Below are 144,179 nucleotides of genomic sequence, written 5' to 3' on the forward strand. Positions count from 1 at the left end.
CTAAAAAAGAAGAAGATATAATCCTTAAGGGTTTTCTTTGTAACTATAGTCTATTAAGCTAAACCACATAACCTTTGTGTTCTTGTATTATTTTCTATTTTATATTTCCGCTTCTACATATATTTTAGCATATTTATCATGGTATCAAAGTTAATATTTAACAACTAGCAGTAGCAAATTTTTCAAGGATACGTGCATAGGACATGTTAGATAAAAGATTAAATTTACTATTTCTTAACGGTTTAGATTCTTGAGACAAACAATAATTTATCAAAATGAAAGTAATTTCCAACTTTAAGTGAGGCAACTTTTTATAGTTGATCGAAGATGGAATTGTGTACATAGGGCTCTCTCTATAGTCTTTATAGATAGGTGAGATAGAAAATAGGAATCGCAATAGGGAATCTAGCCAATATAGAGGTTATACGTGTTGAGGTTCATCAATGGGCAATCTGAAGAAGAGTAGCCTAACCGCTAGACCGGAGACCAACTGGTAGAATTGGTTGGGAAAATTTCGACGAGCAAGTTAGTAAAGAAGAACATAGAGCCAACTTAAAGAAAAATAATAGAGATATGAGAACAAGTGGTGCATACATTTCTTACTATTTTTAAGGAGTATTTATGGGATTATGTTAGTGGAATTGGTGAAAATTTCCCCATGAACTCAAGATAACATCCTAATGACATGCCTTTCTCAGAGCTCGGAAGTCGACTTAGGGACACGATCTAAAGGTCCATGTTCCCTCACATTTAATGCAAATGATGGTTGATGGAATGTAATAAATGTGAATGTAAATGAGTGATGGTCTTTTTCAAGCTTGACCGGCCCTACCCTTAGGCAAGTTAAGCAATTGCGTAAGGTGCCCAAATGTTAGCTAATTAAATTATCCATTTACTTAGAAATTTTCATTAAGCCTCTCTCTCTCTCTCTCTCTCTCTCTCTCTCTCTCACAACAATTCCGAGACAAATTAAAAAAAAAAAAAAGTAAATCAATCACAAACCTTAATTATTTTGTGCTCATTCTAGAAACTTTGCCTTCATGTTTTTTTTTTTGAAGCTCTTTTCCATTTGTTTTTGTCCATATAACCCGTATAATGAGATTGTATTTATATTTTATGTGTGTAAAAAGAAGCCATGTAGGTTTGTTTTTGTCTATGTTACTATGTAAAGGCTGTGTGGACCACTTTACATGGACGTGACAATTTAATAGATGTAACAATCGCATACTGCAGTGAAGTTACTAAATGACAAAAACTTTTGATTCCTTCAATTATTTGGTTTTTTTTTTTTTTTTTTTCAAATATTATTTTTCATTTTATATATATATACTCTTAAATTTGGAGTAATTTTTATTTCGCACTTTAAAGTTTCAAAATTTATATGTTATATATAATTTGGATTTAAGCCTTCATGTTTATGTATTGGGATGAAGTGTCCATTAAATGTCACTTCAACTCAAAATGACGTAGTTTTACTATAATTCGCAAATCTTTTGTAAATCTCATTAGCCTATATATAAATAAGCCTATTTGTACTATTCCTTAAAAAAAAAAAAAAAAAAAACACTACAATAGATATATCAAGTGAATTATATATAATACAAAGGTATGCATTGGGAATGTTTGGGGCAAAGAAAGATAGTTTTATTTGGTGGAGTTTTGGGATAAATTATTATTGTAAAATTAGTTTAAGTCGTAATATGATTTAGTTGGGTATTGTATTTTGGAGGGTACAGGTGAAATGAGGATCAAATGTATCAGTTTGTAGGCTTTGCCAATGATATAATGCTTATCTCCTTTAAAATAGAAAGATTTCCATACTTAAGTAATTGGTTTTGTTCTAATTTTTATTTTCATGCTTCTAATCTAATTGATTTTGTTATGATTTTGAATTTCTTACAATTTCTAGTTATATTTTAGTTTATAAACAGTTTATCACTAGCTGATGGTATAGGAATATAAAGGGTAAAAAAAGAAAAAAAAAAAGGAGTCAAGATGAATATTACAATTGACTAATTAAGAGAAATGTTTGATCAAGCAGAGGTTTAGGTTTGAATACATATGATATGCCCAAACCATAAGTGGACTGGACCTGCTTTCTCGGTTCAAATCTCATTCTTTGAGATTCTGGCTAAGCCGCTAAAAGATATGCATAATGTGTAGTGCTTGTGGTGTACGCATTTTTCTTCTTCTTTGTTGTTAACATGACCAAGCAAACTAAGTTATTTTAATTTATAACTTATAGCGTTTGGTTTGCGGTGATGTATCTTTAATGTGATGCACATTACGATGATTTGACATAAAAATTTTTTTTGTTTATTTTATTTTTTCTAACATTACAATTTTTTTAAAATTATGAAATATATCATATTATCTTAACCTCATCACCTTCATAAAGAATGTGATGTTGTATTCTTGTATTAAGATTACAATAACGTAATATTACGGCATAATGTAACATCATGGTGAACCAAACACACCCTTTTTATATTTATTAAATCACAAGTAGAACTAAAATCTCTTAAATTCTATGGGAAAATTCATGTAAAGTTTGATTAATCTTCATTTTTAAAAATATAATTAGCAAATGGATCAAATAAATCGGGTATATGTCTTAAATTTATTGGAATAAAATAAGTTGGTATTCTATATTCCTATGATCTTTATTAGGACTTTGAAGGATAGGGTCAGCTTGAAAGGACTCGTAATTTTTTTTTTTTTTGGCATAAAAAAAATTCTTTAACATACTTTCTAATTTCTTTTTATGTGTTTATTTTCATATAAATAAAAGATAAAAAAACCACTAAAAAATAAATGTTGAATAAAAAAAAATATAGTCGGATAGTTAATTTAGGATAGTCTACTACTATGGTAATTAATTATACAAAAGAAGAAAAATAAAACATGTATACATGTTATACATGAAACATGATAAAAAGTTAATAGAAAACCCAAAAGCCCTCCTTGCATCTATGACTTATTAATTATTTCATATCTTTGGGTTATTTTTTTAAGGCCTTATGACAAAAATTGTGTTCCAAAAATTGGTTCTCTTACACACAATTATGTCAAAAGGCTTTATTTAGAAAAAAAGTTGTGTAAGAGATACAAAATTTGCCTGTTCCACAACTATTTTCACTTTCATATTATGTTAATTTAGTCTATGAATTTAGTAATTTAAGTGGAATTTTGGCTATACTCAGCCCAGAAAAGAAAAGAGAAAAAAGAAAAAAAAAAAAAGAAGAAGACATTTGGCAAGAATTCTACAAATGATGGGTGCTCTCTGCTAGTGCTAGTCATTCCGCTTGTCCAATTGCTGTATCCAGTAGCCCATTGGGCTCGTTGTTACTTGTCCATATGGGTCTACCAAATATCTGTTGGCCCTTTATTTGAGCCCATTCCTCCCGCCCTCCCCCAAATATTTTGAAACAAAATATTGAATTAGGTATTATAACGTATAAATTGAGTTATAAAACTCAGGGCATATATTGTACATTAATAAACTGTATTGATGTCTTTAATGCTAAGATTAAAAAAAAAAAAAAAAAAACTAGAAAAAGCGAAAGACTTGAGAAGATGTTAGTTTGTCATTATGTAATGTATGATTAAAGATGGAAAATAAGTATAAGCCGATCTCTAACTAAGAAAATGATAGAAAGAATTTAATAACAAATATTTATATATGATATATATTTAACTAATAAGTCTCGATAAATAAAAATTTAAATCAGATAAATTTGTACATTAATTAATTAGAATGTGATTGAATAAGAAAAAAAAATTAATTTAATCAGATTTCTTTTAATTTTTGGATTGCTTTGATCATAATGTCAAGTTCTCATTAGTTTAAATTAACATATGAATTAGTATTATTTGTAACTTTAAAAATTAATTTAAAAAAAAAAAATCGAATGTTATCTTTGAAAAATATAGCTTTCAAAACTTTTTTATTTCACTTCTGTATATGACCATAATATGTTCACGGTTTTTTTAATGGATAAACTGAGTCACATTCATTTCATTTTATGAAAACAAAATTATTTCAATAAATATAAGGCTAATTCTTACAGAAACTTGCTCACATCAAAAGATGGAGTTTAGCTTAGGATAAGAGAAAAGTATTCTGTGGTTCAACTATAAGATAAAAATGTTAGAAAACGAAGGCCCCAGTACTATAATATTAGCTATGCAAAAGGAAAATTAGGGGAAAATTACTCTGGTGAAAAATAAGAAGAAAAAATGAAGAGGAAACTCAATGTCTCTAATGATTTTGCATTTGAAACAATTGAAAAGTGGATTAATGAAACAAAATTAAGTTAACTAAGAACACTGATTGCAGCTACTTAATTCTTTGATGAAGACTCCCTTAAGGCTTTAGCTTTAAGCATTGTGCAAAGAGATGATCACCTTAAGCAATTTATTACCACTATGACCACTATTGCGCCTATAATTGCTATCTCTAATCCTAACTGCTTACAATTAATTAACCAGTAGTTTCCACTCCGGATCTTGCAATAATGTTTACTAGAATCATCACCCACTTAATCAATTGAAAAAAAATGGCAAATATTATATATATATATATATATATATATATGAAGATATTTGTTATTATTATTTCTCTCTAATAAACATGTTTTTTTTGAAGACTTACTAGAATAAAAATAGAATATAGGAATAAAATATATCATTTTTCAGAAAAAAATTATTTTAAAGAATAATTATATAAAATAGTCTTTAAAAGAAGGCATTTCCTAGGGAAACAAAATCAAAAAATTGAAATACAAAAATAATGTTACGTTTCTTTTTGAAAATAAATGGTTGTCAAGAGTAACTTGTTCTACTTTGTTTATAAACTAATGCCAAAGGGATTTGCTCAAATTACTAATTTACCATAGAAAAGGTGATTAGGTCTATTTTTGTTTAATTTTTTTTGTGGACCCACCAGAAAGAAACTCACAAAAGAAGATAAGAAAGAAAAAAAAGAAAGAAAAGACAACATAGTAAGTAGCAACCCTGGCATTCGCCAATGACATTATGGCTTATTGCCTAATGTTTTTTAGAGGACTTGGTATTAATAGGTGAGATTAATTTCAAAAGCAACCCTTGGTATTAAGGAAAATAAAAAGGGCTTAGTCTTAGTCCTTAAGACAAAACATTGGGCTTTAGATTAATGTGAAGCTCCCTGCCACAAATATATATCATATAGTTCGGGTTTGTTTAGGATCTGTATATTTTGTTGAAATTGAAAACTTTTTGTTGAAAGTATTGTAGATAAATGTAAACATTAACTAAAATAGTACAATGACATTTATAAATAGTATCAAAAGTGCTGTAAGGCCCATAAATAATAGTAAAAATAAACTAAATAGTAAAATAAGCTGTTTATTTTTAATTGAGAGCCAAACCACATTTCAAATAAGCTAGAGCTTCTGTCCTGGGGGCCAGACTTGAGAAAGTACAAGTAGTGGCAAGTCTTTTTAAACAATTAGATGGGCACAGCAAACAGCAGTCCATGTTTGTTTAAACTTTAAAAGCCAAAGCTAAAGCTGTACAATATACAATACTTCTCTCTCAAGTCTAAACACAAGTACACAACAACAATCATCTCCCCCACCTCTAAAAAGTCATACACTTCTTCTCTATAGTCTATACTATACGCATGATGATGATAACAATAATAATAATATCAGGCTTTGTGTCTGTGTGCCCCTAATGCCTTCCACTCCTAACTATATATGCTTTTTAATTTTGCCCTTTACTCTTCTAGACACAAGTTCTTTTCTTTTTGACTGTGACACCCTTCTATATTCTTTTCATTTGGCCCCTTTAATACCTTTTGGCCTAAACAAAGCAAAAAAGAAAAAAAAACCAATTGGCATATTTACAACCCCGTTAATCCCCAAACCAAAATTACCAAACTAATTTTTACAAAAAGCCATTAAAAGAACAAATGGGTCTCTGTTCTTTCTTTCTTTCTTTCTACATATGGCTAAATGCACAGATCTGTGGCGTTAAATCCTCATTGTTTTAAGATAAAACCAGGTTTTTTGAAGTGGGTTTCCTTTATTTCCTCAACCTATTTTAGGAAAATTAAGACTTTTGCATTTGTTTACTGCTGATATGGTTCTGGTGTGTGTTTTTCTTGTTCCAATCAGAAAGAACAACTGGGTCTCTGCAAGGAAGTTTCTTACCTTTTGTTAATGGATGGGTCCGTGGATCTATGGATTTGAAAAAACCTCATTTTTTAAAGCTTAAAACTTGTTTTGGTGAAGTGGGTTTTTATAAATTTTTGTGAATATTAATTGGCATTGGAGAGAAAAAAAAAAATCAAGGCTTTTTCCAAAGTTGGAGCAAGGCGTGTGTTGATTTGTTGAAGGAGAGAAATGATTCAGTTGTTGTTCTTGGTTTTGTTTGCTGAGGGTGTTTTGGCATTTCTTCTATTAGTCAAGATTGGGCCTTTGAGAGAGCTTGTGATAAAGAGTTTGGATCAGCTGAAGACTGGGAAGGGTCCTGCCACTGTGAAAACTATAGCTGGTACCATGTCTGTGATTCTACTATCAAGCCTTATGAGCATTGTTAAGATCCAGAACAAGGGTGCAAAGCTTGGAACCATGTCACCCATGGATCAGGTTTTATGGAGGACCCATTTGCTTGAGGCTTCACTCATGGGTATGTCTTCTATTTTTTCCTTCTGTGATTTCTTGTTTGTTTATTTCACTGTTTAGAATTTTAATTTTTCTTTGCTTTTAATGCTGCACAGCAATATGGTTTTAGATGGAAAAAATTGAGGTTTCTAATTAATAGCTTTGATAGCTTGACAAAAAATTATTAATTATGTGGGGTAAGTATGAGCAAAATTAGGCATTTTAATTTCAATTTATTTTCATATTTTCATATTATGTGGAGAAAGTATGATTAAAATGTGTGGACTATTTTGAGATTGTGGTTGAAATATGATAAGAGTGTAGCTCTGTGCCAATGACCCTTAGGTCAGTTGCCACCTCCTGGTCTCCCCAACTTAATGTAGCAAAAAAAAAAGTGTAGCTCTGTGACCAAATTGATGTGAGCCAGGATGTTGAGAAATGGCATGTAATTTTACAATTATGTGTGGCCCAGGAGTAGAGCCAGTAGACTGGAAAAAGTAGGAGTTCTCTTGTATAATTGCAAGGGAAAGAGTAATTATGCTTGAAAGAAAAGTAACTAGAACAAATAGGCACTAAACGTAAAGACTATGCTCAGAGGATGAAGCCGGATAAGTTAAAATCCCCAGCTTGTACTTAAGGTCTTGGTTCTTCACTTAGCCAGAAATATCCCTGTTGGTTGTCAAAAAGATTTATGGCATATAGCGGTTAAGAATTGCTGCTGGATCCCCATTTTTGTATTGACAGTAAGTTATGATCTGTTGATTGCTAGAGAAAGAAACTTTGTCCAGAAGTAGAGTAGGCAAGAGAAATTTTTTTTTTTTTTTTTGATAGGTAATGAGAAATTTTATTTAGAAAAAAGAGCCAACCCAAGTACATTGGGGATGTACTGTGGGGGCAAAAATCAAAAACCAAAATTACAATGATCAAGTAACAAAAAGGGAAAAACAAGAAAAATGTGACAGAGCCACACTCCATACAAGGAGAGTATGTAAGAAAAAGGACTTAATCTCTAGCAAGGACCGTTTCAATCCCTTAAAGCATCTAGCATTTCTTTCACTCCAAATACACCACATCAAGCAATGTGGCACAAGTCTCCAAAAATCTATATTGCAATGTCCCCTGAATTTACCTTGCCAAGACTTAAACAACTCAATTACCTTATGTGGCATAACCTAATGAAGTCCAAACAAACAAAACATTTCGAAGACCACAGCTCAAAAGCTATGGGGCAATGAAGTAGAAGATGATCCATCGACTCTCCACACCTCTTACACATGTAACACCAATCAAGAACAATAAAGAATCTTACCCAAAGAAGCTGACCATGAAAAGAAAACCACCCTTGGAGGAACCTTCGATTGCCACACCAATCTCCAAGGGAAAGAAAGAGTAGGAGGGTAGAAAGAAAGATGAAAACCTCTAACCTCAAAACCTCTACTCCTTGCTGGCTTCCAACAAACCTTATCAGGACCAACCCTCCGCACTTTCCAAGAGTAAACAATGTCCATAAACCGGTCAAAAGATTCTTCCTCCCAATCCTGCGGTGAACGACGAAAATAAAAATTCCAATGAATCATCCCACCAGACCAACACATAACCTTTGCCACTAAAGAGTCCCTTGCCCTACTAAGACAGTAAAGATCTAGAAAAGTGTCTTTGAGAGTAAAATCCCCACACCACACATGCTTCCAAAACTTCACTCTAGTACCATCACCCACATCATACTGCAGGAGTTTAGAGAAGGTCAACCAGCCACTTCTAACCGCTTCTAATAAATCTCCAGAGGCTAACACCATATGCACTTGTCTCCTTTTTCATGCACCAACCACCCCAAACATTCCCATATTTCGCCAAAGCTAAAGCTGAAAAAATTGAGGCTAACACCATATGCACTTGTACTTAAGGTCTTGGTTCTTCACTTAGCCAGAAATATCCCTGTTGATTGTCAAAAAGATTTACGGAATAAAGCAGTTGAGAATTGCTGCTAGATCCACGTTTTTGTATTGATGGTATAGTAATGATCTATTGATTGCTAGCGAAAGAAATTTTTTCCAGAAATAGAGTAGGCAAGAGAGTAAAGAATCAGAAAAGTAAAAAAATAAAAAAAGAGAAAAAGGAAAACAAAAATGAAAAAAAAAATCTTGGGAATTAAGAAACTGTATTTTTATCTGATGAAATAGCACAAGGTATTGATTCCATTCCTAGGCCGTGAGTCTGTATGCTGGTTAGTCATTTGCTGGAATCAATGAAATACTTCACCTTGTGGTTGTTGCCAGACCCCAACTTCTCTTGTGCCCATAGACAGTCCTGTCTTAGAATGGAGTACATCAGGCCAGTTTCATCCAAAAGAGCCCATGTACTATCCTCTCTTGATAACGTTCTATTGGTGTTTCTAATTCTTTTGTTTATATGTTATTCCTTAGGGCTTAATGTGGAGCAGTTGGAGAGAGGAATGTATGCACTTTTGAGGGAAACGAATTATTGATAGTGCAGCTGAAGTAACTATTTTTGAAATCCCTATATGAGTGGCCAATGAGCTCTTGCTCAATTGGCACCTCTTCCCCTTGCAAGTCTAGGTGGAGGGTGAGATCGTGGGTTCAAGACCCATTGGGTCCGTGTGCAAATTACCAATAATAATAATAGAAAGAAATCCCTATATGAGAGGACATTGACTACAAGTCCTTTCTCTTCCCTGAACTTTATTGAATTCCTATCTCATTTGAATTTTAGATGATAGTTTACTTATATTTATTTCTTTTTGGCTCTTCTGTTCTATACTTCCAATGTACATAATGGTACCCCTTTTTGCACTTTTTAAATGAAATTTAGTTGCTTATAAAAAAGGCACAAAATTCTTTTCATGTTTGAAATCTAACCAATTTTTTTCATCTCTAAAATTTAAAAAGTTCTATTTATGTCCTTGAAAATTTAAAATGCCCATGATTTTGTCATTGTCCACTTTTGTTAAGGTTTTTGTTAGCGTGGCCAACAGAATATATGTTTTAGAGATGAAAATAGAAAATGAACTAAATTTCAGAAACAAAATGAATATAATTTAGGTTTTATTTTTGACCCTGAAATATCATCAAGGTTCTAATTTTATCCCTTCTGTCAAACATGCTGGCAAAAAACTTAATGATAGTGGACGGAAGGATGAAATGCAGAACATTTTCAACTTTAAGGATGATAGCATGGGCTATATTCCAAGGATGAGACAGATATTTTAACTGGAAAAGAAAAAGAACCAGGTCTAGTACTAATGCTTTGTTCCTAAACTATTATAAGATTAGTAAAGCTTCTAATTTCTAACCAAAACAATTAAAGCATAACAATTTTGTTTTTTCTTTTTAATTGCGAAAACGCTGGGTTTGAAATTGGTCTCAAGTTCCTAGGGTAGTATTGTTGAAGATTTGAAGCTATATATATGGGTTTTGCTTCTAGGGATTTTCTGGCATTGGTCAAAAGCTACAAGGGGTCAATGACATGGGAAGTGTGTTTATTGAGCCTTTTGGTTGGAGTGTATCTGCAGTAGCAAGAGCTTGAACCTCCCGTGAAGTTTGTAGTAAATCCTAGGAATATTCCTTCCCCATAGTACAGTGGTTTCAATGTTGTTGAGTATGGGATCTTGACTAGCCTGGCTCTCTTAATGTGATTCATTCATAAGTTCTGCTCGGTGATGTATATAATTGTTTGGAATTGGCTTTATGCTTAATCCTTTTACTGATCCATCCAAGCTTGGTTTTTGTTTGAATCTTCGTGAATAGTGAATTGGTTGGTATCTTTGTCCATGGATTTGTTAAGTGAACCATGTATACCATGTGTTTTGTTTCTTATGTGTTCCTAGTTTGTTGAATTCTCTTGATTTCCATGCTTTTTCTGGCAGGATATGAGTGTTTTGTTCTATGTTTTAGAAATTTAGTTAAAATTAATTGTATGATTTGGAAATAGAGGCCAGAAGCCGTAATCTGACTAACGTAAGTCATGAATTTGACCAGTAATGCTCCCTTGTACTTGCACATTATGTTATGTTATGTCACATGTGCAGTACGCCTTTATGTATTAATGAAATTGTTTTAGATTAAATGACCAAATTCACCATTTTGTACTAGTTTAATTATTTAAGACAATTGGTAATTTGTCATGGTATCATTGGGTCATGCCATGTGGGGTTGTGGATCTTATAGCAAGTTGGTCAGGCAGGAGTTGTAGACTCAAAACTAAGTTGCTTTGGAGTATGATGCCTCATTTTCTTATGTGGGTCATATGGAGGGAGAGGAATACACTTACTTTTGAAGGGGGTGAAAGGTGAATTCATGAGTTGAAGCTTTTCTTCCTTCAGACTTTGTTAGAATGGGCAAATGCTTCAGGTTTCGTTACCTTCATGTCTCTTCCTGACATGCTTGGATTGAGTGAGACAGAAAGACGTGATCTTGCAATGGAGGAATGTCGATTATCAGGCCATTTTCCTTTATCATTTGACAATATCTTTCATCACCCTCTCTTATCATTAATGACATGCCAAAAAACGTAGAAAAATGGGCAAATCAACTAAAGACCTCTAAACATAGGAAGCTTGCCTTCATGCCTACACCCTTAGCCAAGTCATCATTCCTCAGACAGTCAATCGCTTCTCTCTTGATCATTATGCTTAGTCACCAACAGCTTCTTATGAAAGGGGAGCTTCTAATTCTTATATATATATATATATATATATACAAGAATTAGAAGCTAAGGGGGCTAGGAATAGCCATCGACCGGAAGCAGTGCAGAAATAGGAGGAGAGCTTGTCTCAGCAAGTGATTGGGCTTGCTACCTTCCTAACCCGCTGACATAGGCATAAGCTGACCTTTTTCAATTTCAATGAAGTTTATTACTTATCAAAAAAATTTATCATGGTATCAAAACAAGAGGTTTTGGATTCAAATCCTGTCTCCATCTTAAATCCCATTTATAGAATTCCCATGTGTTTGGCCCTCATTTAATAAGGCCAGTTTAGGCCACACGGAAGGGAGAGTGTTAGATTAAATGATTAATTCACCATTTTTTAACAGCTAAAGTTTTTAACACAATTGATAATTGATCAGAAATGGTGATGTAACCATGAATACATGAGGATATACTTTGTATTTTCCACTTTTGTAGGCAGTGTTCCTGTGTTGCATCAACAATTGATAATTGATCAGAAATGGTGATGTAACCATGACTACATGAGCATATACTTTGTATTTTCCACTTTTGTAGGCAGTGTTCCTGTGTTGCATTAACTTGAAGTGTGAATAAATGGAGAAGCTTGAGTTAAACTTAAAAACCTATGAGATAATCAAACTCTATTTTATTTTATATCATTAAGGCAAGCCAAAAATAAGCTTCTCAAGTAAATATATGATTGTTTTATATTCACTTCAAGCAAATATCACTGCACTAAATTAACAAGTGATTTTATTTTTGAGAGGAAAATTAATGAGTAATTTAGGATCAATTTATTCCTTATAATTATTTGAACGTTCTAAAAAAAGAAAAGAAAAATCTTTTCTCAACTATGTAAATTTGATTGCTATTTCTTAGTATTATCTGCTGTTCCCCAATTATTATATAAATTACCTGTCACTCTTTTTATTTTTATTTTATTTTATTTTTTCTCTCTCGGACACTGAAATTCAAAGAGAAACTATTGTTTCTATGATTGTCTTAAACTACTTCTATGTACCTGTAATCCAAGGAAACCTTAAGCCCTCCATCAAATGGAAATTTAATGCAGATCTCTAATAACAAAGAGTCCATACCAGCCAAAGTTGCTGCACCTTGACTTACATTTCCCACTTAATGCTTTATCTCCAAAGCATTGATGTTCTTTCATTCATGTCTAACCATGTCAAAGGAACTCTTAACTGTAATGGTTACAACCTGCAGTGATGCTAGATCAGTCTAAAAGTCATGATTAAAAAAATAATTGTTAACTTTATGGTGGAACTGCAGCGTGTATGTACTATTTTGAAAATGCGTTTTAGTCATGGTCATGATAGCCAGAGTGTATGACTAATTGGTTGAAAGGCCACATAACACCTATCATTTATGGCTGATGTGATACCCTGGATTGCTTATATTGTATTTAATTGTTTGAGTGTGTGTGTATTGAGTTTCACATCAGGCACATATTAAGTGGATCTAGGCTATATAAGTGATTACGAGGGGTCTCAATTGTAATTTGACTAGTTCTTTTAGGATATAGCACAGATGTTAATATTTTCCTAGAATAGTGACAAATGGTAGCAGAATGAACCTAGTAATGCTATGTGGCTTGGTTGAACCACAACGTGACGTGAGCCCTGACTAGAATGCCATGGATTTTAAGTGGAGGGAGATTGTGATATCCTAGATTGTTTGAATTGTCTTGATTGATTTGTATCAGTGTGTTGTGTGGCTGTGTGGTGAGTCCCCTATCCGGCATGTGCTAGGTAGATTTATATAAGCGATTATGAGGAGCCCTTTTTGTGACACTCAAAAATAAATGTTAATACATTGTTATTCTAACATCTAAGCAAGATGGCCACACATGTTGTTTGGGAGGAGTCAACCATAAATTTTTTATCAGCACATTACACGGTCATGCAGTGGGTGTTGAACCCATGACCTCACTCATTAAATGTTCCTTCAAAGGATTCCACAGAAATTTCATACCCTTTTTTTTTGGTTGATAATTAACTTATAAAGGAAAAGTTATTTATCTTACTTCCATCAGTTTGATGTGAGGGTTCTGTGGTCACAATATGAAAGGCCAATAAACATTTACAAGAATGTAAATGCTAAATGTTAGTTTAATGCTATTCATTCATTTGCATGTTTGTATATAAGGCATATGTGTGCATATATGTATATGACTAAGGAGTCAATAGTCATTTGGTGCAAAAATAAATTGATAGTGAAGATGCTACCCTACATGTGCAATCTTAATGATCTCAAAAATATATATAGTAAAGTAGGAGCTAGGTGGGATGTCTTGTTTGACATTCTAATATTATAAAAGCTATACAGGGAGGGACTAGCCCCATCTACTTGTGAGGATTTAAATTAGGTGGCTACCTATATGACCATATGCTCATCTAGATTACAAATTGATTGTTGGTGGCTTCTGATTTATGCAAACTATTATTTGGCTTTAGGAAATGACTAGTTTCATTGAAGTTACTGTCTACCGCTTACTTTTGGATGATTGCATTCCTCAAAATTATGAGGTTTACATAACTAAAATCTTGTTTGAATAATGCTGGATGTTTTCTTTCGCCATTGGCTAAGCGATTGAATAATGCAGTTTCATTACATATGTTAATGTAATTTCTTAACATCCATAAAACATAAGTTGTGGTTAGAGGCAACTGTTCTTAGTTTTGAGCGCCGTTTGCCAATTTGAGCTTCTCTGGTTTTGTACAATCACCAATCAGAGCATAGCACATGTTTTGGAGCACGCTGTTCTTATTGACCAAAATACAGCGAGCAATAAGCTGATTGTAAATTTTCCTTCATTAGCAAGAAATGCTTCTCTTGCGGTAATGTATGCTTTAATTTCCTTTCAGATTGGTCCGACCAGTGTTTTCTGAAAGCCTGAATTTGATTTGCAGGTTTTACCCTATTTCTTGGATTCATAATTGACCGTATGCATCACTATCTCCAAAAGCTTATTGGATTGAGGAGTAGCGTGGGAGCTTCAAAAGAGGAAGTTGAAAGGGTTCAGAAGGAAAAGACAGAACTCAAAGAAAAAGAAGAGAAAGCTTCCAAGGAGATAAAGCGGCTGCAAGAAGAAATAGCTTCTCTATCAGAGAATTTGAAGAAGGTGAAGCTAGAATCTGAAGAGAAAGATAAGAGAGTTGAATCTGCTGAAAGCCATGTTGCTGCCCTTCAAAAACAAGCCGCAGACCTACTTCTTGAATACGACCGTCTATTAGAAGACAACCAAAATCTTCAGACTCAGGCTATGGGATATAGATAGGACTTAATTCTAAAAGACACCAAGGTTTAGTCTTGGCAGTTAATTTTGGTCACTAGTGACGTTGATGAAAAGTCCCATGTTTTAAGGAAATGGTCTTTATTTATTCGGCCCTGCAGCCCCTGCCATTGGGAAAGTGGATGGAATAGGTTTGTTTTTTGGTCCACTGTTATTGAAATTTTAGTTAGTCCACCTCAATGTTCTAGTTGATAGCCACTATTCTTCTCTTTCAGTTATCTGGAACAGATATCATAATTTTGTTTACTAATTTTTTCTGTGAGATAAATGTTACTAGTCTGAGGTTTGGTTAAGTATCAGTTAAAAGGGTGTTAGTGATTTAAATACAACAAATGCAAATAGAAAGAACAAAAAAATGAAAGATAAATGTAATTAACCATTGAAAAGAATGAACTAAGTTGCATCAATGGAAGAAGTGATTATGGTAGATTTTGTGCTTGGACCTATCGGTATCCAAGTGTAGAATGCAAAAATACTTGAAAATCTATGCCACCAGACTTATTCCTTTGATAAGAGAAAAATATTTGGGTATCCATTTTTTTTTTTTTTTTTTTTTTTTTTTTTCTTTGAGGGTATGGTATATTTTCGAATGTTTTAATTTTTATCACATCTTTATAAATATTTAAAAAAAAAAAAAAAAATTAAGACTAAGAACTTGAAATAACGATATTGAACAAATTGGGCACCCTACGGTCCCTACCTCTCATAGGTACCATCGAAGAGCCTTTTGATGAGTAGATGGAAATGTAAGAAAATGGTTGTTTTGATGATGCTTAAAGCTTAATGTGTTCTCTCTCATTTTTGTAATATGATTTTCCACAAAATCATCTTATCAAAGTTGTCGTTACTAACTTACTATCGGGAAATTATGAAAAATATGAGTAGTTTATCTTCAATTATATAGTATATATAGGGCCAAAAGTCTTATAACTCCCTTAACTTCTCTAAGGAGACCAAGATATTTATAGCATATTAGCATGTCTAGGTGTTATGTATCATGCATCCTAGCATCTCAAGACAACAAGATTCTACAAATAACAAAATTGAGGAATTTTGTGAATTTCATTATATGGAGAGCAAAATTTGACCCCCTAAATATGGTTGTTTATTTATAAGCAATGAAGAATTGTAATAATAATAAAAAAAACAAATTTGAAAGGTGACTTGTACCTTCATTGCCAAAGAAAATGCACATTTGAAAGGTCACTTATGCTGAAACAAATACTCTAAAATGTTGTCAAGGCTCTCTTGTTTTTCTACAAAATTTTCTAGTAAACTTGTTTTTTTTTTCTTGCAATTTTTTCTTGAGTGTATGACCCTTCTTACTCAAGTAAATTCTTCAATAATAGAAAAAAAAAAAAAAAAATTCAGACTAAAAGTCTCACTTATCTCTCACTCAAGCAAGATCTTTACAGAAAGTTGCTTGTCCTTTGCTGGAGCAGAACTTAAATCACTTGAGCAAAACTAAATTTTGCTAGAGAAAATTTAATTCTTGATCAAGTGAGATTTTGAAAAAATTCAATTTAATTTTACATTAAAATTCTATTCTTCAAATTACAGCCATGTATAACTTCAATGTGGTAAAGGGTAGGAAATATCTATCCCAAGATAGATTATAGTATTATAAAAATCTTTTTAAGTGATTACATAATTAGCATGCATTTGACAACAAACAGAAGAAAAACACAAACTACATCACTCTAAATTTATCGTGGTCCATCCCAACAGATTTGATTACATGGGAAGAAGTATATTGTTCATAATCAATGACAATGCTTTCTGTGCGTCCAGTCCTTGCCAGCAACACCAATAACTACTACAACTTCAGTCCTCCCTATTGCAAACCAGCAGAAAGAAATAACACAAGTTAATAAACAAAAGTGGGTCTAGAAATGGACTTATATCTAATTACAAACATCAAGTTTAGATTGAATGAAAACTCAAATGCATATTGACTCAGCCAGAACCACTTCTTAATTAAAGTGACATACATATGAAATCAACCAATGTTTAGTCCAAGGTAATATAGGATACTAAGGATAGTATGTAAACTTTGGAAATTTTGATTGAAAAGAAAGTTAAACAAAGCAAATACATCAATTTGGATATGATAAATTTTTGACTGTTAGAAGTATTTGTCCATCAAAATTTTGAAAAAAATTCTAAATTCTAAATACTTAATACACACACACACACACACAAGATTTTATTAGAATTTTGCCCCCTAGCCCTAACATAGATCTGCCAATGCAGGTGCCATTGCAGGAAATTCTGGAAGCAGGACTGAGTTTACTGAAAGACTCCCAGCAAGCCAACATGTGAGGCCAGCTGTGATAAACCCAACTGGTTGTCCTGATATGATGGGGCTAATGAACTAAGAATATAGGCAGTTTTAGTTTGTAGCATGTCACAAAGAAGGGCTGTAACTCTATGGTGTGGAACATGGTATATTAGTTCAACAATCAGTACCCTAATGTTATATTTACACATGTAATCTTTTCAATTACAACTATGCTTATTTTTTTCCTCAATACTATCAATCATCAATTAATAAAGAAGCCATGTAGTGCCTTACTGTTTGCTTGAACTCTGAGTATTATCACGCTGTTATGAAAAGAAGCCCACACTTCTACACTGCCAAGCTCAGGCAACAACATGCACCTTTCAGCTTCAATGTAACATCCACATCCATTCACCTATATGGAACAACATGATATTGATTTCCAAGTGACAGACAAATGAGACAATGAAAAAGTTTCTAATTCCAAACTGTCATCAAGAAATACCTTAGGCTCTATTTTTCTTAATACAACAAACTTAAAAATAAATCAAACAAAAAAGATGGGTTCCTTTCCCTTCCCCCTGTTTCTTAATACATTATTCTTATTCATCAAACCAAAAAGTTGCATTAGTTTAACTATTGATTTAATTGCGTCTTTACTTCACATATGTATTCAAATATAACAGCATAATGAATCAAGGTCTATTGTATTCAACAAGAAAACTTTGCAAATAATTTCATTGCCTGAATCTACCTATTTCTGTAAAAACTAATTAGAAGAAGCAAAAGGAAAAATGTCTTGAATCTACCTTTGAAATGATTGATGAAGTGAGCAAAAAAATAACACACACATGGTTGGCCTGAGAGAAGGCAACCTCTCTGGTGAAAAACAGCCCTAATTTTCTTCTTTCCTTTTGAATACCAAGAGAGCAACAAGAGTATCTACTTTACCCCACAAAATTAATAATCATGAGTGTGCTATCTGTTGCACATATCTTCTTTGATCCAGATAATGCCACAGTTTCTCCTCACCAATAAACTACAAAGTCCAACAACTTCATCGTATCCCGTATGGGGAAACTAGCAGAAATAAGAATCACAAATTACTGAACTCAAATGAAAGCATATATGCCAATGAATTTAAAAACGAAAAATGAAATATAAAGCTACAGAAAAAAAATCTGTAAAAGGGAGAAAAATATCGGTGACTTACAAAAAATTCAGCTGTACAGATTCATCAAAGCCACCACTTTCACTGGGATTTCTCTTCCTCTCAATCAATGTTACATTGTCCTTGTGTGCTTAAATTCCCAATCCAATTTCCCAAATGTGGAATGAATCTTTCAATTAGATTAGAGGTACCTTCTCCATTAGTTCCATTCTCATCCCTATCACACTCATCATGGCTTTCACTCAGTTTTGGTATCTTTTGCTGAATCTTCCAAATCATTTTCATAAGGAGTGATGCTACAGCTGCTGCTGCTGCACCCACGCATAGTTTGGTTCAGATCTTCAATGTCTTGCTCGTATACCCAATGGGCCCCGCATTTTGTAACCTCTAATCCTGGACCTTCGGTTTCAAATCCAATCTCAATTTGACCGAATCCATTAGCATCCATGAACAAATGATTCATGGTTCACCTTTTTCCAATGTTAGTAATAGTAGTGACTAGAGGTAGAGTATTCCCTGCCTCACGTATGGTTTTTCACTCCTCTTGCTTATGCAGTATGGACATGAGCATGATCTGAAGGAGAGGCAGTGTCAACAGCAATCTGCACACCCCCCCCCCCCCCCCCCCAAAAAAAAAAAAACAAAAACAGTTGACAGCTTAAGAGCCAATATATTAGCATAACATTGTAAATATTTTCTAATTTACAACATGGACATCAATAATGACAGCAAGCAGAACTAATCGATGTCCTGTAAAATGGAGCACCAAACCAGAAAACACAAAGATGCTTGGGAAATTAATTGTAGTTATAATATATATATATATATATATATGCAACAAAGTTTCTTTGGCTTTTTCATTGGTGCAGGAGCATCAAAAGGTTTGATTTCAATTACAGCAGTAGCAACAATAATCCAGCAGGAAGGTTAGTTCAGCAGTACATTCAGTCAGCCAGCAGCCTAGCCTAATGAAACTTGTTATTTGCAGCAGCCAGCTGGTGATCACTTAAGGAGATTAACTGAGTGTCTGAGTCTTTGCCAATTCATATGGAAGCAGTTGGAAGGAGCTTGGAGGGCTAGAAGTCTCAGCTGTAACAGTCAAGTTGGAGGCAAGTTATTTAGGCTTGTAACCAAACAGTAGGCTAAAGGTTGCTAGAGAAAAGTAAACATTGAGAACTTTTTGTAATATGTTAGTCAGGATGTTAAGTGGTTATTTAGTCTAGTTCAACAATAGAAAAGATCAGATCAGGTTGATTTTTTGGCTGCACTCTGATACAGCCTCTATAAATAGGCATTTAACTTTCTGTTGTAATCGGTTAGTTTTGAAGTTAATGAAATATGTAGCCTTGAGTGCTGTTTGAGAGAACTAGGTGTTTTTTGCATAGGTGTCATCCACCTATAAGCTTCTATAATCAACTTGCATCCTAATTAATCAACCAAGCCAAAATAGCCACCCTTCTTATCATTCATTTACTGAAGTATGTTCAATAAACCATGAAAAAAACAAAACATTAAGAATATTAAGAACAGTAGTTTTACTAGCATCAAGGCTAGTATAAAGCTTCTCATTATATATACTTTTTTACTTACTAGAAAAAATCATTGTTTAAGTTTAAGAAAATTAAGGAATATTAAGGGCTCATTTAAATCTTGAGGATATATTTTCCAGTGCAGGTGGACATACAGAACAGGTCAGGGACGGACCTAGGAGGAGGCCTGAGCCCCCCCCCCCCCCCCCCCCCCCCCACACACCCCCCAGGGTCCAATTTTTTATTTTTATATATGTATGTATATATATATATATATATATATATTTTATTTTTGTAGTTGAGCCCCCTTCCAAAACTTTAGGCCCCTCTTCTTCCCAATCAACCTAGTTAGTCTAACCCAAATAGCAACTATTCAACCCAAAAAGATAACAAAAACAATAAAAACATTCACAATGGTGATTGTATTTTAGCCCCAAAAAAACTATTTTACCACCAAAGAACCAAAAAAACATGTGTTATTGGAGAAGCTAAAGCTAAATTTTTTGCAACTATAGTAAATTGGTATAAATACCAGTTGACTGTAGCAACTTGTTAAAAATAAAATACAATATTTTATTAAGATTATATCTCTTCCTTTTATTAAAAAACTCAAATTCTCTCTCTTCCTTTATCATTTTAATGAGTTGTTTATATTATTTTAAATGAAGTGATAAAAAAATAGGACTCCTAGCCAGCCTAGTATTAAAAAAAAAAAACATTATTTTGTTTTTGTTTATGTCTTTTTTGGTAGATGATTGCATCTTAATGTATTTAGAAATAACGATTTTGTGCATTTATAAATTTTTAATACTATATGGATACTTATTTGGATTTTTTTTTTTTCCTTTATACTTTGGCCTCCATTAGCTTAAAATCCTGGGTCCGTCCCTGGAATAGGTTGACATACAGAGAATAGTATAAATCATGCACCTGAGATCAATCAATCCAAATTGGGATACTGTCCCATAAAATGTCTGTGGACAGTATCACACAGATTGTATACACAAACAGTATGCTTCTCTCACACAGATTATATACAAAAATGGTATGCTTCTCTCATTTGTTACTTCCTATGACCACTCAAAATAAAGTGAAGTGCTAGTAATCATGTATTCTAAATTCATTTTCTTTTATGTCCGTGCAAATCTAATTCAACTATAACCTACAAATAACAATGATCTCAAACCTCCCTCTTTAAGTTTTCAATGTTTATCCAAAAGAATAGAAAATATATAAATGTAGGCAATATTAATCTATCTAGTTTGGTTACCCATTTTGCAATAAAATTTCCCATTTTATTAAACTTCTTATCTTAGATAACCAACATCCATATCCTACCAATGATTAATCGATAAGGCAAAGTGATGGGGTCCATGATCTAAAATCAAATAGTGATGTCCATAATAGAAGAGCACACATATAATATCTAATCAAAACAGAAAATAACAGATCATGTAGGACAGTTTTCAACTTTGAAAAATTTGATTGACAAGAAATTGAACCGAGCAAATGCAAATTTCATTATATATATATATATATATATATATATATATATATAGGCATTGCGAGAGTAACAAGAGTGCAGATTTTACTCACCAACATAATTGAACAAAAATGATTAGCACACAATTTGTTCCACTCTTCTTGTCTGCTAGTAGTTTGAGAGTTTTTCCTCCCCAACAAAGTCCAGTAACTTCATCAAAGCTACCAAGTTCACTGGGATTCCTCTTCATCACAAATAGAATTACCTTCTGTGCATAAATTCCCAATCCAATTTTCAATTAGATTAGGGTGCTCTATCCACTTTTTGGAAAAGCCACAACAACCAGTTTTTTGTTTGTAGCATGTCACAGAGAAGAGCTGTAAAATCTTACCATTCTACTCAAAAAAAAAAAAAAAAACTCTTTTAAATAAGTCTATTGACAGAAGACTAGGAGGTGGATGACATACCATTAACTTATGAATAGCTCAAAAGTCACAAAGGAAGCAGTGAAAGTAGAGGAAAAATTATTCTTAGTTTTCCCTTTTTCCCTAAGCATGGGATCAACGGATATCTTCATTCTTTCAGGTTATAATTCTCGATTACAACTTCTAGTTCTACTGGGTCATATTACACCATTACAGTTTTGCTTATTTCTTTCCCTAATATGAATTATAAAATAATAAATGAGACCCCATTTGTAAGATAAAGAAGCCATGCAGTGCCTTACTGTTTGCTAGAACTCTGCATATCATCGTGTTTTTATGACTTATGAGACAAAGCCCACACTTCTTTCTTGCAAAGCTTGGGCAAATGTTGGCAACTAAAAGCTTCAATGCAACTGCATTGATTCAACCAATTTGAAAGCGATGCACACCATATATATGATATATAGGACACCCACATCCATTCACCTAGACGGAACAGCATGACATCAGTTTCCTAGTGACAGCCAAGTAAGACGATGAAAAGTTTCTAATTCCAAATTGTCAAAAAGAAATACCTTAGGCTCTATTCTTAATACAACAAACATGAAAATAAAACAATTGTTCTTTAGATGGACAGAAATTTTTGGAACCACAATGTGAATGCTCTTAACTCTTAAGCCACATTAGTTACTGATATGGACAAAAAGAATATTTTGAAAACAGAATCAGATTTTATAGACAAAAATTAAACCAAAAATTAAAACAATGCCACACTTGAATAGAAAAAAAGTGTAATTTTTAGAAGTTTAGAATAGCTCATATTCTATCCAAATTGTAAATGAGTAGACCCCAAACCTCCAGCAAAAACCAATCTCACTCTCCCTCCCTCCCTCCCTCCCACCCATCATGATTCCCATCCACAAACAAAAAACAACATGTTCACTCCACCATCATGGCCCGCTCTTTAACACCCTAACCCCAACTCCTCCTCTCCCACCACCACCACAACCACCACCCTCCTCCTCCTCTCCACCTCAACCCCATAATCACCCGTTGCTCCCTCCTCTTCTCCACCACTTCACTCTCCCTCACCACCACCACTCCGTAACCACCCTCACTAGCCTCTCCTCCACTTGACACCACTATCACCAACCGTATCTTCATGGACTTCAGCCTCTGCCCCACCACTTTCCTCCCCAACACCAACCCAACTCTCTCCCCTGACCCCTCCACTCCTCTCTGCACTGAATCCTTCCTCTTAGGCTGCCTCATTCTTGGCGTCTATGGCCTCCTCGTCCCTCTTACTGTCTCCAACTTCAGTCTATGTGTTCCTCCACTTCCTCTTCCTCATACAAGAACACCCTAGTCCACAAAATATTTCCACTAATATGGCTTAAGAGTTAAGAGCATTCGCGTTGTAACATTATTCTTATTCATTAAAAAATAAAAAATCAAAATGAATTAAATGGGGTGAGTTTTCTCTTTATGGCATTTACTACATTTTTCCAATTCCAGTATTGTTGTAAAATCAAATGGAAAGAAGTAAATTTGGGCCATTTTTCACCAGAGAGGTCACCTTTTCTTAGACCAGCCATTTGATTTCTTTTTCCCACAACATAAGTGAACAAAAAATCAAAAAATGCAGATGGTTGAAATCAAAAAATGCAGATGGTTGAACTCAAATGAAAGCATATGCCAATGAATTTAAAAAAGAAATACATAGCAACAAAAAAAGATCCGTAAAAGGGAGAAAGATATCAGTGACTTACAAAAAATTAGAGGAAAAAGATTATCAGCTGTACAAATTCATCAAAGCCATCACTTTCACTGGGATTTCTCTTCCTCTCAATCAGAGTTATATTGTCCTTGTGTGCTTAAATTCCCAATCCAATTTCCCCAACGTGGAATGAATCTTTCAATTAGATTAGAGGTACCTTCTCTACTGGTTCCATTCTCATTCCCATCATACTCATCATGGCTTTCACTCAGTTTTGGTACCTTTTGTTGAATCTTCCAAATCATCCTCATAAGGAGTGATGCTACAGCTGCTGCACCCACGCATAGTTTGGTTCAGATCTTCAATGTCTTGCTCGTATACCCAACGGGCCCCGCATTTTGTAATCTCTAATCCTGGACCATCAGGTTTACATCCAATCTCAATTTGACCCAATCCATTAGCATCTACTTGACTCCAATTTTCTTTCAATTTCGGATTGAATGATTCATAGGGATAGTAACATAGGCAAAGATGATACGATTCAATCTTACCAAATTGTTCCGAAAAAGGAAACTTATAGGGTTGGTCTTCATGCCCGTTGGCTTTCATGTACCACCCAAGCCTATGCGTAAATCTATAACCATTAACATAATCTGAATGATGTTGGTGGAGTGCATGATGTTGGTGGAGTACAAAAATTGCACACGCAACAACTCCTTTCAATTTATCTGAAGGCACTTGCAAACTCACTGAAGTCCCCACACTTTGATGGCTAAACCATTTCGAAATTTCTTTTCCAGGAATTATAAAATCATAAATGGGTTCATCTCCCTGAAACATACAAAATTACAAAATCATTATATTTAGAACCTCACAAGCAAGAGAGAGAGAGATAGAGAGAGAGAGAGAGAGACCTTAAATTGAATGTGATGTCTTAGCGTTGTTAATAACATGTCACCGTAGTCTTCATCGTTAATCAATTTACAATTGAGAAGACAGAGGCCCGGATAAGGACCATCTTCAGGTCTTAATGGTAATATTTCCAATGAGGTACAACCATCTGCATCAAGAAACCCAATATTTAATGGAAGCTTTGGCAAAGATCGAAGATGTTTGCAACCACACAGACGAAGAATCTTCATATTAGATAGTTGAGTGGTACTCTCAGGAAGGTAAACAAAATTATTTCCCCTAAGATCTAAATGTGTTAAAGAGGACAAACAACCAAGACCATCAGGGATTGCTTGAAGGTTGCAATAACTTAGATTCAATTGGGTCAAAGACCATAAATTAGAAAGAGAACGCCCTAACATGCCCGTGGGGTCTACTCTTCTTTTTCGCATTAAAGGAAAACTGATGAGTTTATTTGATGATGTAGATGATAAGCCTTCACATTCACGAAGAGACAGTACTTTGAGATTTTTTAAGAGAACCAACGAAGTGGGTAATTCTCTTATAGCAGTTTCACTCACGTCTAGCTCCTCAAGACTTTTGATATCCCCCAAATTCTCTGGCAGTTCATTAATTTTTGAGCAACCAGACAAAGTGAGAATTTTTAGAGACGTCAAATAACAACAATCATTTGGAAGACTTGAAAGGTTTTTGCAATCTCTTAGATCTAATTTAGTAAGGCTAGTTAAATGCTCTACTGATAATGGTAGATGTTTTATAGTAGTCTCACTGAAACAAATTTTTGACAAACGTGACATATTTCCAACAAATTCTGGAAACTTCTTTAGTCTTGAACAACCACCAAGATTGAAAATTTCGAGTACTTCTGAGTTGATCTTGTGAGGAAGGCTTTCGAGACATTTGCAACCATTCAAATCCAATCGAATAAGTTGTTTGTGATCTCCAAGAGATGCATGAATTTTAGATAGTTTTATACAACGTTGAAGAATCAAGTGCTTAAGCTTTGGAGCTCCACTAAGGTCTGGCATCTCAATCAAGTTTTGGGAGTCACTTAGGTCAATGAGTCTTAACTCGTCTAAATTCTGTTATAAACCAAAAAAATTATTAGATAAACTCAAGTATTAATGAAAAGGAAGAAAATACACATTTGCTTGAGTGAAAATCTTACCATAATTCCTTTCCACAAGTTTTTGATGCAGCTAAAACGCATTCTGAGTTCAACAAGTTTGTTTGGTTGAAAACTAGTTGGCATGGATTTAAAAGGATATCCGTGCCATTCTATAATGCGTAACTCATCAGAAAGATAACTAAGACTTTTTGGAAGTTGCACATTACCTCTAATGAGGCCATGTTGAGGTTGCTCAAAATTAATTTCAAGCAATCTCAATTTTTTCATCTTTGAAAAGACTTCATAATTTATGTGTTCCTCTTTTTGGATAGAAATCTTTAGCATTATGCCTTCAACTACCTTCGTTCCCTAATAATCAAGAACAATGAAATCAGAATAATTGATAAATACTTAGAAGAATTTGTAAACTTACAAGATTAAATTTGTCAACTTACAGTATTTTTCTGCAATACATGAAGGACATCCTTATAAATCCACAACCTACTTTGTTTCCCTGGCTCTTTAGGGGACTCACGACGAACAATTTCTTGACCTAGTTTTTGAAGCAAATCATGCATCCACAAAATTCCATTTTCTTCAATGGTTATGAGAGATTTATCCATGAGGACACGAATATTGCAGTCTGGGTGGTAACCGAAACTTTCTAGTATATCTCTTATGAAATCTTTTTTCTTTCCTTTGAAGAAACATGCAATATCTAAAAATAGTTCTTTCTCTGTATCCATTAGCCCATCAAAACTTATTTGAAGAATTTTCATAATATTTCCATCAAGTTCTATTTTTAGTTTATCTAGGGCACTTTTCCATTCATCCATTGTTTTATCGAACAATGAATTACCTAAAACATTAAGAGCTAAAGGAAGGCCGTTAGCACATCTCACAAAATCCTTGGACAATTTCGCATAATTTTCTTTAGGATGTGGATTCTTGAAAGCTCTCCTACTAAAAAGCTCCAAGGCTTCATCATCATTCAACCCCTTAGTTGTATATACATCATCCACTTCGTGTCTTCTCAACAAATGCCTATCTCTACTTGTTACAATAATTCTACTCCCAAGACCAAACCAATCATGTTTCCCTGCTAATGCTTCTAGTTGTTCTTCTCTGTCTACATCATCAAGAACTATAAGAACCTTTTTGTTGCATAGTCTATTCCCTATAGCACTAATTCCTTCACTAACATTCCATATATTTATTTCACTTTCCATGAGGATCTTAGAAAGAAGTTGTTTTTGTAAAGAAACTAGATATTGATTATTAATTTCTTCTCTAACATTAGCAATAAAGCAAGTAGCTTCAAAATTGCCAGATATTCTTTTAAAAATTTCTTGTGCAATAGTTGTTTTACCCATTCCACCCATCCCGCAAATCCCTACAAAGCGAACACCACCAAGTCCTTCATCTAAATATAAATTCAACATTTCATCCACGCGAGATTCTATTCCAACAAGGTCCTTGAAAACAATATTTTGGGATATAAGATTCAATTCACCAAGTATCTTTTTAAGGATTTCTTGGATAACTATTGATTCATGCCTGCAAAGAAGTTAGCAAAACAAAAAATTTCATGGTGGAATAATTGTATATAATATATGAAAGTGGGAGCTCAATCAATAATTCAAATTAGATTCTAATGGCACTTCAATTCTTTACCAAGTTTCCTTCTACCTACCCCATAATTTAATGTTATGTGCTTTAGATTATAAATGCACTATAATTATGCTAAGTATCCTTCTTAGTATACTCTAATTTTGCATCAACTAGTTTTATATTCAAATTCATGCATTTAAATATGAATAGTTTGGCTTTCAAAAAAAAAAAAAAAAAAAGAATAATTTGCATTCAAATTTATTATGAGTGTGTAAATTCGGTTACTTTTAAGGTAGCAACGATTAGGACCTTAACCTAATCCAGTGGACCCTAATATAAAAGTAAAAATAAGTGGTTTGATTTAATTAGCATACACGATTAATGATGGTTATTAATTTTTTATATATATACACACGAACACACAAACATGCAAAGTAACTAGTTTTTTATTTTATTTTATTTTATTTTTGATGAGAAGCAAAGTAACTAGTTAATCATAAGTTTTTCATCAAAAAATCATAAGTTAGAGTAACCTAAAAGTTAAGTCCTTAAAAAAATGTTAAAGTCTTTAATTGAATTTCATGTTGGGTAATTGAGTAATTTCACTAGCGCACCTTATTAACCAATCAAATGAAGACACACTTAACACCGAAATATCATGCATAGTTTGCACATGTGCTCCTCTTAAGGGTAAAATCAGCCACGTGGCGGGCCATGCAGAGGCCTAAGAAGACCATTCTAATTTCTCGTCTCACAAAAGAACTAGATGGAAGAAACACACTCTCCATTCTCCAAGCTCTCTCCCTCCAAGTTCTCCTCAAATTAAGACTCAAACTAGAGTGATTCTAGTACATTTCTCTCAAAAATTTTCACTCAATAATCCATGTAAGCTTAATATAATAGTTAGAATTAGCTTGATGCGTGGGAAATCTCTTTTAGAAACTATTTTTCAATTGGATATTGTTGGGAATTAAAGTAGTTATGTGAAGCTACATGTGGGTAGAAAGTTTTGAGGACCCAGCTTTACATGTGTATAAGATTGAAGGAAACAAGAGTTTAAATGATGGGTTTTTGCTAAATGAAACTTATATGTTGTTCTTACTAATTAGTTGGATTAGGGTTCTTACTAATTAATCATTGCATGTGATTAAACAATTAAGAAAAATAATAGTTAGTAATTAATGCGGTGTTTATCACTGAATTTTAATTCTATGCCGCGCTGATTAAAATGCTTAATTGGCTGCCTATTAATATATTTTAACGTGTCTAGTACAAGTATAAAAATTCCCACATGAAAATAAGACCATTTGTAATTATTTTATGTGTAAATGTGTTAAATCTGTCACTGTGACAGACTCAAACATAACATGAAAAAGTTGGATTAAACCCTATTTGGTGAATTTCGATTCTAGGGGTAGTTCCTATAAAAGCTAATATACATATGGTTGTAATGGAATTGGTCTCACAGCAATTGGATGAGTATAAAAATGATAGTGCAATTTCTAAGTTGATTGCAACTCTATTAGGGTAGATTTGAGTATGTTGGTTTGTATGATTTTTGGTAAATCATAGTTATATTGTTAGGTTAGATTTGAGTATGCTGGTTTGTATGATTTTTGGTAAATCATAGTTATATTCCTTTGCTCTGAAAATGTTATGAGATGTAATTGACATCTATAGAAGTTGCTCTGTAAATTTTCATGAAAATTAGATGTGATTTGATAACCTATTGAAATCTTAAGTGAAGTATATGTAGCTGGAATAGGCAGTTAAAAGGAAATGTACACCTAACTTTGGGACTTTATTCCTAAAGGCTAAATCTATGGTTTTGGGTAATTATAGGGACTCCTACGAACCTAGTTAGGGTAAAGAATGAAAATCTATGGGAGTTGATAGCTAAGTTATGAAATGAATACCCTTTATAGGCTAGAATGGTACAAATCAAATCTGCCGTGTGTCTATTGATTCCTAAATTTAAGTTTTTTTATTTTTATTTTATTTTATTTTATTTTTTTTTCACTTTTCTAAAATAAAAGATTAAAAAATAAAAACCTTCTCATCCCCACCAGGGCCACCACCACTAAGCTCCTCCACCGCCACTGGCAAGAGACCACAACAACCCTAACCTCATAGTCACTGCCACAACCCCAATCAAAAGGCTAAATTTATTGCAAAATTCGAAACCCAAGAAGTACAGCAAATCAAAAGGCTAAATTTAGGATTCTGTACTTCTTGGGTTTCGAATTTTGCACTAAATTTAGCCTTTTGATTGTTGTATTTTTAATTAAAAAAACACGTTATAAACACCTTTAAATTCAACAAAGTAAAACCCGTCTTCCCCTACCCCTTTCCCTTAACTTTTAAGCAAAACATACACCATTACCCCCAGAAACCCCAAAGCCAAAACGGACCCAAATTTGCTACCAATCAATCCCACTTTATGATTCAATATTGTCTATGGCATTGAGGTTTTTTTGGTTGGAAGTTTGAATGAAAATCATCTTTTAATTTGTTGAATGGACCCATTCGGCCTTTTTCATGGACATTCCACAGTGCCTGTGAGATTGGGGCGGTGGTCTCTAGTTATTGACGGCGGAGGAAGTTGTGGTGGTGGGGGATAACAAGGTTTTTATTTTCTTAATCTTTTATTTTGGTGAAACAAAAACTTAAATTTAGGAATTAATAGACACGTGGCAGATTTTGATTTGTGGTACATGGAGTGGTATAGGGAAAGTGGTATAGAAAATTTTGATTCATGAGGAATATTCATGTTTTAGTAAAGTTATTCAAAGGTTGTATGTTAATACACGAGAGTAGAAACAAATGTGTTTAATAACAAAGCTGTTCGTGTTTATGCTTATGTTTGAATGAATTATACCTATTTTATTAAAAACTATACAAAGTGTTTTATAGTGAGTTTTGAAAGGTAAATCATGTGCATATGAAAGATGTTCTAAAACCTCTTTTGCAAGGAAATAATTTTCAAGAAATGGGAGTTATGGAAAGATGTATCCAGTCATTGTAATATTGTACTTGGCATAGGTCAGGGAGAACTTCATATAGATGAAAAATGTACCCAGATGTTTGTACTTGGGGAGTACCTGACATAGAGTCATATGACAATTGTACCCGGATGTTTGTACCCGGGGAGTACCTGGCACAGAGTCACATGAACCATACCTAGATGTTTATACTTGGGGAGTACCTAGCACAAAGTCAAATGGCTAGCCTTGAGGGTCAAGTAATGTAGTTTATGAAATGATTTAGATGATCCAATACTTATTATGATCCAGTAGTTTTTCAGTATGTTTGACACTCTTGGCTGTTTCGACTTCAGATTCATGAGTTTCACATTTTATGTTCAGTTATGAGATTTGCACAGGTATTTTTAGTGTATGGGAGTTATGATTCTCATGAACGGTTTATGAAACCGAGTTATATGTTTAAAGATAATGCTTTCCAAAACATATGATTTCATGATATATATGCTTACGAGTTATGTTTCTCAAAGGAGACTTAGAACATGCTATGAAGCTTATGATTCGTGTTTTCATAATGAAGTTGATGAAATGTTATAATTCAAGAAAGTTTATATTATATTTTATGCAAATTCATGAAACCATTTTAGCATGAACCTGGTTTGTAAGCGAGTCATATCCACTTGTGCAAATTATTTTGTTTATCATGCATGTTATTAGATGCTCATGCATACATCCCCTACTGAGCAAGTGGAACACTCACCCTTCAATCATTTTCAGTTAGCAGGTACCCTTTTGGAGCTCAGAGTAGACGCTTAGTACATTAGTACAATTAGCTATGTGGTAGAACAAGTTTAGTTCTGTAATGTAATTCTGTTGTGCAGTTTATTGTGAGGTTGTACCAAACATTTCAGGTTGTAATGATACTTAGGATGGTATTAGTCTTTCACTGTTATGCATTTTGTAGTTTATGTAAACTATGGAGATGCAACAGTATGAATGTGATTCCATGATATTGGTTATGATGTTATCACTTCCTATAGTTGGACTATGTTGTCCATGTTGTGAGATTAGCAAATAAAATTATAGCAATGTGTTAAAAGAAAAAGAAAAATTTTCGTACTCAAGTTAGTTGGTTCGTATTAATATCAGGCGTAGGGTTGGTATTAGCATGCCAGTCCGATTAAATCCATGGTTTAGATTTGGGTCATGACAATATATGTATCTAATTGTGGATATTATTAATTGTATGCTAGAGTTTTAAGCTAGTGTAGTATAAATAAAGGAGACCAAAGATTCAAAATGCAATCTTAGCTTCATGCAATACAAAAAATGGAATTTGAAAATCTTATAATATAGCACAGTAATTAAGGTTTGACTTGTTTAGCACATCATATAATCTAAGTGAGAACCATGTGTTTCTTTGTGGCTAACACAGTTTAATAAGTTGAGAGTGTTCTTAATTTTATTAAATCATTTTTTGTACATTTCTTGGATTTCTATGTCAGACTCTTTTTTTTAATTTTCTTTAATCTTCATAGCAAGAAAAAAGTTATAACAAATAGACCAATAGATGTACTTGTAGCTCCTGGCGTTTTCAATGGAAAGATTCAAATCCTCTCTCCCAACAATCAAATTATTAAATAAATAAATAATAAATAAACTACTCCTCAATGAGAGTCAGTCATGGTCGTGGACGTGGACAGTTGCAAATCATACCAATAACCATTTAAACCGAAATTTACATCTTTCAAAATGCTTCTCATTTCTTTATTCCATTGACAACTGCTCAGATTTTACAAGATTCTTGATTTTTAATAATTACTTATTAAATTCTTTGTTTTAACATTACCTTAATATGTTTTATTTATTTATTATTCTTTTTTTTTTTTTCGATATAACTCATATTTAAAAATTTTTCCATTTATCTTTAAAATCAACAATTTTTCTCCTCTATATTCGAATATTCAGAAAATGAGCAAATGCTCCCAATCTGTTTCTTTTTTTAATTAAATTCAACAACATTTTTTCAAAAAGTTATTAGTCGTACATCACAAGGAAGACAAAAAGTAGAGGATTTTATTGTTATTTTCTTGGATTGTATACTTAATCATTGTGACTTTGTTGGATTTAACTTAAAAAATGTAAAGGATTATGAGTATTTTTTTATTTTTCAAATATAGAGGAAAGAATTGGTTGTTTTCAAAGATAAGAGAGGGAACTGTGAACTATCCCAAACGTAGATAAGGGAAAAAGTAATTCCAGTAATTAATTTATAATGTAAATAGACCCAAATGAGGAAAAATAAATAAGGGAAAGAAAGATATATGTATTATACCTGTTAGGTCTTTAGGTGTTGGCTAATTTCATGACAAATATTTTTGTATTTTTTTTTATCTTAATTTTCATTTGTTCATGTATTTCGTGGGTTTTCATTTGTATTGGGTTGGTAAGGTGAAGTTGTCAAAGTGCTAAAATGAAAGTAAGTTGCTGAGGTTTTTCGCTCTTACAAACTTCATCGCAAGAAGTGAACTTAGGGGACAAATTAAAAGTTGAATTTGAAAAACAATTAACTAGTGTGTTTGTCCCTCTCTCGTACAACACTTCGAAAGAGCAAACTTTAAAGAATCTGAGACAATATATTCTATAATTTTTTTTCTTTGCAATTTCAGCCTCTTAGCCTACCTATATATATATATATGATCCCATTTGCCCTGATTTTATGACTTGAATTTCTGTTTGAAGAGCTAGAGAGAACCCATAAACCCCAGGAGCTTAAACCTTCATCATTCTCTCTACCTTCAATTGGCTAATCACTTAAACTATTGGGTTTTAAATTGGACAATAATTAGCTTAAAACCGACATTAGGCTCATTAGCTATAAAACTTGGGTCTAAAATATAAATCACTGATTTCTCAATACCAAATATATGTAGATGATCGCTCTCAAGGAAAAGAGGAAGTTGGTCACTATTAATAATACGAAAGAAAAAAAAAAAAAAAAACACGGTTGGTAAAAATAATATGGGCATGAACGTATGAGAAATCTACCACGAAAAGAAGTATAAATGGGATTAGAACCTACTTATAACAAACTTTGGAAATAACTGTTGATTAAGTAGATTTCTAAACACATTTGTCCTGTTATGAGTCTTGTTACGCTTTTGAGATAAATAAGTATTAGACATTTTCAACTAAAAGGAGGCAAGCATTTGAACTAAGGCTTAATTGCTAAGTTTGTGTCTTTATTTGTATATATTAAGTAAATACCAAATATACATATACTACCATGCTTCAAACTACCCAAAGGTTCTTCAACCAGAGTCCAATTTGAGATTGTAATGTCCTAATTAAGTTCATAATATAAACAACGAAGATAAACTGAAATTTTCTCTGATTTGATTGGGCTAGAAAAGGTAAATAAAAATTGTCATGTTAATCCATGGGAAAGTCGGCAAAGTTTTAGTGTAGAAAATTACGATTTTGATATTAGTATGAACAAAATTACTCTAAAAAAAGACAAATGTTACCTATCATGCACATGCCATCCAGATAAATGACCCACATCTTTCAAAGCAGCTTTCCATGCTTGCATATCTTCTGTGTTAACTTTGGTATCTTTCTCATGTTCAGCAAAGGCTTCAGCTAAAGTGCCTCTCTGGTTCCTTACGTCAGAGGGATCCACATGATAAAAGACAGGCAAAACTGTCAATCTGGACTTCTTCATGCATTCAACAATTTTTGCTAGTTCAATCAAGCACCACTTTGAAAAAGCATATTTTGTTGAGAGAACGATGATAGCATACTTGGACTCTTCTATTGCTTTCAAGAGCTCTACAGAAATATACTTTCCTCGCTCAAGTTTTTCATCATCCCGGAAAGTGATAATACCCTTTTGTTTCAAAGCAGTATAAAGATGATCTGTGAAATTCATACGGGTGTCAACACCGCAAAAACTGAGGAACACATCGTATTTCCATCGAGGGCAAGAAGAAGAAGAAGATGACGAAGAAGTTGAAGAGGGGGAGGAGGAAGTTGCTTGAGTGGCCATGGAAGCAGTTGGTAACTTACTAGCTTGTTAAGCGATATGAAGCAGAGAGTGTTGCAGACTTAATTAGAGAATGGGAGCAACAATAAGAGATCACTTTAAGTTTCTCTCGCAAGGCTGAGTGAGCTTCCAGGTGACCAGCTATGAACTTCTTTTTGGTTGAAGACCAGCAATGAAGTTTCCCACTTGCTTTTGTTTTGTCTATAAAGTTGGCCATTTTCACACCATAAAGTCTGGCTTTTTTTGTTTATAAAATATAAAGTTTGGCCATTAATTGTTGTTTAAGCCCGTAGGGCCATGCGGACATATGGTAAGGCAAAAGCAAAATATGCAAAACGACATGGCAGGCATGTTACATTTTATCGAAGCATTCAACTCAAGCACCAATTAATTGTTTAAAAAAATTTCCACCTCTTTATCACGTACGGTTGAGATTTTTACATCTTCCTACACTAACATCTTTTCTTAAAACACTTATTTTGTTTTATTTTATCAGTATTATTTTAATCTTTCAAAAATAATAGAATATATAGAATAATAGAAGTAGTAATGTAAATTTTTCTCAAAAAAAGAAAAGAAAAATAGTAATGTAATATATATATATATATATAGCTTTAATAATGTAAATTTTATTTTGGGATGTGAATGCTTTTTTTTTCTTTATCATTTTTATTTTTCTTTCCCGGCCTTGTTATTGTTATAAAAAGAAAACACCTGGAAGAGGAAGACAAGGGCCACTTTCACAATTGCACTCACTCAATATATCACAATTTATCAAAATGGTCTACTGTGAGTCGTGAAAAAAAAGGGTGACAAGTTTCTACCCTATCATCAACCACTTAAATATATTGTAAAATTGAGTATAAAATTGAATTTATACTTATATTTATTTGAATGGATTACTTGTGAATACTAGTTCCTCTCTAGGTTATTTTTGCTAAATAATGCTCTTTAAAAAAAAAAAAAAATACTAAAGGACAAAGTTTGTTTGTAACCAATAGCTACAACTCCTATTGAAAAAATTAACATGTTTATATATTTTGGAAATCTATTTGCTGGAGTACCCGTTCTTTATGTTCGTAACATACATATTAAATTTTTTGTCAATCAGATGTTATTTACTATTCGATTTATAAATTTATTTTTAAATATTTAATTGATGATATAGTTATTGATCTTTATTCTTCTAAAAATTTTGCAAACATAAAACATATAAGAAGAAAATGAAATCTAACCGCGCATTATTCAAAATTCACATCTAATAAAAGAATAATTAGTGGAATTAGAGCCACTGGCAAACTTTGTCCTAAAATAAAAAGGAAATAGTTAGCAAGATAAAACTATAAAGATGAAATGATATATGTACTTTTCTATTAATCAAGTGGCCATCCACTCTATAACTATAATTTCTTCAATACAATAATGCAGTAATGCTATTATGCCAATAAGTGAGGTGATCTTAATAAGATAATACCTCATAGAAAGGAAGACCAAGTGGATTATAGTAAATTGGAAAACACGGGGAAGTGGAGGCCTCTGTGCATACGGAATCTAACTTTTTATTTTTTCTAAAAAAAAAAAAAAAATTGTGTGAGGAACCCTTCCTCACGTGGAAGATGGGTCAAAAGTTGATTTTATATGACCCATCAATTAATTTTTTATTAGAGTCGGTGGGCATCCCACTATAAATTGTCGCATAAAGTCTTTCTTCTATATCAAACCAACTTTTGCTTTTTTTCACAGGCAAGTACCTCCATATGCACAGCAAAATACATTGAAGCCATAATAAATAAATAAATAAATAAATAAATAAAAAAGAAAAAGAAAAAGGAAAACGGAAAATGCTAGGAAAACACCTGGAAGGTAAAGGCCACTTGCACGCGGAATCTAATACAAAATGCACTCACTCAATATCACAATTTATTAAAATTGAACAATAATGTCACTTTGTAATATGGGGATACTTAATTGAACAAAAAAATCTTTATTTTTTAAAAAAATTATTAAAAATAATACAAATTTTATACGAAAAAATTATTAATGGATGTGATAATGAATATGATTAGTGCTAGTTCAAGATAATAAATAAATATTAAAAATTTTGTATCTTATATACTCCTAAATAAACTCTGTGTCATAGAGTTATATATTACAATATTAAAATATAAATAGAGAAAGTTCTCTGGTAAGAGGTAGCTTGTTGATCTTTGTAACAAATTGGTCATGGGTGATACCTATGAGCCAGCATCGAGAGGATGGAGAGATAATTTTATATGTTAACATGGGTTATTATGGTTGTTCTACCAAAATTACTATATTTTGAAAGAAACTAAAGCTCCTCACAAGATATCAGCATAGTGGAAGTGAAGACAATTAGGCAATACTTCATACATGTAGATATAACTCTTAAAACTCAATTACAAAAAGAAGCAACATGATTTACAATTATTTGAAGTACAACCAATTCATTCTCAATTTCGAAGCAGTTGTAGCTTTTGTCTACCAGCTGCCTAATATTTTTTTCCCTTTCTATAGCTAATAAATATAAGTTACATATGAAAAAAGAAAACTTGGGAGCAAAATAACAGACCAATCAAATTTAAACAAAAATGCATTGATTTAGGTTAATGCGAAGATAATTCAATACAAAACTAAGGTCATAGGTTGTGCTACGATAAGATGATATTGGGTAAGCTTTGTTGCAAATGGTATACAAGTGAGATGATAAGATAATTTAACGTCAATTTGTACTAATATCACAAGACATTGGGAACATAAAGCTGTAAAACTATAGATTGCCTAATTTGTTTTACAGCTTTTAACATCATCTTGAGGTGGTTGGCTATTTCAGTTTTTTGGACAGCATGAATATCAGATAATTTAATTTGAAAGAATGTCCACTTGCTCAACCAACCCTGCTTGAATTTAATTTTTTAGCTGCTCAATACCTAAGGATCTTCTGAAGAGCAAAATATGACAAAGCCAAATCAATTAGAACATCTTGTTCTACAATTTTGCTACCATAGCAGAAACCAATTAGTCACCAAGCCGCAGAAACCCACCATCCAATTAACAAAAAATCTAGAAACACAACGAAAGTATTCTGAAGAGCAAAATATGACAAAGCCAAATCAATTAGAACATCTTGTTCTACAATTTTGCTACCATAGCAGAAACCAATTAGTCACCAAGCCACAGAAACCCACCATCCAATTAACAAAAAATCTAGAAACACAACGAAAGTATTCCATCTAATGCATGATAGAAACTAACACTAAAAGTGAGGTCAAACAATAATTGCTCATCAAACCAATGCCTGTAAAATATTAGTTTCCAGCTTAGTGAAGGAGGAAGGAACTTAGGAAATCATCAACCTTTAATTCTCATTGCTATGGAAGAATTTTACCAAAACTTGGCAAATTTATGTTTTTGCAGGCTAGGAAGGTAAAATTTTAAAAATAGTTAAGTCTTTTAGCAAGAAATGAGAGAATTAAATAGCATAAAAAATTATTTTGCATGATCAGAGGACGAATATTGAACATAGAAACCAAAAATTTCAGTATCCTTAATCAAATACAGGAATTGTTCACTGTACCTTCACCATTATTACATTTTCAATTCACCAAACTCCCTCATGTACTGCCTAAATCCTTCCCAGAACCTGTAAAAAACCACATCAAGAAAAGGATATATTATTAACAAGAAGAACATGTCATAAGGTTTGAAGATACAAATACTATCAATTTTTGGACTTCACTTGTCATAACAACTAGGCTCAGAAATAACAAAAGAGAATGGCACATAAAAGAAATTCAAGTATATGCCAATGAATGATATATATATATATATATATATACACATTTGATCAGCTTGTATTCTGGCAATCTATCATGCCAACCAAGGTTTGTCTTGTTCCATTTGAGTGGCGGGTGTTTCATGTGCACCATGATCCATGAAAGGAGGCAAGATGGTGACTTACAAAAAATTCAGAGATGAAAGTTTATTAGCCTTTTGGATTTGCCAAAGCTACCATTTTCACAGGTATTTCCCATAATCAGAGTCACCTTGTGTGCTTAAACTCCCAATCAAATTTCCCAAACTTGGCATGGATCTTTCAATATTATTAAAAAGCTATACCATATTTGGGTAAGGTAGGTTATTAGAGCTACCTTCTTCACTGGCATGTCCTACTACATCTGTTATGTCTATGCTGGATGCTGGTGTGATTGTATTTGATCTCCTAGTAAGAGTCAAGATGTACTTAGGACAAGCTAGGATTTGTGACAAAAGTTTTGTTCTTCTTTTAATTTATCTGTATCATGTCTAGTTATTCAGTTGTTGATACAATTGTGTTGTGCATGGCTTTGTGCTATGTCTTTTCTTCATAATATATTTTCATTCATCCAATAAAGGAAAACTGGGTACAATATCATGTAGGCATGCAACTTTGGAAAATTTGATTGACAAGAAACTTAAATAGAAGAAATACGTAAATTTGGTATAAATATCTACTAGCTGTTGAAGTACTCGTCCACAGAAATTTGGAAGAGAAAAAAAATGAGGCAGTGCAAATTTGAGTTGAAGTTACCCATGGTAAAGTCAAATCACAAAGAAAAGATGAAAATAAATGAGCTATTTTAAATAAATCTTTGATAGAGGACTAGAGGGTGGATGACACACCAATAACATAGAAATGAAGAGCTCAAAAATATTGAAGGTAGCAGTGCAAGCAGAGGAGAGGTTATTCTACAACTCAGTTTCCCTTGTCTTTAAGAATGGGATCAATGGTATTCTCTTTAGTTTGAAATATCCATCACAGCTACTAGTTCTACTAGGTCTTGCTTTACCATTACAATTTTGCTTATTTCTTTCTCTATTATCAAACATCAATTGACAAACAAGACCCCAATTATCTGATAAAAACACCATGTATTGACAAAGCCCACGCTTCTACACTATCAAGCTTGGGCACAGCTAGCAGTTGAAGCTTCTATGCAACTGTATTGATTAAACCAATCTGGAAATGACCCACATATTATATAGGAGAACCATGTCAATTCACCAGGATGGAACAACATGACATTGGTTTCCAAATGACAGCTGGATGCTCATAGACTGAAAAAGAAGTGCATAGATAAAGCTGTAGCTAGTGCGCAAAGCTTCCACTTTTTGCAGAGTTTGGAAGAGATCATGGTAGGCAGCCTTAACACAATTAATGGTATTCAATTAATAGCAGAGAATCAATCTACTGCAAATTTCAAAGAAAGAAATCAATATTATTGCTTTACGTAATAAACTCAACAGAGCTAACCTGTCATACAGAGACACACATCAGGAGTTGACAACATTTCATTTCTAGAATCTAATTTTCAATGAAAACAGAAAATAATGGTATTAATTCAATCTCTTATTCTGGGACCCAGAAAAACAAGGAGGCCTGCATTAGAAGGAGCCTAATTTAACTATTACAAGCCCAATTTGAGGGCAAACTCAGCAAGAACTCCAAATACCTAAAAGCAAAATTTCCACATATTTCTAATCAAGAAAACGGAACAAAATCAGCAAAATTTGTAACTACCTCAGAGATCATCAATAATATAATCACTAAAATAATTGATTAGGTTTCAGACCTTGGAAAATTTCAAAGTCCAGGTGTTTATGTTGTACTACAAGACCAATCATTTAAAGGCTACAATCCCAAACACATATTTGAGAGCAAAATCCTTTCCAAGTCTTTCAACATATAAGGTAAATTTCATTGCTAGAATAACAATTAAATTACCTTAGACATAAAAGACCAAGTTGCATAGGTTTAAATATTAATTAATTGACTCTTTACTTTACCTATACACACACACACACATGTATATAAGATAGGTTCAAGTTACACTCTTTTTAAAACATATATTTTCATAAAATCTAATGGTGAAAAACTACTATTCTTGTCCATAAACAAGCTCCCTGCTGACAATATATATATATTTCCAAAATTTAACAGTTCTCTCTCTAATACCGAAAGTTATCACCTTCTCTCTCTAAGCTCACTCCTCCTCCTCCTCCTCCTCCTCCCTCTCCACTACTTTTGCTGAGTGCCAACAACTTGGTTGTGTTGGCCGCAAAACCAGTTGGGTCCAGCATAAAGTAAACCTATGGCCTTCAATTTCAATGCCACCAGAGAAGATCAAAAAGTATAGGGAAGCTGCTACCATACATTTGGTTTTCATTATTGTAACAACAACGGGATTTTGAGTGGTAGAGGTTTAAATGATGAGAATGTAGAGAATGTAAATAGAATAACACAATATTTACATGGAAAACCCTTCTGAAGGAGCAAGGAGAGTGAAAAACCATAGGTGAGGCAGGGAATCCTCTACCTCTGGCCACTAGTATTACTGATATTGGAAAAGAGTGAACAATGAAGTATCTCAGAGTGGTGAATTATGCTCTTTATGGAGGTCAATCCCCCTCCCCAAGGGAGGAGATGGACCCCTTACAAATGCTGAATCCTTATTGGCTGTGAATTTAGTACAAAAACATTTTCTAAAGTAGAGGAAAGGTGAAAATAACCCTTAACATCCCCAAAATGACAAAAGGTATGCACAATTAGCCATCAAGCAATAGTTCCACAAGAACTTCTTTATGTTGCCCAGCATTTCAGTGAGCACGTTTAGGGGCCATTTGAGCATATGTCATTCTCACTTATCCTTTAGTCCATGGCTACAAGAACGAAAGGGAATTGTACCCTTTACATAAGCTCAGAACTCTGGCATTCTTCCCCCAAAACAGGGAATGAAATACACTGAATCTAATCTAAAGAGCTCACAACCTCAATTAGCCACTACAATCAATTATATTATACATATATGTGTTTGTATGTATGTAGCCACAAGTGATGTTCTAAAACGAATTACAATTGGAAAGGGGCTGCTCTTCAGACCATTTTTGTAATGGTCTATATTATCAACTAAATACTAGAACATGTGAACTGTATCCAGAAATAATAAACATATAAAATTCTCTAAGTTGTGGCTATACTCCCAATTTTGCTTTTGTTAGAGACTACATGTTCTAAAAGTCAAACCAAATAATATCCTCAAAAATTTTGAATTTTCATGTGGCAGAAGTAAAAGCCACGATATTATGAGATGAAAAAAATGTATCCCCTTTGACACTAGAAAGCAAGAGAAAAAAAATTATTAAGAGCTCAAAGGAATAATTACCTGAGCTGTCAGAGGTAAATCAGTCTTGTAGAAGCTAAGCACCCAGGAAGACATTTGGATTAAAAAAAAATCCCACCAGTCCTTTTCTTTGGCATTGCAATCAGAGATAAATCCTTTCAACAATCTGCATCTACCGTGAGCATTAAAGAAATTGTATCATTTTTGACAAAATCTCTTTGAACTTGGCTGGAGTATATAGTATAAAGGTGAAATTGAAAAAGTGGTGGATGCATATCAACAACCAAATTCTGCCAGCTACCCAGTTGGATATGGATATGTTGGATGGGACCATCTCAAAGGACTGTACTGGTTACCAAGCTTCATCTTTACACTCCTTGGAGGTTGTAGTATGCAATTGAAATGTTAGCTTGCTTGTCTCTTCCATTACCCCATTATAATATTAGCAACTTGGTTTCCTATGTCAGATCCTACCCTGATATTTCAACACCTCAGCTGTGACAAATCCAGCAAAGAGAAAGGATATACATGCACATCGGCTTCACCAGTGGTCACCACCTAAGCAGATCCCATTCTTGAAGTGATGAAATCACTTCACATCCCTCACAACACCCTAAGGTTCTTTATGATCAGTAATCTGGTTCCAGGCCCTGTGTTTAATAGACCAAAAGCAATAGCAAGCCTCTCACTCTGATTACATTACATTTTTCTTTGACTTCCTCTTCAAGGGAATGCAACACAAATTCAGTCTTTGGGACATATCCAGTAGCTCTCATTTCGTGAGCCAACTTATCCAAAAGTTGCATCATATATTCATATTGATAATGGCTCTTATCTTCCTTAAGAAAAGCATGTAGTTTTCCTTTCACTTCCACTACACTCTACATTGGCACTTTCCCACTTCCTCCCCGCCTTTGTATAGTAGTTTGAGACAGTGCTTCTTTTCCATACCCATGAATTTTATAGCTGGTAATCATTGTATTTGAAGATATTGAGTCTTTGGAATTTGTCTGATCAAAGAGACTGTATGCCCAAGAAAGGGCTCCACATTTTGAATACATGTCAAACACTGCACTACCTACTATTCAATCAAAGTTGAGCCTTCTCACAATATATCCGTGTATAGATTTGCTCAATTTCCAAATCCCAACTTGGGAACATCCTAGAAGTGCACTCACAAGAGACACTAAATCTGGTTTGTATCCACAACCCTGCATCTCTTCCATTCTGCAAAACCATATTGAGCAAAGCCAGAAATAAATGCACTCCAAGATATGACATTCTTGTAAGGCATCATCCTGAAGGCATGACAAGCAAGCTTCAAATGCCCATTCTTGGCATAAATATCCGCAAGCTAGTTTGAACTACAACATTCATAGGAAGATCTTTCTGCATCAAATACCAATGAACAGAAAGGCCCAGTTTAAGTCCCCAAGATTTGCACAAACCTGTGTGAACCCCACCATCACAACCCCATCTTCTTCCATTCTCTCCTTTTGCATTCACCTATACAATCCATTGCTTTACACCAAAGTTCCTCTCTTGTTTTCAAATCCGACAACCTCGAACATTCCTTGAGAGCCATAGTGAAAGTCATGTTATCGTTATCGGGTCTAACACCTTCAAAGATTATCTGACGATATAGATTTAGAACTTCATCTGGGTACTCATTACGTGATAGGCTATTATCATGGCATTCCATGCATCTATGCCTCTTTGAGGCAATACATCAAACACTTTCCGGGCAGCTTCAATGTTGCCTATATTTACACTTTTCGGAGCACACTGCTGTTATTTACGAAATTACAGTAAGCATGTAACTTGTAAGTTGACTGTAAATTTTCCTTCATCAACTAACAAGAAATGCTTCTCTTGTGGTGATGTAATGCGTCATGATTGTCTGCTTTAATTTTCCTTTCAGATTGGTCCGGCGTGTATATTCTGAAAGCCTGAACTTGATTTGCAGGTTTTACCCTATTTCTTGGGTTGATAATTGACCGTATGCACCATTATCTCCGAAACCTGAAGTTCAAAAGAGGAAGTTGAAAGGCTTTTAGAAAGAAAAGAAAAGACGCAACACAAAGAAAAAGAAGAGAAAGCATCCAAGAAGAAATGAAATAGCTAGGAACAGAACTTGGCTTTGGGTAGCAACTTGAACCTCAAGTATCCTTCCATTCCATTATGGGTATGTGGAGCTACGAGCATTTGGAAGTAACCCACTCACCCACACAATATATAAGAGAGCCACATCAATTAACCTCGATGGAACAACATGACATGGGTTTCCAAATTCCAAAGAGTCAAGGATGGTAGCTGGGTGCTAGAAGACTCAAATAAAGAAGTGCGTAGATAACAGGAATAAATAAATAAATAAATAAATAAAAGTTCTGTACAATCGGTTAAAGAAGCAATTTTATCACCTTTGCTGCAATTTCACCTCACACGTAAAAGAAGCAAAAGGAATGGCACGCAACTATTGCATGGGAAGCTGTAGTAAATTCTATAAAAAGAGAGCAACAAACCAGAGTGCCAAATTTACCCTCCATACAATCGGTTGTGACACTTTTTGTCCTCGCCTACTCGAGTGTAATAACTTCTTGGTATCAACTAGTAGAAATTGGATCACAAATTTGTTAACCCATATATATGGCCCTTGTCACAGATTAAAAAAAAAAAATGCAAGCATATGCCAAATGAATATTTAAAAAAGAATAAATAAATAAATAAATAAATGTGCCACTACAAACAAACAAACAAGATCCATAAGGGGGAGAAAGAGGGGACTTGCATAAAATAAATAAATAAATAATTTTTCAGCCATGCATATTCATGAAAGCTACCAAATCCAAATTCACCAGGATTTCACTTCCTCTTCCTTGCTCAGGGCCGGCCCAAGGCCCCACAACCAAAAAAAATTTCTCTACTAAAAAAAGCCTCATCTTCCTTTTAAGGCCTAAAAGTTTTTTTAAATATTACATTTTTTAAATAATTGGTACTTTTTTTAAGAGTGATGCTAAAAATATCACAAATTTTACTATATGTTTAATTGACATTTCACCAATCACATAAAAAAAAGTAATTCAAATACAAATAAATTAAGTTGTTGAAATTCATTAATTACAGTCATTATCATGTTATATTGTGAACATTTTGTAGCATCTTTAGTATTTTTCTTTTTCATTTCTAACAAGGCTTCCAAAATAAGAGACCAATAAAAATTTAAACCAATTGTAACCCTAAAATGTTTCCAAAAAAAAAAATGCTGCAAATGTGATAAATCATCAATGAGGACTAATCTCCTCTAATGGTTTGAGAGCTTAATTTTTGTAAACTAATCTCTTACTAAGCCACACACCAAATAATATCCATCTATTTCTTTCTCTTAAAAAGAATATACAAAATTGAAATTTAGATTACAACTTTACTTAGCTATGTATAGTCATATATTCAAGTTAAAGTAAGTTTTTTTTTTTTTAAATAATATATTTTTAGTTCTTTTTATTTAAATTTATGATTCAACAATGATATTCAATCTTCTATATGAAATTAACCTTAGTTTAGCTAGTATTATTCATCAATTTCTGTATTTACATCAAATTAGTCTTAATTTAATTAGTATTTGACAGGCCAAGAATGTATTGACCATTTGTGATATATTAATTGATTAATTAGCCAAGTTTATTAATTAATTAAATTAATATGCAATTTACGTGGCAACACAAACAAATCACCAACTAAAATAAAGTGCAGCGGAAAATAAAGTTGACACAATGATTTGTTTATGAATGGGGTAAACCTACACGGAAAAAACCCTACCGAGTGATTTTAAGGTCACCACTCCAAGAATCCACTATTATCAAAACAAGCGGTTACAAGTAAAGGAATCCCAATACCTTATACCAACCTACAGTTGAACCTTTACCCTAATACACAATTGGACTTGTTTTGTAGTGACAATCTCTTCTTTTGATGCACGGCTCCCAGTACGTGACTAACCAATCTGATGTGCGGATCCCAGTACGCGGCTTACTCTTTTGCACGAATCCAAGTACATGACTAACTCCACAGCAACCCTTTGTTTGTTGTAGTTGATTTGCAGCAGCTTCACAAAGAAACACCAATAAGATCTTCAATGTTGGTACAAGAGACTTTTCGTGGTTACAGAACCCAAAGGCATACAAGAAACGCAGTAAGAACTCTTTCTTTTGTAAGAGGCTAGGGTTTCAAAAAGAAAATCTTATGAAACTCTCTAGGGTTAGGTTTTTCTTTTTCCACCTCCTTTAAATAGGAGCTTAATGGGCTCTCCTATTCCAAATAGGTTTATACAAACCTTGGGCTTTCCTAGTCTAATAAGGATTATACAAACCCACAAACTTTGGGTTTTCCTAATCCTATGAGGATTATACAAACCCATAAACAAATAGCCTTTTAGAATAAAAACGTTACTGGCTATAGTCTGAAACCCGTAAGCTCGATAAATCGAGACATTTGTCGAGCTTTAATGAATCTCGATAGATCGAGCTTCTATCGAGGAAGTATCGAGACCTGCAAATTGCACTTTTCTTCAGCAGTTCTTGAGTAATCTTCATGTCTTCAATTTAACCACTTGTAATGATCATCTTGAACTTTCTTAGATTTACCTAAATACAAGTAAAGTGCGTTTTGTCAAAGGATTTACATATAAAAATGTCTCATATAAAATTTTCGCCTTAGGCCCCAAATTTTGTTGGGCTAGCCCTGCTTGCAATCATAGTCACATTGTTCATGTTTGCTTGAATTCCCAATCCAACTTCTCAAAATTGGAATGAATCTCTCAATTATTTCAGGGAGTACTCGTGTCCTCTTTAGGTGTGGTACATCTACTTCACTAGAGGTATACCTTCTCCACTAGGTCCAGCCATATCTCCATCAGAGTCATCACAATGACTTCTTCGCTTAGTTTTGGTATCTTTTGCTGAATCTTCAAAATCATCCTCATATGGAGTGATGACGCAATTGCTACACCCAACCTTAGTTTGCTTGAAATCTTCCATGTCTTGCTCATATACCAAACGAGCCCCACATTTGGTAACCTCCCAGCCTAGAACATTGTATTCTTTTAATTTGTGACAAATTTGATTACTTTATTTTCTACCCTTTGAAAGCATAAATTGTAAATAATAAAATGAGAAATCCAATTGAGCTATATACTTCAAAAAAAAAAAAAAATAGTGTACATGCTGATAGTTAATAACATCAATTGCATCAAATTTGCTATTTAACCCCCCCCACACCCCCCCCCCCCCCCCCAAAAAAAAGTACTTGAAAGCTTATCTATCGAGAACATCAACAAACAATAGAATTTCATCCACATCAAGAGAAGTGAAATCCCACAGTTTTCATGTCTCTCTTTATTACCTGACTTCAAGATTTGTTTAATTTCTCAGTGACTTTCTATATCTGAAGAACATCATCAACAAAAACCTTGAGATTATCTACTTTCTATTCAATTTCTAAGACAAATAAAATAGAAAAATTACTTCAAAAATGAAAAGAAGATTGGTAGAATACAGAGAAAAGATTAAATAACTTGAAAGAAAAAAAAGAGGAAAAGTTGACAAAAGATATAAGTTGTCGTACCTTTGTGAGAATACTTTTGTTGCAAGTGGAATTTATAATGTAGTTTGTTATATATAGTGCAATTATCATTTATTAATGAAATTTTAAAAAATATAGGATATAAGTAGCTATAAGTTACACAGATGTAAGAAATCGAAGAGTTATGAGTTACAAATGTTGATATAATAATCCACTAACTTTTTTTTTTTTTTCTCAAAAGGATGTAAATCACTATATTTTTTTATTCTGTATTCATTTTTGAAAGCTCACTTAGTGTGTAAAACACTTGTGAATGTTTAGACCCCCAATTACAAAATTACCAACAAAAGCTTATACTCAAACAATATATGTGCGGAATGATAAATATAAGCTATAGCCAAATATTGCAAACTACTCTAAGCCAAAATTTAATCACAACACAATAGTAATTAAAAGCAAAGAGTAAGGGTTAGAGAGAAGCAAACGTAAGATAACATTGGCACGTGTTGTCGAAGTGGAAACCAAAGAACTTGGCGAAAAACCTCTCCGCCGCCCTCCAAGTAGTAAAATGATCCACTAGAAAATCAGTTGGGATATATGAATAGCAATAGACCCTCCAAGCCTAATCTACTCGATGCACCTAAGCCCTCCAAGCTTCTTGCTTCAACAGGGTTACTCCTAACCTTATCTTCTCTAGCTTACCGAATCTCGCAATAAGCCCATTGCATCAACCAAAATGAATTGGTTCTCTCTTGAACTGCTTCCCAAACACCAATATGAATATGGTGAGGTAAGGATTTGGCTAAAGATCCTCTCAAGGGTATGACAATGGAGAGGCTAAGAGTAGAGGAATTTGGAGAATTAATGGTATAAGATTGTGGATGAATCAATCTTGTTGTTCTCTAGGGTTTATCTCTCAAAATTCTCTCTAGAAGCTCTCTACATTTCGTGGGTATAAGGGTATTTATAGTAGAGTATGAGAAGGAATGTGAAAAGTCATTTTTCTGCAAAACAGGGTGCACTGGCAAGTCACTCACAACTGGGACAAGTCGTGAGTTCCAATCGCCAGTTAACAGAATGGCCAGACTGTACTTTTTATCCTATAGTGATCCAGTTGTCCTGACCTTTCAACTTCCTGCATGCTCCACACGTGTGACAAATTCTGGCGAAACCACTCACGAGTCATTCGCAAGATCCAGTTGCAAGTTGCCTTTTGATTGCACACACTTGATCAATTCTTCACACTTTCTCCCACACAATCCTTACATTATTCCCACCTAAATACAGAGTTTCTAAATGCTGAATTACAAGAAAATTTGGCATGGAATAAAGCCAACACATAGTTGAATGAATTCAACTTTACAATCTGCCCCTTTGGCTATTCCGTGACAAAACCCTAAAACAGACTCTAGACTTAAAAATGTGAGTTGGGAACAGTTGCCAAAACTCACTCACACCAAATTCTAGATTTGTGAAGCTCTTGAATCATACAAACAAGTTTCCTAAAAACAATATCACAAAATGCACTCATTAAGTTCATTGTAAGCGAAATCTTAGAATGTATATGGAGCAAGCACAATACGATCAAGTAAGTATGAATATGACAATAAAGCATAACTTGACCATACAAGAACAATCACTATAAATAGTGACTACAATGAACATTCACACAGTGAATGAACATCTGGACATGCAAGCTAATAAGCTCAATGCAAAGTATCATTTGCATGTCCAACACTCAACCGATGCAATACCACTAAAGCAATTGCATCAAGGATACAAGATATAACAAGGGCACAAGAGTACTAAAGAGAATGTAAAACATTATCTAAAAGTACTAAGCTACATAAGCAAATGTACGAAACAAGCATAGTTTAAATAGCTAAAACATCCAAGTATCCATAACACAAAATATCCAAGCATTTAAAAACCAAAGTACTAAAACCATAAAGTATTAAAATAAGGTGCTATGAAAACCATAAAGAAAACTGTAAAACCATAAGTGCTATAAAAACTATAAAATGTTCTCCCCCCCCCCCCCCCCCCCAAGATAAGCTCCCCCTCAAGAGCTACTCCAATACTACTCCCCCTTTTTGACCGAAATGGCCAAAGGGCTAAGGTTGGTGAGTGAAGCTATCAAACTTGGCTGCCAACAAGTTGATTTGATCCTGGATAGCTGCAAGGTTGTTGGAGTGCTCAGTTTGTACATCTCTTAGACCATCAATCCTCTCAAGAATGATTTGAAAAGCGTTTGGAGGCACTAATGAAGACGATGATGCTCTACTCCTACCTCGACCACTACCTTTTCTTGGAGGAGGTTGTTGTCCTTCAGCTTCAGTTTCTGTATCCGCAGGAGGTGCTTCTTTAGGCTCTTCAGCTTGTTCCTTTCTAGGAAGTCGAACCCTACTTTTTAGGATTGTTTGAGAGTTGATGGAAGGAGGTGAAGTCATTAGGCTTATGTCTTGTGGAGTCTCCACACCATTTTCATGAAGAATCCTCATTATCAAACTTGGGAGAACAAGCTTTGCACTTGTGGTTGTCCTTGTAGCTTTGGCAATAATGTAGTACAAATGTGCACCAATGTCAATGTAGATTTTCTCACAAAGCTCCATGAGGAAGATGGCTCTAGCATTGTTGATGGTGGTCAACTTCCTTACCGAATACAGGTTGAACATCATGATATACACAAGGCATCTCAAATCCGGAGGAAAGGAGGTTGTGTTGAGGCATTTTCCTTCCCTATGGCCACCAAGGCGGAGTTGCATCGATTCTATAGAGACCATTCTGTCCTTAAACGAAATGAACCCTTCATGATCTAGTTCTCCATTTCCAAGTAAACCATCAATGACATCCATGTCAAGAGTGAATGCACGACCTTTAACCTAGCATTCTATGTGATCTTCCTTGAGTGATGCAGTTGAGTAGAACTCTCTGATCAAAGGTTTACAAACTCCAAGGAGATCACCAAGGAGTTTTTCCCAGCCTCTTCCTTCAAAATAGCTAGGGATGAAGGAATCCTTGAGTTCAGTAAGATTTACAAATCTCTCATGAATGATCGGAGCTATTTTGAAATGATGGGAATATCGCTCATAGTGTTAAGGGGTGCAAAATACACTATTGTCAAAGCGTTTTCTCTTGTCACCATGCTGAGCAGTGGTTTTTCATGGAGCCATCTGCAAAATACAATAGAAAATACCACAAAAACAGAGCACGATAGCCGGTAACAAACTTGATAAGTAACAAGTTAGTACCAAAAGAAATAAACTACGAATTAAACCCTAAAAACTGAAATTTAAAGAGTAATTCAAAGAAAATTGACATGTGAAGATGCTAATCATCAAAGCGTGATATAATCATTGGCATTATTCACACAACATGTCAAAGGTTGTGTGTGTGTGCATCATATGCAAAAATGTGCAAATAGGGCATGAAAACATGCAAGGGGCAAAGTGTGAAAACACATAATCATATAATGTTTCAAAACAAGGAAACATGACTATCCCCAAAATCTTTGTACTCAATGAAGTCCAAAAATACACACAAAAACATCTAAAAGACATTTTATCATCAACACGGTATGCACAACACTACACAAAACATAGCATAATGCATGAGCATGCAGAATAAACATGTAAAACAAGCATTATACCATCATTCTCATCAAAACCCATATATCAATCGCAACAAAAACATCAAAAACCCATATTCATCAACCATATATCAATATCTTAATATAAACAACAAATCCATGAAAACTAAGGCTTTAAACTTGAAATAGAGTGAAAATAAGTGAAAACCCATACCTTTTCAAAGATTTGAAGTGAAGATTGAAGATGAAAATGGAGGTTTTTGGGGTGAAAATGGCGGTTTTGGGAGAGGGAAAGGCGGAGAAGACAAAGAGGTATGCACGTGATGCGAGGGAAACTGAAAAGTTTTTGAAAAACTATCTGAGTTTTAACCCTATTTGTGCAAAACATGCATTTTTCGCGACTCAACTGACTCATTAGTGAGTCGCCAAACTGAATTGCCAAAATCCCTTGAACAAGATTTTGAAAAATTTCTCTAAGTCTTTTTCACGACTGGGGCTTCCACTTGCCAGTGAGTCTCAAACGCCTTTAAGTAAACTCGCTACTCATGAATGAGTCACGAAAATTAGTAGCCAAAAATTCAAAAACCCAAATTTTTGAAAAATTTTCTAAGTGTTTTTCGCGACTGGAAGTCTTACTCGCTAGTAAGTCGCGAATCATTATGAGGAAACTCACAACTGGGCCTTGAAAACTCGCAACTCGCGAGTGAGTCGCCAAAAGGCAAAGTCGAAATTTTTTTGGAATTTTTGAAATTTTTCAAAACAAAACACTTTCCAAAAATAACTAAAATACTCAAAAAACTTTTTGGGTTTGATCAACATATACTTGAGTTATGTACAACACATTTAATCAAGTACAATCACACAAATGAATAAGGCATTCATTGAACATGGACAAGTGTGATGTGGGTGGGTATCAAATGTGAGATAGTCCTTAGTCTAACATAAAGCTTCAATGATCAATTCAACCAAGACATACACAATTAGCACTAAGTAGAGTGACCAATCTCAATTATAGAAATGAGCATATATGACCTCCCACATAAACTTGAATACATAGGGATAGATACTTTTCATTTGACTTCTTACAATTCATAACATCTAATCACTTTATAACTTTATATCTCTTTTTGAGATTGATGCCTGAAATTTTTAATATTTCAATTTGATGAGTAAGCCTTTGGCTTTTGGGCACCATACATTTCAACATAATCCACTTTCCCTTTTTCCTAGTCAAATACTAGTATGTGCGATGATTTTTGCAGCTCATTATCTCTTTTTGAGATTTGACATTGGTTGAGCTCTTAAAAAAAAACATAAATGAGTGGGAAGAGATATAGGCACAAGTCTATGCATGTCTCAAGATCAACAAAACTATTGACTAATCATTCATGACAAGTTTGAAGATCTATTTACAACAATCACATAGATGTGAAGATGTTTCTCACAAAGATACAAGTGCATAGAGAACAAGCTAAGCTCATTAATGCACAAAGCCATTAGTACGGAGGTACAAGACTAAACATGCGTGTGACAATACACAATAATGCCTATCAAACTTTTTGGATTTTATTCTTTTTATGTGTTTTTGGATTTTTGACACAAAGCAAGTAAAGAATGATAAAAAAACAAACAAACATTCAAAGCTTTTAGACAACAAAAACAGTAAAAACATGCTACCATCAAAGTAGTGTGTGCTTTACTCAAATGAGACCAAATCAAGATAGATATGTAAAACACACAACACACATGAGATTCAAGGAATGGTACCGACACCAATGGTCTTACGGAGCGATTCGAACGGTGGACCATCGAAAGGGTTGGTGAAGATGTCAGCCTTTTGGTTGTCCGTGTGGATGAATTCAAGACATACTATTTTATCTTATACCAAATAACGGATGAAGTGATAGCGAATCACTATGCGCTTGGACTTTGAGTGCTGAACAGGATTCTTGGGAAGATTTTTGGCACTAGTTTTGTCACAAAACACACTTATTGTTTCTTGAGGAATCCCATAGTCATGAAGAAGTTTCTTCATCCAAAGAAGTTGAGTACAACAAATTCCAGCAGCTATGTACTCGGCTTCAGCTGTAGATAGAGATATCAAGTTTTGTTTCTTACTCATCCATGATACAAGATTGTTTCCTAGATAGAAACATCCGCCCAAAGTGCTCTTTCAGTCATCAACACTTCCTACCCAATCCGCATCCAAGTAACTGGCTAGACAATCCTTAGAGTCTTTTGAGTACCATAGACCATACTTGGGAGTGCCATTAATATAGCGTATGATTCTCTTCACAACTGTCAAGTGAGACTCCTTCGGAGCTACTTGATAACGAGCACAAACTCCCATAATAAATACAATGTCCAGCCCGCTTGTCGTGAGATATAGGAGACTTCCAATGATGCTCCTATACAAAGTTGGACTCACTTCTACCCAGGAAGAATCAAGATTAATCTTGGTAGATGAACTCATGGGAGTGGAGGCATGCTTTTTGGAATCTAGTCCAAACTTCTTGACAAGATTTCTAGCATATTTTTCTTAAAAGATGAATATACTATCCTTCCTTTGTTTAACTTGAAGACCCAAGAAAAATGTAAGCTCCCCCACCATATTCATTTCAAATTCTTTCTTCATTTCTTTAAAAAACTCTATAGCACGGGCGTCTATGGTGGCTCCAAATACTATGTCATCAACATACACTTGAGCTACAAGAAGATAGTTCTCATCCATTTTACAAATAAGGTCCGGTAGGCATACCCTCTTTTAAATCCTCTATCCAAAAGATAATTTGTAAGCCGATCATACCATGCTCTGGGTGCTTGTTTCAAACCATAGATTGCCTTCTTCAATATCAAAACATGATCCGGGAAGTACATGATCCGGGAAGTAAGGATCTTGGAAACCTTTGGGTTGTTCAACAAAGACTTCTTCATTAAGGTACCCATTGAGAAAGGCACATTTCACATCCATTTGGTGAGTTTGAAATCCATAGTACATGCAATTGACAAAAGAATGCGAATAGACTCAAGTCTAGCTAAAGGCGCAAAGGATTCATCAAAATCTACTCCTTCTACTTTAGTGTACCCTTGAACCACCAACCGAGACTTATTCCTTATTATCTCACCGTCCTCATCGGTCTTATTTTTGAAGATCCATTTGGTACCGATGACATGAGCGTCTTTGGGCCTTGGAACAAGTTCCCATACATCATTCCTCACAAATTGATTCAGTTCTTCATGCATTGAATCCACCCAATTCTCATCTTGAAGAGCTTCTTCTACACTTTTTGGCTCAAATTGAGCAAGGTAGCAATGATAAGTCACATGGTTTGCAATAAATTTGCTTCCCTTCCTAAGGTGAAGACCTTCATCTAGAGAACCGATAATGTTACTTTCTGGATGATTTTTAAACACTCTAGATGATGGCTTCTTTGAGGTGGACACTTCATCATTTTGGGAGATAGGAGGATGAACTTCCGGAGGGGTGAGAGGGCTTGAGGATCTAAACGATGATCTTATCTCCGTTCTAGAATTCACGAGAGTGGATTCTCTTTTTGGTGAACGTTCTTCCACTTCAACCTCTTGGGCTTCATTCTCAACGAATGTTTCTTTGGAGATTGTTCATTCTCCACTATCATTAATAGCTACTTTTGTTATGTCATCATCAATGACCACATTGATGGACTCCATCACCGTTTTTGTTCTCTTGTTGAAGACTCTATATGCCCGGCTAGTGGTTAAGTACCCAAAAGAGATACCTTCATCATTTTTTGCATCAAATTTTCCAAGGTTCTCCCATTCATTTAGAATGTAACACTTACTCCCAAAGACTCGGAAGTATTTCACTTTTGGCTTCTTCCCATTCCAAATTTCATATGTGGTCTTCTTTGTTCTCGCTCGGAAGAATATTCTATTGCCAATGTGACATGAAGTGTTCACCCGGTTCCAAAATTTTTGAGGAATTTGCTTGTTGAGTATCATAACTCTTGCCATTTCTTGAATCACCCGGTTCTTCCTTTCAACCACCCCATTTTGTTGAGGAGTTTTAGGGGCTGAAAACTCTTTCTAGATCCCATTCTTCTCACAAAAAGACTCAAATCTTGCATTCTCAAACTCCTTGCCATTGTCACTTCTTTTCTTGACAATTGGTATACCTTTCTCATTTTAAAGCCTCTTGCAAAAATTCTCCATCTTCTCACATGCTTCCAATTTTTCTCTAAGAAATTCCACCCATGTGTATCTTGAGAAATCATCAACAATGACCATAATATGCCGTTTTCCCCCTAAGCTTTCGATTCTTGTGGGCCCCATTAAATCAACATGGAGAAGCTCCAAGCAACATGATGTAGAGATCACATTCACCTTTTGATGATTCGCCTTTGTTTATTTTCCCATTTGACAAGCGCCACAAATGGTCTTCTCCACCTTTCCAAATTTTGGGAGCCCTACAACGGCTTCAAGTTTGGACACTTTCGCCACTTGTTTGAACTTTGCATGGCCAAATTTTTTATGCCAAAGTTTCAACATGTCGACTCGAGCACTCCTACAAGAGATATTTGATGTAGGAACTACTCCATAGCAATTGTCGGTAGTCCTATATCCCTCCAAGACTTGAATCCCTACTTCATTGATGATCACACACCCCTTCTTTGAAAATTAAACAAGAAAGTCCTCATCACATATTTGAGTGATGCTCAAAAGATTCACCTTAAGCCCTTTGATATGTAGAAAATCTTTCAATAAAGGTAGCCCCAGTATCTCAATAGTCCCTTTGCCAAGAACTTGAGCATGTCTTCCATCCCCAAATGTCACATAGTCACCAACCTTCTCTTTGAGAGACTTAAATAGTGATTCATCTCCTGTCATATGATGAGAGCATCCACTATCAAGATACCATAAACAAGAATTGAATACTTTCAAAGAGGTGTGCACAAACAAGCAAGCATGAGATAAGCACTCTTGACCTTTAAAATGAAAATCATCTTCATTTTCTATTCTCTTACTAGATTGAATTCTTTTTTTAAGGTGATCAACCTTGTCACACAAAATTCTATTTCTTCTTTTATACTTCTCAATCAATGAATTTAACTCACATGGACTATTGTGTAAGACATGGTTCCTGTGTTCAAAATACTTTAGCATATGAACAAAAATTCTAGCATGTTTCTTTGTTTATAATAACTCTAGGAGTTCATTGTTAGGACAATCTTTAAAAATACTCATAGAGTCATTATCACAAACATTTTTCACACAAAATTCTATTTCTTCTTTTATGCTTCTCAATCAATGAATTTAACTCACATAGACTATTGTGTAAGACATGGTTCTTGTGTTCAAAATACTTTAGCATATGAACAAACATTCTAGCATGTTTCTTTGTTTATAATAACTATAGGAGTTCATTGTTAGGACAATCTTTAAAAATACTCATAGAGTCATTATCACAAACATTTGCACCATAATTTAACAGAGCCTTTTCAAGAGCTTCATCTATAGATACAAGGGGTCTAGGATCACACTTAGGATATAGAAATCCGTCAAAGTGTACCCGCTCTGATACCAATTGAAAGCTCACTTAGTGTGTAAAACACTAGTGAATGTTTAGACCCTCAATTACAAAATTACCAACACAAGCTTATACTCAAACAATATATGTGCAGAATGATAGATATAAGGTATACCGCAAACTACTCTAAGCCAAAATTTAATCATAACAAAATAGTAATTAAAAGCAAAGAGTAAGGGTTAGAGAGAAGCAAACGTAAGATAACACCGACACGTGTTATTGAAGAGGAAACTGAAGAACTCGGCGAAAAACCTCTCTATTGCCCTCCAAGAGGTAAAATAATCTACTAGAAAATCAGTTAGGATACATGAATAGCAATAGACCCTCCAAGCCTAATCTACCTGATGCTCCTAAGCCCTCCAAGCTTCTTGCTCTAACAGGATTATGTCTAACCTTGTCTTCTCTAGCTTACCGGATCCGCAATAAGCCCATTGCATCAACCAAAATGAATTGGTTCTCTCTTGAACTGTTTCCCAAACACCAAAAATCTTTTTATTGATATGAATATGGTGAGGTAAGGATTTGGCTAAAGATCCTCTCAAGGGTATGAAAATGAAAAGGGTGAGAGTAGAGGAATTTGGAAAATCAAAGGTATAAGATTGTGGATGAATCAATCTTGTTGTTCTCTAGGGTTTATCTCTCAAAATTATCTCTAGAAGCTCTCTACATTTCATGGGTATAAGGGTATTTATAGTAGGTATGAGAAGGTATGTGAAAAGTCATTTTCTGCAAAATAAGGTGCACTGGTAAGTCACTCGCGATTGGGACAAGTCACGAGTTCCAGTCGCTAGTTAACAAAATGGCCAGACTATACTTTTTGTCTTGTAGTGATCCAGCTATCTTGACTCTTCAACTTCCTGTATGCTCCACACGTATGACAAATTCTGGCAAGTCACCAGTCGCGAGTTGCCTCTTGATTGCACATACTTGATCAATTCTTCATGTTAGATTCTAAGGAATAGGAACTAATGTATTAGAACTTCATTTTGTAATGTTGGCAAACCATGATCAAAACGTTTTAGTCTTGTTTATACTTGCTCAAAGTATATGCTTTTTATGTAAAGTTAGAATCGAGTTGCTGCAGGATTTACTGTCTAAATCTGCCTGGCTCGATCGATCGAAAATTAGGCTCAATTGATCGAAGCTCCTGCAGATTGTTTTTCTACAGAAATTTCCAACTCAGCCCAAGCCCGTTTGACGTGTAGGGTTTTATGTTTTGTCTTAAGTATAAAAGGGAAAGCCCTAGCCACGTTTTGAGGTTGCTTTTTATGCTGTGTGTGTGAATCTTCTGTGAGATCTAGAGGTGGTTGCCTTCACACATACTTAGGGTTTCCAAGGTTCAAGATTATGTCAAGAACTTGGTGATCAATTCAGTTGCAGATTCAAGAGCTTAAAGATATACAAGCGGGAGTGCTTGTGCTTGCTAGGAATTCAAGAAAGAAGTAGTCCGTAAACTCGGAGCTGTCACGTGGTCGTGGTAGTAAGTTTCCTACTCGAGGTAGCAAGAGAATGTTAGTGGTCTAAGTCGCTATTGTGTAAATTTCAATTCTTTCATAGTGAATTCGTTTTACCTTGAGGATAGCTAGGTTAAATCCTCCCCAGATTTTTTACCGGTTTGGTTTTCCTGGGTCATCATATCTTTGTGTTCTTTATTTTCCGCACTTTACATTGATATGATATTTATGTTAACCTAGATCTGCATAATTTACCTAAGTTAATCACTTGGCTAAATAAGTAGGGCAATCTGGTTGTGTTTTAAGGGGTCTAAAAATGTACAAGTGGTATCAGAGCAGGTAGCTCTCTTGTTGTAGATATTTTGATCCAAGAGCTGATCCTTGACCCCGGTTGTCATGGAACACAAACACTCTCTAGTTATTCCTCCACACTTTGATGGGAACAATTATGCTTATTAGAAAGTAAGGATGAAAGCATTCTTGCAATCCATTGATGAGAGAGTTTGGAACTCTGTTGAGTACGGATTTGAGAAGCCCACTACTCTTATGAGTGAGTGACAAACTTCTCAGAAAGAAGCAGCCACTTTTAATGGCAAAATTATGAATGCTATCTTTAATGCTGTTTCCATGGAGTAATTTAAGAGAATTTCTAATGTCGAGATTGCTCATACTGCTTTGAATATCCTCCAGACTGTGCATGAAGGCACAAAGGATGTTAAAATCAATAAGTTGCAGCAATTGACTACTAGATTTGAAAGCATTAGGATGTCTAATGATGAATCTTTTGATGAATTCTATGCTAAGCTTAATGACATTGTTAATTCTACTTATAATCTGGGTGAAATCTATGATCAACCTAAAATTGTTAGGAAGATACTTAGATCTTTGATTGAAGATTTCAGACCCAAAGTGATTGCCATCACTGAAAGCAAGGATGTGGACTCCATCCCTGTTGATGAACTTGTAGGATCTCTTCAGTGCTATGAGTTGGACCTACCTAAGACTAGCAAATCCAAACCAATGGCTTTTAAGTCTGTTGATGATGTTGATATGAGTGGATTTGATGATGAGCTCTTTGCTACAGAGATCTTACCTTGTGAAGAACTTTAGAAACTTGCCAAGTTCTTGGCTTGTTTGATTGATTGATTTGGTCGTTTTAATCTGTTATCTATCTTGTTGAATGATCAATTGGTCAAATTTCTTGAAAATTGTACAAGTAGTTTTTCAAATTTTGGGGTTTTTGATATAAATTCTATGCTCAAGCCAATTTTGTGAATTTAAAGTTCAATTGAACTTATTCTCATTGCATTAGAGCATGCATCATTTGCTTTTACTGTTCATGCATCATATAGAATTATTATTTCTATATATTTTTTTTGTGCTAACTTGCAGTCTCTGCCCTTGGGTTTTCTTATTTTCTCTTTCCTTGGTTCTTTTCTATTTGTCCTATTCCAACCTTAGATCATGGTTAGGAAGACTAGAGCCCATAGGACATCCACCTCCACTTCTTCCCCCACCTTTGATAGTGAGAGGTTTTTGAGTGAGAAAAACTAGGAAGCTTATGAGAAACTGAACCTGCGTAGAAACATTTGGGCTGAGAAAAAGGTTCTTTTAGATGAGCTTGATCCTGAGATTAGGCGTAACTTTGAGCGTCGGGGCTGGTTACCTCTGTTGGATGTTGGTCATCCTCCTCCAGCTACCTTAATAAGAGAGTTCTATTCGAACCTTTCTATCCACTCCTATGATTCCAACACTCTTGTGAGGAGTTGGATACGGGGTGATGAGTACACCATTACTCCTTCAATAGTGGCTACTGCTCTTGGGGTGCCATTGATCCAGCATCCTGTTTACCCTTATGATGAGTCTCCTCCCCTAAACGACATCATGTCTTACATCACTGGGTCTTCTATCCAGTAGGGTTCTAATCCTCGGATCACTACTGTTGAGCCCACTGAGATTCATTATCTCTTCTTTAGGATTGCTTGTCATTCCTTGTGGCCTATCTCTCATCTGCACACCATTCCTTTGGAGCGTTATGCGTTTTTGTTTGCCCTTGTTTCTGATGCTCCTATGAGCTTTCTTCATCTTTTTATTCGTTCCTTGATTGAGGTTCATAGGAGTAGTTCTATTGCTCACGCTCTTTTCTTCCCCGTTTTTATTCACCGGATTTTGTTACATCTAGGTTTAGATGAGTTTCCGGCGTCTAAGCTTGTTCACATTATCGCTCCTATAGGTGCCACTTTTCTTAGGCAGAGGGCTGCTCAGATGAGAGCAAGCTCTAAACGTCTTAGGGTTGAGCCTTCCAGTGTCGCACCTCCTCCTCCCTCTTCTTTAGGTGCTACTTCTGTTGAGGCGTCTGTTGATGCTGCTGCTGCTACTGCTGTTCCTCTACCTTCTACTTAGGATGATTCAGACATTTGACATACGTTGGAGACTGTCATGACCGTTCAGGCGACTTATGGTCAAATTTTGGTGGACATGCTTGATGAGCTTCATGCTTTGCGAGTGAATTTGGAGCATTTGAGACAATTGCCTCCACCACCTCCTTTTGATGATGGATTCTGATTGCCCTTTGGCATTCCTTCACAAAAAGGGGGAGTACATTTGTAGATGAGTTTTTGTTGTTAGGGGGAGATTTTTGTATTTATGGAGCTTGTGGAGCTTTAAGATTGTATCTAGGTGCTTCATACTGTACTTACATTTTTGGCTCTTGATGTATTTTGTTTGGGTTGTCCCTGATAGGGGGAGATACATTGATTATATATGTTTCTTGTTTCACATTACATATTGATTTATATTTATGAGTTATTCATGATATATGTCTTTATTTTGTGTTATGTGAAATCAAGAAGTTATTTTGTTTTACTTGTATTTTCCACACATGCGTTTATGCGTTTGTTAAGTGTTTCAGGAAATATACAGGTTGATTCAGTCGTGCTACTGTCTACACTTGCAACTGATAGATAGTAGTTAGGTTGAATTTGTTTTGTTGGACACTGTTTTTGTAATGGGCTGTTTTTTTTTTGTACACTTTGAGCATTTTGTTAGTTTGTGTTTTGTCACGGATTGCCAAGGGGGAGTTTATTAGGTTCTAAGGAATTAGGAACTAATGTATTAGAAATTCATTTTGTAATGTTGGCAAACCATGATCAAAACGTTTTAGTCTTGTTTAAACTTGCTCAAAATATATGCTTTTTATATAAAGTTGGAATTGAGTTGCTGCAGGATTTATTGTGTAAATCTGCTTGGCTCGATCGATCGAAAATTAGGCTCGATTGATCGAAGCTCATGCAGATTGTTTTTTTGCAAAATTTTCCAACTCAGCCCAAGCCCGTTTGACGTGTAGGGTTTTATGTTTTGTCTTAAGTATAAAAGGGAAAACCCTAGCGTTGTTTTGAGGTTGCTCTTTATGTTGTGTGTGTGAATCTTCTATGAGATCTAGAGGTGGTTGCCTCACACATACTTAGGGTTTCCAAGGTTCAAGATTATGTCAACAACTTGGTGATCAATTCAGCTGGAGATTCAAGAGCTTAAAGATATACAAGCGGGAACGCTTGTGCTTGCTGGGAATTCAAGAAAGAAGTAGTCTGTGGACTCGGAGCTGTCACGTGGTCGTGGTAATAAGTTTCCTACTCGAGGTAGCAATAGGATGTTAGTGGTCTAAGTCGCTATTGTGTAAACTTCAATTCTTTCATAGTGAATTCGTTTTACCTTGAGGATAGCTAGGTTAAATCCTCCCTAAGTTTTTTACCGGTTTGGTTTTCCTGGGTCATCATATCTCTGTGTTCTTTATTTTCCACACTTTACATTGATATGATATTTTGTTAACCTAGATCTGCATAATTTACCTAAGTTAATCACTTGGCTAAATAACTAGGTTAATCTGGTTGTGTTTTAAGGGGTCTAAAAACGTACACTTCATGCTCTCTCACACACAAATCTTACATTATTCCCACCTGAATACAAGGTTTCTAAATACTGAATTACAAGCAAATTTGGTACGGAATAAAGCTAACACATAGTTGAATAAATTCAAATTTACAATTTTTTCTCCTGAAACTTAAATAGAAATGGTAATGAATAGGTGTGTAACACAAAGGTATAAGAGTAGCGTATTTAAATCTAGAATTCCCCCCTAAATGATGTATAATAGTAATACCCACTTTAATAAAAATTCTTTGTAAAGTTTTTTGGAAAAAAAATATTGTTGAGTATTTAAAGGAGCTAATAGTGAATATTTAACTACATATTATTTAAGAATTTATTATAAAGGTGGAATTTATAATGTGTATGTAAGGACAATTTGGAGTGTTTAAAAGAGCTTGTGGTGGATATTTATTACAATGGTGGAATTTATTATTGACACATGGCAAATAAAATTGATATGTACCAATAATTGTCTGCTACGTGGCATTATCTTTCTAATGTTATATGTGTTATTGTGGGAAAAATGCCCATACACCCCCTAAACTTTCAACTATTGGCCAAGACACCCATTGAACTTTTTTATTAGCCATTTTACTCCATAAACTATATACATATGCTAAATCAATACCTCTGTTAGTTTGGTGTTAGAAAACTAACAAAATAAATGCATGTGAGATGCATGTGAGATTTAAAAATTAGCAAACTCAATTTGAGTGATGGAAAGAAGAGAAAGCTAAGTCTGAGCACCAGAGAGTGGAGAGAGACGATAGAACCAGAGCCACCATGACTGGTAACCCCGTCATATTGCCGCCAGTGTCTTGACGATAGTTTGTGCTTCCACCGCCATTTGACAGCCACCACCTGATATTTTTTTTTTTCTTCTTCTTCTCTTTTTTTACTGGCATTGTTATATAAATCCGCATAGAACCCTCAGTTGTTTTTTTTTTTTTTTTTATACCATATGTGAATTTTTATTGGAATTTCTTGGTTTAGTTTAATTTTTTAGGGTTAGGTTTTTGTGAGCTTGTTTGTTTCATAGAAGTTAATAGAATTTACAAATGAAACAAAAGCGATGATAGTATATGGACGGTGAGATGACGAAAAGACGCTCTACGGTGGCTCTAGTTCTACCGTCTCTCTCTCTCTCTCTCTTTCTCTCTCTCTCTCTCTCACTCTCTTTTCTCTATCGGTTAGACCTCTGGTCTCTCATCTCTCTTCTTTCTATCATGTGTGGTTTAGTTAATTTTTAAGGACACGTGCATCTCACATGATTTTATTATGTTTTTCTTCTTTTTTTTTTTTTTTTTTTTTTTTTTAACACCAAACTAATAGAGGTATTGATTTGGTAAATGTGAATAGTTTATGGAGTAAATTGGCCAATAAAAAGTTTGGGGGTGTTTTGGCTAGTGGTTGAAAGTTCAAGGGGTGTATGGGCATTTTTAAAAGGACACGTGTCACCTTTGTGTGCATCCTTCAGTTTGATGATCCAACTTTTATAATATACTAGCCGCAGCTCACACGATACGTGGGAATATATAAATATTATGTAATGGGGAGTAATATATAAAAAGTAACAATTATTTTAAGTATTATCTATTTAAAAAAAAAAAGTCTGCAAGTATTTTTATTATCTTTTAATTATCTCTACAAATATATCATACTATTATTTTTTGTATGTTTGATTAATATTTTTTAAGGTGAACCATATTCTTTCAACTTCTATTATTGTGTGTTATATTTGCCTAATATAAAACTAAACTTTATTAGTTTCAAATTTATTATTCAAATTTCTCATCTTCTAAGGAATTAAGAGATTATTATAATAATAAAAAAATCATTACAAAATTACAATGTTATCTTAACCAAAATTAAATTGAAACCAAAGGAATAAAAGACATACTTTATAATAATTTATTACTCAGACAATTGGTAGGCATATTCAAATTCATAGCCATATACAAATTGTGTTTTGATATAAACTCAAATTTCTATTTCCCAAAAAAACTAAGTATTAACTCAAACCAAAATTCAATCAAAGATATAAAAGGGAGAGAGAAGAGTTTGTGATGGGAAATTTAAAAAAAAAAAAAAAAAAAAACTACCAAAGCACATATTTTTTCAGATTAATAAGAAAGAAAAAAAATCCACCCAAAAGAGAGAGAGAGAGAGCGAGTAATCACAGTTTTTTTGTATGAAAGATATGGATTGAATAAGATAAATGATATCGAATTTATATAAAATAAAATGGGGAGAAGAATATTCAAACTATAAGAAAGAGAAAATGATGAAGGAAGTGTAATGGTAAAATAGGGAGCAGTGGGGAGGGGAAATTATTGTGTACTCCTGGAGTACCATAAATGCGTACTCCCTCCTCTCACATAAATGGTGGGTCTTACTAATTAAATTCATGGTGGGACCCACCATTCATATGAGAGGGGGGAGTATGTATTTATGGTATTCCAGGAGTACTTAATAATTTTCCAGTGGGGAGATAAAAAGGTAAAGATGGAAGGGAAAGGTTAGAGGAAATGTAATAGTAAATGTGGACTAATAGAGTTTTTTTTTTTTTTTTTTTTTAATTTTTTAATTTTTTTATAGAATAGGGAGAATAAAAGTTTAAAAAGAGGAAAGAAGAGGTAGAAAATAAGTGGATGATATGACCGCTAATATGGCTTAACAGGAGCGTAGCAACAATAAATATTACGCTTTAGCTTTTAGATATATGTAGATGTAGATTATAGATTCCCTAAACTAATGCCCTTAGGGTATTCATTAATGTCTTTCTTTTTTCTATTAAATGAAGTTGTGATTCCATCTTTCTCAACAAAAAAAAAAAGTTGTGATTCCATGATTGTTGATTAAAATTACCTATGGATTACTTCTTGGTTATAATGGTGGGTAGGATTTCTCATAATGATTCCTTCATCAACATGGAAATCCAAGAACCCAACAACAAATGGGTTTGGATGTTCAAATTCTTTGATTAGCCATTGTAGCTATTAGGATCAATGCTTTGAATGGTGAATTGAAATGCTTTATGCTATGGATTTAATGCTTTGAATTTTGATTGCATATATATATATATATATATATATACACACCTTGATTTATGAAATTCCATTTTAGTTTCATGTTCATATCACATATTTGTTTGAGATATGTGACAATTATCTATGCTTGTTTGGCTAATTTGAATACATCTTTTTCATGCGTCTAAATCTATTATGTCATATGCTTGATGTGATTATCATTGATTATGTCTTCTGCTTGATGTTATTATCCTATGACTACGGGATATGATAGGTGTGATTATTCTTTGATTATATCATAGGATTGATGTGGTTATTCTTCGGATTAGGTCATAAGCTTAATGTGGTTATCCTTTGATTATGCCATATGTTTAATTGATGTCATGGTAATTATCTCATTGATTGGCTAAATATGCATATACACACAGACGCACATAGACGGTGATATATAGATATGAAAGTTCAAATATGTGTATAAACACCCTTGAACGTTTAGACCCCCAAATTACAACTTAACCAACTCAAGCATTATGTCAAACAACAAGTGTGCGGAAAATTAACATAAGCTATAATATGGAATTGGAAAAACTATCTAATCCAAATTAAATCACAACCCACAGTAGATAATAAAAGGCAAAGATAAAAAGGAAGGAAGATGCAAACATAAAGACAACACGCGATGTGTTATCGAAGAGGAAACCGAAGCCCTCGGTGTAAAACCTCTCCGCCGCCCTCCAAGCGGTAAACAATCCACTAGAAAATATAGTTGGGATACATGGACAGCAATAGACCCTCCAAGCCTAATCTACCCAGTGCACCTAAGCCCTCCAAGCTACTTGCTGCAACGAGGTTGCGCCGAACCTTTTTCTTTTCTAACTTCCCGGATTCCGCTACTAGACCGTAGCATCAACCAATGAAGATTGGTTCCTTCCTAACTGCTTCCTAGAAATCCAAACAGCCCTCTCACAGTAATGAATATGGTGAGAACAAGGTTTGGTAAGATGCCTCTCAAGGATTTGACAATGGAGAGGAAAAGAGTTGAGGAATTTGAAGAGACTCTAATGTATAGATTGTTGGTGAATCAATCTTGTTTTTCTTTAGGGTTTCTCTCTCAAAATTCTCTCTGGAAGCTCTCTTACATTTGTGGGTAAAAGGGGTATTTATACTGGAGTGGGAGAGGAATGTGAAACGTCAGGATTTACAAAAACAGGGGTGGCTCGTGGCTTGACCTCGCGACTTGACCAAGTCGCGAGATCCAGTCGCGAGATAACCGTATGGCCAATTGTCCTGTTTTGTCCTGTAGTGCTCCAGCTAGCATGACTGTTCACCTTCCGGCATGCTTGGCACGTGTGCTGCGTCTGGCAGCTTGCAGCCGCGAGTCACCCGCGAGTCACCCGCGAGGCCAAGCCGCGAGTCTCTGTTTTCTTGCACACTCTTGAGCAAAATTCACTCTATCTCACTCACTACCTTTACAACAAACCCACCTAAATACAGGGTTACTAAATGCTGAAATACAAGCAAATTTGGCACGGAATAAAGCCAATTAGATGGTTGAATAAATTCAACCTTACAATCTCCCCCTTTGGCTATTCCGTGACAAAACCCTAAAACAGACTCTAGACTTAACATGTGAGTTGGGAACAGTTGAACAAAACTCACTCACACCTAACTCTAGAAGCTGTGAAGCACTTGAATCATAAGAACATGAAACTCCTGAAACACAACAATACACCATGATCATTGTATGCAGAAAAACATGAAATGCATATGAAACAAGCTTAAGGTGATCAAGCAAAGATGAAGTGAAGATTCAAATCAAGGCTTGATCAACCAAGTAATCACCACAAGGTAGTGACCACAATGCTCATTCACACTTGGAATGAACACAAGGACATACAAGCTAACAAGCACAAGGCAAGATACTTGTATGCACAACACTCAACCAATGCATAATACACAAAGTATATGCATCTAGGAACAATCCTACAAGGACACAAGAGTGACAGTACATAAATCAAAATGGAAGACATTTAGATAGAAGTACTGATTTCAACATAGCATAAAAAGGCTGCATTAAGCAAGGTACAAACCATAAAGCCTACATATTATGCATAAAAACATTAACCCTAAAAGCTTACAAAAGCACATGGGTACAAACACAATATATTAGAACAATGTATCAACTTAAAACTGAAGAAGAACGCAAAGGCACTCCCCCTTAGGTAATATCCTCCCCCTCTGATCAGGCCTATCACTTCCCTTTTTTGTCATGGAATAGGATACACATCCTCTTCCAGCTTTCTCTGAATTTGATCCGATTGAGTTTGAAGTGAGGTAAACTTCATATCCCATCAAGTGTTGTGATGGTGTAGAGTAGATGTGAGTCCGGACATCTTTGTATTCAACTCGTGTACAGAGGATACAATGTGATCAAGTTTTCATCAAGGGAGAGAGTGCTGAAATGAGAGCCACTGTGAGATGCAGAAGTTTCTGGTTTGGCTCTCTTCCGACTATGTCCAATGCTTGCATTGAATGTACGCATGTTGATTGGACTCAGTTTCGAGAGAGGAGATTCATCTGCTGTTGGATAAATTCCCTTGAGCTTCAAGATCCTTGAAATGAGACAGCAGAAAGGAATGCATGTTCGAGACTCAATTCGTAGAACCGTTTTACGCAGAACATGAAAGATATGAGCACAGATGTCAATTTCTACATCAGAGATTAGATCATGAAGAAACAAAGCACGTCCCAGGTTCATATACTCAGTGCTTGATAAAGGGTACAAATTGTGAAACATCACAATTGTAAGCACTCTCAATTTTGGAGGAAGAGAGGAAACACTGATGGATTTTCCATTGGGTGAGAACTCCAAGTCTTGTCCAAGACTTTCTTTGAGAAGCTCCTCATCAGGACAAAGATCATCATAAACTGGTGAGTGTCGGAATATTGGTCTGTTGATGTGAAGGATTTCTGCCAGATATGCAAGAGAGACTGAAAAGCTCTTTTTCCTAACCCAACACTTAAGTTCATCTTCTTCCACAATCGCGTTGGCATAAAATTCCTTTACCAAATCTTCATACGCGTCATCCAGATCAGAGAGAAGGTAATTCCAATCCTTGTGAGCAAACCATTTCGGATGTCAGTGTCATGAAGTGATGATTGATCCACAGTTCTTTCTAGCAATGGTGTAGTATTTTGAAAATAATTCTCATGAGACTGATAGGCTGCATAGGATCTGAACTTGTTGGGATCGAATCTCTTTGATGAAGAACGAGTCTCTTTTGTTTGAGGTGGGTAATCATCAACATCAATGACGGGTTCCTTCCCTTTGGAACTGCCTCCTTTCACAGCTGTTTTCTTGAATGGTGACATGTCTAGTCTGAATCATGAATAGAGGAAATGACAGAACACAATCCAACAGACATTATTAGCAGTGGGTTAGTGGTAATTTAGGGATAATGAAGAAACCCTAATAGCTAGATGAAAATGACCAGAAAATAGCAATGAGGGACAAAAATGGCCCAAATGTAGCTACACAGTAGAGAGGGTCAGATTAAAACCACACAATCAGCTTAGAAAAACACACAGTCAACACAGGAACATTTTGAATCAACACATCAACAACGGATCAGGCAAGATGAGAAAACAACAAATAGCAAACCCTAGCTAAGCACATGATGAAGAACAAAACCAACAATATAATAAAGCTCAAAATTGAAACAAAAGCTTCCATAGGCTAAGCATGGACAAAGAGAAATAGACGAACTAAAAACCCATCTCAAAATCACAAACAAATGCGAATAATCCAGAGGGAAAAAAAAAACACAAAAACAAGTAAGATAGAGTTCAAGACAAAAAACCCATACCTGTTACTTGAGGATTTTGAGCTAAAAAGAAGCAACAATGGAGATCGAAAATGGAGGCACGGTGTGAATGGGTAAGAGCAGTTGAGAGAGACAATGAACAGTCACAAAGAGATCGAGGGAAAACAAAAAAAATTTTAAAAACTGCCCCTATTTTTGCCAAACACGCGTTTTTCGCGACTGAAGTGAGTTGCCACAAAGTTGCCAGTTCAAGCCGCCAAAACACTCAAAGACAAAAGTTTGAAAAAATTTTCTAAGTGTTTTTCGCAACTGGAAGGTCTACCTGCGAGTGAGTCGCGAGTTGAGCCGCGAAAATCTCTGAGTAACCCTCGCGACTGGACCTTCCACTTGCGAACAAGTCGCCAAAAATGACCACGAAGACGCGACTGAGGCTCGTGACTTGACTTACCTGCGACAGAGTCGCCAAAACAGGGCAAAATAGGTTTTTTGAAATTTTCAGATTTTTTAAACAAAATACTTTCCAAAAACACCTAAAACTCTCAAAAATCTTTTTGTGTTTGAATTAACAAAGATTGAGCATGTGAAAACACATTTCATCAAATACAATCACACAAATGAATATAGCATTTATTAAACATAAACTTGTGTGTTGTGTGTGGATATCAACAATGAGATAGTCCTTAGTCTAATGTGAAGCTTCAATGATCAATTCAACCAAGGGATACACAATTAGCACTAGATCAAGTGATCCATCTCAATTATAGAAATATGTATATATGACCTTCCACAAAACTTGATAACATATTTTGGAGCTTTACATTTGACTCCACTTTCAAACATAACATTTGATCATTTTGATCTTTTGAGACAATCACCTCTCATTGTGAGAGTGATATTTGATATTTCACTTTAAAGAACTAGCTTTTGGCTTTTTGAATAAACATTCACTTTAATATAATGGTCGCTTACCCTTTTTCCTAGTCGAATACTAGAATGTGGAACAGGCTTTTGCAGCTCAAAATCTCTTTTCATTTGGAGATTTACATTTGGTGAGCTCTTCTTAGCAAAAACAAAAATAAAGAGTGGGAAGATATATAGACACAAGTCTATGCTAGTCTCAAGATCATCATAACCATTCACTAATCATTCATGACAAGATTGAAGATCTATTTACAACAATCACATAGATTTCAAGATTTCTCCCACAGTGATATGAGTGCAAAGAAACAAGCAATGCTCGAAAATGCACAAAGCCATTAGCACAAAGGTACAAGGCAAAACAAGTTTTGAGACAAAAGCTCAACAATGTCAATCAAACTTTTTGATTTTCTAATTTTTTATGTGATTTTTGGATTTTTGACATAAAAGAAGAAAAAGATTGAACAAACATAAGAAGGAGCGACAGTATTCACAACTAGACAAACAAACAATAATCATGCTGCACAAAGAGCTAACAAAGTAGTGTGTGCCCTAACACAAACAAGCTTATCATATTATAAATATGTGAAGCACACAACACACAAGAGAGTCAAGGAATTGTACCAACACCAATGGTCTTACGGAGTGATTCAAACCGTGGACCATCGAGAGGCTTGGTGAAGATGTCCGCCTTTTGATTGTCGGTGTGTATGAACTCAAGACACACAACTCTTTCCTCTACCAGATTTCAAATGAAATGGTAACGTATCTCTATGTGTTTAGATTTTGAATGCTGGACAGGATTCTTGGAAAGATTGATGGCACTGGTGTTGTCACAGAAGACACACATCGTCTCTTGAGGAATTCCATAGTCATGAAGTAATTTCTTCATCCAAAGAAGCTGAGTGCAGCAACTTCCAGCGGCGATGTATTCTGCTTCAGCGTAGATAGAGACATGGAATTTTGTTTCTTGCTCATCCACGAGACAAGATTGTTACCAAGGTAGAAACAGCTGCCTGAAGTACTTTTTCGATCGTCTACACTGCCAGCCCAGTCAACATCTGAATACCCGGCAAGACAAGCATTTGAGTCTTTTGAATACCACAGACCATAGTTTGAAGTACCATTCACATATCGAATGATTCGCTTAGTAGCAGTCAGGTGAGATTCCTTCGGATTAGCTTGGTATCTGGCACAAACGCCAACACTAAATGCAATGTCCGGTCTACTGGCTGTAAGATAGAGTAAACTCCCAATGATGCTCCTATATAAGGTAGGACTTACTTCTACTCCAGAAGAATCAACATTCAGTTTAGTGGATGAGCTCATGGGAGTGGAGGCATGTTTTTTGGAGTCTAGACCAAACTTCTTGACAATGTTTCTAGCATACTTCTCTTGTGATACAAATATACCCTCCTTCTGTTGTTTGACTTGAAGACCCAAGAAAAATGTGAGTTCCCCCACCATACTCATCTCAAATTCCTTCTTCATCTCCTCAGAAAATTCAATAGCACGATCTTCAATGGTTGCCCCAAACACTATGTCATCAACATAAACTTGTGCCACAAGGAGATAATCTTCATCATTTTTGACAAACAGAGTTCGGTCGGCATACCCCCTTTTGAATCCTCTATCTAGAAGGTAATGTGTAAGCCGATCATACCAGGCTCTAGGCGCTTGTTTTAAGCCATAAAGCGCTTTCTTCAATCTCAATACATGATCTGGAAAGTGAGGATCCTCAAATCCTTTTGGTTGCTCAACAAACACTTCTTCATTTAGATATCCATTCAGAAATGCACACTTTACATCCATTTGATAGAGTTTGAAATTCAAAGTGCATGCAATGGACATGAGAATTCGAATGGATTCGAGTCTTGCCACAAGAGCGAAGGATTCATCAAAATCTACTCCTTCTACTTGAGTGTATCCTTGAGCTACTAACCGAGATTTGTTTCGAATTATCTCTCCATCTTCATTAGTTTTGTTTTTGAAAATCCATTTTGTGCCTATAACATGAACGTTTTCAGGCCTTGGGGCAAGTTCCCACACATCATTCCTCACAAACTGATTCAGCTCTTCATGCATTGACTCAACCCAATTTTCATCTTGAAGGGCCTCTTCAACCCTTTTTGGTTCAAACTGCGCAAGATAGCAGTGATATGTTACATGATTGGCTAACAGGATGTTTCCTTTTCTGAGGCGAAGACCTTCATCTAGAGACCCTATGATGTTGCTTTTCGGATGGTTCTTAATTACTCTTGAAGATGGCTTCTTTGATGTGGAGACTTCATCACTTCGAGAGATAGGAGGATGAACTTCCGGAGGAGTAAGAGGACTTGATGTTCTAGACATCGATCTCGTTTCCATTCTTGGGTTGATGGGAGTCGATTCTTCTTCTGGTGTAGGTTCTTCACCTTCTATATCAAGAGCTTCAACCTCAACATCGGGCTCTTTGGTGCTCGGCCCTTCTCCATCATCAATCATCTCCACCTTAGATAAGGCATCATCAATCTTGACATTTATGGACTCCATCACTGTCTTAGTTCTCTTGTTAAAAACTCTATACGCTCGACTCGTAGTAGAGTACCCAAGAAAAATACCCTCATCACTTCTCGCATCAAACTTCCCAAGATTCTCCCAATCATTTAGGATATAGCATTTACTTCCAAACACTCGGAAATACTTCACTCTAGGCTTCTTTTCATTCCAAATCTCATAGGCGGTCTTCTTTGTTCCTACTCGGAAAAATATTCTATTGCCAATGTGACACGAGGTGTTGACAGCTTCTCCCCAAAATTTTTGAGGTATTTGCTTGTTAAGCAACATGACTCTTGCCATTTCCTGAATCACCCGATTTTTTCTCTCTACCACTCCATTTTGTTGTGGAGTTTTGGGGGCTGAAAATTCTCTTTCGATTCCATTCTTTTCACAGAAAGACTCAAATCTTGCATTCTCAAATTCCCTCCCATGATCACTTCTAATTTTGGCAATAGGGACCCCTTTTTCGTTTTGTAGTTTCTTGCACAGAATCTCCAACCTCTCACATGCTTCTGATTTTTCTCTAAGGAATTCAACCCAAGTGTATCTTGAGTAATCATCCACAATGACCATAATGTATCTCTTTCTCCCTAGGCTTTCAGTTCTGGTAGGCCCCATTAGATCAACATGAAGTAACTCCAAACACCGAGAAGTAGCAATCACATTCATCTTGTGATGACTTGCCTTTGTTTGCTTCCCCATTTGGCATGCACCACAAACGGTCTTCTTCACCTTTCCAAACTTAGGAAGTCCTTCAACTGCTTCAAGTTTGGACACTTTTGCTACTTGTTTGAAGTTGGCATGCCCAAATCTGTGATGCCATAGCTCCAACATATCCATACGAGCACTTCTACACGATATGGGTGCCGTGGGAACTATTCCATAACAGTTATCTGTAGTCCGATTTCCCTCCAAAACCTGAATCCCATCTTCATTGATGATCAAGCATCCCTTCTTAGAGAATTGTACCAGGAAATCATCATCACAAATTTGAGTGATGCTTAGTAGATTTTCCTTCAGCCCTTTTATGTATAACACATCTTTCAACAACGGTAATCCAGGTATCTCAATGGTTCCTTTGCCTAGGACTTGAGCATGACTTCCATCACCAAAGGTCACATAGTCACCAACCTTTTCTTTGAGTGTCTTAAACAGTGACTTATCCCCTGTCATATGGCGAGAACACTCACTGTCAAGATACCACAAACATGCATTAAACACCTTCAATGAGGTATGCACAAATAAGCTCATATGAGACAAACATTCTTGACCTTCAAACACAAACTCATTATCAGTTTTCATGCTTCTTTCAGATTGACTTTTCATTTTCAGACTCTCAATCATCTCACACAACATTCTATTCTTTCTTTTATATTTCTTAATCAATGATTTAGATTCAGATATGCTACTGTGTAAGACATGATTCTGATTTTCAAAATATTCCAGCATGTGAACAAATATTCTAGCATGATTCTTGGTTTTTAACAACTCTACAAGATCATTAGTAAAACACCCTTCAGACATATGCATAGAGTTATTTTCACAAACACTTAAGCTACAATTCAGCATGGTATTTTCCATAATAACTACCACAACACAAGGGTCTAGGATCACACTTAGGTTAAAACCACAACAAGTGTACCCGCTCTGATACCAAATGAAAGTTCAAATATGTGTATAAACACCCTTGAACGTTTAGACCCCCAAATTACAACTTAACCAATTCAAGCATTATGTCAAACAACAAGTGTGCGGAAAATTAACATAAACTATAATATGGAATTGGAAAAACTATCTAAGCCAAATTAAATCACAACCCACAGCAGATAATAAAAGGCAAAGATAAAAAGGAAGGAAGATGCAAACATAAAGACAACACGCGATATGTTATCGAAGAGGAAACCGAAGCCCTCGGCGTAAAACCTCTCTGCCGCCCTCCAAGCGGTAAACAATCCACTAGAAAATATAGTTGGGATACATGGACAACAATAGACCCTCCAAGCCTAATCTACCCAGTGCACCTAAGCCCTCCAAGCTTCTTACTCCAACGAGGTTGCGCCGAACCTTTTTCTTTTCTAGCTTCCCGGATTCCGCTACTAGACCGTAGCATCAACCAATGAAGATTGGTTCCTTCCTAACTGCTTCCCAGAAATCCAAACAGCCCTCTCACAGTGATAAATATGGTGAGAACAAGGTTTGGTAAGATGCCTCTCAAGGATTTGACAATGGAGAGGAAGAGAGTTGAGGAATTTGAAGAGACTCTAATGTATAGATTGTTGGTGAATTAATCTTGTTTTTCTTTAGGGTTTCTCTCTCAAAATTCTCTTTGGAAGCTCTCTTACATTTGTGGGTAAAAGGGGTATTTATATTAGAGTAGGAGAGGAATGTGAAACGTCAGGATTTACAAAAACAGGGGTGGCTCGCGGCTTGACCTCACGACTTGACCAAGTCGCGAGATAACCGTATGGCCAGTTGTCCTGTTTTGTCCTGTAGTGCTCCAGCTAGCATGATTGTTCACCTTCTGGCATGCTTGGCACGTGTGTTGCGTCTGGCAGCTTGCAGCCGCGAGTCACCCGTGAGGCCAAGCCGCGAGTCTCTGTTTTCTTGCGCACTCTTGAGCAAAATTCACTCTATCTCACTCACTACCCTTACAACAAACCCACCTAAATACAGGGTTACTAAATGCTAAAATACAAGCAAATTTGGCACGGAATAAAGCCAATTAGATGGTTGAATAAATTCAACCTTACAAGATACATGAACAATTATATGCAAGCATGATTTTATTCAAATTAAAGCCTTTTTTTTTTCTCCCAAAAAGTCCAATTTAAAAATTTTCCTAAATCTTTTTAATAAAAGGCCAACATCTTTTTCAAAACCCCTTTAATGAAAGGCTCATCTTTGTTTTCCCAAAATACAAAAATTAAAATAAAATTCAGTTGGTGTGTTTGTTTGTTTGTGGCCTGTGGTTAGGATTCCAAGTGGGCCTAGGCCCATTTGTTTACCTAGAATCCAAGGACCCACCTAAGGTAGGAAGTATACCTTGTTTCGAGTGTATGCTTCCTTCCCCTCACAGTTAGTGTGTCCCATCAATTGTGGGTCTCACTAGCTTTGAGTGGAGAGAAACATACACCCAAAACTTGGTGTATTTTCTCCACCCAAGGAGCATCATTTGGTAACTTAATTTATATAAGTCCTTAATCCAATCCAATGGATTAATTGGCTCAAAATTTACCTAAGTTGTTTGTAATGTTTTTATTGTTAATATACTATTTCCTGGGTTTACATGTTAATTAGGGTAGAGTACTTGAGCCTCTCCTTGAAGATTGGAAGTAGCATTAGATAGAGATTTCGTGGCCTAGAGGCAACCATCTCGCGACCCAGACTGCCTACAAAATCCATGTGGCAGGGTTTTGGCTGAGAGTGCAATCATACACCTCACAACCATCTTGCGACCTTAGCGGATGACCAAGTCGCAAGTTGTGTGATCTCTGTACTCTACACTGAAACTATCCACTGTCAATCTACTAGCACACAACCTTAGGGGATGACCAAGTCGCGAGTTGCGTGATCTCTGTACTCTACACTGAAACTATCCACTGTCAATCTACCAGCACACACACACACAACTGTGAGGCATGGTAAGGGGCTTCAAATAAGGTTTGAACAAACCCTAAAAATGAGAAAAGAAGGAGAAATTGAAGCAAGCCTATGTATGAAAGGAGAGAGCTTTTTCCTTAAGAAAAACCAAGTTCCCACCTTTCTTTTCCATCTCTTTCATTGCATTGATAGAGATTTTGTAAAAACCTTCCTCATTCACAAACATATACCTTGTGAGTGAGAGAATGGCATTGGAAATATGAGAAGTCATATCCAAATCTTAATCCTTTGGTGGTTGTTTGTTGGCGGCTCAACGGTGGTGACTCTAGGAAGCTAGGTGAAGAAAAGACTCAGGGAGTTTGTTGCTAGCTAAAACTTGGAGGGCTAAAGTACACATGGAGATATAGGCTTAGAGGGTTTATAGTCATCCATGTACTGCAACTATTCATTTTAGTGGAGTTTTTTGATGGGTGGTCGGGGAAGAGGTTTTTGTGCCCAAGGCTCGGGTTTTCCTCTTCCATAACACTTTGTGGTGTTATATGTGGTTTGCTTCCTTTCCTCTATATTTCCTTTACCTTACTATACTACTATGTTTGTGTAGTGTAGTTAGTTAGTTTGGAAATTTGCTAAGTCATTTACAATTGGACTATGTTGATTAGTTTAGTGTTAAAATCAACTTAGCTGTAAAACTTTGTGTTAAGGGTTCTATATACTTGCTAGGGATAATATAGCATATTTCAAATACGTTATAGTCTTCACAGATTAAATTCCTAATTTCATCACCAACTATGAACTAGGGTTCATGAGTTTACAAAAAAATTGTAATTTAGACATTTTGTATGCGAATCTTGTTCCCATACCTAGATCACATACAAAGCATATCATGGATTGCAATATAAAGTAAAAATATTCATGTAAAAATAACCCTGGAAAATAAAACAACTTTTATTATTTATAAAATAATGTCATGCAATTGGATTTTAGGACACTTGTCCTAACATAAAATATAAATGTTATTTTTTTTCAATAACAATTAAATTCAATACATTGATGTGTTTAATTTTAACTGGAGAATGTAATATATTGCATTTAAGTTACCTTAAGTTTTATCCTAAGAATTAGTGATTTTTATTAAACTGTGGTAACCTTTTTTGTTTTTATTTTTTGAGAAGATACTTGAGTAAAATATTGATTATAGTCTGCATGCTCATCTTATTGTACAATGCAATCCAATTATTACAATCAATGTAATTATTTAATTATTTCACTAAAACAACTTATGATTATCTTATTGGACACAAAAGATATAATTATTACAATAGGTATAAATCCAAAACAAATAAGGTAAAAAAGGAAAAAGAAAAAGAAAAAGAAAGAAAGAAAAAAGTGTAGTTATCAGTCAATTCACATTACCACATATGTAGATTCACTCTAAAAGTTCTCATAAACCAGCTTGGTCTCCTTGAGATGACAACATGTCCAATAACCAGTCCAATTACCAATCCACAGGTATATCCTATCACTACGACTTTCCAATTAAAACCTTCTCCAAATGATGACTCATGGCTCGATTGAGAAGTTGGTGTCTCATTATTTTCACATTCCTTTGACAATTGAAAGCCACACAATCCTAAGTTTCCCTCAAAAGAGGAACTTTGAAATGTCAAAAACTGTCCACCTTGTGGAATGAGACCAATAAGTTGGTTTTGAGACAAGTTTAAATATTCAAGAAATGTCAGACTTGTTAGCTGTTGAGGGATTTTACCTGAGAGTCCATTTTGAGACAAATCCAACGATTCAAGCAAAATTAGGTTCCCCAATGATGACGGAATGTGGCTCACAAAGCTATTGTTGGATAAATTGAGTACAATTAGTCCCTTTAGATTCCCCACACTATCTGGAATTTCTCCATAAAACCTGTTGTTGGAGAGATCAATAGCTATGAAGGCAATCAAGATCTTTACCAATTCCATTTCTCTTCCCTTAGCCACTAAAGTCAATGAGTCTTTGTAATAAATGGACTTAGTTCCCATATATACAAATTGCGACTTGTTTTTGCCAGGGTCCATTAACATTGCATTCCAAGTTCTGAAGTATTCTGTTGGTAACTTGTCAGAGAAATTGTTTTGAGAAAGGCATATGACACGCAACTTGGAAAAGCCAAACTTGGTATGAGGATCCCATATAGGACCATAAAATCCATTTTCTCGCAAGACAAGAATTTGTAACTCTGGCAAAGACTCCAACCAAAAAGGGAATGTATCGTTCAATTTGTTTTTTGCAATATTCAGAACTTCTAGCATTCTACATCGAACTAATGATCGTGGAATCTTCCCTTGTATTTGGTTGTTGCTCAAGTCTAATGTCCTCAAACTACATCCATTCACAAATGTTTCAGGAATGTTTCCTTGAAAGTTGTTGTTTCTCATAGCTAATACTGAAAGAGAACGGCTAAAGTTACCTACACATTGTGGAATGTGACCTATGAATTGGTTGTTAGACAGATCAAGGACTTGCAAATGATTCAACTTACAAATCATTGGAGAAATATTTCCAATCATCTTATTTTTTGAGGCAAAAAGGTAAACGGTAGACAATGGGGGAATAAAAAATGACTCTTGCAATATATTGGATCTCAAGTCTAAAAGTAACAATTTTTTCCAAGGAAGAACTATTGGTGGTTGCTCAAAACTGCTTAGAAGGTTAAAAGACAGATTCAGGTATTGCAATGTGTCTTTTCCAACATTCCAGAACCATTTGGGTATTTTACCTCTAATGTTATTGTAGGAAAGGTCCAAATATTGCAATTCATTTTGGGCTTGTAGGAAATGAGGAAATTCATGCAAATTGCAAGAAGACAAGTGCAAATTTGAAAACTTGGGGAGGGTTGAATTAATATTTCTTGTTGAAACAAATAAATTGTTACCTGAAAGATCGAGAACTTGAAGCTCTTTAAGCTCAAAGAAAATGTTGAACTCCATCTTGCCCTTTAAGTTGTTCGAAGAAAGATATAGAATTTGTAGCTTTGTGAAATTGGCAATTGACCTTGGAATCGGTCCATTCAATTTGTTTCCACTCAATCTCAGGACTTTTAATGGTGATGAAGAGATATTTTGGAATTTGAGAGGGCCAGAAAGTTGATTTTGATCTAGAGAAAGTTCAAACAATGAAGGCATTGTATACAAAACCAAGGGGATGGCCCCTGTGAGTGAGTTATATGACAAGCCAAGAAAAGATAAATTAGAAAGTCTAGTTATTGCAGATGGGATTGATCCTTCCAACTTATTTCCTTTAAAATTTATAGCATGGAGTTGAGTAATATTTGTTAGTGAAATTGGAAATCCGGCTTCAAAATTGTTAAATTTAATGTCTAACACCTCTAGTTGTGTAAGATTTCCTAGGAATGATGGAATTTTCCCATGAAAAAGGTTCCTGCCAAGTTTCAGAGAAATGAGTTTTGCAAAGTTTGCCAATGTAAACGGGAGTGGACCATGAAAACTGTTAGATTGGAGTGAAAGATAAGTAAGTTGTGATAGGTTCCCAATAGAAGGTGGAATTGCCCCTGAAAAATTATTTAAATCAAGATCTAAATATTTCAAAGACTTGAGATTGCCGATTGAATTGGGAAGTTTTCTCGAAAATTTTGCCTGAGAAAGATCTAAAACACTCAACCACTTAAGGTTGCCAATTGAATTGGGCAGTTCTCCAGAAAAATTTGTGAAGGAAAGATGCAATTGCTTTAGGGAACTACCATGTTGAAATTTGGGAAGGAAACCAGAGAGCATGAAGTTATATGACACATCAATGACTTCAATCTTGGGTAACAAGAATATATTTGAGGGAAATTCGCCTAACAAAAAGCAATCAAGGAGAGAGAGATGTCAAGGAAGACAAGTTTGTGAGGGAATGAGGTAGTGGCGATAAAAATTCCACTTTATCCAGATGAAGTTCTCTTAGATTTGTAATGTTCTGGACAAATGCTTCAAGATCAATCACTCTGAAATTCAAATAAAAATAACCAAGAAAATTATAATTGAAAGAGAGATCAAGTGAAACCAAATTGGATAGCCATGAAATTTCGGACGGGATTTGGCCGGATAAGAAGGAATGAGAGAGGTTAAGGTGTGTTAACCTTACAAGCTGGCCAAATTCAGATGGGATTGTGGAGGAAGAGAAGTTGTTGACAGCAAGGTTGAGTTTCTGAAGGTGAGGCAAGCTGAACAGGCTACTGTTAGACTTTAGAGACCCACAAAGCCAACTGTTGCTCAGGTCTAAGCCAATCACCTGACCATTTTCTGCATCGCAAGTGACCCCATCCCAGCTACAACAATCGGTATCTGACTTCCAAAACTTCATCTTCGGATATGAAATACTGTAGTAATTTATGTAATCAGAGTGATCAAAGTAACGAACGTGATCAAATGAAATTCTCTTTTCAATAAATTCTTGCCTTAGTTGCAGCAAAGCAGAGCTTTGGTCAGGGAGGCAAGCATGCTGAGAGGAAGTATTAGAAGTAATTTGAGAATGAGAAATGAAAAACAAACAAGAGGCAAGCAATAACGGGAGGAATTGATTCATATTTCAAATGCTGAATATCTTATTAGCAGATGAAGAACTATCGATATGAGAGGATGTTTATAATCACAAAGAAGTAATGCAGATAGTGGGAGTCACCTTTTTTTTTTATGTGGCCTTAATCGAATTGGATTTTCAAGGGCTATGATTGAATCTTAAGAGCCGTCAGTATTGACTGGAATTTCTTTCCATACATGGTTGTGAACGTGCGATTCCATTAACAGATTTTGGGACCCTCAATGGATATTATAGATGCTGTCGGTTTCTTGAATTTAAAGGACTTGATATAAATAATTATTAAAAAAAAAATTGAAGAAGAAAGGGCTGATATAGCAATTGCATAAACCGTTCAAGTTTTGTTTTACTATTAATTTTTATAAGTCGCAAAACCAGGCAATGCAAAAGAATATATAAATGTTTGTAATGTGGAATAATGTATAATTGACTATCTGAATTTATTGAAGATAATTTGTTCTCCTTAAAAATTGAACTATTTCTAAATGTATTTTTCATCTCTTTATCTCTACAAATATATCATTATATTATTTTTGTGTTTTTTCTTCTAGAAACTCGGGTGTGTATGATTGATATTATTCTTTTTAGAATTGATCTATATTCTTTAAACATTTCTTATAGTGTGCTATGTTTTCCTTTCTTTTCTTCTTTTTGGGTACAACTAAACTTTTTTAATTTTCAAATTCTTGGTTCAAATTTGTTATTCTCTTAAGGAAATTATCATGATAATCAAATTTCATCGATTGATATTACCCAAACCAAAACTATATAAGAATTAACTCAAACCAAAATTATAAGAGCGGAAGAGTATATGTGATGGGGAACTCAAAAAACATACCCAAGGTAGAGATAAAAAAAACTACAAAAAATTATCAATATCTAAAGTAAAGTTTCAAGAAAGAATAAATAAGAGAGAAAGAGGGACAGAGAGAGAATAATTAGTTTTTTTGGGAAAGAATGTGAGAGAAATAGGAAATGTATATAAAAGTCATGCTATGTAATATATAGAAGAATACTCCAAATAATATGTATAGTTGTAAATACCAAATTATCCAAGTCATGCTATGTAATAGAATAATATTATATTATTATACACTATATAATGTCATAGGACAACATCTATCAATCAAAGAAAAAGAAAAGAAAAGATAACAAATTAAAATAAAACTAAATCACAGCAACCCAAAATAGAGCTCAACACAAAAACTTATCAACCTAAAGTAGAGATGCAATAAAGAATTAAAAATCCACAAATAAGAGAGAGAGAGAGAGAGAGAGAGAGAGAGAGTATTCACTTGTTTGTGTGATCAAAATATGGATTGAATAAAACAAAGAATAACAAAATTTTATAGTAAATAAAATAAGGAGAAGAGGGGTCAAAATAAAAGTAGTGCGAAAAGATGAAGGAATTGTAACATTAAGGTATAGAGTAGTTCACATAAGAAAAAAAAAAGGTATAGAGTAGTGGGGAGATGAAAAGGTAAAAGTGAGGGAAAAATGTTGAAGGAAGTGTAATTGTAATGTGATAAATTAATAAAGAAAAAAAATTAAAAAATGAGAGAGAAAGTGTTGAAAATAGATGGATGATGTAGCTGCTAATGTGGCTCAATAAAAATGTAGCAACAAGAAAATCTACACTTCAACTTATATATATATATATATACATTTTGTAAACATACTAACTTAGATGTCAGCTTAGTTTTATGGCAAGTGCCATCCACCAAAAGCAATTGGTCGCGAGATTGAGTACAGAAATCAATCTCTTCAATAAATTGGAAGTATTTAAGATGGTATTCTTAGGGTTATAACTTACTATACGTGATATATGAAGATGCATTTCAAAATCATATAATACAATGATCTTTATGATTTTTAGTTTCGAAAAATCCCGCCTCTGATTGTATTCTAAAGCAACATGTAGATTTAGGAAATTATTCTTTTTATATCCTAGCAAGCTACTACGTGCACCATGAATATTACTTAAATAATTATAAGCTATACCTATACCAAGTACCAACATTCTCACTCCAGCAAAAACAAACAGCAAATAATAATAATAATTTTTTTTTTCAAAAAAAAAAAAAAGAAAAGAAAAAATTAGTGGAAAGTTTCGTCTTACTTATCTTTCCTCAGTCTCATCATTTCGTCAAAAAAGAATAAATAGTGAATTGATAATATTGGAAGTATCGTGAAGTGAACAACACTACACAAAGTAAAACTTTTTCCTTGAGTCAATTAATGTATCTCCCATCAACAATTTGCAGTGCCTTGATTTTGACACAGAATATATTGACTTTAAAGTCTAACTAGCTTGTCTGCAAGTCCTGTTGACAAAAGTCTTTGTGAATGTAATGAAACCCCTGCTCAATTTTCTTCCCCTGTCAATTTTCATCCTCCCTCTCGGCCTTATATCCATACATACCTCCAATGACAAACTCCTTTCTCTTTAGGAGATTCTTCAGTTGTCATAATTGGTGGGATTTTGTAGGTATCATGACTGGGCTGAAATTTATTAAGCGTAGGAGACGGGAAATTAAGTCATGGATAACTAAATTGGTAGTCAATTTCCTAATTCTTGATACTGGGCCCTCATATTTACCAAATCCATCATGAGAAGCTGAGAGGGAAAATATTGGGTCCTCATATTTACCTAATCAGAATAATGTTTTATAAATTTGCAGCAATGTTTTAGTTCCAACATTCCAATAGTAGAAATGATAAGGGCCTATTTGGTCGGAGGATTTTTATTTTTATTTTCAAAATAGTATGAAAACAATTGAAATTAAAACTAGCTTTAAGATAATAAATTTTACATTATACGTGTTTGGCTCTCACTTTTAAAAATAATTTTCAAATTAATAAAATTAAAATATTAAAAAAATTATTTGGGGGACCATTTCTATTTTTGAGATTTAAAAAAAAAAATCAAAAAGTAATCTATAGAATTTTTAGATGACCTTTTTTTTAATGATAAGAGAATAGAGTTTATGTACCTTTTTTTTTTTCTTTCTAATAATGAAATTTGAAGTGAAACTATATTTTTGTGATAAAGATAAGCTCTTTAATTTAAGAGAAGGGTCCACATTTTCAATTTATTACTCTTACAAACATGCCCTAAGATTTAGTTCTATATTTCCAATGTATTGGAATGGTACCCCTCTTTACACTTTTTAAATGAAATTTAGTTACTTTTTAAAAAAAGGCAAAAATTCTTTTCATCTTTGAAATATAATCAATGTTTTTCATCTCTAAAATTTAAGTACTTCTATTTATGTCCTTGAAAATTTAAAGTGCCTGTGATTTTGTAATTTCATCCACTTTTGTTACTTAGTTTTTATTAGTGTGGCTAACATGTTTTAGGGATGGAAATAGAAAATAATGAACTAAATTTCAGAGACAGACTGAATATAATTTAGGTTTTATTTTTGACCCTGGAATATCATCAAGGTTATAATTTTATCCCCTCTGTCAAACATGTTGGCAAAAAACTTAATGAGAATGGACCAAAGGATGAAATGTAGAACATTTTAAAATTTAAGGATGAAAATATAGCATGGGCTATATTCCAAGGACAAGACGGATATTTTAACTGGAAAAGAAAAAGAAATAGGTCTAGTACTAATGCTTTCATTGCTTTGTTCCTAAACTATTATAAGATTAGTAAAGCATTCTAATTTTTCTAACTAAAACAATTAAAGCGCATCAATTTGGTTTTTTCTTTTTAATTGTGAAAAAACTGGGGTTGTTTCTAAATTTATATCAGATCAATTTGTTGATAACCTCCTGTATCCATAGTGTTGGAAATTGGTCTCAAGTTCCTAGGGTAGTATTATTGAAGCTATATATATGGGTTTTAGTCAAAAGCTACAAGGGCTCAATGGCATAGGGAGTGTGTTAAGTGAGTCTTTTGGTTGGAGTGTATCTGCAGTAGCAACAGTTTGTACCTCCCTTGATGTTTGTAGTAAATCCTAGGAATATTCCTTCCCCATAGTACAGTGGCTTCAATGTTGTCGAGTTTGGGATCTTGACTAGCTTGGTTCTCTTAATGGGGTGCGACTTGTGTCCAATGGAAGTTTCCGCTGTACACGTTGGATTGCGGACACATGTCAAAATCCTGACGTGTCCAATGGAAACTTCCACTGGATACAAGCCCTTCCCCTCTTAATGTGATTCATTTATAAGTTCTGCTCGGTGATGTATTTAATTGGTTGGAATTGGCCTAATGCTTAATCCTTTTTCTTATCCATCCAAGCTTGGTTTTTGTTTGAATCTTCGTGAATGGTGAAATGGTTGGTATCTTTGTCCATGGATTTGTTAAGTGAACCACGTATACCATGTGTTTTGTTTCTTATGTGTTCCTATTTTGTTGAATTCTCTTGATTTCCATGCTTTTTCTGGCAGGACATGGATGTTTTTGCTCTATGTTTTAGAAATTTAGTTAATATTAATTGTATGATTTGGAAATAGAGGCCAGAAGCCGTAACCTGAGTAACGAAAGTCATGACTTTGACCATGTGATACTCCCTTGTTATGCTATGTCATGTCACATGTGCAGTACGCTATGTTGTATTAATGAAATTGTTTTAGATTAAATGACCAAATTCACCATTTTGTACTAGCTTAATTATTTAAGACAATTGGTAATTTATCATGGTATCATTGGGTCATGCCGTGTGGGGTTGTGGATCGTATAGCAAGTTGGTCAGGCAGGAGTTGTAAACTCAAAACTAAGTTGCTTTGGAGTATGATCCCACATAAGATGTGGGTCATATGGAGGGAGAGGAATACACATACTTTCGAAGGAGACAAAAGGTGAATTCATGAGTTAAAAGCTTTTCTTCCTTCAAACTTTGTTAGAATGGGCAAATGGTTCGAGTTTCGTTACCTTCATGTCTCTACTTGACATGCTTGATTTTTGTACCTTCATTACTGTCTCATTATCAATATCTAAAGTAAAGTTTCAAGAAAGAATAAATAAGAGAGAAAGAGGGAGGGAGAGAGAATAATCAGTTTTTTTTTGGAAAGAACGTGAGAGAAATAGGAAATTTATATAAAAGAAATTGAATAGAAGAATACTCCAAAGAATATGTATAGTTGTAAATACCAAATTATCCAAATCATGCTATGTAATAGAATAACATTATATCATTATACATTATATAATGTCATAGGATAACATCAATCAAAGAAAAAGAAAAGAAAATATAACAAATTAAAACACAACTAAATCACATCAACCCAAAATAGAGCTCAACACAAAAAACTTATCAATCTAAAGTAGAGATGCAATAAAGAACTAAAAATCCACAAATAAAAAAGAAGAGAGAGAGAGAGAGAGAGATTATTCACATTTTTGTGTGATCAAAATATGGATTGAATAAAAGAAAGAAAAACAAAATTTTATAGTAAATAAAATAAGGAGAAGAGGAGTCAAAGTAAAAGTAATGTGAAAAGATGAAGGAATTGTAACATTAAGGTATAGAGTAGTTCACATAAAAATAAAAATAAAATATAAAATAAAATAAAAAAAGAAAAGAAAGAGGTATAGAGTAGTGAAGAGATGAAAAGGTAAAAGTGGGGGGAAAATGTTGAAGGAAGTGTAATTGTAGGGTGATATATTAATAAAGAGAAAAAAATTTTAAAATAAGAGAGAGTGTTGAAAATAGGTGGATGATGTAGTTGTTGACGTAACTAAATAAAAACATAGCAACAACAAAATCTACACTTCAACTTGTATATATATATATATATATATATATATATATTTGGTAAACATACTAACTTAAATAGTGAGTTAATCCTATGTTGGAAAATGAGTGTGAGTAAGAAAGGTTTAAAGTTTGTGTTGTATATTCAAGAGTTAGGTCATTTTAGATATACACCACTGTAAGTTTTTTTTAAAAACCTTCTCCCCTCTCCCCGTGTGTGTGTGTGTTAAAAATACTTAATATTCTCAAAAAAAAAAAAATAGTGGGTTAATCCCACATTAGAAAATGAGTATGAGTAAAAGAGATTTAAAGTCTATGCAGTGTATCCAAGAGTTAGGCTCTTTTGGATATATATCATTGTAAGTTTTTTTTAAAAACCTTCTTTTCTCTCTTCGTGTATGTGTGTTAAAAATACTTAGTATTCTAAAAAAAAAAAAAAAAAAAAAAACTTAGATGTTATCTCAGTGGTCGCGGGATTGAGTACAGAAATCAATCTCTTCCACAAATCCCGCCGCTGATTGTATTCTAAGGCAACATGTAGATTTAGGAAGTGATTCGTATTATATCCTAGCAAGCTACTACGTGCACCATGAATAGTACTTAAATAATTATAAGCTAATTATAAGCTATACCTATACCAAGTACCAACATTCTCACTCCATCAAAAACAAACAGCAAATAATAATAATAATAATAATAATAATAATATTTTTTTCAAAAAAAGAAAAGAAAAAATTAGTGGAAAGTTTCGTCTTTACTTATCTTTCCTCAGTCTCATTTCGTCAAAAAAGAATAAATAGTGAATTGATAATATTGGAAGTAGCGTGAAGTGAACAACACTACACAAAAGTAAAACTTTTTCCTAGAAAGAATGACTCAATTATTGCATCTCCCATCAACAATTTGCAGTGCCTTAATTTTGACAGGTAATATATTGACTTTAAAGACTAACTAGCTTGTCTACAAGTCCTCTTGACAAAAGCTTTTGTGAATGTAATGAAACCCCTGCTCAATTTTCTTCCCCTGTCAATTTTTATCCTCCCTCTCGGCCTTATATCCATACAAACCTCCATCCAATGACAAGCTCCTTTCTCTTTAGGAGATTCTTCAGTTGTCTTAATTGGTGGGGTTTTGGAGGCATCATGACTGGGCTGAAATTTATTAAGCGTAGGAGACGGGGAATTAAGTCATGGATACTTACATTGGCAGTCAATTTCCTAATTCTTGATATTGGGCCCTCATAATTACCAAATCCATACATGAGAAGCTGAGAGGAAAAATACTGGGCCCTTATATTTACCTAATTAGAATAATGTTTTATAAATTTGCAGCAATGTTTTAGTTCCAAAATTCTAATAGTAGAAATAATAAGGGCCTATTTTTTTTTTGTTGATAAGGGCCTATTTGGTTGGAGGATTTTTGTTTTTATTTTTAAAACAGTATGAAAACAATTGAAATTAAAACTAGTTTTTAGATAATAAATTTTACATTATACATGTTTGGTTCTCATTTTTAAAAACAATTTTTTTAAAAATGTTAGGAAGATTATTTCTATTTTTGAGATTTTTTTAAAAAAATTTAAAAAGTAATTTATAGAATCTATAGATTACTTTTTTATTTTTTATGATAATGATAAGATAATAGAGCTCATGTACCTTTTTTTTTAATAATGATAAGTTTCAAATTTAAAGTGTGACAATATTTTTGTGATAAAGATAAACTCTTTAATTTAAGAGATAGAAGAGTTTGGACAAATTTGTGAGGTCTACTATTTTCAATTTATTGCTCTTACCAAACATGCCCTAAGATTTAGTTCTATATTTCCAACGTATTAGAATGGTACCCCTTTTTGCACTTTTTAAATGAAATTTAGTTACTTATAAAAAAAAAGGCAGAAAATTCTTTTAATCTTTGAAATATAATCAATTTTTTTCATCTCTAAAATTTAAAAATTTCTATTTATGTCCTTGAAAAATTAAAATGCCTGTGATTTTGTCATTTTGTCCACTTTTGTTAAGGTTTTTGTTATCGTGGCCAACAGAATACATGTTTTAGAGATGGAAAAAGAAAATGAACAAAATGAATATAATTTAGGTTTTATTTTTGACCCTGAAATATCATCAAGGTTATAATTTTATCCCTTCTGTCAAACATGTTGGCAAAAAACTTAATGAGAGTGGATGGAAGGATGAAATGTAGAACATTTTAAATTTTAAGGATGAAAATATGGCATGGGCTATATTCCAAGGGCAAGACGGATATTTTAACTGGAAGTCTGGAAAAGAAAAAGAAATAGGTCTAGTACTAATGCTTTGTTCCTAAACTATTATAAAATTAGTAAAGCATTCTAATTTCTAACCAAAAACAATTAAAGCAAAACTATTTGGTTTTTTCTTTTTAATTGCAGTAGCAACAGCTTGTACCTCCTGTGAAATTTGCACTAGCCCGGTTCTCTTAATGTCTGCTCGATGATGGATTTAATTGGTTGGAATTGGCTTTATGCTTAATCCTTTTTCTTATCCATCTAAGCTTGGTTTTTGTTTGAATCTTCGTGAATAGTGAATTGGTTGGTATCTTTGTCCATGGATTTGTTAAGTGAAACACGTATACCATGTATTTTGTTTCTTATAAGTGTTCCTATTTTGTTGAATTCTCTTGATTTCCATGTTTTTTTGGCAGGACATGGGTGTTTTTGTTCTATGTTTTAGAAATTTAGTTAATATTAATTTTATAATTTGGAAATAGAGGCCAAAAGCGGTAACCAGACTAACTTAAGTCATGAATTTGTCCATGTAATGCTCCCTTGTACTTGCACGTTATGTTATGTTATGTCACATGTGCAGTACGCTATTATGTATTAATGAAATTTTTTTAGATTGAATGACCAAATTCACCATTTTGTACTAGTTTAATTATTTAAGAAAATTGGTAATTTGTCATGGTATCATTGGGTCATGCCATGTGGGGTTGTGGATCTTATAGCAAGTTAGTCAAGAAAGAGTTGTAGACTCAAAACTAAGTTGATTTGGAATATGATTCCTCATTTTCTTATGTGAGTCATATGGAGGGAGAGGAATACACGTACTTTTGAAGGGGGTGAAAGGTGAATTCATGAGTTGAAGCTTTTCTTCCTTCAGACTTTGTTAGAATGGGCAAAATGCTTCGGGTTTCGTTACCTTCATGTCTCTTCCTGACATGCTTGATTTTTGTACCTTCATTATTGTTTAGATTTTTTCTTTGTTGTCTCTTAGCACACTGCCTGTGTGCCCTGTTCCTCTTTTTCTTTTTGACCTTTTTCAATTTCAATGAAGTTTATTACTTATCAAAAAAATTTATCATGGTATCAAAACAAGAGGTTTTGGTTTCAAATCCTGTCTCCATCTTAAATCCCATTTATAGAATTCCCATGTGTTTGGCCCCCATTTAATAAGTTCAGTTTAGGCCACAAAAAGGGGGAGCATTAGATTAAATGATTAATTCACTATTTTCTAACAGCTTAAGTTTTTAACAGAATTGATAATTGATCAGAAATGGTGATGTAACCATGAATACATGAGGATATACTTTGTATTTTCCACTTTTGTAGGTAGTGTTCCTGTGTTGCATCAACAATTGATAATTGATCAGAAATGGTGATGTAACCATGACTACATGAGGATATACTTTGTATTTTCCACTTTTGTAGGCAGTGTTCCTGTATTGCATCAACTTGAAGTGTGAATAAATGGAGAAGCTTGAGTTAAACTTAAAACCCTATGAGATAATCAAACTCTATTTTATTTTATATCATTAAGGCAAGCCAAAAATAAGCTTCTCAAGTAAATGTATGATTGTTTTATATTCACTTCAAGCAAATATCACTGCACTAAATTAACAAGTGATTTTATTTTTGAGAGGAAAATTAATGAGTAATTTAGGATCAATTAATTCCTTATAATTATTTGAACTTTCTAAAAAAGGAAAAGAAAAATCTTTTCTCAACTATGTAAATTTGATTGCTATTTCTTAGTATTATCTGTTGTTCCCCAATTATTATATAAATTACCTGTCATTCTTTTTATTTTACTTTATTTTTTCTCTCTCAGACACTGAAATTCATGTAGGGAATTTAACCTAAAATCCCAACATGTGAGAAACAAAATAAATAGAGAAAACACGCGTCAAAGAAAATAATCACACGCACAAGACAATATTTACGTGGTTCGGCAATTTGCCTACGTCCACGGAGTTGCAGGGATTTCACTATTATCAGGGAAAATACAATAGTGCACAAGAACACTCTCAAGAAACCCAAATCCCAATTACACCCTAGCACTCTCTCACAGAAAAAATAAGAATAGAAGCTGGCTGCCTCTCTTTTCTCTCTTTTCTCTCATGCGGCTTGCTAACTAGGTTAATTGGAATTTTTTCTTTAATCTCTATGTTCTCACAGCTGCATATATTTCTTGTCAAAACCTAATATATATATATATATATATATGTCAAAAGTCGGCTGGAGTGGGATTCCCTTTTCAACTAGGATTCTATCAACTTATGTGGACTTGGGCTTGACAATTCAAGTCACACATACAGCCCATTTCAACAAATCTCCACCTTGGCTTGAATTGATCAAGCTACACGAGCAAACTCCTCCATCAGCTCCACCTTAGCCCTTAAGGGCTCACAAGCTGCAAACATTAGCCACAATCCTCCATAACACAGTCCCTCATCCCTGCAACTCATCCTCCTGTCCTCAAGCTAGAAGACCAATTGAAGCTGCGCACAGCTTCAACTTCTCAATAGTGACACCCTTAGTCAACATGTCTGCCGGGTTCTTAGATCCACAAATTTTCTCAAGCATTACCAGCTTATCTTCAACAAGATAACGGATAAAGTGGTATTTTGTCTGTATGTGCTTCGACTTTGAATGAAAAGCCGAATTCTTGGCAAGAAAGATTGCACTCTGACTGTCACTGTGTAGAATGCCCATCTCCTGCTTCTTACCCAATTCTTCTAAGAAACCATGTAGCCAAATCATCTCCTTTCCAGCTTCAGTTGCTGCAACATACTCAGCTTCTGTAGTAGACAAAGTAACAATCTTCTGTAGATTTGAAGCCCATGATATAGCTGTACCACCCAGAGTAAAAACAAACCCAGTAGTACTCTTTCTACTATCAATATCACCAGCAAAATCAGCATCTACATAACCCTGCAGTTTCAAACTTGCACCTGTGAAGCAAAGACATGTATCTGATGAACCCTTCAAATATCTCAGAATCCACTTGACTGCCTCCCAATGCTGCTTTCCAGGCCTACTCATGAATCTGCTCACAACTCCCACTGCATGTGCAATGTCTGGCCTTGTACACACCATAGCATACATCAAGCTGCCAATAGCTGAGGCATAGGGCACCTTGCTCATGTGGTCCCTTTCTTCTTCTGTCTTTGGTGATTGTTCTTTGCTTAGTTTGAAATGACTACCCAAGGGTGTGCTCACTGGTTTAGCTTCATTCATGTTGAACCTGCTGAGAACTTTCTTCACATACTCTGACTGTGAAAGCTTCAATGTACCATTAGCCTTGTCTCTAATGATTCTCATACCAAGGATTTGCTTTGCAGCTCCCAAATCCTTCATTGCAAACTGTTTGGACAATTGCTTCTTCAGATTATTAATCTCCTCAATGCTAGACCCTGCAATAAGCATATCATCCACATATAACAGTAATATGATGTAAGAATTGTCAAAAGATTTAACATAGCAACAGTGATCAGCTTCACATCTCTTGAACCCAATTCTATGCATAAAACTGTCAAATTTCTTGTACCACTGTCTAGGAGCTTGTTTTAGGCCATACAAGCTCTTTCTCAGTTTGCAAACTAAATTCTCTTGTCCTTGAGCAATGAACCCTTCTGGCTGAATCATGTAAAGGTCTTCCTCCAAGTCACCATGAAGGAATGCTGTCTTCACATCTAATTGCTCAAGATGTAAGTTTTCTGCAGCCACCATTCCCAGTACTAGTCTGATTGTTGACATCTTCACAACTGGAGAAAATATCTCTGTGTAGTCAATGCCTTCCTTCTGCTGGAACCCTTTAACAACTAATCTGGCCTTGTAACGTTTACTACCATCATACTCATTCTTTATTCTGTATACCCACTTGTTGTGCAAAGCCTTCTTTCCTACTGGCAATTCAGTCAGTTCCCATGTCTGATTCCCCAACAAGGAATCCATCTCATCCTTCATGGCTAACTCCCACTTGCTTGAATTCTCATCTTGCAAGGCTTCTTCATAACACTCTGGCTCACCACCATCAGTCAACAGGAGATAATTTAGAGTGGGTGAATAACGCTGTGGAGGTCTAATGTTCCTGGAAGATCTGCGAACTTCAGCTACAGGTGTACTCAGATCTACCTGTGAATTTACATTCTCCTTATCTTCTTCACCCCTTTTCTGGACAGTACCTTCAGTCAATTCATCTAAGTTGACAAACTCAGATTTCTTTTGATCTATCCCTGTAACATCTGGCACTACAGTTGACCTGTCCTTGTACATAACCTGTTCATTAAATATCACATTTCTACTTCTGATGATTTTCCTGTTTTGTTCATCCCAAAACCTATAGCCAAATTTCTCATCACCATAGCCAATGAAAAAACATATTTTAGACTTTGCATCAAGTTTACTACGAGCATCAGAATCAATATGAACATAGGAAACACAACCAAAAACTTTTAAGTGTGAAAACTTTACCTCTTTACCGCTCCAAACCTCCTCAGGAAGTCTGAACTCTATGGGAACTGAAGGTCCTCGGTTTATCAGGTAAGCTGCAGTGCTAACAGCATCAGCCCAAAAAGTTTTTGGTAGTCCAGCATGCAACCTCATACTCCTAGCACGCTTATTGAGAGTTCTATTCATGCGCTCAGCCACACCATTCTGCTGTGGTGTCCCAGGAATGGTCTTCTCCATCCTAATTCCCTGTGCAGCACAATACTCACTGAACCCTCCATCTATGTACTCTCCTCCATTATCTGACCTCAAACATTTTACTTTCAAACCTGTTTCTGTCTCAACCATGGCCTTCCACTTCTTAAAGGTTTCAAATACATCTGATTTATTTTTCAGAAAATAAACCCATACCTTTCTACTTGAGTCATCAATAAAAGTGATGTAGTACCTTGAACCTCCAAGGGATGCAACCGGAGAAGGCCCCCACAAATCAGTGTGTACTAACTCCAATTTTTCAGCCTTCGGTGTTCTGCCAGTTTTCAAGAAGCTCACCTTTTTCTGCTTTCCTAAGATGCAACTTTCACACATGTCAAAATCAATGGACTTCAATTCTGGTAATTTTCCTTTTGACAGCAGCATCTTCATCCCTTTCTCACTCATGTGACCAAGTCTTCGGTGCCATAGGCTTGTATCAGTACTTGCATCAGCAACTGCAATTGTGTCTCTTGGACTTGAGGTCATGTACAGAGTACCAGTTTTCTTTCCACGAGCCAATACCCTAGCTCCCTTTGTAACCTTCCAAGTACCACCAACAAATAGTATTACATGTCCTTCATCATCAAGTTGTCCAACAGAAATCAGATTCCTCCTCAGGTCAGGAATATGTCGAATCTTCTCCAGTAACCAAACAGACCCATTGGGCAACAATATTCGAACATCTCCCATACCCACAACATCCAAGGCTGAACCATCAGCCAAATACACCTTACCAAAATCACCTGCAACATAATTCTGTATGATTTCTCGGTGTGGAGTGGTATGAAACGAAGCTCCTGAATCCAAAACCCAATCATCAAGTGGACTGTCTACTGCAAGAAGTAATGCATCCTGTACCTCTTCTGTTACAGCATTAGCAGAATCATCTTCATTCTTCTTCTTAGGACTTTTGCATTGATTTCTAAAGTGACCTGTTTTCCCACAATTCCAGCATTGTACTTGTTGGCCTGATCTAGATTTACTTCTATTCCGATTAGAATTTCTGGATTTTGATCTGCCCCGATTTGAATTTCTGTTATTACCTCTGCCTCTTGTCTCAAGGTTTAGGGCAGAACCAGATCCTGAGGATTCACCTGCATCTCTTCTGCGAATCTCCTCAGCCAGAATTAAATCTCGTATATCATTATACTTGAGTTTTTCCTTTCCTGTAGAATTGCTTACTGCCATCCTCATTGCCTCCCAACTGTTTGGCAAAGAAGCCAAGACGATCAGAGCACGAATCTCATCATCAAAATCAATTTCTACAGACGACAATTGATTTGTGATAGTATTAAATTCATTCAGATGTTGTGCTACTGATGCATTCTCTGCCATCTTCAAATTGAACAGTTTCTTCATCAAGTGCACCTTATTGTTTGCTGACGGCTTTTCATACATACCAGACAAAGCTTTCATCAGATCTGCTGTGGTCTTCTCCTTTACAACATTGTGTGCAACAGACCTAGACAGAGTTAACCTGATAACTCCTAGTACCTGTCTGTCAAGAAGAGCCCATTCCTCAGCCTTCATAGCCTCAGGTTTTTCCCCTAGAAGCGGTTGATGCAATTTCCTCCCATAAAGGTAATCCTCAATCTGCATCCTCCAATACGCGAAGTCTGTGCCATCAAACTTTTCTATTCCAGACGCCTTTCCTGCTTCCTCTGTCATTGCTCCCACTCAAACCTAACCCTAGGCTCTGATACCAGTTGTAGGGAATTTAACCTAAAATCCCAACATGTGAGAAACAAAATAAATAGAGAAAACACGCGTCAAAGAAAATAATCACACGCACAAGACAATATTTACGTGGTTCGGCAATTTGCCTACATCCACGGAGTTGCAGGGATTTCACTATTATCAGGGAAAATACAATAGTGCACAAGAACACTCTCAAGAAACCCAAATCCCAATTACACCCTAGCACTCTCTCACAGAAAAAATAAGAATAGAAGCTGGCTGCCTCTCTTTTCTCTCTTTTCTCTCATGCGGCTTGCTAACTAGGTTAATTGGAATTTTTTCTTTAATCTCTATGTTCTCACAGCTGCATATATTTCTTGTCAAAACCTTATATATATATATATATATATATATATATATGTCAAAAGTCGGCTGGAGTGGGATTCCCTTTTCAACTAGGATTCTATCAACTTATGTGGACTTGGGCTTGACAATTCAAGTCACACATACAGCGATAATACAATAGTGCACAAGAACACTCTCAAGAAACCCAAATCCCAATTACACCCTAGCACTCTCTCACAGAAAAAATAAGAATAGAAGCTGGCTGCCTCTCTTTTCTCTCTTTTCTCTCATGCGGCTTGCTAACTAGGTTAATTGGAATTTTTTCTTTAATCTCTATGTTCTCACAGCTGCATATATTTCTTGTCAAAACCTAATATATATATATATATATATATATATATGTCAAAAGTCGGCTGGAGTGGGATTCCCTTTTCAACTAGGATTCTATCAACTTATGTGGACTTGGGCTTGACAATTCAAGTCACACATACAGCCCATTTCAACAATTCAAAGAGTAACTATTGTTTCTATGATTGTCTTAAACTACTTCTATGTACCTGTAATCCAAGGAAACCTTAAGCCCCCCATCAACCTCCCCTCCCCTGCACCCCCCATCCCCCCGCCGCCCCTGTGGAACCATTGGTAAAAATGGGAATTTAATGCAGGTCTCTAATAACAAAGAGTCCATACCAGCTAAAGTAGCCGCACCTTGACTTACATTTCCCACTTGATGCTTTCATCTCCAAAGCATTGATGTTCTTTCATTCATGTCTAACCATGTCAAAGGAACTCTTAACTGTAAATGGTTACAACCTGCAGTGATGCTAGATCAGTCTAAAAGTCATGATTAAAAAAATAATTGTTAACTTTATGGTGGAACTGCAACGTGTATGTACTATTTTGAAAATGCGTTTTAGTCATGGTCATTGAAGCCAGAGTGTATGACTAATTGGTTAAAAGGCCACATAACACCTATCATATATGGCTAATGTGATACCCTGGATTGCTTATATTGTATTTAATTGTTTGAGTGTGTGTATTAAGTTTCACATTAGGCTTGTATTAAGTGGATCTAGGCTATATAAGCGATTACGAGGGGTCTCAATTGTAATTTGACTAGTTCTTTTAGGATATAGCACAGATGTTAATATTTTCCTAGAATAGTGACAAATGGTAGCAGAATGAACCTAACAATGCTATGTGGCTTGGTTGAACCACAACATGACGTGAGCCCTGACTAGAATGCCATGGATTTTAAGTGAGGGGAGATTGTGATATCCTAGATTGTTTGAATTGTCTAGATTGATTTGTATCAGTGTGTTGTGTGGATGTGTGGTGAGTCCCCTATCGGGCATGTGCTAGGTAGATTTATATAAGCGATTATGAGGAGTCCTTTTTGTGACACTCTAAAATAAATGTTAATACATCATTATTCTAACATCTTAGCAAGATGGCCACACATGTTGTTTGGGAGGTGTCAACCATAAATTTTTTATCAGCGCATTACACAATCATGCAGTGGGTGTTGAACCCATGACCTCACTCATTAAATGTTCCTTCAAAGGATTCCACCAGAAATTTCATACCTTTTTTTTTGGTTGATAATTAACTTATAAAGGAAAAGTTATTTATCTTACTTCCATCAGTTTGATGTGAGGGTTCTGTGGTCACAATATGAAAGGCCAATAAACATTTACAAGAATGTAAATGCTAAATGTTAGTTTAATGCTATTCGTTCATTTGCATGTTTGTATATAAGGCATATGTGTGCATATATGTATATGACTAAGTTGTCAATAGTCATTTGGTGCAAAAATAAATTGATAGTGAAGATACTACCCTACATATGCAATCTAATGATTTCAAAAATATATATAGTAAAGACAAAAGTAGGAGCTAGGTGGGATGTCTTGTTTGACATTCTAATATTATAAAAGCTATACAGGGAGGGACTAGCCACATCTACTTGTGAGGATTTAAATTAGGTGGCTACCTATATGACCATATGCTCATCTAGATTACAAATTGATTGTTGGTGGCTTCTGATTTATGCAAATTATTTGGCTTTAGGAAATGACTAGTTTCATTGAAGTTACTGTCTACTGCTTACTTTTGGATGATTGCATTCCTCAAAATTTATGAGGTTTACATAACTAAAATCTTGTTTGAATAATGATGGATGTTTTCTTTCGCCATTGGCTAAGTGACTGAATAATGCAGTTCCATTACATCTGTTAATGTAATTTCTTAACATCCGTAAAACATAAGTTGTGGTTAGAGGCAACTGTTCTTAGTTTTGAGCGCTGTTTGCCAATTTGAGCTTCTCTGGTTTTGTACACTCCCAATCAGAGCATGGCACATGTTTTGGAGCACACTGTTCTTATTGACCAAAATACAGTGGGCAATAAGCTGATTGTAAATTTTCCTTCATTACCAAGAAATGCTTCTCTTGTGGTGATGTCTGCTTTAATTTCCTTTCTGATTGGTCCGACCAGTGTTTTCTGAAAGCTTGAATTTGATTTGCAGGTTTTACCCTATTTCTTGGATTCATAATTGACCGTATGCATCACGATCTCCAAAAGCTTATTGGATTGAGGAGTAGCGTGGGAGCTTCAAAAGAGGAAGTTGAAAGGCTTCAGAAAGAAAAGACGGAACTCAAAAGAAAAAGAAGAGAAAGCTTCCAAGGAGATAAAGCGGCTGCAAGAAGAAATAGCTTCTCTATCAGAGAATTTGAAGAAGGTGAAGCTAGAATCTGAAGAGAAAGATAAGAGAGTTGAATCTGCTGAAAGCCATGTTGCTGCCCTTCAAAAACAAGCCGCAGACCTACTTTTTGAATACGACCGTCAATTAGAAGACAACCAAAATCTTCAGACTCAGGCTGTGGGATATAGATAGGACTTAATTCTATAAGACACCAAGGTTTAGTCTTGGCAGTTAATTTTGGTCACTAGTGACGTTGATGAAAAGTCCCATGTTTCAAGGAAATGGTCTTTTATTTATTCGGCCCTGCCATTGGGAAAAGTGGATGGAATAGGTTTGTTTTTTGGTCCACTTTTCTTGAAATTTTAGTTAGTCCACCTCAATGTTGTTCTAGTTGATACCCACTATTCTTCTCTTTCAGTTTTCTGGAACAGATATCATAATTTTGTTTACTAATTTTTTCTGTGAGATAAATGTTACTAGTCTAAGGTTTGGTTATGTATCAGTTAAAAGGGTGTTAGTGATTTAATACAACAAATGCAAATAGAAAGAACAAAAAATGAAAGAGAAATGTAATTAAACAATTGAAAAGAATGAATTCACTTGCATCAATGGAAGAAGTGATTATGGTAGATTTTGTGCTTGGACCTATCGGTATCCAAGTGTAGAACGCAAAAGTACTTGAAAATCTATGCCACCAGACTTATTCCTTTGATAAAAGAAACATCTTTGGTATTTTTTATTTTTTAATTTTTTGTGTTTTTTGAGGGTATGATATATTTTCAAATGTTTTAATTTTTATCACATCTTTATAAATATTAAAAAAAAAAAAAATTAAGGCTAAGAACCGGAAATAACGATTTTGAACAAATTGGGCACCCTACCTCTCATAGTCATAGGTACCATCAAAGAGCCTCCTGATGAGTAGATGGAGATATAAGAGAAAAATTGTTTTGATGATGCTTAAAGCTTAATGTGTTCTCTCTCTCATTTTTGTAATATGATTTTCCGCAAAATCATCTTATCAAAGTTGTCGTTGCTAACTTACAATCATGAAATTATGAAAAATATGAGTAGTTTATCTTCAATTATATAGTATATATCGGGCCAAAGGCCTTATAACTCCCTTAACTTCTCTTAGGAGACCAAGATATTTATAGCATATTAGCATGTCTAGGTGTTATGTATCATGCATCCTAGCATCTCAAGACAACAAGATTCTACGAATAACAAAATTGGGGAATTTTGTGAATTTAATTATATGGAAAGCAAAATTTGATCCCCTAAATATGGTTGTTTATTTATAAGCAATGAAGAGTTGTAATAATAAAAAATAAATAAATAAAAAATTTGAAACGTGACTTATACCTTCATTGCCAAAGAAAATGCACATTTGAAAGGTCACTTATGCTGAAACAAATACTCTAAAATGTTGCCAAAGGTTTTTCTACAAAATTTTCTAGTAAACTTGTTTTTTTTTTTTTTTTTTTTTTTTTTTTTTTTTTTTGCAATTGTTTCTTGAGTGAACGACCCTTCTTACTTGAGTAAATTCTTCAATAATAGAAAAAAAAATTTAGACTAAAAGTCTCACTTATCTCTCACTCAAGCAAGATCTTTACAGAAAGTTGATTGTCCTTTGCTAGAGCAGAACTTAAATCACTTGAGCAAAACTAAATTTTGCTAGAGAAAATTTAAATCTTGATCAAGTGAGATTTTGAAAAATTCAATTTAATTTTACATTAAAATACTCTATTCTTCTAATTACAGCTATGTATAACTTCAATGTGGTAAAGGGTAGGAAATATCTGTCCCAAGATAGATTATAGTATTATACAACTCTTTCAAGTGATTACATAATTAGCATGCATTTGACAACAAACAGAAGAAAAATACAAACTACATCACACTAAATTTATCATGGTCCATCCCAATAGATTTGATTACAAGGGAAGAAGTATATTGTTCATAATCAATGACAATGCTTTCTGTGTGTCCAGTCCTTGCCAGCAACACCAATAACTACTACAACTTCAGTCCTCCCTATTGCAAACCAGCAGAAAGAAATAACACAAGTTAATAAATAAAAGTGGGTCTAGAAATGGACTTATATCTAATTACAAACATCAAGTTTAGATTGAATAAAAACTCAAATGCATATTGACTCAGCCAGAACCATTTCTTAATTAAAGTGACATACATATGAAATCAACCAATGTTTAGTCCAAGGTAATATAGGATACTAAGGATAGTATGTAGACTTTGGAAATTTTGATTGAAAAGAAAGTTAAATAGAGCAAATACATCAATTTGGATATGATAAATTTTTGGTAACTACTAGAAGTATTTGTCCATCAAAATTTTGAAAAAAATTCTAAATACTTAATATATATATACACACACACACACATAAGATTTTATTAGAATTTTGCCCCCCTGGCCCTAACATAGATTTGCCAACGCAGATGCCATTGCAGGAAATTCTGGAGGTGGGACTGAGTTTACTGAAAGACTCCCAGCAAGTCAACATGCGAGGCCAGCTGTGATAAACCCAACTGGTTGTCCTGATATGATGGGGCTAATGAACTAAGAATATAGGCAGTTTTACTTTGTAGCATGTCACAAAGAAGGGCTGTAACGCTATGGTGTAATTAGTTCAACAATCAGTAGCCTAATGTTATATTTACACATGTAACCTTTTCAATTTCAACTTTGCTTATTTCTTTCCTCAATACTATCAATCATCAATTAATAAAGAAGCCATGTAGTGCCTTACTGTTTGCTTGAACTCTGAGTATTATCATGCTGTTATGAGACGAAGCCCACACTGCTGCACTACCAAGCTCAGGCAACAACTTGCACCTTTCAGCTTCAATGTAACAGCCACATCCATTCACCTAGATGGAACACATGATATTAATTTCCAAGTGACAGACAAATAAGACAATGAAAAGTTTCTAATTCCAAACTGTCATCAAGAAATACCATAGGCTCTATTTTTCTTAATACAACAAACTTAAAAATAAATCAAACAAAAAAGTTGGGTCCTTTTCCCTTCCCCCTGTTTCTTAATACATTATTCTTATTCATCGAACCAAAAAGTTGCATTAGTTTAACTATTGATTTAATTGCATCTTTACTTCACATATGTATTCAAATATAACAGCATAATGAATCAAGGTCTATTGTATTCAACAAGAAAACTTTGCAAATAATTTCATCGCCTGAATCTACCTATTTCTATAAAAACTAATTAGAACAAGCAAAAGGAAAAATCTCTTGAATCTACCTTGGAAATGATTGATGAAGTGAGGAAAAAAATAACACACACATGGTTGGCCTGAGAGAAGTTGGCAGGTTATACCGCCATAGTTATCCATTATTTTGTGGTTATACATTATTTTGAGTATGTTATCTCTAACAAACATTATTTTATTTTACATCTATTTTCTGATAGCACTTCCACTCCCATACATTACATTCTTCATCTATTATTTCATCTTAGTCAGTGTTTACTGTTCTTTCTTTTGGTGGTAAGTTGAGCCTCCTGATTATTCTTTATGTTTATTATCCTGTGATTATTTGTTTGAGTTAATCCTTTACTTCCCAGTTATCTTCTTTTTCTTGTCTTTGTTTCTTGCCCAAAGTTTGTCACAGATGTGTACTACTGAGAAGTGTCAGTCCAGTTCTGTGTCTACCTATTGCCCAGTAAGTCTAAAGTATCGAGGTTGAGTTTTGAACCTGAGCCAAACAGTAATTCCCGTGTAGCCAGGAGAGCGTTGAGGGTATGAGCGGAAAGGTTCGTGTGCATCAACAATAGGGAAAAGCGGCAGTAAGTAGTGACAATATTCACAGAAGGCATCAAGCTCTTTGAACACCCTGTTTCAGATCTAAGGTTAGATCCAGAAATTGGAAGATAAAGGTAGTCTAGGTTGTGATTGATTTCTTAGGCTTTAATCCAAAATGATGAATAGGATGTTTAGAAGGAGTGATTCATCCACCAACATTAGATCTAGCAGTACAACCCTCCCTGAGATTCCACAAGATGATGGAATGGTAAACTCGGAGTCGTACCAGCTCTCAGATCTAGATCAGAAGTTAGGAGATTGGAACATACCAAAGGTACCCACAAACCAGGTCTATAAGTCATCATCGTGGTCCTTGAAAAAGACTTTCAAAACAGACTACCATATTAGGACTATAGAACAAGTTTACAGCATCAACAAGGAGTATGAAACATGCTACTTGTTATCCCCTGCAGCCGTGAAAGCTCACAGGGACAATGATCATAAATTCCTTCACCTCGGTTTAGTCCAAGTTGGAGTAAAACCTTTGATTAGAGAAGGGTTGAACAATTCAATCCTTATGGCCCTTAGAGACACCCGTCATCTTAGATTCGATGATAGTCTTCTAGGCACCATGGAATCCAATTTGAGCGGTGGACCAGTTCATTTCAACTATTTCCCCAACCTCACTGTAGCACTTGACGACCCTCATATCTTGAAAGTCCTCACCTTCAACATCAAGACCCATGGAACTTTCTTGTTACATGGAACCAGACAGTTTGCCCTTATATACAGAGTGTATTATAAGTGCATGAGAACAAGCATGTCTATCCAAGCAGTAGACAAGAGAAAGGCTGGTGAAACCACCCTTATCCAAACTCCAGACATTAGATCCACAGTTCAAGTACCCAGAACCCTGAAATGGTCTGAAGTCACATTCCCAGCACATTGGACTATAGATAATGAGAACCATCATCTACAGATCCAAAAACCAGTTAGGAACCCAGATCTAGATTTTGTCCAGCAGTTAGCCGATGGAACGGTTAGACTTAGCTTTGACCAATCTAGGTTTAAGTCACCTTTAGAGTATGATGAACCCAGGCCCAGATCTTCGGTAGATCTGTACTAGGAACCAAGGTCTAGATCCGTAGATCTACGCCAACCCTTTAGGCAGCCAACTATCCAACTTAGAGATAGACCTGCATCACAGTGTAGTTCGTCCAGAACACGAGCTCTCTTTCCCACATCTAGGAGAGACTTAGGTCCACAGTTTCAAGGTGTTAAAGACCATTCCTAGGTTAGTACCCCTTGTTACACAGCCAAGCAAGACTCAGTAGCTGATCAAGAAGAAGACAGCACTAGTCAGGACAGTCTTAAGCCTCCTTCACCATCAAGAACTGAAATGAGAAATCCTATTCAGCAAGAAACTGAATATGACTATCAGCTCTTAATGTTGACAAAAGAGTTCACCCCTGATATGGATGCTCTTGAAAAGGATTTTAACTCTGAAAGAAATAGAGCTAAAAGAGAAGCCTATAGAGCCAACCATACCAGAGAACAAAAAGAAGAAGTTTTGGAGAAATGGAAATTATTCATGAAAGAGGTATCCAGTGATTATCCTTTCTTTGAATACTTTGAGAAACATTTCAAATGGCATAAAAAGCCTTGTGTCAAAACCAAACTTCTAACTGACCCTAACCAACCATCAAGTGTTAGGAATCCGTCACAAGAAGTAGAGAAACTAATCTCTCCTTCACCACAAGTAAATGTCTTAGAAGCCCACATATCTTCTAGCAGTTCTAGCAGGCCCTCCTCGGAAGATGAAAAGGAGAAAAAACATCTAGACGACCAACTTCTTGACACACCTCCAATCCTTCCTAAAAAAAGGATATCCAAGTACAGAGGAAAAGAAACCTCTAAAGATTTCCACAGGAAGAAAACAGTTTCCAGACAGTATAGAAAACAGAAGTTCAAAAACAATGATTTCTATAAAAAGGGAAACTCCAACTCCATAGAAAACCTCAAACCTAAAGCAAAAGGAAAATGCTTTAAATGTGGAAAGAAAGGACATTTTAAGAATGAATGTCCAGGAAAATCCCCTACCAATTCTTTAATCAGTGAAGATATCTCTAAGATCTTAGAACTTGACCACCTGGAAAGTGAGTCCCCCAATAGTTCTATTAACCGAGAAATCTGTCAGATTTACCAATCTCCATCCTCTTTTAGAGTTTCGACTAGCACCTCTAGTAGTACAGATGAAGTTATACCATGTAAGGATAGTTGTTGCAGAAACAACACCATCACTGTCCATTCTAATCAAGAAGAGCTGCTCTTAGATCTCATAGAACAGATCCAAGACCCAGTCAAGAAAGCTCAAAGACTTAGTGAGTTCCACAAAACCCTAGTTAAGGAAGCCAGTACATCCAAACCTAGGTTTCAGGAACTGAAAGTTTATTTGGAAAAAATCTACAATAGATTTACCAAATCCAAGAAAGAGATAACCGTCCAAGATCTCCAGAAAGAGATTAAGGATACCAAAACAGAAGTGAGAAACTTTAAGCAAGAATTAACCATCCTTAGGGTTGACCACAGTCTCATGGACCAAAGAGTCAGGCATCTAGAATATACTTCTCATCAAGGCAAGGAGGAAGGAACCTCATTACAAAACCCATCTGATGAAGAAATAGATGAAACGGTTAACCCTGCTGCAGACATGGAACAAGAACCAACTAATGGATCGGTCTTGCAAACCATCAGTAGAATTAACTTCCAGAAATGACACTCCAAAGTCAGGATTGTCATTAGCAGGGATTTTCAATTTGAGGTAGTAGCCCTAATAGATTCAGGCGCTGATCTCAACTGCATTCAAGAAGGAATCATTCCCTCTAAATACTTCCGGAAAACCAAAGAAAGGTTAACTTCCGCAAGTGGAGGAAAAATGCAGATTGAATTCAAAATCCCAAAAGCACATGTTTGCCAAGACAATGCATGTTTCAAAACCACCTTTGTTCTTGTCAAGAATATGACAGACAGGGTCATTTTAGGAAACCCGTTCATGTGTCTGTTGTACCCCTTCATCACGGATAGTGAAGGAATCACTACCCATCCTTTTGGCCAACCAGTCAAGTTTAAGTTTCTTAGGAGCCCAGAACCTAAAGACATCAATAGTCTCCAAGAGGTTTCTATCTCCAAGACCCTTAACCTTATCAAAGCCAAAACCCAACACCTTAAGTACCTTGGTAATGAACTAAGTTACAAAAGGATTGATGAACAATTAGCTTGCAAGAGTTACCAAACAGACATCAGAAAGTTTGAAGAAAAACTCAAGAAAGAAGTCTGCTCTGATCTCCCCACAGCCTTTTGGCATAGGAAAAGGAATGAAGTTATTCTACCTTATGTCAAAGATTTCCATGAAAAGAACATCCCTACCAAAGCCAAACCCATCCAAATGAGCCAAGAACTCATGGATACTTGCAAGGCAGAAATAGAGGATCTTCTTAAGAAAGGAATCATCAGAAACTCTAGGTCACCATGGTCTTGTCCAGCCTTTTATGTCCAGAAAAACGCTGAGATAGAAAGAGGTGTCCCTAGACTTGTCATCAACTACAAGCCCCTTAACAAAGTCTTAGAATGGATAAGGTACCCTATCCCCAACAAAAGAGACTTAGTTAACAGGCTTAGCAAAGCAGTGGTCTTCAGTAAGTTTGATATGAAGGGTGGTTTTTGGCAGATACAAATCAGAGAATCTGATAGGTACAAAACAGCCTTCACCACACCCTTTGGCCATTACGAATGGAATGTAATGCCCTTTGGACTTAAGAATGCACCATTTGAATTCCAAAATATCATGAATGAGAGTTTTAATCCATTCTCCAGTCATACCATTGTGTACATTGATGATGTACTCATCTTTTCAGAATCTCTGACTCAACATTGGAAGCATCTTAGAACATTCTTCCAAACCATCAAAAGAAATGGTCTTGTTGTCTCAGCCCCCAAAATTAAGCTTTTCCAAACCAGTGTTAGGTTCTTAGGTTTTGATATAAGACACGGTGTCATCAAACCCATAGAAAGAGCCATCCAGTTTGCTGAAAAGTTTCCAGATGAAATCTTAGAAAAAACCCAACTTCAAAGGTTTCTAGGATTCCTCAACTATATTTTTGATTTCTATCAAAATCTTAGGCAACAATGCAAGCCTCTCTTTGATAGACTTCGAACCAATCCTTCCCCTTGGACAACCACTCATACATTGGTTGTTCAACAAATCAAAAGTATGTCAAGACACTCCCTTGTCTAGGAATCCCCTCAGAAAATTCCTTCAAGGTCGTCCAGACAGATGCCTCTAACATTGGTTATGGTGGCATTCTCCTTCAGCGTGCTAGTCCCACTTCCTCTGAACAAATTGTCTGTTTTCATTCAGGAATTTGGACTCCCACTCAGCTTAATTATAGTACTATTAAAAAAGAAATCTTATCTATAGTACTATGCATTTCAAAATTTCAAAGTGATCTTTTGAATCAAAAGTTTTTACTAAGAATTGATTGTAAATCTGCAAAACATGTTTTAGAAAAAGATGTTCAAAACATTGCATCAAAACAGATTTTTGCACGTTGGCAAGCCATTCTTTCAGTTTTTGATTTTGACATAGAATTCATAGCCGGAACTCAGAACAGTATCCCTGACTTCCTAACCGGTGAATTTTTGTGGAATCCAGATCAAAATGTCCGAGAAGAAACCCTTACAACCCCAACCTCCCAAGTTACCTAAACAGCAAACCACTAGGAGTACCAGTCAGGCACAAAACCCTGGCCCTTTAGTACCCTTTTCTAGTTCACCAAAAGCCTTACCTGTGTCACCATCCATTGTTGCCAGTCGTTATTTGGTGTCTACCATCCCAAAACCAAACTACCAAAGGCCCCAAGGACAACACAGTTATAGCTCAACTTTAGCCACACCACCCAAAGCTACTTCTCCATATACAGTTGAAGAACCCTTTGGCCCGATTGTGCCTAAGCAACCTTCTTTCACCCTTCCTCCAAGAACAGGAAGAGCTTCTTATATCAGAAAACCTTTTGTTCAGCACATCTCTTATATTGAGCCACACTTGGTTCACATAATAGATCCGCTAGCATTAGCAATGGAAGTACTGCCCCATGAATGGCATTTCCTTCCTAAAAGCCCAGAGAAGAACATCAAATTCTATAAAGGCATTCTCACACAAGAAAAGTCTGCCAAAATAGAAGATATCAGAGACAGAAATAACCCTTCAAAGGTTTTGTACCATAAATTCATAATTCAGAGTTTTGTAAGATGCAAAGATTGGGAACACCCCTCCTCACTCAGAACACTTACCGTACTCAAGGGATCAGAACCCCTGTATAATTATTATGATTATATGGATGCTTTTGAAAAGGTTTTATTCTACCAGAATGAGAACTGTGACCACTCATGGTTCATACAGTTTGATAGGAAATTCAAGAGCCAGATACCCTCATGGTTCCTCAAGTGGTGGGAAATGTTTAGATCAATTCCACAGAACTTCCCAGAACCTCTACAGGATGCATTAAGGTATTTCAGCTCCAGATTCCAGGTGGACAGGCATTCCTTCCAGTTTCTAGCAATCTTGCACATGACAATTAAGTACAAGTTCCACTAGATTAGCATGTGGAATTATGCTATCAACCAGAATCTACTTGATAGGGAATTCTTTGTGAAATGGTGGGATAAATTCAAACCTACTGACATTATCTCCAAGTTACATGACGACTTTCCTCTTCCAGTATAGAGATCCATAGCTTATTGCACAAGATCACAGTCCAGCCTAGACTCCGTCCAGATTACCGGAAAATCTAGCAAAGAACTCAAAGATCTTGCCCAACAGCTACTCCTCCAATCAGAACAGTTAGAGTCAGAAGAAAAGAACTCTCCTGCCTCTTCAGAAGCCTCATGTAGTCGTGCTCCAATTAACCCATTCCAGGACTCTCAAGATCCTTATGATGGTTACAACTTGGACAGCAATTAGGGCATTTCCAGAATAGCTCCCGGATGCTCCAAAACAGCTCCAGAAGCCCCAAAATAGCTTAAGAACCATCTTTGCAACCCGGTTACTATTCCAAAAACAGTACCCGCGCCTGCAAAGCTGCCGACAAGCTACTATTCACCACACAGTACCAAAACACTGTGCAAAGTTACTATTCAGAAAAGCAAGGGGACAGAACACTTTCACTTAACAGTGCCCTAATAGAATCATTGAAGTTACTATTTACTTTCGGCTGAAAAGATATTCACCCAAGAGTAAAAGCAGTTTACCTTCCGTGATTTCCGCAATCTCCTGAACGGATCCAAGGCTTCCTCCAGCTATAAAAGGAACCCTTTGCTTCAGTCTTCAGCAGGCTTAGTTCAATACTACCTCAGAGCTCCAGTTTTACTTTGTAATAGAAATACTTTGTAACCCTAAATGGCTCTCTTCTCTTCTCCCCTAGTTTACACTTATACCAAAACTACATTTGTAACCTATTTAAGCTTCCGCACCGAGACCGCCCATTCGAACGGTACTCTCCCCCTTTGTCTGTAGCTTACCCCCAGTAGATGAAACAGTTAACCCTACTGCAGATATGAAGCCAGAACCAACCAATGGATCGTTCTTGCAAACCATCGGTAGAATTAACTTTCAGAAATGGCACTCCAAAGTCAGGATTGTCATCAATAAGGATTTTCAATTCGAGGTAGTTGCCTTAATAGATTCAGGCGTTGGTCTCAACTGCATCCAAGAGGGAATCATCCCTTCTAAATACTTCCGGAAAACCAAAGAAAGGTTAACTTCCACAAGTGGAGGAAAAATGCAGATTGAATTCAAAATCCCAAAAGCACATGTTTGCCAAGACAATGCGTGTTTCAAAACCACCTTTGTTCTTATAAAAAATATGACAGATCGGGTCATCCTAGGAAACCCTTTCATGTGTCTGTTGTATCCTTTCATCACGGATAGTGAAGGAATCACTACCCATCCTTTTAGCCAACCAGTTAAGTTTAAGTTTCTTAGGAACCCTAAACCTAAAAAGATTGAATATCTCCAAGAAGTTTCTGTTTCTAAAAATCTTAACCTCATCAATGCCAAAACTTCTTCATTCGGTCCAAATCAAGTCAAGAACCTTGATCAATTTGCACCATCTATCATATTTGATAATTCCTGGAGTCCCAATCAACCTCATAAATTATCATCTTATCACATTGCATATAAAAGAATTTGTTCCATGACATCTCATGATTTTAACAAAAATGTTTTTGAAAACAACCATTTTGTTAATACAGGAATGTCTTCTTCAAATTCAAAGAGAAACAAAGGAAAGGCACCTATACAGGGATTTCCTCAGAAAATGCATGAAGGCACTTCTTCTGGACAAGAACCCAGAAAAGCAACATCCCTTCAAAATATGTACCCGGCAGCGGTTACATATTCCAGTGGTTATATGGCTATTACTCTTCAAGAAGTAAAAAAACAAGGCTTTGCAATTTAGCAATGGAGTGTATACAGATCTCCCACCCTCCATTAAATTCATCCTTGATAACCTTCAGAGAGCTTTTACCAAAAATCACTATAATCTTTTCCAAGGAACCCTTAAGGCACTAGAATTACACTTAGTAGAGCTTGAGGCAGGAAATGCAATTCTCACTAGTCAACTCTTTGGCAAAGAGGATATCCATTCAATGGATAATATGACTATCATGGGTACTGATTATGCTAGGTTAAGTCTTAAGACTCAAAACCAGCTAAGAAGTACCGTTGCCAACTTGCCTATTAATATACGAGCACGTATTTGAAGAAGCAAGGCTATGTCTGAATCACATGACCAATGGTTCAAGCATTTCAAAATGATGGTTGACAGTTTTTAGACCCCTTAAACAATTGATTAAACCTAGGTAATTAGCCAAGTGATTACTTAGTCAAATTAACAAGTCTTGGTTAACACAAATATATCATATCATGCATAGCAGCGGAAAATAAATAAGACAATGATATGATCACCCAGGAAACCAAACCGGTAAAAACCTGGGGAGGATTTGACCTAGCTATCCTTAAGGTAAACTTGAATCCACTATCTTGAAAGAATCAAAGTTCATACAAAAGGACTTACAAGCACCCCCGCTTGACTTCTTAATGCTACCAACCAGTAGAACTTACTGACATGACCACGTGCAAACTCTGAATCCACGGACTCCTTCTTTCTTGGATTCCCACCAGCTACAAGCACCCCCGCTTGTGTATTCTTTAAGCTTTAATGGCAACAACTGAATTGATCATCAAGGTGTAGAAAATATCTCCTCCTTGAAAACCCTAAGTTTGTGTAAAGGAAAGCTCCTCTAGATCTCACAAGAGATTTACACAAACCGCAATATGAGCAACACTAAAACGTGGCTAGGGTTTGCCTTTTATACTTAGGACAAATAAGAAACCCTAAAAACGTTTTAAAACAAATAGGGCTGAGTTGGAAAATTCTACAGAAAACCAATCTGCCCGAGCTTCGATCGGTCGAGCCTAAGCTTCGATCGATCGAGCCTGGTCGAAAGCCATAGTGCTTTCTGCTTTAAACTCGATTCCAACTTTACATTGACATACAACTTTGAGCTAGTTTTAAACACTTCTAAACACATTGTTTTGATCATGGTTTGCCAATAATACAAATTAGAGTTCTAAATACATAAAGTCCTAAACTTTAGAACCTAACAATGGTCACCACCCATTTCCCGGTTTATGGTGAAGAATCAGATGACATTGAAACTGACTTCATCCGATCAACCTGGAATGAAAGAACAGTAAACACTGGCTAAGATGAAATAATAGATGAAGAATGTAATGTATGGGAGTGGAAGTGCTATCAAAAAATAAATGTAAAACAAAATAATGTTTGTTAGAGATAACATACTAAAAATAATGTATAACCACAAAATAATGGATAACTATGGTGGTATAACCTGCCAACTTGATTGAATATCAAAACAATTACAGTAACTTACAACACTTACTGTCGGCCACAAACTTGGCTCTGATACCAAGTGGGGTAAGCTACAGACAAAGGGGGAGAGTGCCGTTCAAATGGGCGGTCTCGGTGCGGAAGCTTAAATAGGTTACAAATGTAGTTCTGGTATAAGTGTAAACTAGGGGAGAAGAGAAGAGAGCCATTTAGGGTTACAAAGTATTTCTATTACAAAGTAAAACTGGAGCTCTGAGATAGTATTGAACTAAGCTTGCTGAAGACTGAAGCAAAGGGTTCCTTTTATAGCTGGAGGAAGCCTTGGATCCGTTCAGGAGATTGCGAAAATCATGGAAGGTAAACTGCTTTTACTCTTGGGTGAATATCTTTTTAGCCGAAAGTAAATAGTAACTTCAATGATTCTATCAGGGCACTGTTGAGTGAACAGTGTTCTGTCCCCTTGCTTTTCTGAATAGTAACTCTGCACAGTGTTCTGGTACTGTGTGGTGAATAGTAGCTTGTCGGCAGCTTTGCTGGTGCGGGTACTGTTCTGGAATAGTAACCGGATTTGCAAAGGTGGTTCTTGAGCTATTCTGGGGCTTCTGGAGCTGTTCTGGAGCATCCTGGTCTTCTGGAGCTGTTCTAGAGCATCCTGGGGTCATTTCTGGAAGTGTTCGGACTCTCTTAGTCGGAAGTACCAGATGGATACCCATCATATGGATCCCATTCAGAAGGATTATAATCACAGCCATGTTCATGATATTTGTCAAACAGATTACAAAATCCACAATACAGTAGAGGTTCATAGTCTGCGTTCTGAGTTGTGAACTAACTGGGATCATCATAATCAAGCCTCTGGGTAGTGAAGGCTTCTGAATATGGCTTGGTGGTAAACACTGAAATTCTACTTGTGTTACCTGTGAAATGGTAATCTTTCCATAATTCACTAGTGACGTAAAGGAGTTCATTGTTGAAGTAATCCTTCCAGCATCCTGCAAGAGCATATGGGTCTTTATAAGATAGGTAGGAGTCTCCTTCATACCAAGGGCCATTGTGGGTGTACCCGTTGATGAGTACAAGGTGGTGAGCAGGTTGAACTGACATCCAATTGTTACTGTCCCATTGTGGGAGCTCAATAAAACATGTGTTATAGGAGAAGCTAAAGCTAAATTTTTTGCAACTATAGTAAACTGGTATAAATACCAGTTGACTATAGCAGGTTGTTAAAAATAAAATACAATATTTTATTAAGATTATATCTCTTCCTTCTATTAAAAAACTCAAATTCTCTCTCTTCCTTTATTATTTTAATGAGTTGTTTATATTATTTTAAATGAAGTGATAAAAAAATAGAACTCCTAGCCAACCTAGTATTAAAAAAATAAAACATTATTTTGTTTTGTTTTTGTCTTTTTTGGTAGATGATTGCATCTTAATGTATTTAGAAATAACTATTTTGTGTATTTATAATTTTTTAATACTATATGGATACTTATTTGGATTTTTTTTTTTCCTTTATACTTCGGCCCCCATTAGCTTAAAATCCTGAGTCTGTCCTTGGAATAGGTTGACATACAGAGAACAGTATAAATCATGCACATGAGATCAATCAATCCAAATTGGGATATTGTCCCATAAAATGTCTGTGGACAGTATCACACAGATCATATACACAAGCAGTATGCTTCTCTCACACAGATCATATACAAAAATGGTATGCTTCTCTCATTTGTTACTTCCTATGACCACTCAAAATAAAGTGAAGTGCTAGTAATCATGTATTCTAAATTCATTTTCTTTTATGTTTGTGCAAATCTAATTCAACTATAACCTACAAATAACAATGATCTCAAACCTCTTTAAGTTTTCAATGTTTATCCAAAAGAATAGAAAATATATAAATATAGCCAATATTAATCTATCTAGTTTGGTTACCCATTTTGCAATAAAATTTCCCATTTTATTAAACTTCTTATCTTAGGTAACCAACATCCATATCCTACCAATGATTAATTGATAAGGCAAAGTGCTGGAGCCTATGATCAAAAATCAAATTGTGATGTCCATAACAGAAGAGCACACATATAAGATCTAATCAAAACAGAAAATAACAGATCATGTAGGACAGTTTTCAACTTTGAAAATTTTGATTGACAAGAAAATTGAACTAAGCAAACGCAAATTTCATTATTTATATATATAGGCATTGCGAGAGTAACAAGAGTGCAGATTTTACTCACCAACATAATTGAACAAAAATGATTAGCACACAATTTGTTGCACTCTTCTTGTCTGCTAGTAGTTTGACAATTTTTCCTCCCCAACAAAGTCCAGTAACTTCATCAAAGCTACCAGGTTCACTGTGATTCCTCTTCATCACAAATAGAACTACCTTCTGTGCATAAATTCCCAATCCAATTTTCAATTAGATTAGGGTGCTCTATACACTTTTTGGAAAAGCCACAACAACCAGTTTTTTGTTTGTAGCATGTCACAGAGAAAAGCTGTAAAATCTTACCATTCTACTAAAAAAAATAAAAAATAAAAAATAAAAACTCTTTTAAATAAGTCTATTGACAGAAGACTACGAGGTGGATGACATACCATTAACTTAAGAATAGCTCAAAAGTCACAAAGGAAACAGTGAAAGTAGAGGAAAAATTATTCTTGTTTTCCCTTTTTCCCTAAGCATGGGATTAACAGATATCTTCAGTCTTTCAGGTTATAATTCTCGATTACAACTTCTAGTTCTACTTGGTCTTATTACACCATTACAGTTTTGCTTATTTCTTTCCCTAATATGAATTATAAAATAATAAATGAGACCCCATTTGTAAGATAAAGAAGCCATGCAACGCCTTACTATTTGCTAGAACTCTGCATATCATCATGCTGTTATGACTTATGAGACAAAGCCCACACTTCTTTACTGCAAAGCTTGGGCAAATGCTGGCAACTGAAAGCTGCATTGATTCAACCAATCTGAAAGTGATGCACACCATATATATGATATATAGGACACCCACATCCATTCACCTAGATGGAACAGCATGACATCAGTTTCCTAGTGACAGACAAGTAAGACGATGAAAAGTTAATAATTCCAAATTGTCAACAAGAAATACCTTAGGCTCTATATTTCTTAATACAGCAAACAAGAAAATAAAACAAGGGTTCTTTAGATGGACAGAAATTTTTGGAACCGCAATGCAAATACTCTTAACTCTTAAGCCATATTAGTTATTGATACGAACAAAAAGAATATTTTGAAAACAGAATTAGATTTTATAGACAAAAATTAAAACAATGCCACACTTGAATAGAAAAAAAAAAGTGTAATTTTTAGAAGTTTAGAATAGCTCATATTCTATCCAAATTGTAAATGAGTAGACCCCAAGCCTCCAGCAAAAACCAATCTCACTCTCCCTCCCTCCCTCCCTCACGATTCCCATCCACAAACAAAAATCAACATGTTCACTCCACCATCGTGGCCCGCTTTTTAACACCCCAACCCCAACTCCTCCTCTCCCACCACCCTCCTCCTCCTCTCCACCTCAACCCCATAATCACCCGCCGCTCTCTCCTCCTCTCCACCACTTCACTCTCACTCACCATCACCACTCCTCCACCACCCTCACTAGCCTCTCCTCCACTTAACACCACCATCACCGACCATATCTTCATGGACTTTAGCCTCTGCCCCACCACATTCCTCCCTAACACCAAGCCAACTCTCTCCCCTGACCCCTCCACTCCTCTCTGCACCGAATCCTTCCTCTTCGACCGCCTCATTCTTGGCCTCTATGGCCACCTCACCCCTCTCACTGTCTCCAACTTCAAGTCTATGTGTTCCTCCACTTCCTTTTCCTTATACAAGAATGCCCTCATCCACAAAATCTTCCCACTAAGATGGCTTAAGAGTTAAAAGCATTCGCATTGTAACACTATTCTTATTCATTAAAAAATCAAAAATAAAAAAGAATTAAATGGGGTGTGTTTTCTATTTATGGCATTTACTAAATTTTTCCAATTCCAGTATTGCTGTAAAATCAAATGGAAAGAAGTAAATTTGGGCCATTTTTCACCAGAGAGGTCACCTTTTCTCAGGCCAGCCATGTGATTTCTTTTTCCCACTACATAAGTGAACAAAAAATCAAAAAATGCTAATGGTTGAACTCAAATGAAAGCATATGCCAATGAATTTAAAAAAGAGATATATAGCTACAAAAAAAGATGTGTAAAATGGAGAAAGATATCAATGACTTACAAAAAATTCAAAGGAAAAAGATTATCAGCTGTACAAATTCATCAAAGCCACCACTTTCACTGGGATTTCTCTTCCTCTCAATCAAAGTTACATTGTCCTTGTGTGCTTAAATTCACAATCCAATTTCCCAAACGTGGAATGAATTTTTCAATTAGATTAGAGATACCTTCTCCACTGGTTCCATTGTCATCCCTATCATACTCATCATGGCTTTCACTCAGTTTTGGTATCTTTTGCTGAATCTTCCAAATCATCCTCATAAGGAGTGATGCTACACCTGCTGCTGCTGCTGCACCCACGCATAGTTTGGTTCAGATCTTCAATTTCTTGTTCGAATATCAAACGGGCCCCACATTTTGTAACCTCTAATCTTGGACCGTCGGTTTTAAATCCAATCTCAATTTGACCCAATCCATTAGCATCTACTTGACTCCAATTTTCTTTCAATTTCTGATTGAATGATTTATAGGGATAGTAACCCAAGTAAAGATGATACAAATCAATCTTACCAAATTGTTCCAAAAAACGAAAGCCACCGGATATCGATTTGTTTTCATACCCGTTGGCTTTCAAGTACCACCCAAGCTCATGCGTAAATCTATAACCTGAATGAAGTTGGTGGAGTAAAAAAACAGCACACACAGCGACTCCTTTCAATTTATTACATAATAAATCTGAAGAAGGCACTTGCAAATTCACTGAAGTCCCCACACTTTGATGCCTAAACCATTTCGGAATTTCTCTTCCAGGAATTATAAATTCATAAATGGGTTCATCTCCCTGAAACATACAAAATTACAAAATTATTATATTTAGAACCTCACAAGCAAGAGAGAGAGAGAGAGAGAGAGAGAGAGAGAGAGAGAGACCGTAAATTGAATGTGATGTCTTAGTGCTGTTAATAACACGTCATTGTAGTCTTCATTGTTAATCAATTTAACACAATTGAGAAGACGGAGGACTTGATAAGGACCATTTTCAGGTCTTAATGGTAATATTTCCAGTGAGGTACAACCATCTGCATTAACAAGCCTAATATTTAATGGAAGCTCTGGCAAAGATCGAAGATGTGTGCAACCACTCAGAAGAAGAAAACTCATATTAGATAGTCGAGTGGTACTCTCAGGAAGGCATACAAAATTATTTCCACTAAGATCTAAATATTCTAAAGAGGACAAACAACCAAGACCATCAGGGATTGCTTGAAGATGGCAATAACTTAGATTCAATTCGGTCAAAGACCATAAATTAGAAAGAGAACGCCCTAACATGCCTGTGGGGTCTTCTCTTCTTTTTCGCATTGATGGAAAACCGATGAGCTTATTTGATGATATAGATGATAAGCCTTCACATTCATGAAGAGACAGTGCTCTAAGATTTTTTAAGAGAACTAACGAAGAAGGTAATTCTGTTATAGCAGTTTTACTCACATCTAACTTCTCAAGACCTTTGATATTCCCCAAATTCTCTGGCAGTTCATTAATTTTTGAGCAACCAGACAAAGTGAGAATTTTTAGAGACATCAAACAACAACAAACATTTTGAAGACTTGAAAGGTTTTTGCAGTCTCTTAGATCTAGTTTAATAAGGCCAGTTAAATGCTCCACTGACAATGGTAGTTCTTTTATGGCAGTCTTGTTCAAATAAAGTTCTGACAAATTTGACATATTTCCCACAACCTCTGGAAACTTCTTTAGTCTTGAACAACCAGAAAGAATAAAAATTTCAAGAGATTCCAAGTTGATCTTGGGTGGAAGGCTCTCAAGGCACTTGCAACCATTTAGATCCAATCGAGTAAGCCATTTGAGATTTCCAAGAGATGCATGAATCTTAGATAGTCTTATACAACGTTGAAGAATCAACTGCTTCAAATTTGGGACTCTACTGAAGTCCAAGGTCTTGATCAAGTTTTGAGAGTCACTGAGATCTATAAGCTTTAACTCATCAAAAATCTATTATAAACCAATAAATAATTAGATAAAGTCAAGCCTTAATGAAAAGGAATATAATACACATTTGCATAAGTAATAATCTTACCATATTTCCTTTCCATAGTTGTTTGATGCCGCTACAATGCATTCTCAATTCAACAAGTTTGTTTGGTTGGAAATTGGTTGGTAGGCATTTTAAATGATATCCATGCCATTCAATAACACGTAACTCATTAGAAAGATAGCTGAGGCCTTCTGGAAATTGCACCTTACCCCTATTGAGGTCTTTTGGAAGTTTCACAATACCATTTATGAAGTCTTCTGGAAGTTTCTCATTACCAATTTTAAGCAATCTCAAATTTTTCATCTTTGAGAAGGCTTCGGGACTCAAGTGTTCCACTTTTTGAATAGGTAGGTTTAGCATTATCCCTTCAACTACCTCTGTTCCCTAATAAACAAAAACAATGAATTTGAAATAATTGGTAAATTCTTAGAAAATTTAATAGAAACACACACACACACACACACACATATACATATCTTTAAGTTCAGGTTTATACTAATCAACTTACAGTATTATTCTTCAATACATGAATGACATCCTTATAAATCCACAATCTACTACGTCCACCAGGCTCTTTAGGGGATTCGCGACGAACGATTTCTTGACCCATATCTTGCAGCAAATCATGCATCCACAAAATTCCATGGTCATCAATGGTTATGAGAGATTTGTCCTTAAGAACACCAATATTGTAGTCTGGATAATAACCAAAACTTTCCAGTATATCACTTATGCAATCCTTTTTTTCTCCATTGAAAAAACATGCAATATCTAGAAATAGTCCTTTTTCAGAATTTGTAAGCCCATCAAAACTTATCTGAAGTATATCCAAAATGGTTCTATTAGGTTCTTCTTTTAGTTTATCTAGGGCACTTTTCCATTCCTTCCTTCCTTTAGCATACAACGAAGAACCTACAACTTTAAGAGCTAAAGGAAGGCCTTTAGCATAGTTCACAAAGTACTTAGACAAATCCATGTAATTTTCTTTAGGATGGGGTTTCTTAAAAGCGCTCCAACTAAAAAGCTTCAAAGCTTCATCATCATTCAACCCTTTAATTTTATATACATCATCCACTTCATTTCTTTGCAAGAAATGACCATCTCTACTTGTTAAAATAATTCTACTCCCTGGACCAAACCAATCATGTCTCCCCGCTAATGCTTTTAGTTGTTCATCTCCATCCACATCATCAAGAACAATAAAAACATTTTTATTACATAATGTATTCCTTATAACATTGATTCCCTCATAAACATCCCATATATTTATTTCACTTTCCATGAGGATTTTAGAAAGAAGTTGTTTTTGTAAAGAAACTAGACCTTGATTTTTAGTTGCATCTCTAACATTAGCAATAAAACTACTAGCTTCAAAGTTATCAAAAATTCTTCTATAAATTTCCAATGCAAGAGTTGTTTTGCCCATTCCACCCATCCCACATATCCCAACAAAGCGTACTCCACCCAATCCTTCACCTAAGTATGAATCTAACATTTCCCCCACACAAGAGTCCATTCCAACAAGGTCCTCAGAAACACCTGGGAGCTTGTGATACAACTCACTAAATATCCTTTTAATGATTTTTTGAATAACTATTGTTTCATGCCTGCAAAGAAAATAGCAAAACTATAATTTTGATGACATAGAGCTAACCACATTTAGAGGCAAAACATTCATATTAAACTTAATCTTAGCTTTCTTTAACCAGTGCCTAATTATATTTCAAAATTCATTACTAGATGTATTGTGGGGGCAATTTAAGAGATATTAGGGGCCAAATTTTTTGCAAGGTCTATGTAAAGTTTAAACTTGCATGACCAGAATTTAGTCCTACTAGAATTAGAATAGGGTTAGTCTAGGTTATTCTACAAATAGTTAAATACACTCTTATCAGGTGGCCAAGTATAAAATGGTAAGTAATGAGTAGTAAATAAATTCTGAAAAAGAAAAAAATTTAACAATATATAGCATTATTCTAAAGAAATTCATACTTATCCTTTAAATCCCATCCAGCAAGATTAGCAACTTTAGTCAGAGCAGCCTTCCATGTTTGTACATTTTCTATGTTATCCTTGAAATTCTCTTCATGTTTGGCAAAGGCTTCTCCAAAAGTCCCCCTATGATTTCGCACATCACTAGGATCTACATAATGAAAAACAGGTAGAACTACCAATCCTGTCTTTTCCATGCATTCAACGATCTTTGTTAGTTCAATCAAGCACCACTTTGAAGAAGCGTAGTCTCTTGATAGAATAACGATAGCAAATCTCGATTCTTCTATTGCTTTCAAGAGCTCCGAGGCAATAGATGTTCCCTGCTTGAGTTTTTCATCATCCCTAAAAGTGAATATGCCTTTTTGTTTCAAACCAGCATATAGATGGTCTGTAAATTTTTTGCGAGTGTCTTCGCCTCTGAAACTGAGAAATACATCGTATTTCCATCTCTTGGAAGAAGAAGAGGAAGATGCAGATGGAAGAAGAGCCATGAAGGAAATGGATGATCTAAAACAGTGAGGTTACAGATTCATGAAACTGCAAGTTTGACAAAAAAAAAACCCTCAAAAAAGCGTCTTGGTGAACGCATATGGAAGTATGTGTTTGTAAGTTGTAACAAGAGTGGGTCAAAAGTTCATTTTCTATGACCCATCAATTAATTTTTTTTATTTTAGTCGGTGGGCAATTGGGCACGACCTACCATAAATTGTTGCGTAAAGTCTTTTTTTTTTTTTTTTTTTTTTTTTTTTTTTTTTTTTTTTTCAGTTTTCACGTGGACGTGGGCTCCATTTGCGCATGCACAGGAAAACAACCATAATGGAAGGGCCAATTGCACACGGAATCTAATACAAAAGTCAAAATGCGCTCAATCTCACCATTTATTAAAATTGAACAATAATCACTTTGTAATCTGGAAATACTTAATTGAAGTTGAACAATAATATCTTCATTTTTTGAAAAAAGTATTAAAAATAATACAAATTTTATTAAAAAAAATTATTATTAAAATATAATAATAAATGTAATTTATGCTAATTTAACGAGATAATAAATGAGTATTTGAAAAAAAAAATTTGTGATCAGTAATTTGTAAGATTATATGCTTCACTCTCTTCTCCTTTTTCTCTAACTTTCTTTTTCTTCTGTTTTCTTTGACCATCAAACCCAACTTTAGCTGCTTTTTCCCAAGTGGGCTTCATATGTGGAGACCTCCATATGCATAAGAAAATGCCTGGAAGCTATCAAAAAAAAAAAGAAAGAAAGAGGAAAACAGTCAATTTTGTATGAGGAATCTCATCCTCATCTTTAATTTTTTTTAAAATTTTTTTTATAGAGTTTGAAAACTCTAATGCTCTTTGGAGTCGTTTTGTAAGGAATTAGTTTCTTTAATATATGCGTTTTTTTACCCAAAAAAATAAAAAATTGCACACTCAATTTCAAGATTTATTAAAATAATTTATGTGAGTTATAGAAAAAAAAAATGATAAGTTCATATAAAAAATTGTGAACAAAAAGTCTCCATTATACCATATATAGTCAACCACTAAAACATGTTATAAAATTGAGTATACAATTAAATGTATTCTTGGATTTATATGAATGAATTACTTGTGAATTTTGATTCCTCCATCTCATTGTGCCCATTCAAAATACAAGTTATTTCAGGATGATATACAATAATAAATAAATAAAAAAGGATTATATGTGAATTTTGGTAATCGACATTGTAGCTATAAGTTCTTCAATACAAGATTTTACAATTGAATACAAGTAAGTAATCTGCTTATTCTTCACGATAAAGTCTCCTCCCTCTCTCATTGTAAAATTACACATGACCATTTCTAAAGACAATGGTGATGGCAATTGGGAGTAGATGCAATTATGTTGCAGTACCAATATGTGAGGTGGTTTTAATTTAATAAGTATTGCATAGAAAAGACAAAATATTGAATTATATTGAGGAGAATTTAATTATATTCAAAAGCTCTAAGGCAATAGATGTTCCCTGCTTGAGTTTTTCATCGTCCTTAAAAGTGGATATGCATTTTTGTTTTAAACCAATATATAGATGATCTGTAAATTTTTTACGGGTGTCTTCACCTCTAAAACTAAGAAACACATCGTATTTCTATCTCTTGAAGGAAGAAGAAGATGCTAATGAAAGAAGAGCCATAAGAAAAATGGATGAGCTTAAACAGTGAGGTTACAGATTCCCGAAATTGCGAGTTTGATTGAAAACACTCAAAAAAGCCTCTTGGTGAACGCATCTAGATGTATTTGTTACTTGTGATAAGAGTGAGAAGATGGGTCAACCGTTCATTTTCTATGACCCATCAATTAGTCTTTTATTAGAGTCGGTGGGTCGGTGGGCAAGTGGGCAGGGCATCCCACTATAGGTTGTCCAATAAAGTCTTTCTTCTTTAAATATTGTCCAACAAACTTTTGCCTTTTTCACGTGAACGTAGGCTCCATCTGCGCAAACCTCCGTATGCACAGGAAAATTCGTGGAAGCTATCCAAAATAAAATAAAAGGAAAACGATTGGAAGAGAATTGCACTCCGTGTTTGATTCACATGTAAGCTTATTTATTTATTTATTTATTTTTATTTTTAGTAGTTTTTTTATAAATTTTTTAAAACCTTATTTTTTATGCATTTTTTTAAGTTTTTTTAATTTATTTTAAAATACAAGTATACTATAGTATATTTTCAATAAAAATTTTAAATAAAAACTAGATAAGTTATTTTCAAACTGCTGTCATTAATATCTACCCATAAGGTATATATTAATCATTTATTTTTCTAATAAAAAGTTTCATAAAATGGTTTACTAATGTATGCCCTAAGCATATACATTAGTAAAACCTTAATTAAAATGGTTTACCGTGAGTCCGTGAGTAGTGAAAAAAAAAAGGTTATTAGTTTTTTTTTGTTTTTTTTTTTATTTAAAGAAAATAAAAAGTGATAAGGTCATATAAAAAATAGCGAACAAGTTTGTACCATATCACTTATAGTCAATTACCTTAAACATGTTGTAAAATTGAGTATAAAAATGATTTAGTCATCAATTTATTTAAATGGATTACTTGTGAATATTAATCCCTCTATAGGTTATTTTTGCTAAATAATGCTCTCTCTTTTTCTTTTTTTTTCCAAAAATAAGGGACAAGGTTTAGTTATATCCAATGGCTACAGCTCCCACTAAAAAAATTAATATGGTTATATATTTTAAAAATCTAACCACTAGATTACGTGTTCTTAATGTTCTTAACATGCATATCAAATTGTATGTCAATTAGATGTTATTTACTATTCAATCCATAAAATTATTTTTTATGCTTAATTTTAGACTACAAAAACTTGAAATTTAAGTATTTGATTGATAACATAGCTATTGATTTTTTATCTTTTGAAAATTTTGCAAGCATGAAGGATATAAAAAGAAAATATAATCCAATAGTGAATTAGTCAAAATTCACATATAATAAAAAGATAATTAGTGAAGTTATAGCCATCGACAAACTTTGTCTTAAAAGAAAAAAGAAATGATTAACAAGACAAAACTATAAAGATGAAATGATATATGTACTTCTCTATTAATGTAGGGGTCATCCACACTGTAGCTATAATTTATTCAATACAAGAATCCAAAGTTGAATACAAGTGAGTGATTTGCTTAGCCATTACAATGAAGTCCCCGCCTCTCCCATTGTGAAATTTCACTTGGCCAATCTAAAGACAATGGTGATAGCAAATGAAAGTAAATGCAAATATGTTATTGTGCTAATATGTGAGGTGATCATAATAAGATAATTCCTCATAGAAAAGACAACAAATTGGATTATAGTAAAGAGAATTTTACCATATTCATTGACGTAGTATTTCTATTTATTCTTATTGAACAATAATGTCACTTTGTAATTTGGAGATACTTAATTGAACAATAATATCTTTATTTTTTAAAAAGTGTTAAAAGTACTAAAAATTTTAATACAAAAAATTTATAAATTGATGTAATAGTGAAAACAAATTCAATTTTGTGTTTAAAATTATTTATTTATCAATTTATTTTTCACATATTAGATTAAATGTTAGATTAGATTATGATAGCATTAACACAATTCTTCTTCTTTTTTCAAAAAACTAAAAGAATAATTTCCAAATATTATATACTTTTTAATGAAACACAAAATATTATAAATAACTTATATTAAAAATTAAAATTTTCACTAACTTACCTTTTGAATTCTTAAGAAAAATTGTATTGTTTTAATTTTGGTACAATAGATATTATATATATTACATTTGTGATTGTTTCTATAATAAATGAAAATATGATTATGAATTACATTACTATTTATTAAATTAGTCCAAATTAATATATATATATATATTGATGAGACCATCCTAAAAATATTATCACACACAACGCGCGAGGTCCGCAACTAGTTAAAATAATTTATGTGAGTTGTGGAAAAAATGATAAGTTCATAAAAAAGTTGGGAATAGAAAGTCTCCACCATACCATTTAAACATGTTTTAAAATTGAGTATACAATTGAATGTATTCTTGGATTTATATGAACGAATTACTTGTGAATTTTAATCCCTCCATCTCATTGCGCCCATTCAAAAGTACAAGTTATTTCAGGATGATAAAAAAAAATGGATTTTATGTGAATTTTAGTCATTTACATTGTAGCTCTTCAATATAATATTTTACAGTTGAATACAAGTAAGTAATATGCTTAGTCTTTACAATGAAGTCTCCCCCTTCTTTCATTGTAAAATTACACATGACCATTTCTATTGCACGACTTTGCTACCAGCTGTCATGATTATCTTCCTTTTTATTTTGTTTCTATTATAGTTGAATAATTTTGGTCATTGTTTTGCCACTTGCACGCACACCTACTTTGTTTTAAGTTTCAACAATCAGTAGTTGACCTCAGTGCAAATTGAGCATAATTATCTTCCTCCTTGATTGATTCCAATACTCATTGTTATCCTTTGACCATAATTATCTTCCTCTTTATTTTATCCTATGTAATTTGATAAGGGTAATTGTTAGTTCACACACACTTTGTTGCATACATCATACTTTTGATTTATTTTTGAACTAAAATCGTAACTTGAAGTTACGAATTCAGTTCAAAAAATGAAATGGGTGTAACAAACACTACCCCATTGATAATTTCAAATCTTTGTTTTGCTTTGAAGAGGAGAGGGCAAGGTGCATGCCTACACTGTTCAAAAATTGAATTGTTGACTTTACTCAAAAAATATGGAAGTCTATGTTTGGAGCAGTTGATTGCGAACAAGAGATCTTTGTTTGAAAATCAACAATAAACAAGCATATGGAACTGTATATGTGCTTAGTCTTAACAATTATAAGCATATGTTTGCAAAAAAAAAAAAAAAACCAACTATAAGCATATGGAACAGGAGGGCTGCTGGTCAACTAGCCCTCCTCCTCTTCTAGCTGTGAATGCCCAAGAGAGTACAGATTTCCTAGAGGTTTAAGGTGTTAGAAATTATCTCAAATTCCTATTTGGATTTTGGTTTCGCTATTAGGTTTCTTTGGTGAGAGCAGGAAAGGTTTTCCTTATTGTAGGAGAAAACAATTCTCCTTGGTATAGAATGAAAAAATGTTCCCTATTAAAAAAATAATTGGATATTCTTTGTCCATCAATGAATAGAATTTGAGCCTTATATATAGGTATTGTCAATATTGTTGGAAAGGATTGGGTGACTTTTAGCTAAGGCTCCTTCCGCATTGAGAGAAGAAATGACTCTTTTAGAGGAACATAGAGTAGGTTTCTTCGAAAAGTAATTTGAGTGCTTATCTATTTACTCTCTGTGTGTGAGGTTTATGCCATTATTTTTTTTATTTTTTTTGAGAGATTTTGTTTATGATTGTTTTTGTAAGGTATGTGAGCGTTGTTTGTGTAAGTCTAGGAGTTGGTTTGAGGTTAGATTGAGTGTAGTTGTAATCCATATTGTTGATAGTGAATTTTGTTAAGCATTGCTCGTGGACATAAGTTTAGAATTGGCCAAATTACATTAAATATTATTCTTTTGTGTCGATGTTTTATATTATTTTTCATGTAAACGTGCTTTAGCCCCAAATAACAACTATTGGTAATTAATTCATTATTGGTGTGATCACAATCAAGGAAGGCGAAGAGTTTTTACATAGGAAAAATACCAAATGATGAAATACTATGCTTTAGAACTTAAAAATGTAGAGAAGATAATATAATCAATTATAATATGTTACATACATTATACATGAGACCAAAAGTTAACTGTCACAAATTCTAAATAATTTGAGTGGCCATGGAAGCAACTGGAAATTTACTAGCTTGTAAAAAGATGTAGCAGAATTGGAGGAATATAGGAATAACAAGAAGAGACATTAGATTCAGGAAATTGCAGGTGTGAATGAGAAAGCTCAAAAAGCCGGCATGCACAGGTCAACAATTCATCAATTAGAAAACAAATCCTCTTCTATTGCACGACTTTGCTACCAGCTGTCATGATTATATTCCTTTTTTATTTTATTTTTTTTATTCTTAGTTGAATACTTTTGGTCGTTGTTTTGCCACTTGCACGAGCACCTACTTTGTTTCAACAATCAGTAGTTGAGCATAATTATCTTCCTCCTTCATTGATTCCAATATTCATTGTTCTCCTTTGACCATAATTATCTTCCTCTTTATTTTATCCTATGTAATTTGATAAGGGTAATTGTTAGCTCACACACACTTTGTTGCATACATCATACCTTTAATTTATTTTTTGAACTAAAATCGTGACTTCAAGTTGCAATTTTAGTTCAAAAAATGAAATGTGTGTAATAACACTATCCAATTGATAATTTCAAATATTTGTTTTGCCTTGAAGATGAGAAGGCAAGGTGCATGCCTACACTGTTCAAAAATTGAATTGTTGACTTTACTCAAAACATATGGAAGTCTATGTTTAGAGCAGCTAATTGGGAACAAAAGATCTTTGTTTGAAAATCAACAATAAACAAGCATATGGAACTGTGCATGTGCTTAATCTTAACAATTATAAGCATATGGAACAGGAGGGCTACAGGTCAACTAGCCCTCCTCCTCTTCCAGCTGTGAATGCCCAAGAGAATACAGATCCCTATAGATTTAGCGTGTTAGAAATTATCTCAAACTAGTTGCAGACCCACGTGATGCGTGGGAATATACAACTATTTTGTAATGTGGAATAATGTATGATTTATTCTCTAAAACGTACTGGATATATTATTTCTAAAATTATTTTTCATCTCTCCATCTCTACAAATATATCATTCTATTATTTTGATTTTTATTTTGATTTTTTGAAGAACTTAGGTGCATTTGATTGATATTATTCCTTTTTCTTTTTTTTTAGGTAAAAGATAGATATACCATTCTTTTTTCAAGTGATCTATATTATTCAAACTTTTTGTATATTGTGTTATGGTTTTTTTTTTTTCTACAACTAAAATTTTTAAGTTCCAAAATTAATTATTTGAATTTCTCATTCTCTTAAGAAGAGTATCATGATAACCAAACCTCGTCACAAATTTACAATTGATATTACTCAAATAATTTATAGAGACATTCAAATACATAATCATCTCACTTCTAAAATATCTAAAAATTAACCCAAACCAGAACTATAAGAGGGATAGAGAGCACATGTGCTAAATAACTCAAAAAAACACACCACCAAAGTGTATCATCCAAAAGTTGAGACAACAAAAAAAAAAAAAAAAAAATCATCAATCTAAAATAGAGTTGAGAGAGAGAGAGAGAGAGAGGGAGAGAGAGAGAGAGAGAACAATCACATTTTTTGGAAGAGAATGTGAGACAAATAACAAGATTATATAAAAGAAGATGAGTAGAAGAATATTAAAAAAAATGTATAGTTGTAAACATCAAATTATCCAAGTCATGTTATGTAATAAAATAACTTTAAATCATCCTGTAATTTCATAAGATAACATGTAACAAACAAAGAAAATAAAATTAAAAAGATAAAAAAGTATAAATATAACCAAATCATATCAACCTAAAGTTGAGTTAAACATAAAAATTCATCAATCTAAAGAATATTTAAACATCCACCAAAAGAAATAATATATATATATATATAGAGAGAGAGAGAGAGAGAGAGAGAGAGAGGGAGAGAGAGAGAAAGAGAGTATTCACCTTTTTGTGTAAGCAAAATATGGATTGAATGGAAGAGAAAATAACAAATTTTTATAGTAAAAAAAATGAGGAGAAGAAGAGTCAAAATAAAAGGAAGATGAAGGGATGGAGAAATTGTAAGATTAAGGTATAGAGTAGTGAGGAGAAAAAAAAAGGTAAAAGTAAGTAAATGTTAGAGAGTACGTAATTGTAAAGTGGTAAATTAATAAGGAGAAAGATAATTAAAAAAGATAGAAAATATTGAAAATAGGTTGATGATGTGAAGCTGATGTGGCTCAATAGGAGCGCAATAACATTAAATGTTACGCTTCAGCTTTTATATATATCATATTTGTATTTTGGTTTTGATATTAGGTTTTTCTGGTAAGAGCATTCGCATCAGACTAGTCAAACTAGCACGACGATAACTATATATATAGCTAAAAACTCACATTTCTTTGAATGTAGTTGTAATCCATATTGTTGATAGTGAATTTGTTAAGCATTACTTGTGGACATAGGCTTGAAATTGGCCAAATTACATTAAATATTGTTGTTTTGTATGGTTATTTTATATTATTTTTTGTATAAATGTGCTTTCGCTAGCCCCAAATAACAACTATTGGTAATTATTGTTGTGATCACAAACAAGGAAGGCTTACATAGGAAGAATACCAAATGATGAAATACTATGCTTTGGAACTCAAATGTGTAGAGAAGATAATATAATCAATTATAATATGTTACAAATATTATACATGAGACCAAAAGTTAATTGTCACAAATTCTAAATAATTTCTTCTATAACAAAAATACAAAAAGAGAAATCCTATGAATGATAGACAATTTCTAAAACCCTATGATTACCACCATAATGCAATTGAAACAAGTTTGAATATGTTTAAGTACTGAGGCCACTCAATATTGTCTCGACGAATAATACCTCCATTGACGCGAGGCCAAGTTATTGCGCCTTTGCACGTGTTGGGTCACCACCAGCCACTACTAGCACCACATTGATTTGCCCTCAATGGCATTTGCAAGCACTGTATATCAATTTTTTTTTGCTGATCTCAAATCGTTTGCAAAAACAAATTAAACTATAAAAATATAAGCATTTTGTAGAAGATAATTAATATATTTTATTTGGTCAATGCCGTTAAAAGAAATCTGCTAACCACATGCACTAACCATAGTTGTGTTACATCACATTATTTAACATACCATTCTTCTCAACCTTTTATTCTTGAATAAGGATTTTCGGTTTCAGTCTCTGCCTAACCTAAAAACCCTTTTTTTTTTCTTTTTTTCTTTTTTTTGTTAAGTAAAGAAAAAATTTATTAAGAAAAAAAAAAAAAAAAAAACAAAAACCTAGTATAACGGGCAGTGTACTAAGAGAGAAGTACAATCAATTCAAAATACAATAATCAAACAAGTGTAAGAGAGAAAACCTGTGCATTCAATGATTCTTCTGTTTTAGTCATTATCATCTTAGGGCGTTAAATTACCATTTTAGAGTGTTAAATTGCCAATTCTCCAAAAAGCTTAAGCAATTAAGAATGATATATTTAATCACTTAACTATAGTTCTAACATAATGCCTAACTTTCATTTAGGTATATACGAAATTCTCTCTCTATCTGTGTGTGTGAAGGTTGGAGAATTGGGAAAACTTTTTCACTGAAACAAAAATCAGAGATAAAGAGAAAACATAATAAGAAATCTATCTAACATTAAAATAGATCATTTTAATGTTAGAATTTTCCTCCAACTAGTTGTTATTTTCAACTAATTATGTAGCATGTACTGACATTACTCTTCCATTACAAGTTCCCTCATCCCCATGCTAACTCCATTCAATTAAGAATTTTTTTTTTTTTTTACTTCAATTTTATTTCTGCATGTTCTGACTTCAATTCACTAACTCTAATTAATCCAAAATAAATGGTCAATTATTCAGATTGATCTTTGCAGACACAGGCAATGTTTGATTCATTTAGCAAATATTCATTATTGACTTTAAATTCTGAATAGGTGCTTTTTAATGTACAATGTGTACATTGTAGTCAATTAACCTTAACACAAGTTCTTCTCCAAAAAAAAATCTTAACACAAGCAAAACTTTCAAGGTTTATACAAATAACTCTGTATGCTTGATAAGTGCCAATTCATAACCAAATTGAGAACGAATGAAAGAAAGGAGGAAGGGAAAAAAAAACAATATCATCTCATCAAAATGAGTAGTAGCTTTCAATATACATTTAGTTACACTCACAAGCTTGTCAAAATGCTAACGTGAGAAAGTGAAAGAGAGAAAGAATACCATAGGTACTGCCATTCAAGTCGAGGTTAAAGATGTGCGTGGGGGTGCCTGATTCAAGGCTGAGGAGAGTGTCCATGTCCAATAAGTTTGGTTTCTTTAGGACATCAGCGAGAATAGAATTTTCGAGTAGAGTAGTGAGCTTTGAATTTAGCCATGCCTTCTTCACGCTATTGCTTTTGTTTTCTATTTTTTATTTTGATAGGTTCACGCTATTTCTTTTGTATTCGTAATCTAATACTAATAGAAGAATGATGAGAATAGGAGTAAAGCAGTGCAACAATCACGTGTGAGGGTGAGGACACAAAACCTACAAGCTAAATGAAAAGCATTCTGATTCCTTTTTAAATAAGCAGGACACCTGGCAGAAATTCAACCTTTTCAGGGGAAAAAAATAAGAAGACGCATGCTACCATATAAAACATAGCTGATTTGGAATGTGAACTGAAGAGAATTTTGTTTGCTTCTCAAAGAATGCACCACAGTGGAGGACGGATCTGCAGCCCCCTATCATTCGCGATAGGAAACAGAATTCAAGATTACTAGGGCACCAACAATAAAATGACATTCCATCCAGTATACGTCATGTATACTTCACATGTTCAATTAGATTAATAGAGTTTTCTTAAAATTAAAGTGAATTTCAAACCCAACAGAGATTGCACAAAGGAAAACGCAACAGGAATTTATGAAAGCTTTAACTAGATTAATTATGTCAAACTGCTTCTTCTTTCTTATATTTCAAGTTCCAACTAACTGGGACTAGCCAATTAGGCCAGTTGAGTTCTAAGTTTCTGCTGGCACTACTAGAACTACAATGACTCTTCAATCACAAGTTTTTGTATTTTTTAAGTCAATTCAAGAGTTGCAATCAATACAGCAAATTGGTATAAGGATGGTGGTGAAGTATTTATAGCTATCATATTACAAGTGCAATATCCACAGAACGTGGGGTCCATAGAGTAGATCAACCCTGTTTTCAAAACTTCACCCACACCATGTTAGTCCCGACCCTTTTAAATTACAGGCTCAAACTTGCTATCTCTTTCTTACTTTTTAAAAAATAAAAAATGTCATTAAGGGACAATGGGGTAGCGAATTCCCCATCCTCCCACAGGATGATAACTAGAACCCAATACCTGCACTTTTAAAGGGTTAAGATCATAAAAGGAGTTCATCATATTATCAAACATGGTAATTTAGTTTTAAAGAAAGTGTAAAGATTCAAGAAAATTAATATAAACATCACCATCATGCATTAAGGTGTGTACATATACGGTGTGGAATCCTGAAAGTGGAAGTCTGTCGAGAAAGCAACTCTTAAACATTATCCTACCGCTAAGTTTATAGATTTAATAAAGAAGTGCCAACTACATTGCAGGTATCCTATGAGATTTTACCAATACCAATCAATGATTGCTGTTAAAATAAATCAAGATATTTATGCTTCAAGAATTTATCAAAACAAATTCAAAATATTAACCATTTTTAAAGTTGAGTTTAGATTTGGAAATCCAAAATGTTCCTTTTCATTTTCTTTGGTGCTCATTTTTTAATGTGCCTATCAAGGTTGACAACTTGTGCATAATAACTGAGCTATGAAAATCTGTGTAATGCAGAGAATTTAACTTCTTTTCTTTTTATATTGAAGATCCACATCTACAAGCTCCAACTTTAATGGCACTTCCTCACTGAGTTAGAGTAATGAGTAGGGGTAAGTTGTGGGTTTAATATCCACCAGGTGTGTGAGTAACCTACCAATAAAGAAAACTCCTGGCTCCACCTACACACACAAAGCAAGGAAAATTCCTGGCTTCACCTAATTGGAGATGAGAACTGACACGGAGGCAGAGCTGACATTACCAGCAGTAATGGCAACACACCTGCCCAAGCATCCTATGTACTTTTTGAGAAGCATATTGGGCTGAAATTTCATCAGCAAATGTCATATAACCAAACCCTCTATGACAAGTTTTTCTTTCAACTTGAAGCAAAATGCATCATGATATTAGTTTGAAGCCAAAACATATGGACAAAGCCCAAAGAACATGTGATGGATACCTCTTGACCATGTATCAAATGTTTACGTCAGGCAACCCAGCTAGGTGAGATTGTGAGAATCATCTGCAAAGGTCACAAACCCAAAGCCTCTATGACAAATTTTCTTCACATCCTGCACATACCAAAACAAAAGGCATGAGTAGAAAAAAAAAGTTAGTTAAAACCACCAAAATTATACAATTGTATTACCCTGCAGGAGAACATAGCCTTGAAGTTGAACACCACATACTAGATCAAAGAATCAAGTTGGAATCACTAGAGATGCGTAAAGGCTACCAAATATATCAACAAATATATTTTCTCGTTTGGACTACTTCATTACTACAAAGACATTTTTAAAGGTACTTAGTATGCAATCAAAAATTCTCTTCCAGTCCTAGATTGGTTTTTTTTTTAAATTCAAATGCAAAAGCATTCTTTTATAGCTTAGTTGACCATAGCTTTTTTAGAAATCAACTACCAAGTATAGCCAAGTTTAGAGGGGATATTACAGAAATACTGTGTAATGAATAAGTTTTCAAAATGCAGAGAACATTTTTTTGTACCTACATTTTCAATAAATGTAGACGGATTGATCATTGGGAAGCAGAGTTCAAATGTGCTATAAAAGCCATGCAAGGAAGCGGCTTTACACCAACACTTCTAAAAGTAGCCTACCTAGCTAAAATCTATCGTATATAGAAGAAAATCAGAGATGCCATGCTCAAAATTTCAAAGATGAAGAAGCCATTTTTGAATTCATAAAGGATGCCATAAGATTCGGCTTTGTCTCTTATTTTTATAATTACTTTCTGCAGCTTAAGCTGCTTGTTTTTCTATTGTATTAAAATGTACACTCATTATTCTCAACTCAAAAAAAAAAAAAATAAATGAAAAATAAATGGTTAAGCTCGTTGACACCTAAGTTTGCTTTTGCTCTGTATTATTAACCTATTAGGTTCCAGAAAATACCAACTTTGGACTATGAAGAAATTAAGGTAACGATAAGTTTCATTTTTCAAAAATAAAATCTTACTTAGCGTGTAAATCCCATCCAGAAATGATTTTTGTTAGTTCAATCAAGCACCCACTTGATGAAGTGTTATCTCTTGAGAATGACAATAATGAAATTAAGGAGAGGGATGTGATTGAAAAGTGAGTTGAGAGATTTAGGAAAAGGAAATAGAAGCGGTAACTGAAAAGTGCAAGAATTTTATGAGGTTCTTGAAATGTAATTCACAGATTTAGGAAATTGCAGTACACCGACCCAGCCCTCTGTCCATGCTGTCACAGTTACTTCAGAAGATCTTATTCAGCAGAATAAACACAACAAAAGTAGAGGAAAAGTGAAAACAAACCCTTAGCATCCCTGAAATGTCAAAACGTATGAACAATCAACCATCAAGTGTTCCAAAAGAACTTCTTGATGTTGCCCAAAATTTCAATGAACATGTCTAGAAACTTGAGCATATGCCATTCCTCACTTATCCTTCAGTCCATAACAACAAGAGGAGAAGGGAATTGTACCCCTTGCAGAAGCACAAAACTCCGGCATTCTTCCTCAGAACAAGGAAGAAAATACAAAGAGTTTTCATCTGAAGAGCTCACAACCTCAATTAGCAACTACCATCAATTATACAATTATATGTGTTTGTATGTATGTAGCCAAAGTGTGACAAGTGATGCACTAAAATGGGTTACCAGATACAATTGGAAAAGGGCTGCTTTTTGAACCATTTCTATAACGGTCTATATTCTCAAGTAGATACCAGAGGATGTGAATTGTATCTTGAAATAAGAAACACATGAAACCCCCTAATATGTGTTTATACTCCCAATTTTTCTTTTGTCAGAGAATCCATGTTTTAAATGTCAAACCAAATAATATCCTCAAAAATTTTGGATTTTCATGCAGCAGAAATAAAACCCACCATATTATGATTTATGAGATGAAACAAAAAAAAGTGTCGCCTTTGACACTAGGAGCTAGAGAAATGGAAAAAAAAAAAGTTTCAAAAGGATTAAATACTGGAGCTGTTAGAGGCAAATCATGCTTGCTGATGCAAAGCATGCAGGAAGACATTTGGATTAAAAAAAATCCCCCAAGTCCTTCTTTTTGGCATTTCAATCATAGATAAATCCTTTCGAACAATCTGCATCTACCGTGAGCAATAAAGAAAGTGTATAATTTTTGACAAAAGCTCTTTGAACTTGGCTGAAGTATATAGTATAATGGGGAAATTGATAAAGTGGTGGATGTATATCAACACCCAAATTCTGCCAGAAACCCAGCTGGATATGGATATGTTGGATGGGACCATCTGGATGCAAGCCAAAAGATCAACCATACAAACATAATGTTTTTCAGTTAGAGGGACCTTATATTCACTACCAAAACCCAATCAAATGAGTGCAAGAGACAGATAGTGACTCTAGAGCTTGCAAACAAAACTGAAGCAAATGAGATGAGAGGTGAACATTAGTAGCCCAGGTCCAAAGGGTATAAACTCAAAATGAGTTCCGCTATTTGTATTATTCTTATTCTTTTTTTATTCCCATCTCATTACTAGAAAAAAAAATGTAGTTCAATTTTGGGATTTCATGATGAAAGAGATTGAGTTTTCATGGTCTCAAAACTATTAAAATATATATATTTTTTTCTTTTTCAAAATTGATTTGAGTTGGGCATTTGATCATGTTTGTTATAAATTGTTTTATGGTTGCCTTTCTCTAGATTGTTGGAATGTTACTCTCAATATGTTTGCTATAATGTATGATAATTAACTTCAATATGATATTTCTATTTTGGTCTTTGTTTTATAGTAAGAGTGTTATTCGTTTTCATAAAAGAGAAAATGCTATTGTTCTCTTTTTCTAGTCGTCTTATATGCTGAACTAAATTTCATTTTTATCTCTGCTTTATTTGTCAATTCCTCGACAGATGTCAATGATCAAGATTCGAAATCACTGGAGACTTTTTAATCTATTGAAAGCCATACTAATCAATTGGTAACCATTCTTTTCTTAGAACCTTTTGAAGGAAAGAGGAATAAATTTGTTACTTTTCTTGGGTAGTGCTTGATAATTTGCTTTTTATGGTTCAATACACATCAGCTATATTAGATTTTCATTTCCTTATACTAATAATTTGTTTTTTATTGTTTGGTGTCCCAAAAATTGTGGGAAAATGGAACAGAAAAGAGAGTAGAGTTTGAATATTAAATTTTTTTATGTATGAAACTTGGGATGTAATGGTTTAAAATTTTTTTTTATCTTAATTTTTTAAAGGAAACTCTAATTCTTCAACGTATATCAGCTTAAGTAGACTGTTGTGTTATGGCTAGAATTTTTGTGTTTGGGACCTTAGTTGGCCTGTTTGGTTGATGAATAATTTTGGGGAATGTTTAGCTTATGAGAAATTTTTTGGTATTTTAGGAGTGAGGAAATTTAAAGAACTGAATTATTTTTAAATTCCAATAGTACCTACCTTTATGCTAATTGTTGTGTGGATAGAAAAACTAATTGGTTCTTATTTTTGAATACCTATAATACTGTGTACATGAACAATAATTAGGTTTTCAGTTTTAGATTTTGAATTATGCTATTTTTTCACCAACTTGATTTTTGTTTTAGAATTTTCTCTTCTTGAATATCTAGAATACTATGTACATGAGTTTTAGACAAAACTTAATAATACTATTTCTTTTGGATTTTACTATTTCTTTCCTTATTAAACATAATATGATATAGCTGATGTGTTTCAATGAAGGTAGAAGTAATTGCTATTTTTAGGGCATAGCAACTGATACAATCTGATAACTTCTCGTAACCATTTGAAATTCATAACCTAGAATGCTAACAGACATCTTCTTCGAGGCAAGAAAAATTGGCTAAGTTTAACAAGTTTGCCACCAACTTTGACCACGTTATGGTAATACAAGTGACATGGCTGGAATCAATGGCACATTACTATTTGACAATTTGGTCTGTTAGGACATATGTGTTTCACTTGTTTAGAACTTATATCATGATTTTATGTAATTGGCTTATCCTTTGACAAAACGCACTTTACTCGTATTTGGGTAGATTTAGGATGTTTTAAATACTTCAAGAATCCTTGTTTCAAGATCAAGTATTGAAACTTTCAAGTCTATTCAAGAAAACAAGTTTAGAGTGCAAATTCATTAAAGCTCGACAGCTGGTCAACAGCTGCATCTATCGAGCTCAAGGAAGCTGTTCTTCATTCGGTGTGCTCAACACCTGCTCGACAGCTTCTCGACACCTGCTATCTGTCGAGGTTTATGATTTTCAGATTCTCAATATGATTTTCTTGGGATCCGTGGATGTGTCTTTGGGCCTTCTTCTCTCTTAACCCTAGACATATAAAAGGATTGTTTTAAGGGCCGTCAAAGTGTTCACAAGTTGCACAAGCTTTAAGCAAACTCTGTTCAAGCAAATTGTGACCAGAGACGAAGTTCTTGTCCTAGTTCATCTCTTTCTCTTAAAGAAGTTGCTGTGTATGTGCACCGTAGGGTTTTGTGATCAAGCATCTTCTTGATCTTCATCGTGTGGATGAACTGAAGAACTTTGCAACTAACAACCTTCTTAGTTAGTGATTGAAGTCGCGTACTGGGATCCGCACAATTGGTTAGTCACGTACTAGGAGTCGTGCATCTGAAAGGGGAACTATCACTACAGAACAAGTCCAATTGGGTATTGGGGTAAGGGTTCAACTGTAGGTTGGTAAGGTACTGGGATTCCTTTCTTGTAACCGCTTAGTGGAGTTTTGGGAGTGGTAACCTGAAAATCATCAGGTGGGGTTTTTGCCGTTAGGTTTTCCCCATTCGTAAACAAATCACCGTATTATTTATTTTCCGCTGCATATTTAGTTTATTGGTGATTTGTTTGTGCTACCGCGCGTTTGCATGATAAATTGATTAATTAATAACTTGGCTAATTAATTAATTAATTTCTATCACAAGGGTTCATTCAGTTTGTGGCTTATCAAGTGGTATCAGAGCGGGCACACTCTGATTAGGGTTTAATCTTTGCTGTGTTGATCCATTGACCCCTGTTTGTCATGGATAGAGGACAGTCATTAATCATACCTCCTTTATTTGATGGCACTAACTATGCATACTGGAAAGTACGCATGAGAGCTTTCTTGCAGTCTTTAGATGAAAAAGTGTGGCAAGCTGTGGAGATAGGCTGGACTAAGCCTACAGAAGCGCCAACCAACTGGGATGATGCCAAGATTAAGGTGGCAAACTTCAACAGTAGAGCTTTGAATGCATTGTTCAGTGCTGTCACCAATGAGGAGTTCAAGAAGATATCCTCCACTGAAACTGCCAAGGAGGCTTGGACCATTCTCCGGACAACCTATGAGGGTACGAAGGATGTCAAGGACTCAAAGCTTCAGAGGCTCACTACAAGCTTTGAGGAGATAAAGATGGAGAAGGATAAGTCTTTCGATGAGTTCAATGCCAAGCTAAAGGACATAGTGAGCTCAGCCTTCAATCTTGGGGAAACCATTCCTGAACCCAAGATTGTGAGGAAAGTGCTCAGATCTCTGCCCGAGAGATTTCATGCCAAGATTACGGCAATAGAGGAATCAAAGGATATTGACAAGATTCCTCTAACTGAGCTGGTTGGAAACTTGCAAACCTACGAGCTAGGGTTGACAAGAATAGGCAAGTCGGGTAAAAGCAAGAGTATGGCATTGAAGGCCAAGAGCAGTGAAACAGATGAATCTTCTGATGATGAAGATTCCAAGATGAAGTCCTACATCACCAGGCAGTTCAAGAAATTTATGAAGAACGCCAATGGAAAGGGTTTCGACAAGGACCGTAGGCAATCCAATTCTTCTCAGTTTAAAGGCCAAGACAAAGGGAAGAAGGATGCTAAGGAAGGTGGTCAGTACACTATTCCCTCAGGACCTAAGTGCTTTGGGTGTCAAGGCTTTGATCATATGAAGCATGAGTGTCCTACATACCTCAAGAGCATTGGGAAGATCAAGGCACTTGCTGTTACCTTGAGCAACACTAAGCCTGAGGATGATTCCGACAATGAGGATGACGGAATCCTAAATGTCTTCACAGCCACGGTCAATCCTACTGATGGGATTGTTGAAGATGTGGTTGAAGAAGAGGAACTGGTGGAATCCAAGTTTGAGAAGATGGATGATCAAGATGACATCCATACAGCCTATGAGAAGCTGTATAAGCTTTCTGAGAAGCATGAGAAATTATATAGGCTAACCACCAAGAAGCTTAGTGATGTCGAACTTGATCGTGAGGAGCTTTCCACAAAGTTTGATGAAGCAAATCAGACTATTGGAGTACTGAGATTCGAGAACAATTTCTTGGCTGAGAAGACCAAGAAGTTTGAAGCGAAGCTGTTTCAAGTCAGAGCTCAATTGGAGAGGACTTCAAGCGCAAAGTTGGATGAGATGCTGAGCCTTCAGAAATCTGCTTCAGATCGAACAGGCATAGGGTATGGTCTCTCTTCCTCTAATACTGCTTCTTCGAGTACTATTGTTTTTGTTCCTCCTTCTAATAATGTTAAAACTGAGAACAATGAGATTAAAACTGAATTAGCTAGTGAGAACTTAGACAAGGGTAAATCTATCTTAGAAGCACCCCCTAAGCTTGAGAAGAAAAATGTTAAAAACCCTAGGGCTAAGAAGGCTAACTCTCAAAAGCCTAAACAAAAGAAGCAGCATCTCTATCATCATTGTGGAGCTGCCGGTCATACTCAACCAAATTGCTACAAGTGGCTTGCCACTCAATAGAGCAACGGCTTGATAGCATCTGGGAACCAAAATCAGCTTCAATCCTCTTTCGCTCCCCTTGGTGATCTTCTCAAAGTCCTCATGTTCCTTTCGAACTTGAACGGTTTTAATTCTTCCCCTTCACCGCCGGTTCAAGGGTTTGCTCGACGAAAAGGTTCTTTCAAGGTGTGGAAGGAAAAGGGCTCCAAGTGATTCTGTCACTTTTCTCTCTCTTTTTTTTTTTTTTTTTTTTTTTTTTGTGCATTACTTATGTGTTTTGCTTTCATGTTTTGAGTCAGTCTAGTTTTTATGCTTTGTTTGTTTAACATGTTTTCGTTTGGTTATTTTTTCAGTTTTGCTTTGTTTTGTTTTTCATATAAAAATTTTAAAAAAAATTTGAAAAATCAGAAAAATACAAAAACAATGTGTGTTTTGTGTACAGTGGTACTTGTGTACCTTGGATGGCCATTGAAACAAAGTCTTCTAAACTTTGTATCATTTGTAGCTTAGATGAGCATCTCTATGCACAACTAAGCAAGTGAGCTTTGTGGCTCGTGTTTGTGATGAGTAAGATTAAGTTGTCTTTTATACTTAACACTCATATCACTCTTTTTGACGGGAAAGACTAAAAAATCCTGAGAGAAAGGCATAAATAACCATCTCACCATTGTTACCCGCCAATCATAATAAGACACCTGTATGCTTCTGCATAGCAAAAGTGCAGTGTCAATGACATTTGTGTGCTTAGGCATAGCAAAATTGGAATGTCAAATATCATTGGTTATTTCTTTTCTCTCTTTTATAAGTCCATGCATGATATGCTTAAAAGAAAAATATGCAAAGAAAAATCAAAAGCAAAAAGATCAAAAATGCTTTAAATATGATTGCAAGCGTGTATTCTAGGAGATGTGGGAGTTATAGGATGTACCTCAAAGGTGATAGTCCCCATCAAGCAGTTATGATTGTGTGTGAATTAAAGTGATTTTCTCATATCTCAAATCGCCATAACATGCATACACTTATGCAATCTTGCGATGTTTTTCACACACAGCACGCAATATTATTTGCTATTCTTGATACATGTGCAGGTACAATGTGATTTGGCCATCACAAGGTTTTACATGTATTAATGTATGCTCACTAAACTGTCTTGACTTATTTTTGAAATATAAAATTGGTTAGACTTGTTTAGTGTGTGTGTGTGTGTGTGTGTTTTTGGAGATCCATGTGCTTAAATTTTCATTTGAGAGATGATTTTGAGAGCTTAATATGTTGATTGGATCGTTGGTTGAGTTGCATGTTGGATTGCATTCATGTTTATGTTTTTCACATCTCGAAAAAACTGTTTTTAAAAGCTGGCTCGACACCTCCTCGATACCTCCTCGATAGCTGGCTATCTGTCGAGCTTCCTTTAAGCTTTTTCTTATCACAATCTCGCCTGCACCTCGACACCTGGTGGATCTATCGAGACTGGGTCTGTATGCTTGATAGCTTCTCGATACCTGGTGGATCGATTGAGCTTCTGTTCTTAAACTTGTTGTGTTGATCCTCGATACCTCCTCGACACCTCAGCTGTCGACGTGTATTACTCTCGACACCTCCTCGACAGATATCTCGATACCTGTCGATACCTTCATCTGTCGAGAATTACAGGCTTTCCTATATAAAGCCCATACGCGATCCGGTCTTCATTTCCATCAATCTCTCTCTCGATACTTCTCTGTTTCTCTCCTAAAAACTCTCCAATCTCTCTCCTATCTTGGTTCTCAAGGATTTTACAAGTTTTTTTCAAGTTTTTCTTCACTTGGTAAGCTTCTAATCCTTTCTCATTCATGCATTTCATGTTTTGAAACCTAGGATTTGGGATTTTTGGAAAAAATTGGGGTTTTTCAAAATTGATGAGTTTTGTTTGAAATTTTGGGTTGGGTTTTCACTTAAATGTGTTTAAAACCTCATACATTGCATCACATTAGGATTATAATGGTCTTGCCATGCATTTAGATGTGTGCTATATGATTATGTGTTGGTAGGTTTGTATTGGGCTGAGCCCATGATGAAATCTCTTTTGCATGTCACATGTTCATGCATTTCCCATGCATACGTACTTCTTTTCAATATATTTGATATATTTGAAAATGTTTGGAACTTTTCTGATTGTCTTTCTTTTCTCCCTCTCTGTTGTTTACGTTAGTCGGGTCTATGGCACCTAAGCGTAAATCCACTCCAGCCCGGAACCCTCTTCGTTCCGGTGCTTCTTCTTCATCTGATCCTACCTTATCTCATATCCGGTTCTGTGATGGTGTTGCCTTTAAGGCATTTTCGGAGAACTTTTCTCGACGAGGCATTCATTCGGAACGCCAAGTCATCCTGTCAGATTTTGCTGACACCGACCTTCCTTCTATCATTCACAGTAGGGGATGGGAGTCACTGTGTGACACCTCGGTCACTTGTCCTCTCGTGCTGATTCAGGAGTTCTACTCCAACATGCACGGGATTGATCGGTCAGTACCTCTGTTCTTCACTCGCGTTCGAGGTACGCACATTCTTATCACACCGCAGCTAGTTGCGGATATGCTTTAGGTTCCTAGGATAGAGTTTCCTGACTATCGTAGCTGTGAGCGTCTAAGGACTGTGTCCAGGGATGAGCTCATGTCCGCTTTCTTTGAGCGCCCTACTTCTTGGGGTGAGCGTCTTTTTACACCATGTCAACCTTTTGCTAAAGGTCCTAGATTCATGAACATGGTGATGACTTTTGTTTTGCATCCCCTCTCTCACTATAACTTCATCACAGAGCCTCGAGCTCAGTTTTTGTTGTCTCTTCTTGAGCATCTTACCATAGACTTCTCTTCTCATTTCATTTTGTCTATCATAGATGTTCATCTAGATTCGGCGACCCGTGATAAGCTCATCTTTCCTTCTGCTATCACGAGGATTCTACGCCACTTTTCTGTTCCTTTTCCCTCATCCGACCACTTCACCGTCATGTGTGCCATAGATTACGCTACCGTTAAACGTAGTGAGGCCCAGCTTCGGTCGTGGCAGTCGGATTCAGCAGCTCCTTCCTCTCGTTCCGCTCCATCCCGTTCGGCTCCATCCACATCGACTCCTCCTTCTTCTTCTTCGGGCGATGTGTCTCTAGGAGATATCATGGCGTAGTTGCAACACATGGATGCTCGCCTCGATACACTCTCTACGGAGTTGTATCAAGTAAACGTTTGTGTCGGTTGTATTGCATGACAACAGGCGTCTATGGGTGGCTTTACTCTTGAGGCTACTCCTTCACCGCCTTCTCCCGTGGCTTCTGCTTCTGAGGATGAGGATGATGATGATGGTGATGACGATGATGCTTCCGATGATGATGATGGAGATGCTAGCTCTGCCGATGAGATGTCTACTTGACACTCTTACCCTTTGTCATTTGTGACAAAAAAGGGGAGTAGTTTTGGTATGAGAGTAGTCTATCTTAGGGGGAGAGTTAGTATAGGATCATTTTGTTAGGGGGAGTGTTGATACATTTTTTAGGGATGTAGTGAGGATAGTATGTATCTTTTCTTTTCTTTCTTTTTAGATACATTACTTTTGTACATGAGGTCTTGTGACCATTTCTAGACATACATTGTACTTATTTCCTTATTTATATTGATGTATGTTTTCTTTCACCTACCCCTTCATGTGTTATTTCTTTTCTCTCTTTATACACATGTTTCTTATACTTGTATGCAATCTATTATTTCTGTTTCACATAAAGATGCCTTGATGAGTTTTGTTTAAAGTGTTTTAGAAATACAGGTTGTCAAAGTCTACTTGCCATAAACTTTCTTCTTACAAAGTTTTTCAAGAGTTTGTGTTAGGATAGATTTTATTGTATTCAACAAGTGAATATGAGTTGAGTGATTTATGACTTCTCTCATATGTTCATTTGTTTGTTGTGGTTTTGTCACGGATTACCAAAGGGGGAGATCGTTAGGACATATGTGTTTCACTTGTTTAGAACATATGTCATGATTTTATGTAATTGGCTTATCCTTTGACAAAACGCACTTTACTTGTATTTGGGTAGATTTAGGATGTTTTAAATACTTCAAGAATCCTTGTTTCAAGATCAAGTATTGAAGCTTTCAAGTCTGTTCAAGAAAACAAGTTCAGAGTGCAAATTCATTAAAGCTCGACAGTTGGTCGACAGCTGCATCTATCGAGCTCAAGGAAGCTGTTCTTCATTCGGTGTGCTCGACACCTGCTCGACAGCTTCTTGACACCTGCTATCTGTCGAGGTTTATGATTTTCAGATTCTCAATCTGATTTTCTTGGGATCCGTGGATGTGTCTTTGGGCCTTCTTTTCTCCTAACCCTAGACATATAAAAGGATTGTTTTAAGGGCCGTCAAAGTGTTCACAAGTTGCACAAGCTTTGAGCAAACTCTATTCAAGCAAATTGTGATCGGAAACGAAGTTCTTGCCCTAGTTCATCTCTTTCTCTTGAAGAAGTTGTTGTGTATGTGCACCGTAGGGTTTTGTGACCAATCATCTTCTTGATCTTCATCGTGTGGATGAACTGAAGAACTTTGCAACCAACAACCTTCTTAGTTGGTGATTGAAGTCGTGTACTGGGATCCGCGCAATTGGTTAGTCACGTACTGGGAGTCGTGCATTTGAAAGGGGAACTGTCACTACAAAACAAGTCCAATTGGGTATTGGGGTAAATGTTCAACTGTAGGTTGATAAGGTACCGGGATTCCTTTCTTGTAACCACTTGTTGTGATAATAGTGGAGTTTTGGGAGTGGTGACTTGAAAATCACCCGGTAGGGTTTTTGTCGTTAGGTTTTCCCCATTCGTAAACAAATCACCGTGTTATTTATTTTTCGCTGCATATTTAGTTTATTGGTGATTTTTTTGTACTACCACATGTTTGCATGATAAATTGATTAATTAATAACTTGGCTAATTAATTAATTAATTTCTATCACAAGGGGTCATTCAGTTTGTGGCCTATCAAGTCTTTGATGGAAATTGATATAAGTGAGGGTCTATTAAATTTGATCATTTTGCTGAATTAAGGTTTGGAGTTGTGGTATACCTTTGTGTTAGAACCCCTTTCCCTCTCCCTTGTGTGTGTGTGTGTGTGTGTGTGTTTCTCAAAAAAGGTTTGTGTAATATGTATTTTATTTATTTACCTTATTGTAAATAAGTTTTTGTACATGATGATTCTAACCTATAAAACTTCACTTTACTTTTTTTATTTTTTATTATTTTTTTATGGTCTTATTCTTTTCTGTTGGCAATTAACTAGACATCACTTTTAGGAATTAAGGATTTAGCAATTGGTACGAAGGTTGCACCTCAAATATTGGAAGAATTAAAATATGATACAATCTCATCATGGGAAGAAAAATAAGAAATCTAATGTTGTGTTGGCTTGTCCCTCCACTATTGGGTTACAAATATCATATCTAAAAAAAACCCAAAATAATATAATGATATATTTGTAGAGATAGAAAGTTGAAAAATACTGTCGGACTGTGAGCTATGCCATTCCACCTCAAAACCAATTGGTGATGAGGAAAACATACTCAAATCTTTTATAACTTTTGACATCACACCACGCGAGCCTATTTTTAGAGTGGTTGTAGAGAGTCAAATTGTGGTCCCCCCAACAATCCCTCCCTCACAATGATTATTGTTAGGTTCTAAAAGTTTAAAACAATTGGCAAATCATGAACACAAACTTATCTAGATATAGATCCTAGAGTCTATAGGTATTATTAGACAATGCTCAAGGTGATACAAGTCAAGATTCAAGAACATACAAGCTACAGAAAGAAGAATTCGAAATCTGCTTGGTTCGGCCAATCGAAAGACAGGCTCAATTGATTGAAATACCGGTCTGTAGAATTTTAAGTCGACTCAAATAGTAGTTCAAGCCCAAAAAGGATTAGAGTTTCAGATCTACTTCTTCTAGTATATAAAGGACACCCTAAGCATGTTTTTATAAGGGCTTTTCAAAGAGAGAAGAGTGTGTCTCCGTTGTATCTAGGGTTTTGTACACAAAATCTCTCTCATATCTTCTACCGGTGTTATTCCTTGAAGAATCTCAAGATCCAGTAGATCTGAAGTTGCTGCATCAAGATCAACAATAGTTGAAGATTTAAACCTTCAAGGGTGGTCTCAGAGTCACAAACAGGAGAGTTTGTGTTGCTAAACCTTTGAGTGGAGTCTCAAAGTAACAAGTGTGAGTGCTTGTGTGACAAAGGCCAAGGAAAGAAGCAGTTTGTGGACTCGGAGCTATTATGGGGTCGTGGTAGTAAGTTTTCTACTCGAGGTAGCAATAGAATGTTAGTGGTCTAAGTTCTATTGTACAAACTTCAATACTTTCATAGTGGATTTGTTTTTTATCTTGAGGATAGTTAGGTTAAATCATCCCTAGGTTTTTTATTGATTTGGTTTTCCTGGGTTATCAGATCTTTGTGTTATTTACTTGGTTAATTTAACCTAGATTTGAATAATAAATCTAAGTATTCACTTGGTTAATTAATTATGTTAAACAATCTAGTTTACAAGGATCTAAAAACCTAACAAATACTTTTAGAAATAATTCAATTTTTTTGGAGAAAACTATCTTTAATAAATTTTAGAGAATAAATTATGGATTATATCATATTAAAAAATAATTATATATTTCCACACATCGCGTGAATTTGCAACTAGTTATATCTAAAAGGTAAAACGTAGTATTTATTGTTGCTATGCTTCTATTGAGCCA

The 144,179-nt window shown here is 34.9% G+C and overlaps 3 protein-coding genes, 1 long non-coding RNA gene and 1 pseudogene across 7 annotated transcripts; 2 read left to right on the forward strand and 3 right to left on the reverse strand.

Annotated features, from left to right (window-relative positions):
• The first annotated feature begins 5,625 nt into the window (after window positions 1–5,625).
• LOC126700118 (uncharacterized) lies at window positions 5,626–97,595 on the forward strand. 2 transcript variants are annotated; one of them, XM_050398139.1, is made up of 3 exons: window positions 5,626–6,672; window positions 14,264–14,655; window positions 97,310–97,595. In XM_050398139.1, the coding sequence occupies exons 1-2, from the start codon at window positions 6,387–6,389 to the stop codon at window positions 14,629–14,631; spliced, it is 654 nt and encodes a 217-aa protein (XP_050254096.1). In that variant the 5' UTR covers window positions 5,626–6,386; the 3' UTR covers window positions 14,632–14,655; window positions 97,310–97,595. The 2 variants fall into 2 exon arrangements, with proteins under 2 accessions (XP_050254096.1, XP_050254095.1); XM_050398138.1 differs by lacking the exon at window positions 97,310–97,595 and having other exon boundaries at window positions 5,632–6,672; window positions 14,264–14,945.
• Window positions 9,235–97,303, forward strand: LOC126700127 (uncharacterized; annotated as a pseudogene).
• On the reverse strand, window positions 16,225–118,722 carry LOC126700113 (disease resistance protein RUN1-like). 3 transcript variants are annotated; one of them, XM_050398129.1, is made up of 11 exons: window positions 118,099–118,721; window positions 116,615–117,713; window positions 116,149–116,490; window positions 114,981–116,063; window positions 114,112–114,891; window positions 113,942–113,977; window positions 112,449–112,880; window positions 21,224–21,378; window positions 18,141–18,700; window positions 17,222–18,007; window positions 16,225–16,480 (listed from the first exon to the last, which is right to left on the reverse strand). In XM_050398129.1, exons 1-5 carry the CDS (start codon window positions 118,590–118,592, stop codon window positions 114,325–114,327), a joined length of 3,585 nt encoding a protein of 1,194 aa, XP_050254086.1. In that variant the 5' UTR covers window positions 118,593–118,721; the 3' UTR covers window positions 16,225–16,480; window positions 17,222–18,007; window positions 18,141–18,700; window positions 21,224–21,378; window positions 112,449–112,880; window positions 113,942–113,977; window positions 114,112–114,324. The 3 variants fall into 3 exon arrangements, with proteins under 3 accessions (XP_050254086.1, XP_050254084.1, XP_050254085.1); XM_050398127.1 differs by lacking the exons at window positions 21,224–21,378; window positions 112,449–112,880; window positions 113,942–113,977; window positions 114,112–114,891 and adding exons at window positions 23,672–24,083; window positions 24,167–24,502 and having other exon boundaries at window positions 18,141–18,497; window positions 115,320–116,063; window positions 118,099–118,722; XM_050398128.1 differs by lacking the exons at window positions 21,224–21,378; window positions 112,449–112,880; window positions 113,942–113,977; ... (3 more) ...; window positions 116,615–117,713; window positions 118,099–118,721 and adding exons at window positions 23,672–24,083; window positions 24,167–25,246; window positions 25,333–25,641; window positions 25,728–26,829; window positions 33,392–34,109 and having other exon boundaries at window positions 18,141–18,497.
• On the reverse strand, window positions 37,417–43,464 carry LOC126700139 (uncharacterized). The gene is made up of 3 exons (XR_007647044.1): window positions 43,222–43,464; window positions 41,130–43,109; window positions 37,417–37,570 (listed from the first exon to the last, which is right to left on the reverse strand). It is a non-coding gene; the product is annotated as an uncharacterized LOC126700139 (long non-coding RNA).
• LOC126700120 (uncharacterized) lies at window positions 109,744–112,839 on the reverse strand. The gene is made up of 2 exons (XM_050398140.1): window positions 112,708–112,839; window positions 109,744–112,239 (listed from the first exon to the last, which is right to left on the reverse strand). The coding sequence occupies exon 2, from the start codon at window positions 110,894–110,896 to the stop codon at window positions 110,270–110,272; it is 627 nt and encodes a 208-aa protein (XP_050254097.1). The 5' UTR covers window positions 110,897–112,239; window positions 112,708–112,839; the 3' UTR covers window positions 109,744–110,269.
• Window positions 118,723–144,179: the final 25,457 nt, after the last annotated feature.

Source organism: Quercus robur, chromosome 9, assembly GCF_932294415.1.
Source record: "Quercus robur chromosome 9, dhQueRobu3.1, whole genome shotgun sequence".
NCBI lineage: Eukaryota > Viridiplantae > Streptophyta > Magnoliopsida > Fagales > Fagaceae > Quercus > Quercus robur.

What these genes read in the sequence shown, in the direction of transcription:
- LOC126700118 (XM_050398139.1), top strand. Translation starts at nt 6,387, where the DNA reads ATGATTCAGTTGTTGTTCTTGGTTTTGTTTGCTGAGGGTGTTTTGGCA. An exon ending in GCTTGAGGCTTCACTCATGG is followed by an intron (nt 6,673 to 14,263) that starts GTATGTCTTCTA and finishes TTTGATTTGCAG; the next exon opens with GTTTTACCCTATTTCTTGGA.
- LOC126700120 (XM_050398140.1), bottom strand. Translation starts at nt 110,896, where the DNA reads ATGGCCCTTGGTATGAAGGAGACTCCTACCTATCTTATAAAGACCCAT.
- LOC126700113 (XM_050398127.1), bottom strand. Translation starts at nt 118,592, where the DNA reads ATGGCTCTTCTTCCATCTGCATCTTCCTCTTCTTCTTCCAAGAGATGG. An exon ending in TGAATCTAAGTTATTGCCAT is followed by an intron (nt 24,503 to 115,319) that starts CTTCAAGCAATC and finishes AGTTATTGCAAC; the next exon opens with CTTCAAGCAATCCCTGATGG. An exon ending in GATTGGATGTAAACCTGATG is followed by an intron (nt 18,498 to 23,671) that starts GTCCAGGATTAG and finishes TTGAAACCGAAG; the next exon opens with GTCCAGGATTAGAGGTTACA.